This window comes from Dromiciops gliroides, chromosome 3 (genome assembly GCF_019393635.1).
Source record: "Dromiciops gliroides isolate mDroGli1 chromosome 3, mDroGli1.pri, whole genome shotgun sequence".
Lineage (NCBI taxonomy): Eukaryota > Metazoa > Chordata > Mammalia > Microbiotheria > Microbiotheriidae > Dromiciops > Dromiciops gliroides.
Genome location: NC_057863.1, coordinates 359481734 through 359625126, shown reverse-complemented (window position 1 = coordinate 359625126; position 143393 = coordinate 359481734). Strand labels below are relative to the sequence as shown.

The 143393-nt window shown below is 41.3% G+C and overlaps 1 protein-coding gene and 1 pseudogene across 1 annotated transcript; both read right to left on the bottom strand.

Annotated features, from left to right (window-relative positions):
• Positions 1 to 4271: 4271 nt before the first annotated feature.
• On the bottom strand, positions 4272 to 17260 carry LOC122747619 (annotated as a pseudogene).
• A 22568-nt stretch (positions 17261 to 39828) lies between these two features.
• Positions 39829 to 83715, bottom strand: FXYD6 (FXYD domain containing ion transport regulator 6). The gene is made up of 8 exons (XM_043997410.1): positions 83232 to 83715; positions 49354 to 49419; positions 48387 to 48425; positions 48148 to 48222; positions 45085 to 45121; positions 43126 to 43175; positions 42742 to 42794; positions 39829 to 41653 (listed from the first exon to the last, which is right to left on the bottom strand). The coding sequence occupies exons 2-7, from the start codon at positions 49409 to 49411 to the stop codon at positions 42766 to 42768; spliced, it is 288 nt and encodes a 95-aa protein (XP_043853345.1). The 5' UTR covers positions 49412 to 49419; positions 83232 to 83715; the 3' UTR covers positions 39829 to 41653; positions 42742 to 42765.
• Between the last annotated feature and the right edge of the window lie 59678 nt (positions 83716 to 143393).

The following is a 143393-nucleotide window of genomic DNA, read 5'->3' as shown; positions in this document are numbered from 1 at the left end:
GAGCTAGATACCTTTGTGCTGAAGAGCTTGACTATCTCACAGAGCAAAATGTTGTTAGCTTGTAGAGCCAGAGCCGTCCTCTTAAAACTATTTGCTTCTGAATTGCTCACATAGGTATTGTTGAGGAAGAATGAATTTTGTAAATGGTTCCAAAGAGCTCCATCCAGAGGAAGTTTGCATGATAGAATGGGACAGACAAGCAACTCTAAGTGCTCAGAAGGGTGTTTGTGTGGTGGGAATAAGAGAGTCCTCTCTTCTACATCTGGAAAGCTTGGATGACATCCTTTGAAAAATATTTTTTTATTCTGACACTTTACCTCGATCTCCAGACTGAAAAGTCCCAATCACTGACATCAAAAAGAAAAGGAAAAGGGGCAGCTAGGTGGTGCAGTGGATAGAGCACTGGCCCTGGAGTCAGGAGTACCTGAGTTCAAATCCGGCCTCAGACACTTAACACTTACTAGCTGTTTGACCCTGGGCAAGTCACTTAACCCCAATTGCCTCACTAAAAAAAAAAAAAAGAAAAGAAAAGAAAAGAAAAGAAAAGGAAAAGAGAAAAGAAAGAGAAGGGAAGGGAAGGGAAGGGAAGGGAAGGGAAGGGAAGGGAAGGGAAGGGAAGGGAAGGGAAGGGAAGGGAAGGGAAGGGAAGGGAAGGGAAGGGAAGGGAAGGGAAGGGAAGGGAAGGGAAGGGAAGGGAAGGGAAGGGAAGGGAAGGGAAGGGAAGGGAAGGGAAGGGAAGGGAAGGGAAGGGAAGGGAAGGGAAGGGAAGGGAAGGGAAGGGAAGGGAAGGGAAGGGAAGGGAAGGGAAGGGAAGGGAAGGGAAGGGAAGGGAAGGGAAGGGAAGGGAAGGGAAGGGAAGGGAAGGGAAGGGAAGGGAAGGGAAGGGAAGGGAAGGGAAGGGAAGGGAAGGGAAGGGAAGGGAAGGGAAGGGAAGGGAAGGGAAGGGAAGGGAAGGGAAGGGAAGGGAAGGGAAGGGAAGGGAAGGGAAGGGAAGGGAAGGGAAGGGAAGGGAAGGGAAGGGAAGGGAAGGGAAGGAAGGGAAGGGAAGGGAAGGGAAGGGAAGGGAAGGGAAGGGAAGGGAAGGGAAGGGAAGGGAAGAACCCAAATATTATAAGCCTGATTTTATCACCTCCATTAGCCAGGTCCTTCTATGGGGCTCTTCATTCCAAGGCAATTATGACAGAAAAACCCAGCAAGCAGACAAGGTTCATTTTTTTTTCTCAGTCGTCTACTTTACCACAAATCAAAAACAACAGTACCTTTTCATGTCTAAACCATCCTGCTCTGGTCCTTGTTCACTGTCTGTCTGTTTGTCTGTCTCTGCCTCTGTGTGGTGTGTGTGTGTGTGTGTGTGTGTGTGTGTGTGTGTGTGTGTGTGTTCCTCTCCAAGGGCATTTACAGCTTACAAAAATTTGGCAACATATTTATGACCCCTGGGTAATTCCACAATCAAGAAAACACATTTAAGCATAATGAAATGCCTTGCTCTGCAAAAGTATAACAAAATAAATGACTCTATTCACAAAGGAAAACGTTTCACTAATGTAGAATTTGCATGTCTCTGAAGGTAACAATTTACTTCAATTAGCAATAATAATAAACCTGAGGAAAAAACTGAATATTCATAAAGGCCTGTATTTCAGTAGAGAACAATTATTTACTCTAGTAGCCCCACAAAGAGGGAAAGCTGGCTGGCATCAGTACCAGAATGCCAACATCTCCCCAGACAGCACTCACAGTAATAATAATAATAGTAGTAGCTACCATTTGTATAGCACTTTAAGGTTTGCAAAGCATATTATATAAAGTATTTCATGTGATCCTTACCATAGAGATTATATATGCATATATATGTATATGTATATGTATATGTATATGTATATGTATATGTATATGTATATGTATATGTATATGTATATGTATATGTGGGGTACCTAGATGGCTCAGTGGATGGAGTGCTGGGCCTGGAGTCAGGCAGAACTGAGTTCAAATCCACCCTCATACACTTACTATCTGTGTGACCCTGGGCAAGTAATTTAACCTTTGTTTGCTTTAATCCATTGGAGAAGGAAATGGCAAACCATTCCAGTATCTTTGCCAAGAAAACCCTATATTAGGGGCAGCTGGGTGGCACAGTGGATAGAGCACCGGCCCTGGATTCAGTAGGACCTGAGTTCAAATCCAGCCTCAGACACTTGACACTTACTAGCTGTGTGACCCTGGGCAAGTCACTTAACCCCAATTGCCTCACCAAAAAAAAAAAAAAAGAAAACCCTATATGGGGTCATGATGAGTTGGACCAGATTGACTGACTGAATATGTACATATATGTTGTACATATGTATATGTGCATCTATATTTACATATATTAATATAATTGCAGGATATATTGTGCATATAATATATACATATGCACATACACATATATCTATACATACGTGTGAATATTTTACAGATACTGAGTCTGAGGATCAGATAAGTTAAGCAACTTAACCGTGGTCAATTACACAGATAATAAATGACAGAAGTGAGTTTCAAACTCGGGCTTGCCCTTAACTCTAAGTCTAATGCTAGTTCCACCACTCTTTATTGGTTCTAAAGTCATTTCATCCTATTCCCGATGTCCCTGAGACACTGGGGCTGCCTCATTGCCTCTGCCTGTTCCAAACCACAGTCATGAACTTATATTACAAAACCAGAAAAAAAAAAAAACGATCTAAGAGATCAGCATGGGTCAAAAGTAGGCTGTTGGCCTAAGTTGGCTTGATCAACTCCAAATAAGGTAGAATGTTACTACTGATATTGTTGGGCTGCTACGACTACTGCTACTACTATTACTACTAGATTACTACTGCTTTTACTATTGGTACTTTTCTAGTGCTCTAGTTTTGGGAAATGCTCTACAAATATTATCTAATTTTATTCTCTCAATTATCCTGGGAGGTAGGTGCTAATGAGAGGAAAGTGAGGCAAACAGGGTTAAGTGATTTGCCCAAGGTCACACAGCTAGTAAGTGTCTATGACTGAATTTGAACTCAGATTTTCCTAACAACAGACTCAGCACCATCTTCTGTGCAACGTGGCCGTAATTTTTTCATTGTCTTTTATTCATACAAAATGATGTATAGACTCTCAGAGCTGGAGGATCATGGAACCTTAGAGACAAAAAAGGACCTAGGAGTCGTCTAATCCAACTCCTTCATTTTAAAGATGAGGAAACTGAGGTCCCTGGTTTTAATAGCATAAGCAAAACTTAACCATAACTTCCAAACCACCATTTCCACTGAGATTCTATGATTCTGCCCCCCCAACTTTCCCTTCTCCCAATTTTCCTTTATCTGTAGATATCACACCATTCTCTTCTTCACTCAAGCTTGAAACCCTGGATTCACCTGTGACTTTGCTTCCTCTATCACATTTATTGCTCAGTCCTGTCCAGTCTACTTCTGCAATATCCCTAGCAAAGTGGCACAACAGATAGAGCACCAGGTTTGAAGTCAGGATGGCCCTAGGCAAGTCACTTAATCCTGTTTGCCTCAGTTTCCTCATCTGTAAAATGAGTTGGAAATGGCAACTACTCCAGTATTTTTGCCAAGAAAATCCTAAATGGATTCGTGAAGTCAGACACAACTGAAAAACTACTGAACAGGGAGCATATAGCCATCTTTTGCTGCCATCTACTGGGCCTGTGAGGAACTGCGGCAGCTGCTTGACTAAATGGTGTGCGTATCATTGTTTTTGTTCCTGGCATTATAGGTACTCTCTTTTTGAAAGTTCTTCCTCAAAATTGTACACAGTAACAGCAACATTTTGTTATGATCAACTATGATAGACTTAGCTCTATTCAGCAGTACAATGATCCAAGACAATCCCAAAGGACTCATGATAGAAAATGCTCTCCACATCCAGAAAAAAGAACTGTGGATTCTGAATGCAGATTGAACCATCGTATTTCTACTTTTGTTTTTTTTTTTATGTTTTTCTCTTTTGTTCTGATTTTTCTTTCACAACATGACTAATGCAGAAATATGTTTAATGTGATTGTACATATATAACCTATATCAGATTGTTTTCTGTCTTGGGGAGGGGGGAGGGAAGGGTGGGAGGGAGAAAAATTTGGAACTAAAAATCTTAAGAAAACAAATGTTGAAAACTACCCTTACAAGTAACTGGAAAATAATAAAATACTTTTATAATTTTTTTTAAAAAAGAAAGTTCTTCCTCAGTTTCCTTTGTTTCTAAGGAAAGTAATCAGCCCAGGCAGTGCTTGCTCAGGATCCTAGGACATAGTTAATCCTCACAATTGTTATTGATAGTAGTAGCATCTGACTCAGAGATGTTTGCAATCATGAGGGCTTGGAGAGGTGAGTTTAAACATTATATGACTTTCTTCAGCAAGATCACAGGTATACAGCAAGTCAGATTCAATTGAAAAGGGTTTCTGCTTACTCCACACCTTATTGCTGACCTTTCAGTTGGGGATGGTCTCTCTCTCCATCTTGTCTCCAGAGACATCCAACTGCAAATCAGTCATGAATGTGAGTCTGAATCATGCCGATTTTGAGAGATTTGTAATGGTACCCAGACAGCATATTTTGGTTTGTGGCTATGCTAGTGTGAGGATCCTTCTCTGTCATCCCTTCTCCCCCCAAATTGTTCTCTTGAACAAAGCCTAATTCCAAGGTACTTTTGCTCTCCAAAGAGCAGTTCTCAACCTCCTGGTATATTGAGTTCACTCTGCCCCTTCAGGTGACACTGAAGATCTGAGCCCTTCTAAGGGTCCTCTGATGATTTCAGTGCCTTCTGTAAGATATCTTTCCTGGTGATTTTTAGACTGTCCACTTGAACTAAGGAGAATCTGAGAGGAGAATTTGTTTGAAGAAAAAGGGACTACTTGACTATAAGACTAAAAGATGAATAATTAAATTCATGAATGGGCTCACTAGAATCCAGGGAAAGGAAGTCTGTTTCAACATTGATGCTGTCCTCAGCAATATGAAAGTGGTAAGCAGCAGAGTTGTCATTGGACTTGGGTTCCCATCTTTTGCTTACTGATGAAGACTATCAGGCATGTGCTATAGCCACAATTATTACTGGCAGCAGTCTGTCTTGACTAGTGTACAGTGGGAAGTAGACATCAATATTTGGGAGTCCAGTGGCCAAGTTGCTCTGCTAAGTGAGGAATGTTTATTTACTTGGTATATTTGTACACTTTGTCATTTTGAAGTCAACAGAGTCTTTGAGCTAAGTTTGAATGTCTTCCAATGCCAAAATCCAAACATGAAGTACTCTCAGTAGAGTGGACATTGACATAGACTTGAGTTTCTACACTGATCCCTGGCATGTCTAAGTCACTGTCTCCAGGCACCAAAGGTGGGTAAAACTTTTTCATAAGCACATCACATTGAATTAGGACCATGCCACATATCTCTGTCTCATCATGGATACCATAGTATGAACAGATATGTGCCAGGATGATAATTGGGTTGTCAAGGAGAGCCATTCCTAATGGAAGCTAATTTCATTAAAAGCCTATTTTCTCCTCTTCATAATAATTTATGGGATCACTGGAATCCTCGAGTTGGGGGATAGGGGTGTGAGGACGATCCCTATCCGAGTCAGGCTATCTTTTGCCCTTCGTCAGGCTTGCTCCCTGCCCTCTGTCAGGAGCAGGTCCCCCTTAGGTCCTACTGCCTGAGCCAGGGCTCAGTATTCAGGTGTGTACCACCTCTTCCTCATGTCATCCCAAATCCAACTCTAATCCACTCCAGCTGACTTCACTGTCTCTTTGGATTTATTTCTTATCACTTTGCTTCCTTCCTTTGTCCCCATATCATTTAATACTTTTTTTTAAGGAGAGGAGGGAATGTTACATACCCCTGTTATATTGTAAACATATTAAAGGCAGGAATTAATGGTATTATTTATCATCTCTGCATAACAGAGGCCATCCCACGGAGCATGCATACAGCTTCTCCGGCTGCTTCTGGCCAACCTCATGTACTGACTTGGTCCTAAAGTACTCAGGTACAAAGCAGCCTCCTCATTGGCTGCTGAGCAGGAAGGACAGATGAGTAAGGTCATTCAAGAGTTATCAGGAAGTTTATTTAGTCATAGTGTGGGAAGGATATTCAACAAGGGTATTCAGTGAGGAAATCATATTGATTCAGATGTGTACACCTTCTTGATTTGGATCATGTTGTTGTTCCATAGTATGATGCCTCAGAGAAGGAGGCAGAGTTCTTTGTGGCCCATTGTACTCAGGCAACCAGGAAACCACATCAACAGCCTGAGGCAACCTCCGGAGCCAATAAAGTCTCAAGATAGGTCTCAGTATCTCTTTTTTTTTTTTTTTGTGAGGCAATGGGGGTTAAGTGACTTGCCCAGGGTCACACAGCTAGTAAATGTCAAGTGTCTGAGGCTGGATTTGAACTCAGGTCCTCCTGAATCCAGGGCTTGCGCCACCTAGCTGCCCCTCAGTATCTCTTAAGGAAAAGAATTAGTCTGGCATGTGTAGAGTAGGGCCTCAGGGGACCTGGAAGATAGTGCTCCTATCACAGGTTGCTGAGTGGAAAGTGAGAGCACTCAGCACCACAGCACTTAGGTTCCAAGAACAAATGAATAATTGCTACATTTGTAATGAATCTTATTTCTTATTTCCTTCTTATATCTTATTGCTCCTGCTATGCAAGTTTAGCCTCTATATCCTGCCATGCCCTTTCATATCCACCCTTTGGAAGGAAGAAGAATTGAAGCAGTGCCCCCCATCTCAACATCTGACCCTCCCATCTCATGATGTGCTTGCCTATGGCCTCATCTCCAGCATCCATTGGGAAGAGCGGTGCCCTCCACTCAAGGATGAGCATTCTCATACCTGGTCATCCCATTCTCATACCCTAGACATCCCAGTGATTCTGAACCCCTGTAGATTATCTTCTAAACACCATTCCCCACCCCTATCATCTGATTCTTTATTCTCATCCCCCTCAACCCTCCCAACGACCAATAACCAAACACTATCCAGACTTTCCACTGTGCCCTCTCGAATGCCTATTCCATAAGCAGCAAAATTCTCTTCATTCTTAGTCTTTACCTTTCCCATTTCTTCCATCTTCTAGCTATTAGTGAAACCTGGTTCCTCAGAGGTGGCATAGCCTTCCTGACCACTCTTTGCCTTCCAGTACTAGCTGTACCTCCATTGATTCTCCCTGGCTCACTGGTCAAGGTGGGGGAGTTAGAATACTTCCTTATAGCCACTTCCAGGATCTCCCTCTACCTTCATCACTCAGTAACTTCTCTTACTTTGAGGTTCATTCTATACATAACCACTACCAAATCAAAATCCTAGTAGTTGTTATCTATGAACCTCCAAGTCATTCCCCTTCCCTCCTCAATGAGTTTAATACATAACTCACAATTTTGCTCTTCTCTACGTCTCTCTCTCTCTCTCTCTCTCTCTCTCTCTCTTATTGGGAGACTTCATTGACCTTTCCTCAAACTTCTGAACCATTTAGTTCTTCAACATACTCACTTTCCATGTACTATTCCTCTACCCTACTTCAGCTGCACACAAAAATGTTCATACTCTTTTTTTCCCTTTCAAAAAATGTTTTCTTTTTTCCAATTACATGTAAAAACAATTTTTAACATTTTAAAAAATTTGCCTTTTAAATTCTCTCCCCCCACCCTTGAGAAGGCCAGCAAGTTGATATAGGTTATACATGTGCAGTCAAGCAAAACATTTTTCCATATTAGCCATGTTGTGAAAGAAAACAAAGACTGAAAAAAAAACCACCAAGAAGAATAAAGCAAGCAAAAAAAAGGTATGCTTTGACCTGCATCCATTAGTTCTTTCTCTGGAGGTAGATAGCATTTTTCATCATAAGTCCTTTGGAATTTTCTTAGGTCACTGTATTGCTGAGAATAGCTAAGTCATTCACAGTTGATCAATCATTACAATATTGCCGTTACTGTGTACAATATTTTCTTGGTTCTGCTCACTTTGCACTTCATCAGTTCTTACAAGTCTTCCTGGGTTTTCTTTTCTTTTCTTTTTTTGCAGGGCAATGAGGGTTAAGTGACTTTCCCAGGGTCACACAGCTAGTAAGTGTCAAGTGTCTGAGGCCAGATTTGAACTCAGGTCCTCCTGAATCCAGGGCTGGTGCTCTACCCATTGCACCACCTAGTTGCCCTCTTCCTGGGTTTTCTTGAAACCATCTTGCTGATCATTTCTTATAGCACAATAAATAGTATTCTACATACCACAATTTGTTCAGTTATTGATGGACATCCCCCTCAATTTCTAATTATTTGCCACCACAAAAAGATATTTTTGTACATATGTAGGCCCTTTACCTTTTTCTTTGATTTCTTTGGCATACAGATGTTGCAATGGTATTGCCAGATCAGACAGTAAGCACAATTTTATAGCCCTTTGGGCAAAGTTCCAAATTGCTCTCCAAAATGGTTGTATCAGTTCACTCTACCAACAGTGCATTAGTATCTTAATTTTCCCATATCCCCCAAATTTGTTGGTGTGAGGAATTATCTCAGAATTATTTTAATTTGCAAAAAATGTCATACTCTTGATCTTGCTACCACCCACAAATGCACCACACCCACATTTGAGAATACTCAAATGCCCTTATCCAATCAAACCTATTGGCTTTTCACCTCTCCCTGTCTTCCCTTACAAAACTCCACTCTTCATTTGCACTGTGATCTCCAATCCCTTGGTTCCTCAGTTCTCTTCCAGGCCACCTCCCCTGCACTAGCCACTCTCTCTTCTCTTCCTCATCCTGACCCCTTTGTGAATGAATTCAACTCTATACTCTCCTCCTCTCTTGAATCCTTCACCCCCTTATATCACCATTTATTGCCTGCCAAACCTCAGCCTTGGATCACTCCCACCATTTGCTGTATGCACTCCTACATATGTGCTGCCAAACTTGGGTAGAATTATGTTACATGATCTCAGCTGCATGCTCACTGCTGCTGGGCAATCCACCTAGATCTCTCTTATTGACTAACTATCCTACTCTCCATAGAAGCTCATCTAAACCTTTCCATTTCTCCTCAAGCATCCCATGACTCCTCCTTCTCCCCATCATTTCAGCTGAGATCCATGCCTCATATTTTACACACAAAAATAAGGTCATTTGCCATGAGCTCTTTCTTCTCTTCTCATTCAGATATCTTCTGTCATTATCTTCTTTACCCTATGCCACATGATGAAGTAACCTAAAAAGACTAGCCCCTCTACTTGTTCAAGTGATCTCATTCCATCCCATCTCCAACAGATTAATCTCTTTGTCATCCTAACTCAATCACTTTTGGGGGCGTTGGGCAATGAGGGTTAAGTGACTTGCCCAAGGTCACACAACTAGTAAGTGTCAAGTTTCTGAGACTGGATTTGAACTCAGGTCCTCCTGCATCCAGGGCCAGTGTTTTATCTACTGTGCCACCTAGCTGCCCCTCTTATTTCTAATCTTTCCCTGTCTACTCATACATTCCCTATTGCCTACAAACATGCCCATGTCTCCCCATCCTGAAAAAAACTCTCATTTGATCCTCCTGTCCCCACTAAATATCATCTTGTATCTCTTCTGCCCTTTGTAGCTAAACTTGTAAATGTTTTCTACAATAAAGGTGACTCCACTTTCTCTCTTCTCACTCTCCTCTTTATCTCTTAAAGTCTGGTTTCTGACTTTATCATTCCACCAAAACTTCTTTCACCAAAGCTACGGATGATCCCTTAGTTGTCAAATCCAACGACCTTTTATCAATCCTCATTCTCCTTGACCTCTCTGCAGCTTTTGTTACTGTTGACAATTCTCTCCTCCTTAATACACTTTTCTCTCTAGATTTTGGGACACCACCTCTCTTGGTTCTCCTCCTATCTTTTAATTTTTTTTTAATGAGGCAATTGGGGTTAAGTGACTTGCCCAGGGTCACACAGCTAGTAAGTGTTAAGTGTCTGAGGCCAGATTTGAACTCAGGTGCTCCTGACTCCAGGGCCATTGCTCTATCCACTGTGCCACCTAGCTGCCCCTCCTCCTACCTATCCAACTGCTCCTAATCTGTCTTCTTTGCTGTATCTTCATCCAGGTCTCACCCTGTGTAAATGTCCTTCAGGTGTTTTTTCCCCTCCATCTTCTTTTCTCCCTCTATACCACTTCAGTTGATGATCTCATCAGCTCCCATGCATTTAATTGTCAGCTCTGATTCTCATGTTTACCTATCCTTTTCCAACTTCTCTGCGCACATCTCCAACTGCCTTTGAAACAACTCAAACTGGATGTCCAGGAGACATGTTAAACTCAGTGTTGTCCAACCATAACTGACCAGTGCCCACCCCAATTCCTATTACTGTAGAGGACAACACCATCCTCTAAGTCCCTCAGAGGGAATTTGTTTTGCTTGGCTATACATATTTCTTATAAGGGATTTGTTTTTCTCTTTTTTTCTCCCAAAGGATTACTGGGTAGGGGGAGTGAAAATGGACTTCTGTTAATTAAAAAAATAAAAAAAAGGGCCAGAGAAAGTAAATATATTTGAAATATTTACCAATAACACAAATACCAGGCAAATATTTTTAACCAATAATGGTCAGAGTTGAATTTTTTTAAAGTTATTTTCTCAGGGCAGCTAGGTGCCACAGTGGATAAAACACCATCCCTGGATTCAGAAGGACCTGAATTAAATCCAGCCTCAGACACTTGACACTTACTAGCTGTGTGACCTTGGGCAAGTCACTTAATCCTCATTGCCCCGCCTCCCCCAAAAAGTTATTTTCTCATCTTTGCCAACAAGAGGCAAAGAAGATGAATCTGAGTACCTTTCTCTGCTTTGGCCCCTGGCTAGTAAAAGTTCTTTTTTGTTTTTCTGTTTGTTTTGGCAGGGCAATGGGGGTTAAGTGACTTGCCCAGGGTCACACAGCTAGTAAATGTCAAGTGTCTGAGGCTGGATTTGAACTCAGGTCCTCCTGAATCCAGAGCCGGTGCTTTATCCACTGCACCACCTAGCTACCCCCAGGTAAAAGTTCTAAAAAAAAGTGATAGTGCTAGACTTGCAGTCATTTAGAGAATCTGGCTTCAAATCCTCTTTTGCTGGGACAAAATAGAGACTGCATCTCCTTACGTTGCCCAGGTTAGAAAGATAACAGGCCACTCATTGGCCTGACCCCTCTGGTGAACATCACAGAAGTTTTGATCTCCATCCTTGGCCAGTTCATCTCTCCCTAGGCTGCCTGGTAGACCCCTACTCTCAGGGCTTCATTATTTTTAAATTTAGTGAGGACATCTGACCTGCGTTAGCCCTGCTGCTCCTCAGAACTTCTGAGCTCAAGTAATCCACCCGCTTCAGCCTCCCCTGGTAGTAGAGACTACAGGTCTGTGCCCCCATGCCCCCATCAAATCCTCATTCTGCTACTTACTAGTTGTACAACCTTCACCAAGTCATTTAACCTCTATGGCTCTCCATTTACTCATCTGTAAAATGAGGAGATTGAACTCGAAGACCTTTAGGGTTTCATGTAGTTCTAAAGCTATGGTGATATGACTCAAAAACAGGAAGAGGAGCCCATACTAAACTGGATGATCCAATATAAAGAGGATAGTTAGCTTTAAAAAAAAAATAAGAGGGGCAGCTAGGTGGCGCAGTGGATAGAGCACCCGCCCTGGAGTCAGGAGGATCTGAGTTCAAATCCAACCTCAGACACTTAACACTTACTAGCTGTGTGACCCTGGGCAAGTCACTTAACCCCAATTGCCTCACTAAAACAAAACAAAACAAAACAAACAAAAAAAAAAAACCTTAAAAAAAATAAGTGAGAGCTATACCCTTTATCACTTAAAAAAACAACAGTACCATACAGCTGGGAGTACAACATGAGGGATCAGAAAAAGGGGGAGAGAGCATAATGAATTGGAAAGACTGATTGATTTGAAATCAGAGATCATGGATTTGACTTTCCAGCTTGCTACCTGTATGGTCTTGGACAAGCCTTTTAACTTCTTCAGGGTGGAGATTCCTCATCTGTAAAATGAAGCCATTGGACCAGATGACTTTTAAGATTCCTTCTAAATCTCAACCAATGAATCAATCAATAAACATTTATTAAGCACTTACTATGTGCCAAGCACTGTGCTAAGTGCTGGTTATATAATCTTATGATTTAAGCTGATGTTAATCATGCTGTCATGTTCAGTCATTTCAGTTGTGTCCATCTCTTTGTGACTCCATTTGGGGTTTTCTTAGCAAAGATACTGGGATGGTTTGCCATTTCCTTCTCCAGCTCATTTTACAATTGAGGAAACGGAGATGAACAGGGTCAAGTGACATGTCCAGGGTCACACAGCTAGTAAGTGTCTGAGGCTGGATTTGAATTCATGATCGTGAGTCAGCTGGATACCAAGCTCTATCTACTGTCACCTATCAGCTCCCCCTGATATTAAACTTTAGTGTGAAAAAATTTAGTAGTCTAGTCTTTTGTCCCAATGTATTTTTAGGCTAATTACAATGAGGCATAAAAACATTTTTTGCTTTAGCAACCTCAAGAGGACCATACCTATACCTTTCAGCTTCCTTATGTCTCCTTCATAATATGGGGTTGTGGTTTCTTCTAAATGGTTTTTCCAGCTTGTTATGTGACTGATCACATCCCAGGACAGCACTACAGAAAGGTATTTGGAATGTGTAGTTCTGAAACTATCCATAAAAAGTCAACATTATCCACATCATTAATTTATGCCATAAAGTATGATTAGCTTTCAAAATGTATAGGAAATGGATTTAGCTGAAATTACAAATTCTTATGATGTTTATGTTCTGCATGGCCTGAATCAACTTAAGTAACAGAAAAGAACCAGCCCATCTCACTAATAATCATCAAAGCTAAATATGTCTCTACATTATAATGGGTTGTAGATGTAGTCAGGCAATGGATTAATTCACATGGTAGGAATGACTGACCATTTCTACAGCACACTTTTCTGACAGGTGGGAGGGTGAGGTGGGGAAGAAAAAAGAAAGATGAGCTAATCTGTTAATAATATAACACTTCCTTAATGCTTAAAAAATAATATCAGTGATGAGGAACTTAATAGGAGTAAAAGATGGCATTGAGGTGATGGATGATCAAATAACACACATTTCAAACAACCTGCAATCAATCAACATTTATTAAGAATCTACTGTATGGGGCAGCTAGGTGGTGCAGTGGATAAACCACCGGCCCTGGATTCAGGAGGACCTGAGTTCAAATCCGACCTCAGACACTTGACACTTACTAGCTGTGTGACCCTGGGCAAGTTACTTAACCCTCATTTCCCTGCCCCCCCCAAAAAAATCTACTGTGTGCCAACACTGTGCTAAGCACTGGGGATGTAAAGATAAAAGGAAAACAGTCCCTCCCCTCACAGGGCTTGCATTCTGATGGAAATAAAATGTGTATGTATATAGGGAAAGGAAAGTGCATATGTTAATATTAAATGGGGTAGGGGCAGCTAGGTGGCACAGTGGATAGAGCACCAGCCCTGGATTCAGGAGGACCTGAGTTCAAATCTTGCCACAGACACTTGACACTTACTAGCTGTGTGATCCTGGGCAAGTCACTTAACCCTCATTGCCCTGCCAAAAAAAAAAAATTAAATGGGGTGGTCATATGGTATGGGTGAGGGATTGACAAGGGTGAAGCCAGAATGTTACACTGATACCCTCCAGATGTTAGGAGAAAGTGCAGAGTGTCTCCAGCAAGTTGATTGGACTGCCTGTGGCTTACTTACAGGAAAAAATGGACAAGAATTGCTCAGAATGCATAGACATGAATGGGGTTTGATCTTTGAATGGAATGTCCAGTCAATGGGAAAAGATTCATTTGAATACCTGAGTTATATCAGACAGTAAAGGATAGGTGTAGATATCTAGATTTTTTCCCCTTTTTTAGAGAGGGAATGCTGTTTTATGCAGTGATGAAAGCATCCCCTGAATGTTCTCCTCCTGAAGTATGGGTAGTGGTATGATCAGTCAGTCAATAAACATTTATTAAGCACCTACTAGGTGCTAGACACTGAGTTAAACGCTGGGGATACAAGGAACAGCAGAAAGATGTATGTATAGAATAAGTTTCCATATATATGCCTATTTATGTCTAATAGTAGCCATCTCTGGGGATGGAAAGGAGGGGAGAAAAAAAAGAAAGTTACATGATAATTTCATTGTTTATTTGAAGGTAATAGCAAGTTATACATGGCAGATTTGCAGTTTCATTTGCAATCATCTTTTTATTGAGCTGTGATATGGAAATACTTGTTTTGTTCCATGAATTGAAAATATATATATATATATTTTAAATAGTCCCTGCTCTCAGTGAATTTACAGTCTAATGGGGGTAACAACATGAAAAGAACTGCCTACAAATAAGATAAATTTCTGATTAATCTGGGAGTGGAGTAGTCTGAGAGAGAAGGCACTAAGGTTAAGGAAGTCTGGCAAAGTCCTCTTGCAGCAGGTAAATCATTATCTGAGACCTGAGGGAAGCCAGGAGAGTTAGAAGGTGAGATGAGGAGGGAAGAACATGGAGGAGAGCCAGTGCTGGAATCAGGAGATGGCGTGTCACAGGGAACAGCACTTATACCAGTATTACTGGATGGCAGAGTAGGAGGAGGGGAGTAAGGTATAAAAAGACTGGAAAGGAAGGAAGGGGTCAGGTTATGAAGAACAGGACTAGGGGCAGCTAGGTAGCACAATGTATAGAGCACCAGACCTGAGTTCAAATCCAGCCTCAGACACTTGACACTTACTAGCTGTGTGACCCTGGGCAAGTCACTTAACCCCAATTGCCTCACCAAAAAACAAAAATGCTATATCTATTTCTCTATCTATCTATATATACACAAACTATATATGTGTGTAGACACATATAAACATATACACATGTATATCTACTTGCCTCCCCAGTTATAATGTGAGTAGAGATGGTTTCATTTTTTGTACTTGTATCCTCAGTACCTAGCACAGGGTCTGGAATGTAACAAGTATTTGATCAATACTAGTTGATTGATTGATTGATTGGAAGTGAGCTTGTACTTCTACACCACCAAACTGATGTAAAACACTGGTAATACACAAGTTTTACTAATGCATAGAAATGAGCAGAAACCAGGTCTATTATTCAAACACTTTTCAGGGCTACAAATAACTCCTTTGGGCTATGTAGACAAAAGAGTCAAACAAATGATTTCAAGGTCCTGAGGCCAGTTATTGGCCTAGCATATTATTCAACAAATTATAAGCTAAAAGACCCATTTCTACATCTGTTCCCTTATTTGTGGGCATTCCTCAGTAATCCCAGTGCCCAATCCCTTATTCCTTTCTTTGTTCTTCTCTAGAACCAAGTTCACTGTGCCCCTTAAAGCATGGATGAAAGTAGTTGTAAAAATTCAATTCAACTTCCATTCACCAAAATGTAGCAACTCTCCCCATAAATGAGTTAAATTATGACACCACAGGAGTGAACACAATCTAGTCCAGAGTGTAGGTCAGCCCTAATGATAAATGTTAGATTATTTCCAATCCTTTCATATGATACTGGAGAATACTTGTTTTATGGTTATGGAAAGGACAAGAGCTAAGGGAACTGTAGCTTCATCATGAAGTAATTATGTGGGTAAATGGGACCTGTCAACTTTTAGCATGAAGCCCAGTTGGGCAGTTTCCAATCTTGGTGTGTGGTTGGTAGAAAATTGGCATCTTGGTGACTTTGATGTTTTTATGTTGGTGTATAATTAGCATGTTGTTGGAATGAAACTGGCATGTTGTTGAGTTTGACAGTTTGATATAGCATGGTGAAATTTGAAATTCAAATTTTAAAATACAAAAATTGAAATTCAAACTTTGAAAGTTCAAATGCAAAATCTAAAATACAAAACTGGTATTCAAAATTTAAAATACAAAAATTGAAATTCAAATTTTGAAATCATAAATTGTAAATTTGAAACTTAAAATTATTCATTCAAATTTTTGAAATTAAAAATTCTTAATTTTCAAATTTGAACTCTCAAATTTTGAAACTTGAAATTCTAATTTAAAATTTAAGAAATTTAGGGGGCAGCTAGGTGGTGCAGTGGATAGAGCACCGGCCCTGGAATCAGGAGTACCTGAGTTCAAATCCGACCTCAGACACTTAACACTTACTAGCTGTGTGACCATGAGCAAGTCACAACTCCAATTGCCTCACTTAAAAAAAAATTTTTTTAATTTAAAAACTAAATATATGGCATTGGCATGTAATTGGCATTGATTTGATGGTATGATGCTAGTGTGTAACTGGCATGTTGTTGACTTTGATGTTTGATGTTAGCATGTAATTATTGTGTTGTTGGAGTATGATTGGCATGTTTTTTTACTTCAGCAGTATGATTTTGGCATGTTATCAACCTGCTGTTGACTTTGATGTTTTGATGTTGGCAAGCAATTAGCATACTGTTGACTTTGAAGGCTTAATGTTAGTGTGTAATTTCTGTGCTGTTGACTTTTATAGTGTGATGCTGATATGTAATTAGTATGTCATTGGCCTGTTGAAATTTGAAATGTGAATGAGCACACGCATGCTCCCAAAGCAGACTTGAGAGCCACTCTTCATGGGAGAGGCTTTTTTTTTTTTACCACAGTATTCCCAGGGGATAAATACATTAGCTCAAGGAGCTAATGAATGAGTTGAAATTAATTTCTTGATATTTATTCACTCATTGAGTTTTTTTTAACCCAGTACCTTCTAATAATACACTTCTGTTTTGCCATTTAAATTGTCAGATTTACTCTGTCCATGTTGCATTGTGATATTTTCAGTTGGGTTACTGAATCCTGCCAATACAAGAAAGGGAGAATATAATTTAAAATCCTAGAATGTCATATAATCTGGAAATTGCAGAACACCACGCAATAAACCTTAAAGGTCTTTTGCTTCAAGCCCCACATTTCATAGTACTCTTTCATTCTGTAGATTTGCTTGGCAATCTCATTTTTCTTCTTTTTCTGATGAGATGTCAAGGTGTTTGTCAGTATTTCCCAACAACTGTCTCAAACCTGCCAAGTCAAGAAGGGTAGACTCTAATTAAGCCTAGAATATCAGTGATCAAGAACAACAGGTGGTCAGATTTGGAAAGGGTATTAGAATACACTTGCTCTAAGGCCTGCATTGAGCAGTCAACGTTTATTCTGTAAGATTGCTTATCAGACTCACATCCTCTTCATCCTCCATGTACTTGGTATTTGTGCCTTGAACACACAACAAGACAAATTGTAATAATCTGGAAACTGCAAAGTCAAGAAAGAGAGACAGTACTTAAAAGCCTGGGAAGTCAATCAATCAAATAATAAGCGTTAATGAAGGTCCTGCAATGGGTCAGTACTAAGAAGGGTGCTGGAGAAAGACTAAGAATCCTCGCTTGCAAGGAGTGGACGTTGCAAAACCTAGAATGTCAGAGCTGGGAGGGACCTCACACCACACTTATAATCTCCTATTGTCTTCTTCCTTCATCCAGTCAGGATTGTTACTGTCACAAAAGCAACAGGAGCCATTGAAATATCAAAAAGAAGGCAATTATGCCTAAAAGGGCTAAATAATATCATACTGTCTCAGAACAAGCCTGGCATGCCATACCATCCCAGAAGCCTAAAATGTTAGAAATGGCAAAGACCTGAGAAGTCATTTGCTCCAACTCCCACATTTGACATTACACTTGGGTTTTGTAGTTTTGGCTTATTAAGTCACTTGCTTAGTACAATTGTCACTCCTGAGCTCTTACCTTACAATCTGTCATTTCTGTGACATCAGGAAGAATGAAGAGAATTTTAATAGGGAGAAAGAAAGCTTTCTGTCCACTGCTTCTGGAAACAGGACTTTTTTGGATGCTTTGGGAGACAAAAACAAAAAACAAACAAACAAAAAATCCAAAAAACAGAAAGAAAATTTCTAGCTGCCTAAGAGCTACTTAATGTGGTGGTGTTTTTTTTCCACCTACAGAGAAAACTCTGACTCTATAAGTAACTTCATGAATAGTACCATGTCTGAATTTGTGCCTGGGTAGAAAGCAAGACAGAGTGAGTGGAACACTGCTTGTCCCCCAGGAATGGCCAGAAACTTAAAGCAGTCCTTTATCTTAAAATGTAGAAGATGAAGTCAGTTGTGGAATGTTTGTTCCAAAGTGTGGAGACTTTCTGCAAAATTAAAAACCATAGTGTCATTTTGTCCAGAAATCCTCAATGTGAGAATCAGTAGGATAAAGTAGAAGAACTGAAGTCATAAATGCATCACATTCATTTCCTCCAGAAGGCTTAATTTGCTTTGATGGGATCCACCCATGTTTTACACTACAATTTGGCACAATCCTTGTCCATGAAGGAAATGCCTGCACCCAGTGAGTTGTCTTTTGGAAGCAAACAATAGGTTCTCTTCCCAAGGGGAATTTGATGCCTCTCCAGAATGTTAAAAAAAAATTCTACATCATGAAACAATTTTCTGAAAATTAAGCTCTGTGGTTCAGAGCTGTCTTTCCATGACTAATAATTCAAAGCTTTGGTGTTGTTCCTCTTGATGGCTGACATTTTGAACAAATGTCTCTAATTTTCTATCCTGTTGTATCTTGAAACATCTCTAAAAAACCCTTATTTTTGGTGATTCAAAATCAGGATTTGGAAAACTATAGCCTGAAGGCCACATGAAACTATGAAGGGCCAGATTTGGCCCCTGGGCTATACTTTACAGATCCTTACTCTAAACACGTTACTATTCTAACTTCCAGGATAGACAAGATTGCAGTTTTTTATTGAAACAACATGGTAAGGTGGAAGAAAAAGCCCTGGCTTTAGATAGAAGACCTGGGTTCAAATCCCACCTCTGATGGTGATTTATTATAGTGCCTTTTGGCAAGTCCCTTAACCTCATTGTGCCTCAGTTTCCACTTTATATCTCAAAAATGAGGAAAACTCACTTGGACAAAATGACTGAGTTGGAGTCAGTTAGAATCTGCCCAGTTGAATTAGGTCGACCATAAAGTCCTTTTTTAGTCAGTATTAGATCTGTCTTCTTCTCATCACATCCATCCCCCATAGCATTCAATATTGATGCCATCTTGGCCCAATGGTTTTACAGCTTCACAATTTCCCTACATAACCTAGAAAAGGTATCATTTTAATGATTAAAGAATGACGATTAACACCCCACCTAGGGATGCTCTTGTAGAAAATGTGTATTTAAAACTCACTTGTAACAGCTTTACAAGAGTTTAGAAGTGCTTGGGTATCACGGATGGCTTATCTAAAACAGATTGGAACTCTGCATTTCTATAGTTTCTAAATGTCCCTTTTATCTTGGCCAAAGAAAACTGGCAAAAAGAAGTCATTATTCCTTATTCATAAGAAACTGAGTAAATCCATTCATCCTATGATTGTGATCAGTTTTCTATTCTGTCAGTTGGTTTCTTATTTCTATTCTATGTACTCTTCTCAGGTGATATTATCATAAAGATGGCCATTCACCATTCTTTTATATCTTAGATTTTAGATCCCTAAATTCTTGGTGTTTTATCTTTAGGGAAATACTTTCCCTTTTCATCATCTTCAATCCTCAAATATCCTGACTCCATGAACACAGAATAAATTCTTATTGACCTACATATTGGTTGGGTGATATATTTCAGTAGCTACTTGGGGAAGAAGGTAAAAGATGTATAACTTCTAGAGCGAGATTTCCTTTCTCTGTACATACCAAGCTTAGTGTAAGAAAAGGCCATTGCAAACCTGAAAGAGCTGTATAGATGATGTACATTCAAGATGCTGTCCTCTAAATGTTGCTGGAAAAGTATGAATATACTACTAGAACAGTGTTTTGATTCACTTTCTGTCCCAGGATTTCACATTTGGGGACCTATAAACTAGGTCCACTAGACTTATAAACATCCCTAGTTTCCTGACTAGAAGAGGTTTCCATAATGCTTCTTTCTTTTGTATTGAGGGTGTTACTGTCTACAATAAAAAAGAGATGATGAAGTCACAGAATCACTGTTCAGAGTTGGAAGGGATCTAACAGAATTTTTTGACCCATCTGTCTCCTCACCACCCCAGATGACAGAGGTGGCAGTTGAGGCAAATGTAGATGCAAATGATTTGGTCACTAGTAAGGGCCAAAAGCCATGTTCTACCCAAGACTCTGGTCTTTTCTCCATTCAGTTCAATCCAGAACCCTACAAATAAAGTTAGTTTGGGTATTTCCTAGGAAACATTAAAATGGGATAATATTTATATACTTCTAGGTCATAAGATCAGAAAAGATGGTATACTAGTCACTTTCTCTAAACCACTGCAGCTCTATAATGCTCAAAATGAATCCTGGGTTAGATGTGATGGGATTGTAACAATCCAGAAGAGAAAGAAAAAACCCACCTCCTTCACCATACATATGATTGAGGAAGCTAAAAAGGGTTACAGCCTAAGATCTGGCCTCTAACTAAGACCCTAGCTAATAGATAAACTATCAATTGTAGCTAAAAGGGATTAACAGATAACCCAAGATTTGATCAATAGTAGCTAAAAGGGTTAACAGAGAAACTAAGGTTTGTCTTCTTGTAGTTACCAAGAGGGTTTGTCCCTACCAACCCTCACCATCAACAGAGACGGTAACTAGGGACCATTATCCATTAATAGCCATTAATATTCCTAGATGACAGGACAACTAGAAACCAGATCTTAAGTAAAGAGATATCAAAAACACAGAGACCCTCTGGGTCTGACAAGTTTAAACATGTCTTTAGGAATATGCGCAGAAAGGACCAAATGTGTCCTTAGGTTCACCTTATGACATGTAATCCCCCAAAACACACCTCGAAGGAAAAAAGTACCTGCCTGGGGGGTTGTTTTAGGACCCCAGGAAGTCCAAATTCCCTATTCGAGACACTTATCTCCTTGGTGTCTCCCTGTGGCCTCACAGTAGTCTGATAAAACTTGGGAAACTGAGTCACTGAGTCTCATAATTCTTTTGAAAGGCCTCACGATCAATTTGATCAATTAAATCCATCCCTACAATGAAATACATTTCCACTACTACAACACATATAATGGAAGAAGGAAAAAAGAAAGAAGAAAGGGAGAAAAAATGACTAATAAACACTGTTTAAAAGCTTGCTATGTGTTAAGCACTGTGCTAAGTGCTTTACAAATATCATCTTTTTTGTGTGTGTGAGGCAATTGGGGTTAAGTGACTTGCCCAGGGTCACATAGCTAGTTAAGTGTCAAGTGTCTGAGGCTGGATTTGAACTCAGATACTCCTAACTCCAGAGCCAGTACTCTATCCACTGAGGCACCCAGCTGCCCCACAAATATGATCTTATTTGGAACCCTGAAAGGTAGTTGCAATTATTTTGTCCATTTTATAGTTGAGGATACTGAGACAGACAGAGGATAAATGATTCATCCGGGTCACACAGAGGCTAAGTCTGAAGGCACATTTTAATTCAGGTCTTTCTTCCTAGAGGCCTAAAACTCTATCTACTTTGATTCTCTCATCTATGGAAGTCCAGTGCTAGAGACAGTCTTCTCTAGGAATAACCCTTTTCCTATCCCTGCCCCAAAAGTGGCAGACACTGCTTCTTCCCTGCTACATGAAACTCAAGGGGAAGAAGAGCAGGCTAAATGAAGGTGTTCTTTTGGAACTGAGGTCCAGTTCTAGGTCAGGGACCCCTCTGCCCCAGCTTACAGAGACTTTACCCAGAAGGCAGCTGTTAGCCCTCACAATCACTAATGCACTTGATGGGAAAAAATTTTAAATGCATTTAGCAGATTAGAAAAAAGTGGTATACATGATAAAGAATCTCTCTAAAGAAGTGAGAGATGAACTGGTTTTGAGTAAAAATAGTGGAGGAAAATCTGTCAGAAGTAAAGCAAAATACAGCAATCTTAAAAGGAATGTGTGAACTCTATACGAATCAAAATAACTAAACTTGAAGACAAGAGGCACCAAGATATCTTTTTTTTTTTTTTTTGACACCAAGATATTTTAAGCAACATAGGTTTCCTAAAAGAACAGGAGAAATGAAAGAAAGAAAAAAGCAGAATATGGTAATATAGGAAATAACACAAGAAAAATTCCCTAAATTGATATAGACCACAAAGCCTCAACTGAGGAAATCTTCAGATCCTTAACAGAAAAACAAAACAAAACCAAAAACCAAAAACATGCCACTCACCTAATTCAAAGTCCAGTACCCTTCAAGGTTAAATCTGAAATTTTTCATTTCAAGCCAGAAAATAAATTAACAAATAGTCCATTGAGTTGAACGATCAGTGAAAGGCAATTTGAATAGAAGGAATATCCTTTTACTACAAGAAGTCCCTGAAGGGAAAGGAACAGCATATTCCTTAAAAAACAAACAAACAAAACAACAACAAAAAACAAACAAACAAAAAAACCAAACAAAACATCAATTCAAGTAACTAAACCACCCAGCCACGACAATCCCTGAGAACCTGAACGTAATCAACAAAACTAATTTTTTTAAAAAGCCAGTTCAACAAAGTCAGTTGAGGTGTGAAATTTCCAAAAGGCAGACACAAGGCAGTTTGGGCAATAAGAATCTAACCAGGGGCAGCTAGGTGGCGCAGTGGATAGAGCACTGGCCCTGGAGTCAGGAGTACCTGAGTTCAAATCCGGCCTCAGACACTTAACACTTAATAGCTGTGTGACCCTGGGCAAGTCACTTAACCCCAATTGCCTCACTTTAAAAAAAAAAAAAGAATCTAACCAAGAACCTCTATACTTTCATAGACTGAAGACTAGGAATCTAATGTCTTCTTGCCTAAAAGATACCTGCTTGCAATTCATTTTGGAAAGCATCCTGCATAGATTTTTTTTTTTTTTTTTGCTGGGCAATGAGGGTTAAATGACTTGCCCAGAGTCACACAGCTAGTAAGTGTCAAGTGTCTGAGGCCGCATTTGAACTCAGGTACTCCTGAATCCAGGGCCAGTGCTTTATCCATTGCACCATCTAGCTGACCCATTCTGCATAGATTTTAAATCACATTATTGGTACAAAATAAGATAAGGTTTCTATTTGAGTTGATGTTAGAGGCTCTTCTTTCCAGAAAGTTAATGATAAAACTCTCTTTAGCTTAGGAGGTGATAGGAACATGACACAGTATTATATAGACCTAAGGAGTTTAGGATGGAGGGCTTGGGTTTACTGCCTATAAAAATGTAAGAAGAAAAATAGAGAGAACGCCCAGCCCCATTAATATTCTGTGACAGGGAACCCTTTGTTATTTACTGATGTACATCTGCTAAAAAGATGAATGTTTCTGAGGCATTATCATTGCCAAAGTCAGAGAGGCAATACCTTTGTTCATTTTTGCCAGGGCCCCAAAGCCTCACTGCAAAGGAATAAATGCAGACCTGTTGGCCCACCTTTGCATCTTTTGGCCTTCAAAAGTGATCCTTGGGGGGAAGGGAGGGGACAACAGCTAGGTATTGTAGTGGATGAAGCACTGACCCTGGATTCAGGAGGACCTGAGTTCAAATCCAGACTCAGACTCTTGACACTTACTGGCTGTGTGACCCTGGGCAAGTCACTTAACCCCTCTTGCCCCACCAAAAAAAACAAAACAAAACAAAACAAAACAAAACAAAACAAAACAAAACAAAACAAAAAAACCCAAACACCTGAATGAAAAAAAGTCATCCTTTTTTTGGGTAGACCCCAGGTATGAGAACATATATTTGATATATATTTCTCAACAGAGATCTATGTTGTCTTCTCCAAGACAAGCCTGGAAACACTTCTATACATACACACACACAAACATGCACACGTGTGTGGGGGCTGCACAAAGAGAATCTGAAAATACTTGAAAGTTAGTGGCATTTCTCAGTATACTTTCAAAGTCTTCACTTCCTATTATTTCTTACAAAAACCTATTCTTTTCTGCCCCAGAGAATACTAACTTGTGACTCCGTGGAATAATCATGGAAGCATTTCAACATCCCTCATGGGTAAAGCAGGCAATGTTATGCCCTACTCTAGGGGCACTAAAATTCATCTAGGCTATTGACTGAATATAATGGTTTTCAAAAGACAGAGTCGAATCACTTAGCTGTTGCCTTAATCAAAAGAGTAAGAAAAGTTACACAATCCAAAAGCTGTCAAAGGTTTCTTATTTTTTCATCAAAAAAGGGTCCTAAGGATCTTTACTGGTCAGGGATTACAAGTTAAGTTTGGCCTGTCACAGGGGCAATGGTTGGGGTGGGGGTCCTTAGGAATTCCTCTTTAAAAAATTATACCCTCTCGGGGCAGCTAGATGGTGCAGTGGATAGAGAGCACTGGCCCTGGAGTCAGGAGTACCTGAGTTCAAATCCGGCCTCAGACACTTAACACCTACTAGCTGTGTGACCCTGGGCAAGTCACTTAACCCCAATTGCCTCACTAAAAAACAAAAACAAAAACAAAACAAAACAAAAAAATTATACCCTCTCACACAGAGATCCAATTACACTAAAATAGTATTTTATTTCAGTGCTCCTTGGACTTTTCTCATGGGGAGATGGCATGGCAGAGAGACATGGTTCTCTGAGATATCTATCTCCCTGAACAGGAGAAAGGCAAAAACTTTTATAGAGGACAGATGGTAGAGGGACCAATGGGGTGATCATCTGACTGTGGAAAGTTCCCTTATGGGGGGGTGATCACCCTAGGATGGAACGTCCCCCACTGGTGGTGGACTGGGAGAAGTTGGGCTAGAGGTGGCTCCAATCTCTCGAGCCATCTCTATCTCCCTGGCACCACTCAGGCAGCAGCCATGCCTAATAGGGTTATCTCACCAAGGGGTGAGGGAGACTAACTTCTTTAGGTATCTCTGTGTCTGTCCTTTGGTTTAGCTTCTCAAGGAGAAGATTCCCTGAGTTCCCCCAGAAAACTTCTGAGGTACCCCAAACCCATAATAGGCCAAATTGTTGTCTCACTAGTGTTCTCCTCTTCACTCTTTAAGTAATTGAATCATTTCACTGCTGTCTTGCACCCACTCATTCATAATTATGACACATAAGCCAACTGACCATATAAACTTGTGTGTTAGAAGGCAAGTTACAAATAGAATTAGCATATAGTGATTAGAATCGGAAAATAGACATACTTAAGTCTACATGACAAATTCACCAAGATAAAAATTTACCTTCCGTTTATTTTTTGTCCCTTTTGGTCCCTTGCTTAATTGAAATCCAAAGTGAAGAAAGAGGACCCATTTTAATAAACAGTTAAGGATGTATGTTAGAAATTTACTCAGATTACATTATATCATTGAACCAAATAACTTTACCTTCTGTAAATCCTCTAAGTCCTACAAAATAGGGAGGCCTGTACATTAAAAATGTGTTTGTGTGTACACACATGCTAGAGAATGATAAAGGAGTTTTTATTTTGGGGACATTAACACAAGACTTCCTTCACCCCTTCCCTTCTCAGTGAATTCTTGGAAATTGATCCCACTGTTGGATAGCACTTTGAAATGTCCCAATCAGTTTCTGATGATTCAATTCTGCACACAACCAAAGGAGTGTGTCTGCTTGCCCTTACTCTATGACTTGCCAAAAGATTGTAAGGTTTCAGATGTTGGGAATAATTCTAGTCCTATTTCCTGATATTTAAGGTGAGGAAATCAAGGCCAAGAGAGGATCAAAGTCTCCTTCCTGTGGCCAAAGAGGTAAAAGTGGAAGAGAAAGGATCTGAAGCCAGGTCCTCTGACTGACTGCATCCAGAACCCTTTCTACTACTCTGTGAATTGGGAGAACATGGAAATCTTTGGATAGGGATAAATGGGTTCTAAGAAAAAGAGAAAAGAAAACAAGATGGTGGCTAAACAGCTAAACAGGTCTTACTGTAAAAAAAAAAAAAAAAAGTGGTTCCAACCTATCTTAGAAGCTTCATCAGTAGTGATCCTTGAAAAGGTGTTATTGACGGCCGCTAGGTGGTGCAGTGGATAAAGCACTGGCCCTGGATTCAGGAGTACCTGAGTTCAAATTTGGCCTCAGACACTTGACACATACTAGTTGTGTGACCCTGGACAAGTCACTTAACCCTCATTGCCCTGAAAAAGAAGAGAAGAGAAGAGAAGAGAAGAGAAGAGAAGAGAAGAGAAGAGAAGAGAAGAGAAGAGAAGAGAAGAGAAGAGAAGAGAAGAGAAGAGAAGAGAAGAGAAGTGAAAAGAAAAAAGGAAAGGGTGTTACTGTCTCTCCTTCTTTAACTTGAAATAAGAGGAATTCAGTGAGTAAAACTGAAAATTACCCCATTTACTAGCAAAGGACAAGAGTGACCTGTACTTGACTCATGAACTTTATAAACACATTAGTAACATGTATGGTGTGGTATCAAGAACAGTGTATGAGGAGCCAGGAGCCCTGGAGTCTCCACTCCATGCCTAGCTAGATGTGTAATTAATCTTTTCATGCCTCATTCATTTCACTTACAAAATGTCGGCAGGTCAGAACAAGATGACATCCAAAGTTTCTTCTAGTACTAATTCTCTGTGATCTCTTTCAAGGAAATATTTGCTACCTCCTCTCCAAATATCAAAGGGTTTAAGAAAGCAACACGCTGATTAATCCATAAAAAGTAATTCAATCAGCCCAACTTAACAAGGTCCTTTTTGTAGTACTTTTCATAAGAAGCATCAAGAACAGCCAAACAAAAGGGGTAATTATTTATATTTAGATAATTCCTTATCCACATGCATGCTTTCTTCTAGGCTTACATTAATAAGTCTACATTAACTTGCAAAGTTCTAAGCTTCCTAATGCAAAGCAAAGGGTCCAAGTAAACAGTGTCACACTTCATTTTAGAATGAATCTTATGGGAAGATTATCTGTCAAATAGCTAGGAGAGGTATTCTACATAACTTTCTCCATTTGATATGCTAAAAGTTATGTATCTCAAATGAAGTTAGCTCAATACCATTCAAATTAAAAGTGTTCCTCTCTAGAGATATTCCTGGAAAGGTTGAGTCGTAAAATAGAACACATGTATTTTCAGAAGAGAGCTGCTAGGGCAGAAGCAAGATGGTGGCATAGCAGGAAGAAGGACAGAAGAGCTTCTAACGTAATTCCTTAACAAGCTGAAGAAAACGCCATAGACTTACTCTTGTTTATGAAATCCAACCCCAAGTTGGCATAGGGAGACAGAGATGCCTGTTGACAACAAGTATGGGATATGGCCAGGGGAACATGCTACATTGGGGTACATTCAAAAGAGCTAAAAAGTGAGTGAGCCTGTGAATCTGGGCAACAAAAGGGCTCAGATCCATACATGAATTGCCCTGCCCTTTTGTAGAATGTGGATACAGGTGCTATCTGGGAGCTCCCTCATGGACTCTTGAGTTCTAAGTCACAGATCCAAGGGTAACTGATATGGGGAACATGCATCTGCATGTGGCATTCCTAAGTGTTGTATGGCTGCAGACCCTTGGCTGCATACTGACTTAGCAGGAAGTTCAGAAGTAAATAGTAGATTTTGGGCTCTGACTCTAGGAACATGAAGGGGTGTTAGTTCCCACCTCCAATAACCAATGAAGCTGGAATAATGGAATAACCATACCAAAAGGGAGCCTATACAGAGTTTCCTAAGTGTCAAGTCCAGCAATAGTCCACTGGAATACTAAAGAAAGGCAAGCATGCAGGTGTGTTTCATATATCCAAAGTCAGGTCAGGAACTTGCAGCACTCAGACCAGAAGTTTGGTGGTCATACATTGCCCTGAATCAGAATACTTGGGAGCCCTGAAAGCCTACAGGTTTCCAGCCTGAGCTATTCCTGAGATCCTCAAATATCACAACACTCAATACCCCCAAGAAAGTAGGAAAAAGACTCAAGAGGCCAAACGTTTGGGCCAAACATTGCTCCCAAAGTGCCAACAGTATTGGCCCCAACATATCCTCTGAAATCAGTCTGGAAGGGTAAAAGTTTGGTAGACTGAATCAATAAAGAATGACACTCTAAGGGTCTACTTTAGTGACAGGAATGCTCAAGAAACAAACTAAAGTGGGGGGGAAGGATTCAAAAATATCTACAATGATTCAAAGAAAAATATGTCTTAGTTACCAGGTCAACTAGAATTTCTGGAATAAATGATACAAGCATGTTTTTTACTTTTTGAAGACCTAGAATTACTTTAAAAATCTAGTCAATTTGGGGCCAGCTAGGTGGCACAGTGGATAAAGCACCAGCCCTGGATTCAGGAGGACCTGAGTTCAAAATCAGCCTCAGACACCTAACACTTACTAGCTGTGTGACCCTGGGCAAGTCACTTAACCCCAATTGCCTCACCAAAAAAAAAAAGAAAGAAAGAAAGAAAGAAAGAAAGAAAGAAAGAAAGAAAGAAAGAAAGAAAGAAAGAAAGAAAGAAAAGAAATTATACAACTGCCTAGTTCTCTCAGAACCAGTGAGGAAAATGGAAATAGAAAGAATTCACTAATCAATACCTTGTTAATGGTCCTAAGAACATTTTAGCTGATGCCCAGAGCTTCTAAGTTAAAAAAAATAATAACAATCCCACATACATCCTCAAAGGAATAATTCAAGAAAATGCAATAGTCAGGCTTATATGTGATTTAGCAGCTCGCTTTATAAAAGAGTAAACTGATTATAATCCTCTAATATAGAAGGCAAAGTATTGGGTTTATAGTGAAGAATAACTTATCCAGCAAAACTAAGTCCCTAAAAGGGAAAACATGGATCTTTAATGAAACAGAGGACTTCCAAACATACCTGATGAAAAGACCAGAGGTACAAGAAATTTTGAAGTGCAAACTTAGGAGAGTCAAAAGATATATTAAAAAGTAAACATGAAAAATAACATTGCAAAATACTCTAAATCAATAATCAGAGAAAAGTAAATAAAAAACTCTTAAGTGCCCATGTCTAATCTATCAGACTGGCAAAGCTGACAAGAAAGAATCATTGTAAATACTGGAGGGCAGATGGAAAAACATGTACATTAAAGCACAGTTGTTGGAGCTTGAACTGGTATCCCCTTCTAAGAAGCAATCTGGAATGAAGGTGAAAAAATGTTGAAAGACTTAGCAACTTTGATCAACACAGTGATCAACCCTAATTCCAGAGGTCTCATGATGAAACATGCTCAGGATTAGAGTTGATTGATTCAGATTGAGACCTATTTAGATTGAATCATTTTCTTTGGTCACAGGGGGATGCAGGAATTGACAACACATGTTTGTAACAGGGATTTGGTTTTTCTTTGTGTATCAATGGAAGGGTGTGGTATTGATGCATTTCCAGTAAATAAATATACACATGTGTATGTTCACATGTATGTGTACACACATATACATATGTGTGTTTATATTTATTTAATGGGAAAATCCCATGGGTTCCTTTCTTTGAAATATGTATGGACACATATACATTTTATGAAGACTAGATCCTTTAGGAGTCCCACCTTAAGCTACTCCCCACCTGTCTTCTCAAAGAGCAGACTGGATATTCAAACAATTGATAAATGCCAATTTAAGAGGAAAGCATATTCTAAATTTGTTAGTTTTCTCCCAACCGATGAGGCTAAACTTATAGAACCAACAACAAAAAACACCTTGAAATAGGGGTAAAACAAAATATTAATTCTCCTAATGGTAAAATTGAAAGTATTCTGAGAGTTCTGTTACTGAACTTCTAGAAAATCATAGCATACCCCCTTACCATTGAAACTTACTACATTTAAGTTTCTTAGGTGCCTAACATTGTTCTATCCTGCAGAGACTGTTTTACTCTTTGGGGAAAAATCACATAGCAATTTACAAATAGAAGTTGGTAGTCTGGGAAAACTGAGGCAGTTTATGTTCCACTAGGCCAAAGTCAGAATGACCAGAACAGGTGCCTCATAAAACTATAGCACCATGCAAAAGAAAGAAGTGAGAGGCAATTTGTCTTTATAAGAAGAGCCTAGCACAATACCTGGCATATAGTAGGTATTTAATAGATGCCTATTGATCAACCATTATAGGATCAAATCTTCTGATAATACTCACTGGTCAGGGTCCTAGTGCTTTATAGTGCTGCTGGTCATAGGAAACCATGAAGTTTAGGCTAAATGAGATTCCACTAACATTCATTAAACACCTCCTACTGAAGAGGCATTGTGCTGGACATTGAGGGGCAAATAAAGATGCAATCCCTGCTCTCAAAGCTGGCAATCAAAAGGCAGTATACCACTAAGACAGTCCTCTATGATCCTTGCTCTAGGCAAGCTTGCTGTCTGGTAAGGAGCATGTGGCACCTTCCTAAGAAACTATAATTTAGAAAATAGATTATGTACAAACAGATGAATTAAGATGCACTGTGTGAGGTCTGATTCGGGAGGGAAGTGAAAGCAATGAGGAGGAGGTAACATTAGAGCTTGATATTAAAGGATGGAAATCAATCCTTTCCCCATTCTCTATCTCTTAAGTAAAATAGAAACCTCCAGAAAGTTTCCTGGCCGTCAGGGGTACGATCCCCAGTAAAGATGAAAAAATCTCTATTCTTGCAAAGAAAAGAAAAAAAATAGTGATTCCTGATGAGAATCTATCGGAGGCATCTCATTTCTCTAGAAAAGTCATATTATCTAGAAGTAGATCGAAGCATAAGACTTCCAAGAGGGACTCAATTCAATAATTATAAGGCACTCCATCTAGATCTACCTATATTCCCTTGGCTCAAAAAAGGGGCTTGGTGGCTAAAAAGAAGAGGAATGAGGGAGGGCACAAAACAGGGTGATATTCCACTTTACCACCCTGACTTCCCACATAACAAGGCTTCTGCTGAACAATCTATGGAGAGACCTGTATAGTTTTCTAAGTGTTGGAAGGCTAACAGTGTTCTGGGAACCCAAATGTTCTTTCTGTCTTATAGTGTAAAGTCCCTGGAGCATCCCAAGTCATTTTAGGGGAGGGTGTCCAACTTCCAGAAACTTCACCAAAATCCTTGGTATAGCCATAGAAAACAGCCATCCTCCAGTTTCTCTACCAACCATTAGAGGTCAGCATTGCTCCAGGAATTCCTGCAGAATAATGGTAGAAATTGCTATTTCAAGGGACCTGAGGTATTATGAAGTCTTGTTCCCCCATTCAGTTTAGCAAACACTTACTGAGCTGATATTGTGCCCAGCACTGCTCTGGGCATCATCAGATTTACCAAGAAGTGTGAGACATAGAACTTGCTATTTATGACCTCATGATCTAGCTGGGATACCATGATTATAATAAGACAGAATTAATCAAGTAATTATTAGTGTGGTATGGACTGTGAACGTCCACTCTTTCTCAGTTTCCTTTGCTAGATCCTCCTCCAGGCCATGGATGATATCCCATTGGGTTCTGTCCTGGTTCCTCTTCTCCCTCTATACTATTTCACTTGGTGATCTCACCAGCTACCACTGGTTTAATTACCATTTCTATGGTGATAGTTCTTAAATTTACTTTCCAGTTCTAATCTCCCATCTCTATCCCCATCTGCCTATTGGACATCTAGAACTGGATGTCTCATAGACATCTTAAACTCAACATGTCCAAAACAGAATTCATTATCTTCCCCTTTCCCTAACTCTCCCCACTTCCAAACTTTCCTATTACTCCCGAGGGCATGACCATCTTCTTAGTCCCTCAGTTTCTCTATCTAGGTGTCATCTTCAACTTCTCATTATCTCTCATCTCCCATACCCACTCTGTTGCCAAGACCTATATATTTCACCTTTTTAACGTCTCTCAAATACACCCTCTTCTCTCCTCTAAAACTAACACCATCTTAGTCCAGGACCTCATCTCCCTATGCCTGGACTCTTGTAATAAAGTGTTGATTGATCTGCCTGCACAAATCTCTCTCTATACTCCAATCTCTTTTCCACTCAGCTGCCAAAGTGATTTTACTAAAGCACAGGTGTGACTATGCCATCCTTCTACTCAATAAATTTCAATGGCTTCCTTTTTACTTCCAAGATCAAATATAAAATCCTCTAAAATCCCTAACCCTAAATTTTCCAGGGTCCTGCCTTACAGGGTACTCAAGTGACTTCCCACAATTAATAGTGATACTGTTCCAGACTATCAAATGTACTGTGGTGGCAATTCCCACTGAAGAATATCAGGCATAGACCCGCTGAATTGCTTTTCAGGATGATACATACACTGGCTGGCCACAATCCCCAACTAGTGCCCATCTCCTCCCACTTCCTATGGGGCTAAAAGCTACTTATGATCTCTCCTTTGTTGCTTTCTACCATGGTGGTCCAATGCAAGCAATATAAAATTCCAAGTGGGGAGAGACAAATCAGCACCCTAATACAGGAACAATTGAATGCTGGGATCAAATTCTGGTCTATTTCTTAGTTCAATAGCATGATATAACCAGTGGAGAACACCATAAGTACTTGATGACTAGTTACAGACTATTAGGAGCTAAATCAAGTTTTGGGCACATTTGACCTCTCTGTACCAGACATAGTGACTGTGACTTCCAAATTCTGACCTTCTGCATGAGAGGCATAGCAATAATCTAGTGGATACTCTAATATATCCAGCACCAGGTAACTCATTTCTTCAATAGCCATATACATGCCTTGGATGGGAGAGCTTTGATCAGGATGATGGGCACTGGGAAAGCTGAGTTCTGATGAGAGTAGTGTTGACCTGTGAGAAATGGTTTAACTGAGATGTCTCCTGTCTATCTTGTCAGTCTCATGCTGGAATGGTATTGTAAGGGCTAACTTTTCTACTTCCCTACAGCAGCATTCCTATTTCCCTGCTCTGTAATTCTCCCTCCTTATTAGGTAATTTAGAGAATAACTTCATTTTACTCATCCTATAGCTAACAAAGTAATATATCTTTGGTAACATACTGGCTCTTTGTCTTAAATGATATGCAGACAATTTTTACTTTATATGTTTATCAACTTTATGTAAAAAATTCTGAAAGGAAGGAATCCTCATTCCCCCCCCCCAAAAAAAACCTCACAAATATTAACTTTACAGTACTGTACTCTCTCTTTCTCTGCTCCTGCCCCTTGGCTCATTGCTCCCCCTAAACCCCCAATAAAAAACCAACCCTTCAAGTGAAAGCAGAAGAATGGAGGCTGGATCAGGGCTTGGTTGGAGACCTGAGGAGAGACCGGGTGCCCCATTTCACCCACCTTCCTGCGTGTCTGGCCAGAGTGTCTGTCTTTTCTCCATCCATGCTGGGGTACTGTGTGTCTGCTTCCCTAGTGTCACCTATCCTCTCTCGTCTGTCCATTTCCTATGTTCCCCCATGTTCTTCCTCTTGGTTCTGGCCAGGCCCCAATGTGGCTAGACCCTGCACCATGTTCTCACTTCTCTGTCCTTGGTCCCCATGTGTCCTTGAATCATGTACCAGCTTCCTCCCTCCACGGGGTGAGACCCATTCTTGCCTCCTTCCCTCCCTCCTTTCTACCCTCATTCAATTCTCCACCTCTGTGGAAATTTGAATTATGTAAAAATTTCTTTATGTAGAGGTTTGCAGGGTGGTCCGCTTTTTGTCTATATAAAGACAAGAACTGTCTGTAGAAAGTCAAGACCAGAGGTTCTCTGAGAATTTGACTAGAGGAGATACACCCGCTGTGTGCTGCACGCTGTGGCTATGGCTATGGAGACTGAACACTAAGACTATTCCTGCAAGTAGCTGTTTTCCTCCTTCCTTTGTGATCAGCAACAAAGTTTGTTAAAGCTGTTTCTGAGGGATGATACTTTTTATCTGGACACTGCTGTTGTAGAGAATGCTTTGCATCAGCCACTGACAAGACTATGCTTTCTAGAGGTGAGAAGGAAGGGCTCTCCTTTTTTGGAGAAGGCCCTATTTTTGGACTGGGAGAAACTTTCTTCCCTTCTGTGAAGTGGAGAGAATCATCTGGGTAAATCTGGAGCTTAAAGGATGCATCTGTCATACAGGAGCTCAGGGAACTCACTATGGTTTTCAGGTTTCTTTTGTGGGATGGGGATAATTCCCAGAAAAACACACACAGGCCTGCCAGTAAGAGTGCATGCACTACACACACACACACATCCACCTCCCGAGCTGAGCCTAACAGAGCAGCAGCCCCTGGGGCCTTCCCAGACTGGTGGCCCTGTCTTCAGGTACCAAACAAAGAGGCTTCTGTTCCCTCCTCACCCATCCCTAGCAGGGAACACAACATAGCTTCTGCTAGAGGATACAAAATACCTTTGTCTGCTTCTGCCTCCCAAGAAACTGAATCTTCTCCACACAAACAGAACTACCATTCACAGCACCACCCTGCCCCATTTTGTTTTACATTCCTTTCCTTAAGCTGGGGAGACACTGGGGCTGGTGGGTGGCAGGGTAGGCTGACAGGGCTGGGTGTGTTTCCTTTCAAAGTCGTGTGGGGCAGAGCAACTTGATAACCCAAGAAAACCCAAAGAAAAAAAAACCAAAAGATTCCAGAAGAGATGGGCCCCTTTTCTCCAAGATGCACAGCAGAGTCAAAGTACTTCCTATTGTCCCAAGAAGTTCTCTCTCCAGCTGCTCCCAACCCCTGAATCTCACAAACATGCCTGGGGCTTCTTTTCAAATGTGGCTCAGAGGGGAAAGCCTTTAGAGGCTGAAGGCTTGGCATCAAATGACTGTCCAGAAAGAGCAGTCTGTGAATGTTCCCCTCCTTTCTCAGTGAACGTTCCCTTCTCCATTGTAGAGGCACTACCTGAGTTTGAATCAATTCCAGCCCTGCCACCCCTGTGGATTTGGGCAAGTTACCACCTCTAGGGGAACTCAGTTTCCCCTTTATAGATCCCTACTAGATCTGAATCTATTGTTAGTAGAATGACCCTCAGAGGTCACTTTATTGTAAGAGACAATTTGTTGTCCTTCATTTTCTGTCTTTTTGGTTTTTTGTTTGTTTGTTTTGGGTGGTTTTTTTTTTTTGCAGGGTGTAATAGAATTTATTAATTTGATCATTGACAATGCTATGCTAAGGTTTAGTAAAAATCCAGCAATTCAAACAGTTAAAGAAGAGAATCCAGCTTTCCAGACCAGAGTCCAGAATCCAGTTTTCCAGACCAGAATCCAGCTTCCCCCTGATGACATCTTACCACTTCAAGAAGACAAGAGAACTCAGAGACTTTATATGAACAGTTTTGTTTTGTTAGTTTTTACTATCTCCTTTCTGTTATTATATACCATCTGTAACATGTACTCTCTGCAGAGGCCCTCCCTCTGTAAGACCAATGTCAAAGTGTTGCGTTCATGAGAGATTGCCCCTCTGGACAAAACTTTTCTCTCTCCTTTTCTATATTGATATTATCATATTATTAGATAGCATAGGATATTATTTTTGGCTGTTTCATTGAGCAAACTTATTTGTTTTTCAAATGAAAGCAAGGGAGGAATGTGGTAAAAATGAAAGTTTTTAATTAAAATTTAAGAGTTGAATGCATACTACTGAAACGGTTTTTGAAGGACCACCAGTTTTTGAAGGACTGCCCTTTCAGGAAGGAGATCGTGACAAACAGCCATGCGCCTGCTGCTGCCCAGGAGAGCATGGCCAAGGACACCACTTCCGGGGTGCCAGCTTAAAAATGAGGAGAGAATGGAAGTGCTCTCTCTCTCTCTCTCTCTCTCTCTCTCTCTCTCTCTCTCTCTCTCTCTCTCTCTCTCTCTCTTTCGGTTTGCATATGCTGGCTCAGGTTTGATGGCATGTTTGGGTGATCGGCTCTGGTCCTCGGTGGCAGCACGGGCTTGACTCTGGTTCTCAGCCTGAGAGGCAGTTTTGGGATTTATTGAGTTTTATAAAAGAATATAGAATAAGCTTAGATCTAAGATTATTCATTTGTATTTCTACTTTCCTATTTCCCTAATTAGTATCACCTGTTTGTTGGCTAATTAATTTCCAAACAATAAAAGCTAAGTAATCCCTCTCTAATTAAAGCTCAGAGGCTTCTTTCTCTTATTGGTCTGGGAGATATAAAGGTTAAAGGGGAGTTTAATGCTCTTATATCCAATTTTAAATCTCACAAGGGCAATGGGGGTTAAGTGACTTGCCCAGGGTCACACAGCTAGTAAGTGTTAAGTGTCTGAGGCTGGATTTGAACTCAGGTCCTCCTGAATCCAGGGCCAGTGCTCTATCCACTGTGCCTCCTGGCCGCCCCCTGTCCTTCATTTTCAAAGAGGATCAGTGTCATCATGGGGTGGTATCTTGACTTGTACATGAATTGGATTTAAGTGGGGCACAATTACACAAAGTCATCAGCCACAGTCTCTCTTCCAGAGTCATCAAAGTCCAGTGGCAAGACAAGAGTCGGGATAACCAGCTATAGCCTTGGATGCAATGGATGACTTTGGTGTCTTTGCTTTCTAATCAAACTCTAAGTGTTCCCCAGTGCCTGCTTCACCTACCTTGGTGACCATTGGAACAAACTGTTCTCACCAGCCCATTCCACTGGAGGAAGCCTTCATGTTTTGGTGGGTAGACAACTCCCCAGGTCCTCAATGGATTTGAAGCCTATCAGTTACCCTCCACCTGATTTAACCTAGCAGCTAAGACGGTTTGCTGAGGTGTGGCCGCTGTGAATGCTTGGAGTCACTGGGGATAGTTGGGTGAGAGGTGAACACCAAAAGTGGATGAGCAGCCCTGAAAAAGGCTCAGCAGCCCTTACACCAAAGATGTTGGTATTCCTGAACACTCACAATAACTTACGATCTAAATCTGACATCATCTGAACTCTTTGTTTTATAGAGTAAACTGAGGGAACTTGCTAAATGTCACACAGGTATTTAATACCAAAATTGGCACTAAAACCCAGGTCTTAACTCCTACCTTTCTGTAGACAAGAGCCATCTGTGTATTTTTTTAAAGTGGGGCAATGAGGGTTAAGTGACTTGCCCTGGGTCACACAGCTAGTAAGTGTCAAGTGTCTGAGGCTGGATTTGAACTCTGGTCTTCCTGAATCCAGGGCCAGTGCTTTATCCACTGCACTACCTAGCTGCCCTTCCATCTGTGTAATTTTTACCAAATCCCTGCAACCATCCTTCTGAACCTCAGTTTCTTCACTGAAAAATTGAGAGATTTCACTTGGGTGACTTCTAAGGTCATGCCCAGCTCTGACATTCTCTGTTGTGTGTTTAATGTGAATGCTGAGTGTTCATAATTGTTAATGTGTGACAGAAAGGCAAACAATAGGATATTAGGAGGGTGTGTGTGTGTGTGTGTGTGTGTGTGTGTGTGTGTGCGCGCGCGTGCGCGCATGTGTATAAAGAGGGGATTAGAAGTGGGGAAGAAGAAGGGGAAGGAAATCAAGGAGCAGAAATATGAAGGAAAGAAATGCCAGGATGAGCAAGAGAGGGAAAAAAGAATTCAAGCATTGATGTAAAGGTCAGAGTGCTTGGACAGAGTAATAAATTAAGACTTGGACTGGACACTTGCAAAAGAGTATGTGACCTATGACATCTCTCCTCCCTCAAATTCTAAGTAGTTCAGCAAGGCTTCTTATTAGCCATGAGGACCTTTTGTTGACTATTCCAATTTATCCTGCATCCAGATTGTTTGTAAATGGTGGTTTGCATTTTGTCTTCCCCCTTTAGACAGAGATCTCAAGAACAGGAACTGTCTTTTGCCTTTCTTTGTATCCCCATCAATTAGCACAGTGCCTGCCTGCTACATGGTAGGTAATTAATACATGTTTACTGACTCACTGAGGACCCTGAAGAAAGAAAAGCCAGCAAATAAAGGAAAAGTTAGGGAGCTGCCTTGAATTCATAGCCCTATTTAAATATGGGGATTAAGGCTGGCAAACCAAACAGAAGTAATGTTGTTTTCTCAGCAGTGTTTAGTCTACCTAGAACTGTAGAGGCAGTGTCATGTGGTAAGTAGACTTCAAAGCCAGGAAGACCTAGGTTCAAGTTCCAACTGTGACAGGTACTGGATGTGTGACCCGGAGCAAGTCCGTTAACTTCTCCACAGCTTTGCAGACATCTAAGTTGCAGAGAAGGTGGTGATCTGACCTGGTAGAGGGAATTAATTTCTGGGAATTCGCTGCGCTAATGAAATAACAAGTCCAGTTGGAAACAAAACAAAACAAAAAGAATCTTAGAACTTGAGAGCTGGAAAGGATTTAGCTATCATCCAGTTCAAACCTCTTCCTGTCCAGTGAGGGGATTCATGCCACGATATCCACGACAGAAGGTTAATCCAGTATTTATTTGAACAATGCAGTGAAGGGTGGGACTCACTATCACAACGCAGCCCATTTCATTGTTAATTGTTTCTCATTGTTTTTGCCTTAGTGTTGAGCTGAAATCATCCTCACTATACCTTCCATCTATTGGCTCTAGTTTGGACACAAAAACTTAGCTACTCCTGCTTCTAAATGATACTCATTTAAAAAAAAAAATTCAAAGATAGAATTCCAGACTTGTAGCACTGGAAGGAACCTCAGAAGCCAACTAGTCTAAAGCAGAGCCGTACAAGAATTCTTTCCACGGCAACCCCACAAAGTGATCATCTATCCTTGGCTTGAAAATGGAACCTTCTATGTCACAAGGCAGTCCACACTATTTTTGGATAGCTCTAATTGATGAATTCAGGCTTCCCACAGCCACTGGAACCAAAAGAGAGAGTGTAAAGTAGGCTCCCTTTAGTGGAAATATGCACAGTCTAATACAGAATATGTTTAATGTGATTGATTGTACATACATAACCTTTATCGGATTGCTTTCTGTCTTGGGGAGGGGGGAGGGAAGGGAGGAAGGAAGAAAAAATTGGAACTAAAAATCTTGTGAAAACAAATGTTGAAAACTATCTTTACATGTAACTGGAAAATAATAAAATATTTTTATGTTTAAAAATTTTTAAAAAGAAATATTCTCAGTCTGAGAGAACCTTTTATCTTTCATCTTTAGTTAGAACCATTGACATCTCAGTTTCAAAAGAAAAAGAAACATTATTCATTTTGTTACCTACAATATAATAGGTCCTACAAACTGCAATTTTAAAAAATTGAAATAACTCAGATAATTGCTTAAAATTTTGAAAATGAAATTTTCAACATCATTAATCTTTTTGAAAAATGAAATAATAGTCCTTTTGGTGGGCAAATATATAACTGATTTGAAGAAAAAAGGACCACTGGATAAGCTGAAACTAGACAATAGAGACCATTTAAATATCAAGGTAAAAATCCTAAATCCAAAAAATATGACACACTATATTTATCACTAGAACTCATGGAAATTGTTATTGATGAAGAAGAGGCTGACATCCCTCCTAATCCACCACAACACCCTGATTCATTGAGACCATTCAACTCTACTATTGTCTAGTTCATACTTTTTTTCTTGTCCAAAAGAATCCTGAGAGCCTTTATTAAATACCTTGATGAAACACAAATACACTATGGTTATGTCATTTTCCCTGGTATACCAGTTGAAAACCCTGTCTTTTAAAAAAAATGAGATTCTTCTAGCATAACCTCTCTTAAATGAATGTACACTAGCTTTTAGTGACCAATTCTCCTCCTCTTAAACATATATGCTAAAATTTTGTCAGGCATTGGAAGGCAAGTTCATCAGCTTAGAGACTGAATAATCTTCTTTTCCTTTTTGAAGCATTTGCCCAATTCCTGGTCCACACCACATCTTTTTCGATAGTAGCTCAGCAATTACATTTATTAAGTTCTCTCCTAGGCAAAGACCTATTGGTTCTTTAAGCAAAATATTTTCCTTTACATGACTACCTTATTCTACAAAAAAATAAAAACAAAAACAAAAACAAAAAGGTCTGAGATCCTCTAGGATAGAAACAATATTTTATTTTTTTTCTTCAGGAGAATCTAGATCACGATACAGAATAAGACAGTTTTTGATTACAGCAGTACAATTTGCTCAATTTCTACAAGAACACAAGGGTGGTGGGGAGGCAGATTGTGGCTTTTTTTCCATTCACATTACAACACTCAAGGTCTTACCATTTATGACACACATTTGGACAACAAGTACTAGATTTGGGGGAGGACAAAATAAACAGCCACCTCATGCAATCTCCACCTAAGCTACCATGACCACCACCATTCTGAGTATAGGAGACAGTGTGCACATCAAATACAGAAGGGCTGACACTGAGAAAAAGGCATAGGGAGATACCTTAATTAAAGTCAGGGTAATTGGTGGGATTGACTCTCTCCTCTCCTCTCCTCTCCTCTCCTCTCCTCTCCCTCCCTCCCTCTCTCCCTCACTACTGCCCTCGCTCTCTCTCCATCTTCCCTGACCCCCCCCCATGCATTCTCTTCCCCCAACTCTAGTGCTCCTCACTCACAATGGAGAAAATGACGAGAGGGACAGACAGCCTCTACAGGTTGAGACCAAATACCCCCATTAAACCACAATGATCAATTCCTGCCACAACCCTTGTTTCACACCAAACAAAGTAAAGAAGTTAGGAGTTCAGCTGACATCAGGAGAAGGAATTTGAGGTCTAAGACCAAGATTTGGATTTGGGAATAGTGTCAGGCTTCAGAGATGCCAGGGTTATTGCTGAGATACTGGAAATCAAGACAAGGGACTACCACTTTCTTTTTGGATTGGGGGGGGGGGGTAGAGAAGGAGGGGTCAGGGAGGAAAGACAGAGGCTTCGTCTAAATGTCGCCGTGACACCAGCTTTTCCCAGCCTTGGCCTTTACAAATTTAGGACCATGACAGGAGTTTCTAGCAAGCTTTAAGATGGCCAACTAACTTTGATAAGACCTACTATGGAATTGAGGCAAGCTGCTTTTAATTCAAAATATAAAGGAAAGCTTTCTAACAATTAAAGCAATCAAACGATGGCACAGCCTGCCTTGACCAGTTGGCAGCTTCCCATCGCTTGAGGTGCTCATGCAGGGGTTAGATAATAGACCATATGTCAGGACTGTTGTAGTGGGGATTACTGCACTAGCTGCGGGGTTGGCCATCTCAGTACCTATGATTCTGAGAAAGGGGAAAGTGGGACTCTTCTCCCCCAGAGACAAGAGTTGTAGCTTGGAGCTGCCTTGGGCATCTTCAGTACAGGCTGAAGGGCAGAATACTGAGCTGTTACAGGTGGGGAGGAAGCATGAGAGGTGAAAGGCCTTAGAATAAGAACACTGCATATATCACTACCCTGTCATCCTCTGGGAGACTTCAAATAGTCAGAAATGTATGCCCTGTCCTTCTTTATCCATGCCAATCAAGAGAAAGAACTATTTGTTCCCTTCTCAGAGTGGGAGGGGAGAAGTGCAGATAGGAAGAAGAGACCATGGTGATGGATGGATTGATGGATGACCCAGCTCCTGACCTTGGGGAAAGTTAATCCAAGTTTTACTAGGGACACAATATCACCCACAAACATCGAACCACAAAGACCATGTTGATCAACCACACACATACACATCACACAAGTCAGACAGTACAATAGGCTAAGAGGGGCACGAGCATTAGTTTGTCTGGCAAAGTCATGGACCAGTTTTGGAGGAATGGACAGGAATGGACACGTGACTTCTTGGCTTTTCCTGGGAAAGGTTTTGTTGCTGTGGTTTCCAGGCATTTCAAGCATCAATGTTGGCATCTAGGGGGTTGTGCAGTGGTCTTTAGGGATTGGTGGCTGTGGAAAGAGAGGAGAAAAACCCTTCTTTTGACCTTATAACAATAGTAGTTAGCACGTATATTAAAAGGAGCTAGGGGGCTCAGTGAATAGAGTGCCAGGAGAAATCAGGAAAACTGATTGTTGCTAGTTCAAATCTGGCCTCAGACATTTACAAGCTGTGTGACCCTGGGCAAGTCACATGCAGGTCTGTGTATTTTGGTACCTTGGGGCGAAACTATGACTTTTACCCTAGTTATGGATCTGCAATCACCCAACTTTCCTAGGCTTCAGTTTCTTCATCTATAAAATCACATTCACCAACCCTGTCGCCCTTATGGAATTGTGGAGAGAAAATGGATATTATTATTATTAAATGGTTGACTGTGGATAACTATATGGAATTTTAAGTTACAATAAAAGCTGGTTTACTTAACGTTCTAACAGCAGAAAGTCTCTGTAAGCAGCTCTGTACCATGTACAGCAAGGACAAATTGCTGTATGGGATATATGTTACTTATACTTTGCCTATAAAGAAGCTCAGGCCAGGAAAGCAAAAGAATTTGTCCGTGGTTCCATAGTTAGTGTTAGAGACAGGGTTCAAATCCAGACCTACTGTCCAGTGTTCTTCCAATCTACTACACTTAGCTTTGCGCTGACCCTGTGAACCCACCCAAAGTGCCTTCTGAATCCTCAAAGAAAAGTTAAATTGTCTTCAGTATAGTTTTAGTGTTAGGTGTTTTGTTGCATTCTAATTCTTCTAAAAAATGATAAGTACCCAGAGTCACTGCTAACTCCCCATTAAATAAAATATTGGATTATCTCGAACACCCTACTTCTATGGTGCTAGACAATTGACAGCATTTAAGTGTTTTAGCAATTCTCCGTATCTGCCACCACTTATCCTTTCCTCTCAGACTCAGAATTCTCTCAGGGCAGGACCGGCTCTAGTTCCATTCTCTGTACCCCTCCCCCTCCCCCAACTCTCCTAGATACTAGTCTAAGACTAGCTTTCCAGGGGTCTACTTTAACCTTCCCAGACTAGCTAATTAGTCCTGTTTCAGGGCCATCACAGGCCGGAATGGGAGGGAGAGAGGGAGGGGGCTCACCTTCTTGCCTGACTGCTGCACACCTCAATTCTCCACTTTCTGGGGTTCTGTAGCTGAAAAGAAAAACAGCATAAAGTATAACACAGAAAAGACTGACCGGCAGGGAGGCGCTGCTGGGCTATGCCCACATCTGACTATAGGAGACCTGGTTTTGCTTTCGGTGGTGGGGAGGGGGACAAGGGGCTGCTGAGGCATTGTGGAGATACAGCTAGACAGCAATGGGGAGGGCCTCCCTGTCCCACCACCACCCCTTCCACAGACACCTACCAGTGACTTGCCATACAAAACTCTTAAGGTTTGGGGGTGTTGTCTTTTACTGTGTTCTTCACCCTCTTTTCTACCCCCTCCCACCATCATTGTGACCAGATAGTTATGAAAAGTTACCATTGGAGGTGATCAGGTTCTCCACCTGAGCCTCTTCATCTCCAGGAGCTCTGAAAGAGAATATACAATATAGGTCCCTTGTCCCAAGAAAGGTTCTCAGAGCCTCCTCTCCTTAAACCAGAGATCCTCTGATAGAGGCCAAGACAACCCAGAGAGAAGTTTGGAGGCACCTAAGAGCAGAGCCCACTGATCATCTAAGGGCACTGAATAAGTCCCTCCCTGGAGTCCAAGGGAGAGGACAAGCTGATTGAGTCTGTTGGAATAGACTCAGACATTTTTCAAATACATAGCAAAGACCAAAGAACAGATCATGTCAAAACCTTTCAGTCAGTCAGTACGCATCGATTAATTACTTACAACATGTAGGGCATTTTGGGGTGCACAGGGGATGCAAAACAACAACAAACAGTCCTTATCCTTATAAGGCACTCTCGTTTTTGTTTTGTTGTTTTTGTGGGGCAATGAGGGTTAAATGACTTGCCCAGGGTCACATAGCTAGTAAGTGTCAAGTGTCTAAGGTCAGATTTGAACTCAGGTCCTCCTGAATCCAGGGCCAGTGCTTTTATCCACTGTGCCACTTAGCTGCCCCTAAGGCACTCTCTTTTATTACTACTTTCTGGGAAAAGATCAAAATTAATATTACCTCTAATTTCTTCTGTATTGATATTACAAGGTAACTGATTTTATGCTGGATTAATTTTATAATTGGGTCTTTATCCATCTGGCTTGAGTTGTGTTTAGGAAGGCAATTAAGTTATAGCTTAAAGTTTGTTTATATGTGTGTGTGTGTATAAAAGTTAGTTTAGAAGAAAGATTGTTCTCTCTCACGCTGGTATCTCCAGGATACTTCATGGATACCATTAATTTAGTCCCTCAAAATCATTATCCCCAAAGGATGAATCCCGCCTCTTTTCCTGTTTTTGTATAGTTAAGGGAGTTTTTAATCTCTTCCAACAAGACAGCAAGCCTGTTATGCTGCTACAGATGGGCTGCATAAAACAATTAACATTCCTCAGTTGTTAGAGATGGGAGTGATTAGCCTTACCTGAACACCAGCCCACCTTTCTCAGCAGAGTCAATGTAACAATGTTCCTGTCCCAACCCTACACCGCCTTTTCTCCACTCCTAACAAGACCCTTTCACTGTTGTGTGTTAATAAAGAAGGTCCCCTCCTTCTTTGGGGGTTGCTGTCTTTGCTGAAGTTACCAGAGTGACACATTTTGTTCACAATTATACCCGTCTCTGTTAATAAGCTGACTGAGCTCAGAGTCTGTGCCTCAGTCTCCCTTTACTACATGTACTCGCCACACTTCTGAGGGAATTTCTCAGCCTGTTCAACCTGGCTCTTCTAACTAGTCCTATCCTCTGTAGACACATCCATCTCCTCTCTGTACCCACTTATTTTTCCTAGCATAGGTGCCCGTCAATTGCCCTGCTGCTAGATACATAGGAGAGTATATTGCAGGTGCACCGAAACAGGATTTGACAGGCTCAGCCCTGCAGGCTGATCTGAAAACCTGGATTGTAAGGAAGGGCAGAGAGGAACACAGCTCTTTGAAAGGGTCTCCCACGCTCCTTACAACTCAAGAAGGCTAAGGGCCCTGAACTTTGGTGGTGTTCCTCTAAGAAAGGGCCCCAAGCCAAGGAGAAGGGAGATCGGCAATAGTGGAGGTAGAGACAATTTCAAAAACTTATTCCTCTCTCCTGGCTGTAAATTGTACTGCTCTGTATCCCCCGGCTTCAAGACCGCAGCAGACTTTATTACTTCCCATTGGCTGAATGAAGATGGAGTTCTTTCCTTTCCCTATCTTCACCACAAAGACTTCAGCCCACTCCCCTGCCCCTGCCCCTGCCTCTGACTTGGAGAGATAGAAGAACTTGACAGCTTTGGGATCAATTTGAATCCACCAAGCTTCTTCCCAATCATTTCAGGCTTCACCATCCCAGTGCATGCATTACCTGGGCTTCTGATTGAAGCTGCACTTGCATCTCCGACCTAAGAGGAAAACAACAAAAAAAATCCAGTTATCTGGGGCAGCTAGGTGACGCAGTGGATAGAGCACCAGCCCTGGAGTCAGGAGAACCTGAGTTCAAATTCGGCCTCAGACACTTAACACTTACTAGCTGTGTGACCCTGGGCAAGTCACTTAATCCCAATTGCCTCACTTAAAAAAACAAACAAACAAACAAATCCAGTTGTCCAAATCTCAGATATTGGTAGATGAGACCCTCAATGTACCCTGCCTCATGAGGACACAATTGTAGTATTGTGCTTGGTTGTGGGTATAACCTTTAGGAAAAGAAATTGTCTAGCTGTAGTATATCCACAGGATGGGTGACCAGGGTGGTGAGGGAACATACAGCCATATCATATGAGAATAAATAGAAGGAACTGGGATTTTTAGCTTTGAGAAGACTTAAGGGAGACATTGTAGCTCTGTCCAAGTATTTAAAGGATTGTCACATGCAAGAGAGATTAGACTTATTTCTTATGCTTGGCCCCGGGGGGGGGGGGGGGGGGGGGGGGGCCAGAACCTGAAGTAATGGATAGAAGTTAACAGATTCCAATTGTAACCTGTAACTTCATTAGTATAGGAAGTCCCAGATGAGGAAATGCTTTCTCTGCAATTTATAAGATTAGAATTGCTCAGTGTACTAAGAGGTTAATTGGCTTTGCCCAAGGTCACACAGCCAATAGATAGATAGATAGATAGATAGATAGATAGATAGATAGATAGATAGATAGATAGATAGATAGATAGATAGATAGATAGATAGATATGGAGAGAGAGAGAGAGAGAGAGAGAGAGAGAGGGAGAGGGAGAGGTGTCACTAAACCATATACAAGGATCCTTGCTGGCCACATAGTGACTTTAAAAAACACATATTAACATTATCTGTGTTCTACTCTAATTTTAGGTATTTTGTTAAACATTTCCCAATGATATGTCCATCCAGTTCAGGCCATGCTTTAGAGTGTTATAGGCCTGCTCTACAGGACTGGTTCTCAAGCTTTTTGGTTTCACAACTCCTTGATATTATTAAAAATTATTGAGGGCATCAAAGAGTTTGTATTTATTTGTATTATATCTACCCATATTTACAGTATTGGAAATTGAAACTGATACATTTTAAAATGCTTATTTATTTTTATAAAATGATAATAAATCCATTACATGTTAACATAAATGACGTACTTCATAAAAATAGCTATACTTATGTAACTACATGTAAAAATAACTATACTTTCCAAAACAAAAAATTCAAGTGGCATTGTTTTGCATATTTTTGCAAATCACTAATGTCTGCTTTGCTAGAATATAGCTGGATTCTCATATCTGTTCCTACAGTCAATCTGTTGCCATCTGTTATTTGGGTTGAGGTGTATGACAAAAATCTGGTCTCACACAGATATGTAGTTGGAAAAGGGAGGAGTATTTTGTTGTCATTCAGTCATTTCAATTGTGTCTGATTCTTTCTGACCCCTTTTGGCGTTTTCTTGGCAAAGATACTAGAGTGGTTTATCATTTCTTTCTCCAGCTCATTTTACAGATGAGGAAACTGAGGTAAAAGGGGTTAAATGACTTGCCCAGGATCACTCAACTAGTGTCTGAGGTCTGATTTGAATTCAGAAAAATGACTCTTCCTGACTCCAGGCCCAGTACTCTATCCCCTGTACCACCTAGCTACCCATATCATGCATACGGGTATACTATTTTTTTAAACATGTGTCTAGATGCTGTTGTGATTAATGCAATACAGATTCATTTTATAACTTACTGAACTCACAGCAACTTTTTGACATTTTGTATTTACCCAATTAACGGATGCTAATAAACTAATTGTTTTCAGGAGGAGCTACCTAACTTTTTAAATGTTCAGTAGACTTCCTCATACTCCAAGAGTTTGGGAATCACTGACCTTGACCTTTAAAACTAGAGGAGTTCAAAAGAAGGAGAAACGCCCGTGGGCTGGCATGATCAGAGAAGGCTTCACCTGAGTCATATCTGAGCTGGGCCTTGAGGGGTGAGTAGGATTTCAACAGACATAGAGAAGAATAGAAGACTATAGGAGAAGGTAGGTTTGAATGGTGGGGATAATAATAATGATTATTAATAATAATAACAATTAATAATAAATAACTGATAATTATTAATAACAACAATAACAAGGGGCAGCTAGGTGGCACAGTGGATAGAGCACTGACCCTGGAGTCAAAAGGACCTGAGTTCAAATCTGGCCTCAGACACTTAACACTTACTAGCTGTGTGACCCTCGGCAAGTCACTTAACCCCAATTGCCTCACCAAAAAAAAAATAATAATAATTTAAAAAATAATAATAATAACAATAACTTAAAAGGACAGCTAGGTGGTCCAGTGGACAGAAAACTGGACTTGGTATCAGAAAGGCCTGAGCTCAAACTCTGCTGCAGATATTTACTAGCTTCTCTGGGCAAGATACTTTGATTTTCTCAGCCTCAATTTCTTCAATTATGAAATGGTTATGAAAATAGCAGCACTTGCCTTATCGTGTTCTTGTGAGGATGACATGAGATAATATACATAAAGTGCTTTGCAAACCTTACAGAGGTATATAAATGCTAGTTATCGTAATAATAGCTGAAAATTGTATCACATTTTAAAGCCTGCAAAGTACTTTACAAACTTTATTTCACTGGATCCTATTAGCCCTGTAAAGTATGTCCTGCAAATATTACTATCCCTAATTTACAGATGAATATTGAGGCTCAGAGAGGTAAGTGATTTGTCTGTGGTAACAAAGCTAGTAAGTGTCATAGGAAGGAACCTCGGCCCTTCTTGAGCCGGAGTTGAACAGGTAGGTAGTCAGTTCTCTGAGAAGGGATCTCTGCCTTCGAATCATCTTTCTTACAGGACAACACCATTCCCTTAGATCAGGGCCCACTGACCCATCCCAATTAGGTAACAGAGTAGCCTTGAGTTCTAGAGGGCCCCCATCACAGGGGGGAGTCTTATTTTCTCTCTTTGCCTTCATCACTTACTCAGGATAAGGAGGATCCCAACTGAAAACAGGACCACAGCAAACACCAAGCCTCCAATCCTCAGACTCTGGTAATCTGCAGAGGGAGCAACCAGGTATGAATGGAAAGGGAGACACAGGTAGGCATTTCCTAGACTCCTTTCAGATACCTCACCCACCCACCCTCCCCCCAAAAGCCTTCCTCCGATTCCCCCCCCCCCTTATAGTCCCTTGCCACCCCAACGGGGCACCAGTGCTCACCATAATGAAAAGGATCTTGTTCTTTCTTCTGATCAGAAGCTGTAAACAACACAAACAAGGGCATGAGGAAGGGGAGAATAACAATTCATTTATACAGAAATTATGGTTACACAACATTTTCACAGGCATTATCTCATGTGACCCTCATGTCAAGCCTGTGCTGTAAACAGGAAGAAGTGTTTCTATTCTACAATCACAGAACATTAGGATTAGAAGAAATCTCAGGGTTATCTAGTCCAGGATTTCTTAACTTTTTTTCCTGTCACGGATCCTTTTCCTTCCTTCCTTCCCTGCATCCTTCCTTTACTCCTCTCCCTTCTTTTTCTTCTCTCCCTCCCTTCATCCTTCTCTCCCATTCCATTTCTTTTTCCCTTCCCTCTTTCCTCTGTTCTTGCCTTCTTCCATCCCTCCATTGTTCTCCTCCTCCTCCCTCCCTTCCTTTCTTTCTTCCCCTTCACAAAATAATAGTTTTAAAGAAACCAATGATAGTGCAATACAATTGCCCAAATATTTAAAAACCAAAAACCTAAGAACCCCTGATCTAGTACAACATCAGGCCAGGAATTCCCTTCACAACATCTGGGCCAAACTGGTACAGACTCTAGTCGACCTGCAGTAAAGGAGAACCTCCCACTATTCCCCCACCCAAGGTGGCTCATTACACTTTGGGGTCTCTCTGATTCTTACAAAAGTGTTTCCTTACATTAAATCTACCTCTTTTTAACTTGCATGTTGAATTATTACAAACAAAACCCAGGGCCAGAAATTCTACCCAGGGTCTGACCACTGAAATGGACCAGTAGTGATCTTCATGATAGAAGCAAAACCCTGTTCTCAGCCCCTGCACAGGGGGGTAGCCCCTGCACTACCTAGCTGTCCCAGCATCCAGCTTTGCAGGCAACTCTGGGGCACACAAGGACTGCAGATTCCTGCCTCTTCTACCCAGGTTCCAGGAGAGTCCACTTACCACTAGCTAGGACCAGAGGAACCAACAGGCTGCATAGAAAGGTCAGCACCATCTCCATGGTGGTATCTGGGGAAAGAGCAAAGAAAAGAAATTACTCCAGACTAAAGATTCCCCAGAAGATCATCAGCAGGGCTGGGAGAAAAATAAGGCATGGTCCTGCCTTCAAGGAGCTTATAGTCCAGTTGGAGAGATAAACATTCATGCATGAAAAGAGAACAGATTATACAAAGCAGCTGGGATGGGGCAGCAAGAGATCTGGGCCTAGTCATGGAATCTGGATTTTTGGGGGAGTGGGCAAGGCAATGGGGTTAAGTGACTTGCCCAGGGTCACATAGCTAGTAAGTGTCAAATGTCTGAGGCCAGATTTGAATTCAGGTCCTCCTGACTCCAGGGCCAGCGCTTTAACCACTTCATCACCTAGTTGCCTAAGGGCACTTGGATTTAAATGCAGGCTCTGACGGGTAACCACAGAGCAGTCACTTCACAGCTCTTTGGTCTTGGTTCACTAAAAATGCTGGAGCACATTTTGTAAATATATTACCACTGTACCACTCATCAAATGAAGTCATACAGACCATAAGTGCTAAGGAAGCTCAGGGGAGAGAAAGATCATAGGAGACTGGGGGATTCAGGGAAGACTTCATGGAGGAGGTGGGCTTTGAGATGAACAGGATCCAGATGGAAAGAGGTAAGGGAAAACAGGAGAGAGGTTCTGAGGAAGAGAGGAGGGTGTGAACAAAGACAGGTAGTCAGGAATAGTTGATCAATCGGCCTATAAGCAATATTAATTACTGTGTTTCATGCACTCTGCTAAGTACTGGGACACAAAAGACAGCTTCTTCCCTCAAGGTGCTCACAGTCTAATGGGTAAAGCTACATACAGGATAAGTAGGAAATAATCACCAGAGAGAAGATACTAGAATTAAGAGAGATTGGGGGGCAGCTAGGTGGCACAGTGGATAGAGCACTGGCCCTGGAGTCAGGAGTACCTGGGTTCAAATCCGGCCTCAGACACTTAACACATACTAGCTGTGTGACCCTAGGCAAGTCACTTAACTCCAACTGCCTCACTAAAAAAAAAAAAGAGAGAGAGAGAGATTGAGGAAGGCTTCCTGTAGAAGACGGGATTTTAGCTAGGATTAGAAGGAGGCCAAGGGGGCCAGAAGGCAGAGAAAAGGAAGGAGAACATTCCAGACGTGAGAGATAGTCAGTAAAAATGCCTGGAGTGGGGAGATCAAATATCTTGTCCTAAGACCATGAAGGAGGTCAGGGACCCAGAATTGCAAAACATACTGGGGGACGTGGGGCAGTTTGGCCTTGATCATAGGAGAGGATGAAAAGGGTCTTGATAGAGAAAGTAAAGGGGAGGCAAGGAAGAAGCCCCAAAGTGGGTCTTTTTTTTTTTTTTTAGTGAGGCAATTGGGGTTAAGTGACTTGCCCAGGGTCACACAGCTAGTAAGTGTTAAGTGTCTGAGGCTGGATTTGAACTCAGGTCCTCCTGACTCCAGGGCTGGTGCTCTATCCACTGCGCCACCTGGCTGCCCCCAAAGTAGGTCTTTGAAGAGAATTGCATAGTGTTCTAAGTGGTGGTAGACTGGCAGTCACCTGTGGACCTAGACGTTCTTCCTGTTTCAAGGTCTGAGGTCCCTGGAAAAGATTAAGCCTGCTTTGGGAAGGGTATCCAACTTCCAGAAACTTTTCTCAAGTCCTTGGTGAATCTAGAGAAAACAGCCATCTTCCAGTTCCTCTGAAAGCCACTGGGAGTCAGGATTGCTCCAGGGATGCCTTGGCCTTTGTAAGACTTGGAGAGAAATTTTGTCATGGCTTTTAGAAGACAGCTGAGGCATTGTCAAGGCCAGTTCTTTCATTCAATTTAACAAGTACTTACTGAACTGATATCATGTCCAGGACTGTACTGGCCACCATCAGAGATTAAAAGAAGTATGAGACACGGTACCATGGTCACAGACATTGTCACAGAACTCATGATCTAGCTGGAAGCCTTGATTGTAATAAGATGGAACTAATCACGGGTTTATTCATGTGGTATGGACTGTGAATGCCCAGAAGGAATTCATAGGAGAGGAAGATCACTGGGGGCTTCAGGGAGGAAGCAGACTTGGACTGGAAAAGACTGGAAAGACTGGAATGGACTGGAAAGAAACCTGACCTGGGAAATAATCTGATCACTGCAATCCAATAAGCATTATTAAGCACTTATCCTTGGACTAAGCATTGGTGATACAAAGACAAGAGGAAAAATACTAACTACCCTCAAAGAATTTACATTCTACTAAAATGCATCATGTAGTTAGAGATGTCTGTCTATCTACTGAAGGTAATTTGAGGAAGAAGAACAAACTAACAACTAGGGGACTCAAGAAAGGCTTCCTATAGGAGGAGACCAATGATCTGAGTCTTGAAAGAAGACAGGGATCCTATGAAGCTGATCCTAAGGGGGATTCCTAAGGGAACAGGACATTCCAGGCATGCAGAGTTAGTTGCTACTAGAGGTATGAGATAGAATGCAGAATTCAGGGATTAGTTTGTTTGGACCATAATATATGAAGAATAATCTGCAATAATCTTGGAAAGACCAGGAGGTAGAACAAAAATATCAGGGGCTTTAAATGTCAAGCTGGGGAATTTGTATTTTATCTTGGTGGCAATAAGTAGAGAGGCACTGAAGCTTACTAAGCAGAGAAGTCACATGGTCAGATTGCTTCAGGAATTTGACAACTGTGTGGAGGATAGATTGGAAACAGAGAGGGAAGCCAGGTTCTAGACTATCATTCTGGGTTCAAGAAATGCTACTAATACACTATTTGGCCTTGTTTCTAGACCCTTCACTATCCAAGGTGACCTCTAGACATATCTACTACTAAACCTTCACTCTTTTTTTTGGCCTGGGGAGGTCACTGCTCAATAGTCTCCCCAGATCCCATTCCCCACATCTGCCCAGTCTTTCATGCTCACCCCCTGACCTTTACTCTATTGCCTGGCCCAAGTTTCAGGGAGCAGAGACATGCCCATCACTATTCCATGGCTATATTTGTATAAAAATATTTATAGCAGCTCTTTTTGTGGTGGCTAAGAATTGGAAATCAAAGGATGGGGGCTAAATAAACTGCGGTATATGATGGTGATGGGATATTATTCTGCTATAAGAAATGACAAGCAGGATGACTTCAGAAAGGCCTGGAAAGACTTGTATGAACTGATGTATAGTAAAGTGAGCAGAACCATCAGAACATTGTGCACAGAGACAGCAATACTGTTTGATGAAGATCTGTGAATGACTTAGCAATACAATGATCCAAGACAATCCCAAAAGACTAATGATGAAGCCTACTATCCACCTCCAAAGAAAGAACTGATATTGTTTGAACACAAACTGAATTTTGACTCTGCCTTTTAGTCCTTATGACTTTGGGCAAGTCTGTCACCCTCTTTGGACCTCAGTGTCCTCATCTATCAAGTGAAAGAGTTGAGGGGGCAGCTAGGTGGTGCAGTGGATAAAGCACTGGCCCTGGATTCAGAAGGACCTGAGTTCAAATCCGGCCTCAGACACTTGACACTTACTAGCTGTGTGACCCTGGGCAAGTCACTTAACCCTCATTGCCTCGCAAAAAAAAAAACAAAAACAAAAAAATGAAAGAGTTGAATTAGCTGGTTTCTGAAATCCCATCCGGCTCTAGATCTAAGATTTTAAAATCTGGTGGGTGGCAGTGCTGCTATAAAGTTTAAATTTCAGCCTAGAAGAAAATGCATAACACAGCTGTGGAGAATGCTTTGCGCGGTGCCGCAAATGTCATAATTTTTTTCCTGACTCAGAGGTGAGTAGGAAGAGCTCCCCTCTAGGAAGGTACAGTAGGCAGAAAAGCAGACACTTCTGAAGGCTGGGAAAAACTTTCTGCCCAACACACACACACACACACACACACACACCTACCATCCCTACCATTCACAGCTCATCCCTCCCCCATTTTGTCCCACATTCCTTTCCTTAACTGAAGAAGCTAGGACTGGGGTGGGGGGCATGGAGTCTAGGGTGGCAGAAGAGGCTAGGAATGTCTCCTTTCCTTTTAAAACTATGCAGGGACGGGGCAGCTAGGTGGCGCAGTGGATAAAGCACTGGCCTTGGATTCAGGAGGACTTGAGTTCAAATCCAGCCTCAGACACTTGACACTTACTAGCTGTGTGACCCTGGGCAAGCCACTTAACCCCCACTGCCCTGCAAAACAAAACAAAACAAAACAAAAAAGCAAAACTATGCAGGGCAGGGGCAGCTAGGTGGTGCAGTGGATAAAGTGCCGGCCCTGTATTCAGGAGGACCTGAGTTCAAATCCGACCTCAGACACTTGATACTTACTAGCTGTGAGACCCTGGGCAAGTCACTTAACCCCAATTGCCTCACCAAAAAAAAAAAAAAAGAAAGAAAAGTAAAGAAAACTATGCAGGGCAAAGCCACTTAGGCATTAGGCGTGCCAGAAGAGACAGACCAAACACACTGCCCCTAGCCCCATCCTCTCTCCTGCCCAGGTCCATGTACTTCCATATCTTTTAAGGGCAGTGATTTACCCAGACTCCAACATCAAGACACCAAGAAAGGCTGGGGCTCAGTGCTATGAAGAGCAAGAGCGATCTGGGAGGGGATGAGGAAAGTGCCTGGTCCTCAGCAGGACACTGCTCCTCCATCTTCCTGGTAGCTTTCCCAAATCTTCTTTTTCAATAAGGAACTCAATCTGTGTATTACCCTGGGCAAGTCACTCACCCTTGCAAAAAGGGGGCACAGTTTAGTAGAAGGAAGGAATGACTACTGAATTTGGAGTCAGAGGATCAGGATTCATATCTCAGCTCTGCTCCTCAATACTCATGTGATCTTGGACCTCCCTTGGGCGGGGGGGGGGGGGGGTCTCAATTTCTTATCTATAAAATGAAGAAGTTGGACCAGATCTCTTAGGTCCTGTCTAACTCTGTAGTTCAGGGCTCTCTCTGAGGCATTTATTAACCTTCCTCCCAAGCTGTGGTGATACCCCTACCTACCTTACCCCCACACACACACCAATTACTTGGTTTGGGGGTGTGGGGGTTTGGGTACCAGACCCTTTGATTTCATTAGTATCAGGAATTCCCAATGAGGAAACTCCCTCTACCAATGTAGAATAACATATGCTCTATGTATAGTCTTACACAAGTCACCCAGGCCACTGAGAGGTTCAATGACTTGCCCAGGGTCACACAGCCAGCATTTGTCTTGAATCCAAGGCCAGTTCTCTATCCATGATGCCATGTTGCCTTTTTGTTCCTATTTTGCACATACTTATCTATGTACATGTTGATAGAGTGTAAGCCCCTCAAGGATAGGAACTGTTTTATTTTTGTCTCCATATCCCCAACATTTGGCAGCTAGGTAGCACAGTGGGTAGAGCGCCGACCCTGGAATCAGGAGGACCTGAGTTCAAATCTGACCTCAGATACTTACTAGCTCTGTCACCCTGGGCAAGTCACTCAACCCCATTTGCCTCAGTTTTCTCATCTGTAAAATGAACTGGAGAAGGAAATGGCAAACCACTCCAGCATCTTTGTCAAGAAAATCCCAAATGGGATCATGGAGAGTCAGACATGACTAATCGATCCAAAAAATATCTCTGACATTTACCACAGTGCCTGGCACATAGAAGAGGTTTAATGAATGCTTATTCACTGATGACTAAGATCCTGTGGCTTTGAGCGCTGGGCAGGTATTCTAAGGTAAGAGTCTTCTTACTCTTAACCATGATCTTAGAGGCATCCAATCCAATCTGCCACCTAATCATAGAATTCCCTCTGTGGCCCTTCATCACAGCCCATCAGCTGTTGTCTAAATACTTCAAGTGACAGGAAGCTCACTGTTCTTCCAAGAATGCTTGTAAGCGAGTGGCTCACTCTCACTGGTGGAAAGTTCTTGTTCTGAGCCTAAAGGTGAATGAAAGTCCTTTGACATGACTGCTGGTTAGTGATGTTTGACCTGCCTGAGAGTTCCTGATATTCCACATAGTAGGGAGAGTGTTAGAACAGACTACCCTGCAAGAAAGCTGAGAAAGCAGACTGGCTTTAGCGGGAATTCTGCAAAGCCCAAAGTAAATTAGAAGTAAAGAGGGAAAAGTGGAGATAAGCCAGAAAGAGCATCTTCTAAAAAAGAAAAGGCAAGGTAAAGGCAGGAGAACTTCCTCCAAAGATAAGCAGGTGATATGGATTTCCTAGACTGTAAGGGTACAGGGATAAGGAGCCACTGGACTCTCTGCCCAAGGGCCTGGAGTAATGATGATTATGGTGATGGTGGTGGTGGTGGTGGTGGGGTTGGTGACAATGATGATAACTACTGCTATTCATAAAGCACTTTAATGAATACAATTTAATTTGATCCTTACAACAACCCTGTGAGGTGGGTGCCATAATATTCCCCATTTCACAGATGAGGAAACTGAGGTGGAGAGAGGCTTAGTGATCAAATAAAGTCACATAGCTATTTAGTGACTGAGGCAGGATTTGAACTCAAGTCTGCCCGACTCCAAATTCAGCACTCCATCCTTGCTCACTGGATCATAGGGACAATCACTCCAGCCTGTTAACAGCAGTAATAATGCTAGGTTTAGAGTTGGGGAACTTGAATTCAGATCCCATCTCTGCTTCTTACTTATACCCCATGTGATGTGGATATGAAGAGGAAATTTGGCATAGTGGTTAGAGCACTAGACTGGGAGTCAGGAAGACCTGACAAATCTAACCTCAGTTATTTATTAACTGTGTGACCCTGGCCAAGTCACTTAACCCCATTTGCCTCATTTTATTCATCTATAAAATGAACTGGAGAAGGAAATGGCAAACCATCCCATTATCGTTGCCAAGAATACCCCAAATGGGATCACAAAGAGTTGGGCATGGCTGAAACGACTGAACAACCACAAAAATAGAAAGAAAAGCAACTAGTTGGTGAAATCTCAACCTGTCATATTTTTTATAACCCATACTAGTAAGGCATAATAGAAATCTCAGCTCTGCTGTGGAAATAATTTGACTGCAGCCTCCTCTTATAGTGTTTGGGTACCAGACTATGCTAAAACATTAACTTCCCTTCTTCCTCTTCTCCCCTCCCATTGCCTTTCTTTCCTATTGGCTTGGCTCTCATCTTTGCTCTCAGTCCATAACACTCAGGATGTCAACATGAGGATGGCACTCACAGAGTAACCGTAGATGCCACAGAAGACCCTACCTTTAAGACAGAAGATACCCCCTTGCACACATAGGAGAGTGTATGTCATAGAATCTATGTGGAACAGGGAATCCCCGGTCAGGTTCGGCTGGGCTAGGTGACCTCTCTCCCATTCTAAGGCTTTATCAATCTGTGATTCTGTCGGGGGACAAGAATAACACTCGACTGTTAGGTTCACTAGGCTTCTATTACATGCTGCTACTGGTTATCAAGGGATGCAATTTGGCTCAAGCTGTATCCTAGACTGTGTAATAATGTTGTAACATTATTCTATTCCAAAGGAGGAGGGAACAGGGGTGGGGAGGGAAAAGAAAGGAGGAGAAGAAGGGAAAAAGAGAAAGAAGGGAAAGGGGGAAAGAGATAAATAAGAGAGGTAGAAAGAGAGAAGCTGAAAAGAAAGGAAGAGAAGAATTTAGATTTTTATAGTATCTGGTAGAAGTCTAGACCTGTGATTTTGATACTGTAGGAAATTCCTTTCACCAACACAGATCAGCAAAGTAATTTACAGTTTTTGAGGGTTGACTGAGCCACTGTAAGAGACAAGATTTCAAGGAAGGTCTTCTTTTTCCTGGTATAGTGTTATTGTGACTTGTTTAATGCAAGATTCAGTCTGTTTGGGCTTAGAATTACAGAATGATTGAACTGAAGGGGAGTTTAGAGATCCCTCAGTCTAACCCCTTAATTTTAGAGATTGGGTAATTAAGTGTTTGGATTTAAAATTCTTCCATTTGGACTGTAAGAAGAACTAAACATAAGCAAGAAAATTAGCCTCAATGACTTACACTAAGAGCTACTTAGTGGATATGAAAGAGATAGGTCCAATTATAACAACCATAGCAATTATATTGAAACTCTATTATCAAAAATTTTAAAATATGTGTCTTATTTTCCCCAAAGTACGTTATAACAATTTCAACCTTTTTTAAAGTTTTGAGCTCCACATTCTATCCCTCCCCCTTCTCCTCCATCCCTGAGACAGTAAGCAATCAGCTATAGGTTATACATGTGCAATAATGTAAAACATTTCCATATTAGTCATTTTATCAAAAAAATCTATAAGTTCAAAGAACCTAAGTTAAGAACTCCTGATCTATGAGTAGTCATGGAAAACATTCCCACATTAGCTGGGTTGTGAAAGAAAATAGTCAAAAAACCCAAAACTTCAGATTAAGGAATTGTCAAAGAGGAAAAATAAAATAAAATAAATGTGTTTCCATCTGTTTTCAGATACTATCAGTTCTTTCTCTGTAGATGGGTTGCAATTTTCATAAGTCTGATCTAAAGGAATGTGGGGCAATAAATTAGCCTGGAGACAAGTGAAGTTATTCTAGAAAAACTACCTGGAGAAGGTGAATCCTAAGTAGAATCAAAAAGGAAGTGGACATTCTAGTTGAGAGAGAAAGCTAGGTTCAAAGTGGAGAGTGAGTAAGTTACATGGAAGCTATGAGCACAATGGGCTGAACAGAGCTAAGAGTATCCAGCCAGGGGTGGTAGGAGCCCAAGGGTGCACGAGGCAGGGTCAGCCAGTAGAGGAGCCTTGAAGCCCAAATTAGAAGTGGGAATCACTACAAGAGAGCACAGGAAATTGTAGGGAGTTTGCAAGCAAGGGAAAAAATGGTATGAAAAGTGTTTGAGGAAGACACTTCTTTTGGGGGGGGGCAGGGCGGTGAGGGTTAAGTGACTTTCCCAGGGTCACACAGCTAGTAAGTGTCAAGTGTCTGAGTCTGGATTTGAACTCAGGTCCTCCTGAATCCAGTGCCGGTGCTTTATCCATTGTGCCACCTAGCTGCCCTGAGGAAGACACTTCTTGATGCTCGATGTAGGCCTTATGAGTGCATGAAGGAAGTTCCCAGCCGGCTACCACTCCACTCCTCCATTTCAGAGGAAGGGATATAGTTCTTCCTCCCATACACATAGTCTGCACAGTGACAGAACAACAGCTGTGGGCACTGCTATAGGTCCGCCACCCTGTCTCAGATCTCCCTTCATTAGGCCTGAGTCTTATTAAGTTCCTGCTGCCTGTTTTAGCCAGCTTCCCCTCCTATACCACCAACCCCCTCCCCCACCATGAAGTTTTAATTAAGATGCCAAAATCATCCCATAGAAAAGAGAGTAAGACTTGGGGGAGGGGGGGGGGGTGGTAGTCCTCCTCGTTAAATATTTACCAAATGAGCTGAGCAACACCACTGTGCCTCATAAATATTCATATGGTGCCTGTCGGCCTGCCCTCCTGAGAGATGATTCATATTCCCTTGCTAGAGTCTGTAAAATGAAAGGGATGAGCAGATTATCTCCCTAGTAGGTCCATTCCGGATCTAACATTCTAACTTAAGTCTCAAGCACTTTCTGGAGAAGGCAACAGAGGGTTTCTTTACAGGGTAGATTTTAGCTCCTCGTAAGGAAAAAGCACTTACTGATGATAATCAGAGCTGTCCTAAAGTGGAATTTGTTGCCTTGGAAGAGGAAAGTAACAAATAAGAGAGTTCACATTAGTGTGGTACTTTGAGGTTTGCAAAGGGTTTTAAGTCATCCTGGAGGCCTAGATAATGAATGACTTACTGAGAATGCTATAGACTATACAGTTATTTCTTCCACATTGTGGTGGGGCTGGGGATATGGCACCCCTAGGATCTAGAAAATCTATGTAGAGTGTTTGGGCACTCCATTTGTACAAGAGAAGTCTGAATATTTTTCTTTTCCTTTTTTTTTTTTCCTTTTTTTTGGCGGGGCAATGAGGGTTAAGTGACTTGCCCAGGGTCACACAGCTAGTAAGTATCAAGTATCTGAAGTCAGATTTGAACTCAGGTCCTCCTGAATCCAGGGCCAGTGCTTTATCCACTTTTCCACCTCACTGCCTCCTTTTCTTTTTCTTTTATGGGGTGCTTACAGTACCTTATTGTAAAATTTCAGTTAAGTACTTGGTCATAGGCTATATCATATAATGCTTTACATATATTTTATGCATTTCTGAGTTTCTAAACTTTTTCTGTGTCATCTGTTGGCTTTTGCATGTTGTCTGCGGTTTCTGCAAAACTCCCCCCAAATTCCCATTCAATTTCTTATGCCGACCTGCCATATATAGAAACCACAACAGGGAAACTCACAGTGTGGATGAGATAACTGTACTCCTCTTCTGGTGCTGTTTAGACTAGAAGCCCTCAGTAGTCCCTCCCATTTTGTAATCCTACACCTCTCTGAAGGTTCTCTACAGCAATTATTCTTAACTTTGTGTCCCAGGTCCCTCTGTCAGTCTGATAAATTCTATGGATCCCCCCTTTTTAGATGTTTTTAATACATAAAATAGAATACACAAGATTACAAAGGAAGCTAATTATTTTGAAACACAGTTAAGATTTTTTAAAGTTCAAGATGCCGTATTCTAGAGGCAGGCTTGCTCATTCATTGCCTGTGGAGCTAAACCCAAGTTTGCAGGCAAGGGGAAGTCCAATCTTAGACATTCCCAGTATTCTAAAGACCCAATACCAAGAAGTTTTTCTTGGATCTAATTCAAATCTTCCCTACTGCCTGCAAGCCCATTTCTCACATGGTTTTACCCACTTACCATAGTAAGGACTATCTAAACTAGGTTCAAAGGGTATGCAGTGAACCTAAAATGGAAGGCTAAATTGTTAAATAAATAAAAAAAAAGAATACCTTTGCCCATCATTTAGAATCTGGGTGGAAGGTGGGGAAGGGATGAGGGAAGCTACATAATGCTAATTCCTAGAACTCCTACTCCAGCAGTTGTGGGGAAGTGTGCTTGGAGATCTTCACTGCAAGATTATATTCGAACCATAAGTGCCTTTAGGTCCTGACTGTCCCCTATTAGGTACTGCTTTATGCAATCCCCGTGAACAAAGGGCATGAAGGAGAGAACTACTTCACCACCAATCTAAGGGTAAAGTATCCCTGGATGACTCTAATCCACTGTTGGTGGAGTTGTGAACTGATTCAACCATTCTGGAGAGCAATTTGGAACTATGTCCTAAGGGCTATAGAATTGTGCATACCTTTTGATCCAGCAATACCACTGCTAGGTTTATATCCCCAAAAAGAGAAAAAGACCTATTTGTATAAAAATATTTATAGCAGCTTTTTGTGTTGGCTAAGAAATGGAAATCAAAGGAATGCCCATCAATTGAGGAATGGCTGAACAAGCTATGGTATATGATTGTAATGGAATATTATTGTGCTGTAAGAAATGGCAAGCAGGATGATTTCAGAAAGGCCTGGAAAGACTTATATGAACTTATGTATGGTGAAGTGAGCAGAACCAGGAGAACATTGCGCATGGTGACAGCCATATTGTTTGATGAAGAATTGTGAATGACTTAGCAGTACAATGATCCAAGACAATCCCGAAGGACTAATGATGAAGCAAGCATACTATCCATCTCTGAAGAAACAACTGATACTGATTGAACACAGACTGAAGCATACTATTTTTCACTTTCTTTCATTTTTGCTTTTATTTGAGCTTTCTTATACAAAATGACTAATATGGAAATGTTTTACATAATCGCATATGTATAACCTATATCTGATTGTTTATTGCCTCAGGGAGGGGACAGGAGAGGGAGGGAAGGAGGGATAGAATTTGAAACTCAAAACTTTAAATAAAAATGTTTACTATAAAAAAGAATAAAATATCCCTGGATTTAGAGGGAGTGAAGATGCCTTGAAGATATCCTCTAAAAAAGGTCTCATTTGTATTCAGGGTGGCAGAGCCACATTAAAGTGAGAAGAGAATTATTGTCTTGTGACTGATATACTTACTACAAGGACTTGGAAGAGCCAACAGGAAAGGGGCCCAGGCCCTGTGCAGTGCTTTGGCATCCTAGAATCTGTAATATTAGAGCTGTAATCCTTACCTTAATTTGGCCAAGCTTTAGAACTGACCTCACATTCCTTAGTCCAGTAAACATTTCACCTGCCTTACATCCTGCCCCTTATCCCAGGAAAGTAGTTCGTGGCAATTTATCTCATTCTGTGGGTCCCTGTTAAGCTTCCTTCTCCTGCCCCAATATACTGCCCCTTACTTCACTCTGCTCCATTTTCATTTTTTACCATCCCTTATAAGAGGAGAAAGGAGGAATCAGGGAGACCAAGGAAAGCAGGAGGGGACCAGGAAAGGGTGAGTGCTGCCATCTGTTTTCCTCCTCCCTAGCCAGCATTATACTTGACTCCTCTTCACACAGTGACTCCAGTGTTGAGGAGCAGAGAGGGGGTTAGCCTGAAGCTGACACAAGCAGAGCAGGACTTGGTGAAGAAGAAAAAATGACACTCTAAGCCAACATTTCTGCCTCTAGAGAAAACAACCTGAGTCATCTGAGGCTCTAGTTAATTTTATAACTTTGGAAGAATGTCTGACTGAAGAGCTGGACTGGAGGCAGATACTGGGGTGGGTGGGTGTGTGGGTGTGTGTGTGCATGAGTGTGACAGAGAGAGGGAGGAAAATGAGGGAAAGAGAAAGAGGAGAGAGGGGAAAAGAGAAAGGGGGAGAGAGGGGAGAGAGGGGAAAAGAGTACAGAGAAAGAGAGAGAGGAAAGAGAGAAAAGAGAAAGGAAGAGGGGAAGAGGGAGGAAGGGAAGGACAGAAAGGGAGGGAGGGAGGGAGGGGGAGAGAGAGAGAGAGAGATTTCCCTAACTGAATCTGAGGGAAGAGGGTTCCAAGAAAGAGAAAAGTAGGGAAGAATGAGACAAATGAAGAGAGAGATGGATGGAGACAGAATGAATGATTGAGAAAGCAAGAGCTCCACAAAAATCCAAAAACAGAGAGCATAAAAACATAGAAATAAAAAGAAGAGACAAAAAATAAGAGAGGACGGTAGAAATATAAGGCCAGTGAGAAAGCCTGAGTCGGAGAGAAAAATCAAAAGAGAGGATTGAAAGACCCTGAAATGGAGAAGTCAAAGTGGGCAGCAGGGAAAGGAGTAGAGAGTTGTTTTCATGGGAAAACCCAAGGTCTGTCAGTTCCCCCTCAGGACTGCTGACTCTGCCTGTCCCAGCGCCTTCTGTCTCCTTCCTGTTCCACTGTGCCCCTCGGTGACCTGACAATACTCTGAAGTTGAGAGGTATTGGAGGCCAGCAAAGGAAAATGCCATGGGGATATGTAGCTTGTGGAAAAGTCAAGGCAGCTGTTGTTACAGGGCAGAAAATCTCTCACGCCTCTCCCTGGCTGCCTGACAAATCTGCTTGGTGATGATGTCAAATCTCAGCTGCAAAGCCCATTCTGCTGTTCATGCAGTCACCCATTTGCCCCATCTACAGAAAGTCCACAGTGTCATCTTCCTCCTGTGGACCATGCACAGGAAGCCGTTCCCCCAAAATGAGGGGAAGAGAGGTGGCAAAATACAGCGGGATGTGTGCTTAAAGGTCTGTGGGGAACCCTTCATGTCGTGATCAATGGAATGTAATGGAGTGCATGAGATTCAGCCTAGTCCTGCCTGCTAGTAACCAGCTGTATAACCTTGGACAAGTCACCTAAACTCCCTGCTTTCCACTTTCCTTATTTTTAATGTGAGGAGTCTTGGGCTAGGTCTCCGAGGTGCCTTCTGGCACTAGTTCCCAAGGACAGAGAACTGTCCTTCAACTGTACGTTGAGACACCAAGCCTTTGAGGAGCCGAACACGGCTCTGAACTCCTACCCAAGGACAGGTTTCTCCACTGCGGCCTTTTCTTCCAGACATCTCCCCAAACTCTTATTTTGCTTTTTGTCTTTAATGAGGAAAACCTTCTCCAGGTGGATTACCTTCAATTTACCCGGATTATATCTAGTCTGTGCATTTCTTTGTATATCCCAGGCTTCTTGTTAAGCACTAGGGATATACAAAGAAATGCAAAAGATAGTCTTTGTTTTCAAGAAGCTCATTGTCCAACAGCTAGGCAACAGGCAAATGACTATGCACAGACTGCCATGTGTAAAAGATCTAGAAGTTTTGATGAATTGTAAACTCTTTGTGAGTCAATACTGTTGTATTTAACCAAACAAACATTTATTAAGCACCTTCTAGGAGTAAAGGGGTTGTACTAGCTAGTGGCCATACAAAGAGAAAAAAAAGTAAAGAACTGCCTGCTCTCTACCAAAGGTGCTCAGTAAATGTGTATTGACTAACCAACTTTCCCAAACCCCCTTAATACTAGCGCCCTCCCACTGTTGATTTATCCTGCCTTGTACGTTTATCTTGTTTCTACCTAAACGTTTGCATGTTGTCTCCCCATTGGACTGTGAGTTCCTCGAGAGCAAGGGCTGGATAAATGCTTTTTAGCTTCTCTAAGGAGAATGTTCTTTGGACAGGGAAAGACAGAACAGTGCATCTCAAAACTGGAAGGTACCTTAGAGTTCATGTAATCAATGCAACTTACTCCTGAAGTGGGATGGGATGGAATACCATAGCATTCGAGTCAAGATCCTTATATAGCATGAGATGCAGGGCTGCCCTTCTCTGGACCTGAGCCAGCTTAGCAACATCCTTTCTAGAATGTGGAGACCCACCTGAGTTCAAATCTGGCCTCAGACACTTAACACTTACTAGCTGTGTGACCCTGGGCAAGTCACTTAACCCTAATTTCCTCACCAAAATAAATAAATAAAAATAAAAATAAAAAAAGGGGGCAGCTAGGTGGCACAGTGTAAAGAGCACCGTCCCTGGAGTCAGGAGGACCTGAGTTCAAATCTGGCCTCAGACACTTAACACTTACTAGCTGTGTGACCCTGGGCAAGTCATTTAACCCCAATTGCCTCACAAAAATAAATAGATAAATAAAATAAAAATTTAGAATGTGGAGACCCAAACTGAGCTCAGTACTCTCACAGCAGGGGATATTTGGTTCACTTTGTATTTACTTACATTGTGTCCCCCTGTAACAATGTAAGTTGGTAGAGAGCAGGCAGTTCTTTACTTTTTTTTCTCTTTGTATGGCCACTAGCTAGTACAACCCCTTTACTCCTAGAAGGTGCTTAATAAATGTTTGTTTGGTTAAATACAACAGTATTGACTCACAAAGAGTTTACAATTCATCAAAACTTCTAGATCTTTTACACATGAACTGCTGCCTCCACTCTCTCAGACTTAATGATATTCATTTTTTTAACCCAAGTTTGGGGATTTATATTTATTTTTATTAACTTTTGTTAGATTTGGCCCATCCTTCCATCCTTTTGAGATTTGGGGGGTGGGGTGGGGTAGTATTCTAATCCTGTCATCTGAAAAGATGATAAACAGGAGTTTGGAACCTCAAATCAATAGAGAGAGGGTAAGAAAGTACCTAGCTCCTCTTCCTGAGGATGTCATGAGCAGACAGATTGCACCCCAAATGACTGAATCAATCCGCAGATGTATTTGCTGAGTTGCTGTCTGTGATCCTTGAAACATGGGAGAGAGGCCACAGGATGGAAGGCTGCCAAATGTTCTTCCAAAAAGACTACACAGAGGCTTCAGATGAGCCAGTGAACTTGATGAGTGCTGCCAACACTCTAGAATTGAAAGGATGGTTTGGGAACATTTGGAAAGGGAAGAAGCAGTGAGCACTAAAAACCAGCCTGAATTTGAGTCATACCAGCTACATTCATTTCTTTTTCTTTTTCTTTTTTTCTTTTTGGCCTGGTTTACTGGACTGGTAATTCAGAGGAATCCCTTAGACATAATGTGCACGGGTTTCAGCAAAGAATTTAACAATCAATCAACAAGCATTTATTAAGCGCCTACTATATGCCAAGTACTATGCTAGACACTGGGACCAAAAGACACAAATGAAACAATCTCTTGCCTAAAGGTCACAAATGATATCCTTAGGTTTAAGATAGAAATACATGGCCTAGATAATGGTTCCATTAGGCAGTCAGGACTGTGGTCTCGAAGAATAACTAGAGGTGGTCACTTGGAAGGAAGGCTTTAGTGTCATGTCCCAGGGATCCATTTTTGGATCTGTTTTATACAACATTTTTCTCAATGAAAAGAGGCAGCATGCAATAGTTGAGTGAGTACTGAATAGGATATTGGTTTAAATCTTGGCTAAGCGGCTTTTTAGCTACATAACATTGGGCAATCACTTTTCTTCTCTGGTTTCCAGTTTCCTCATCTGTAAACTGGGTTGACTGGATTAGGTTATTTTTAATAGTATTTTTTTTTCACATTATATGTAAAGACAATTTTGAGCATTTATTTTTACAAGATTTTGAGTTCTAAACTTTTTCTCCCTCCCACAGTTCCCCACTTCCTAAAATGGTAAGCAATTTGATATAGGTTACATATGTGCAATCATGTAAAGCATACTTCCATACTGGATTAGATTATTTCTAAGATCCCTTAATAAAGAACTCCAAACCCTATTACCTATGGCCCATAACTTTGATGAAGACAGAGATAACTTACCCACAAAATCTGCAAATGACAAGAAACCAAGGAGGATCTGCTAATGTATTAAATGACAAAATTGGCATCAACAAAGATCAACAGGATAGAGTGAAGGGTTATAGCTACTAAGATCAAATTTAATAGGCGTAAACTTAAACGTTTTACAGTGCTTCAAAAATCAAATTCACAGATATAATATGAGGGAAGCATAGCTAAAAATAATGATTCATGTGTAATAAGATCTAATCCTTATTGGGCTTCACTGTTAATGAGAGTCAACAATAGAATGTACAGACTACATTCATAAGAAACACCACCATTTATTAAGTGCCTATTGCGTGACAAATGTTGTCCTGAACATAGTGAAGTTCTGCGAGGGAGATGAAATTCAGCTAAGCCAAGGTCTCTCTGTCTTCACAGATCTTATAACCTAGCAGGGGATAAGAGATCAACAAAGACTTATGCAATATTACATAATAATTCCATCAAAATTAAAAATAAAAATGGGGCAGCTAGGTGGCGCAGTGGATAGAGCACCGGCCCTGGAGTCAGGAGTACCTGAGTTCAAATTCGGCCTCAGACACTTAACACTTACTAGCTGTGTGACCCTGGGCAAGTCACTTAACCCCAATTGCCTCACTAAAAAAAAATAAAATAAAATAAAAATGCCAAACATAATCTGAGAGAGAAGTCATTACTACTGATCCAAAGGTATCACCCAGTGAATAACATATAGTAACTAGAATGAGGCAGGGTCCTCTTTACCCTGGTGGGACCAGATCTGTTTGGCTGTGGGCACCACAACTTACGAAGGACACTGAAAAACTGGAACATGTCCAGAGGAGGTCAATAAAGATAGCAAGAAGACTGGTTGATAGATTTGGGGCCATTTAACCAGGAGAAGTAAATTGATAATATTTGAAAGGCTGTTACATGGAAGAAAGATTAGACTTGTCCTCCTTGTCTCTGATGTGCAGAACTCAGAACAGGGAGGCAGATATTTGTTCAATAAAAAGAGAATTATCTGAGGAACTAAAGCAAAAGAGAGTTCTCCATCACTAGAGGCCTTCAAGAAGATGATGGATGAGCAGTTGTTAAGAAAATCATAGAAGGGATAATAGTTCATGTATGAATGAGACTAGATGTCCTCTGAATTCCCTTTTAATCCTGAAATTTTGTGATTCTCTAATGTTCTTGAATGTTAATTATTTCTGTTTTTCTATGGTATTTTCATTCCTAATCAAGCTCTGCTTAGGGTAATTAAAATAGGAAATGATCTCATGTGATGATCTCGTAAACTCCTCACAACCCCGAGAGAGGTAGGGAAGGAGTTAGCATCATTTTAGCAACTTTCCCAAGGTCACATATCAAATGACTACCAAAGGTGGACCCAGGTCTTTTGATTCTATGTCCAGTATTTGACTATTTCTAGTACTTCATACAGCTTCTTTTCCATATAAGAAGCCACTAGGTTTCCACTGTCCTCTTTTTTTTTCTTCCTACTAGTTCTGCCTAGGAAGTCCAACCCAAACCAACAAACAGTTACCAAAAGCCTACTGTGTACAAGGGACTGTTGTGCTGCAGATGAAGACAAAAGAAAGAGTAACTCAGCTCAAGGATCTCACTTTTTTTTTTTAAGTGAGGCAACTGGGGTTAAGTGACTTGCCCAGGGTCACACAGCTAGTAAGTATTAAGTATCTGAGGCCGGATTTGAACTCAGGTACTCCTGACTTCAGGGCCAGTGCTCTATCCACTGCACCACCTAGCTGCCCCTCACCTCAAGGATCTCAACCTTCTATTGCATGATATGACATGTGTCCAGAGAAGTATGTACATGCTAACTTGATGAAGAATGAGATAGTGCTAACAACTAAGGAAATCTTGAAAGATTTCCCATTAGGCAAGCTGCATAACTGAGATTTGAAGGAAATTAGAGATTCTAAGAGGCAGAAGTAAGGATATTATGCATTGCAGACATGGGGGATAGTCTATGCAAAGGCATGAAGGCAAGAAAGAGAATTCCAAGAATTCCAAGTTCAAGAAACAGCAAACAGGCTAGTTTGACCAAACTACAGGGTATAGCAAGGTGCCTGGCAATAGTAGGTACTTCATAAATGTTTAATGATTGATTGATGTGAAGGAGAATAATATGCAATAAACCTGGAAAAACAGGCTGGCGACAGAATGTTATGGGCTTTAAATGCCAAGCTGAGGACTTGATACTTTATCCTAGAGACAATAGGGAGCCACTAAAGTTCTTGAGCAAGGAAAGAAGAAAAGGAATAAGCATTTATATAGCACCTACTATCTGCCAGGCATTGTACTAAGCAATTTATTATTTTTTATTTTATTTTAGCAGGGCAATGGGGGTTAAGTGACTTGCCCAGGGTCACACAGCTAGTAAATGTCAAGTGTCTGAGGCTGGATTTGAACTCAGGTACTCCTGAATCCAGGGCCGGTGCTTTATCCACTGCGCCACCTAGCTGCCCCCAGCATTTTATTTTTAAAACAAATATAATCTCATTTGATTATCCTCACAACAGCCCTAAAAGGTATACACTTAGGTTTCTAGAAGATTATGGTGAATGATAGATTAGAAAGGGGAAAGACTGGAAACCAAAAGTCTAATTAGGAGGATGGTGCAATAGTCCATGCTAGAGGTGATGCCCAACTAGTGTGGTTACTATATTAGTAGAATGAAGGGAACATCTGCAAGAGATGTCATGGAGATGCAATAAACAAGATGTATCAATTGATCAGATATATGAATGAGGACAAGTGAAGATCTGAGATGATGGGAAGTTTGGTGGTGGCCTCAACAGAAAAAAAGGGACTGTAGAATAAAGATGGGTAGATTTGGCCAGGGGAAGGAAGATAATAAATCCTGTCTTAGATATGTTGAATTCAAGGTTCCTATGAGATGGCCAATAGGTAGCTGGTGACATAGAACAGGGACTCAAGAGAAAGACTAGTGCTAGCTATATAGAACTAAGAGTTGTCTGTAGAAAGGTAATAATTGAACCCATGATAGCAGATGAAATTATGGAGAGTCAGTACAGAGAAAAAAATAATTGATCCCAAGACAAAACCTTAGGGGGCACCCAAGGTTAGGGGACAGGTTATAGAAAATGATTCAGCAAAGGAGTCCAAGATAGACTGGGCAGGTAAATAAGAAGGGGATCAGGAGAGAGTAGCGTCATGAAAGAAGGTTCAGGAGAAAGGTGTGGTTATCAGTGGCAAATGCTGCAGAGAAATCAAGGAGGATAAGGATTGAGAAGAGACTAGCAGATTTGGTGATTAAGAATTCGTTGGTTATTCTGGAGAAAGCAGTTTCAACAGAGTGGTGAGATTGGAAGGCAGATTACAAAGGGGTGAAAAGTAAGTGGGAGGAGAGGAAATACCAGTGGAAATACAGAATACCAGGAAATACCAGTGGAAATACCAGAGGGAATACAGAATACAAGGGAAGCATTTTAATATAAAAACCAAATGCGTATATGACATTTTCTCTAAGAGTTTGGCTATGAAAAGAAGCAGGCATATAGGGCAATAGCTTGAGGATAGAACAGGATAAAATAAATATTTTTTTAAATGGGGGAGCCTCACTTGCCTCATTTGTAAAATTATGGAAAATAATACCTGCGGTAACAACTTCTCAGGGTCATGTGACCCAGATGATATACTGTATATAAAACATTTTTGACCCTCAAAACACTATATAAATGACAATTACTAGAACTATTACTCAAATTTCCCTGAATATAGTTTATTACTTTTTTAGCTCTGTACTTTTGCTCATATCTGAAATGCTCTCCTCATCATTTTCATCTGTCAAAATCCAACATTCACCCTGCACAAATGCTACTTTCTTCTGAAAAAGCCTCCTCCAATTCCCTAGGACAGATTTCATTTGTGTACTATGGTAGAGGAAAGATGACACCTGGGTATGGATCCTAGCTCTGTCATTTGCTAGCTGTGGACATTAAGCAAGTCAAAGAACCTCTCTGAGCCTCAGGATCCTCAAAGAAAAATGGGAATAATATTTACAACAATGCTGTGAGGCAAATAGTAAAAATAATAATAATAATTAAAATACTGCTTGTGAAAGCTCCCTGTCCAATACAAAATGCTCTGTAAACGAAATATGATTTTTCACAATTTTGCCAAGGGCTGTGGCAGTGAACCCCTCTGACTACTGAAAAATATCTTCCTTGCTGCTCTATGGATTAAACTGCCAATGCCTCTCCCAGCCCCTCAGAAAACACATTTATGATGACTCTCATGAGCTCATTGCAGGATCAGCTACTGCCCAGGATCTCTGCTACTCAAGAAGAACAGGAGAAAGGCCAGAATCAAGAAAGAGGAAGGTTGATGCTCTGTTTACACTTAGGAGTCAGTGAGTGATAGATAACTTGTTAGCATGCATCCCATCAGTCATTTCAGAAGGCTGATGGGAAGATTCATAATTGGAGATACTTTAATTTTTTTTTAATTTTCATTCAGAGCAAAAGTAACAATTACATCAAATGAGGGTTCCCCTCCTATCCACTCAACCACTTCCCTTGTTCATCTCTTGCTTAAACGACTGTAATATAGAGGTAAGAGGAACCTTGAAGACCATTTAATCGAAATTATTCATTATATATATATATATATATATATGTATATGTATGTATATATGTGTGTGTGTGTGTGTGTGTGTGTATGCAGAGACAGACCCACGAAGATTAAATCATTTAACCAAAGATCACACAAGCAGGATGTGTCAGAGGCAGAATTTTAACTCGGGTCCTCTGACTCCAGGGGTCTTTTCCCTGTTCCCTGGTCACCTCAGAAAAAATACAACCAATCTTACCATTTCTATTTTAATGGCCTCAACACACCACTAACTACTGATTTGCCAGTTTTGTTGGTTTAACTGAGACTTCAAATTCTGGTGATGCTCTTATAAATACAGGAAAATTGATGGGGACTAAGCCATAGAAACACAAGATTGTAGAGTAGGAAGGAACATCAGAGACATCTAGTCCAACCCCTTCATTTTACATATGGTAAAAATGGAGGCATGGGGACTTCCCCAAGGTAGCACAGGTACTAAATGGAAGAGGAAGGATTTGCACCCAGGTCATCTGACTTCTGAGCTAGTGTTCTCTCTGTAAGTTGGTTCAGAGAGAGAACAAGGCTTGGGGACCAGAAAGAAATAAGAACTGCCTAAAAGGGTTATAATGCTAATCTGGAACAGATTCAATTTCAAATAAAGAAAATGTACTTTTTAAAAGTTGGGTTTTTTTTTTTTTGAGAGTCAGTGAGCCCTGAGTTTAGAATCCAAGGGTTCAAATCCCAGGATTGACCTTAGGCAAGTTACTTTATTTCTATTTATTAGGCATATTACTTTATTTAAGTCTCAGGTTCCTTTTTTTTTTTTAAGTGAGGCAATTGGGGTTAAGTGACTTGCCCAGGGTCACACAACTAGTAAGTGTGAAGTGTCTGAGGCTGGATTTGAACTCAGGTACTCCTGACTCCAGGGCCCGTGCTCTATCCACTGCGCCATCTAGCTGCCCCTCAGGTTCCTTTTTTACATGATGTGGGGTCAGATTCTATAACTGCCAAAGTCCCCTCCTCCTTTAAGGACAGTGTCTAGGAGACCTGATTTTTAGTTCCCCAAAATGTGGTAACCATCAGTCTGTGAGACAGTCTGCATGCAGTGTCTGTATGCCTACAGAGTCTAAAGAAGCCCTTCTTGTTGAGTCATGTCCGACTCTTTGTGCCCCTATTTGGGGTTTTCTTGGCAGAGGTACTGGAGTGGTTTGCCATTGCCTTCTCCAGCCCATTTTACAGATGAAAAAACTGAGGCAAACAGGCAGCTGATAAGTGTCTGAGGTAGGATTTGAACTCATAAAGATGAGTCTTCTTGACTCTGGGCCTGCCAGTCTATCCACTAGGCCACCTCACTGCCTATTAATGAGCCCTTACTGACTCCCATTTCACTGTCCCACTGACCAACCCTATAAGTGAGACAGAAGCCCAATTTTTTTCCTGTGACTTCCCAGTCCTGACTCTACCACTGGATCTCTCCCAGTCTGGAAGGGACTATTAGGTAGAGCTAAAGATGAGATTGTTTTCCTTTCTCCTTGAGCTCCAAGGAATGTGTGAGACTGAAATGGGGCATGGAGCAGAGAGATGCTTCACTCCCACATTCTCCCTGGGCACCACAGCTCAGCTCTTGAGAAGCCTTGCTATCTTGGAGCTGGCAGCTGAGTCAGTCAACAAATCCCACATTTTTCTGTGCTACCATCAGTAGCCCAGGGACCAGCCAATGGGTAGATGATTCTGTATGGCATAAAAACTGTGATTCTGAGAGAATTCCAGATGAGTTCAAGGTGCTCCCTGAAACCAAGGTGCATCACAAAAAAGAAACAGCTGTAGGCAAAAGCATCCTCTCCCCCACCCTCTTTAGAGGAGGAGAGATGGTCATCCTGATATGTGGTTATTTCTACATAAAGGAGCATAGACAATTAGAACAGTACCTACTATGGGGGAGAAAGTGGCAATGAGGAAAGGAAGCCCTGGCTTGCAATACAGGATTTGCCAACAGATATCTGGTTTTGTGATCTAGCAGCTCATTGGAATCACAGATCTTGTTGTTGTTGGAACAGTAAGGTGGAGTAGTGGTTAGATCACTGGCCCTGGAATAAAGAGGACCTGAGTTCAAATCTCACTTCAGACACTGTTCGACCCTGGGCAAAATCACTTAACCCCAATTGTCTTAAACATCCGGAACCATCTCTAGTCATCCTGATCTACATCTTGCCACAGGACCCAGATGGCTCTGGAGGAGAGAGGTTGGTGACTTTATACAGACCTGTCTCACTTAAATCCAATTCAGTGTAAGTCATGACATCACCCCCATGTTACAGTCCTCTTTGAGAACAAAGTAACAATAACAAGGAATCACAGATCTAAAGATGTAAGTTACCTTCAGAACCATGGAATCCAATCCCCTCATTTTGGCAAAGGAGGAAACTGGGGTCTAAAGAGGTCAAAGGCTCATAATTCTAGAGTGGAAAGAGACCCGAAAGTGATCTAATCCCCCCTCCCATTTTACACATGAGGAAATTCACCTCACATGGAAAGAGATGAAGCTACTTGCCCAAGGTCTCATAAATGAAACCAGGATTCAAATCTAGCTTGTTGGACTCTAAGTCCAGTGTTCTTTGAGGCAGCTACATGCCTCACTGGACCTGGGAAAAGGAAATCCAAGTTCAAATGAATTTTGAACCTCAGACCTTTACTACATTTGTGACCACAGGCAAGTCATTTGACCTGTTTCAGTTTCCTCAACTGTAAAAAGGGGATAATTATAGCACCTACCTCCCAGGCTTCCTATGAGGATCAAATAAAAGATGATATTTGTAAAGTGCTTAGCACAGGATCCAGCACCTAGTATGTGTTTAATAAATGCTTGTCCCCTTTCTTTCCCCTCTTTCTATAGTTAAATGTCCCTTTAATGTGCCCCAACACTAGAATCAATCTCTCAATCCCATATTTCATATTTGTCAACTGTTCTTCAAAACACTTTCACATCCTTTATTTCACCTGACCCTTAAAACATCAAGTACAGTGTGCAGAAGAATAGGTGCCCTTTTGGTTTTTTTTTGGTTTTTGGTGAGGCAACTGGGGTTAAGTGACTTGCCCAAGGTCACACAGCTAGTGTCAAGTGTCTGAGGCTGGATTTGAACTCAGGTTCTCCTGACTCCAGGGCTGGTGCTCTATTCACTATACCACCTAGCTGCCCTGAATAGGTGCCCTTTTAATAAAGAAACTGAGGCATAGCAAGTGAAATGAGTCATCTAAAGGCACAGTGGATTAGTAACAAGAGTTGGGACTAGAATCTCAGCTTCATTTACTCATTCAATAAACATTGATTAAGCACCAACTACTGCACTCTAGGGAAGCCAAATAAGCAAGGAGAGGACCCTGCCCTCCAGGGGCCTATCGAGGCAAAAAGGTCACAGATTAGGCTCCAGCTCCTAATACTTGGAACTTTCCATCACAGCCTCCCACAGAAAGACAAAGATCTCCACCACAGCAAAAATTTCATTTGTGGTTCCTGGGAGTCTGGACAGCCACTTTCAGCCCAATACTTAAGCCTGAGAAGTCACAGATCCAAGAAGAGATGGATGGGCATCAAGAGTCAGGCCAGCGGCTGAATTTCTGCCTCCTCCCACTTCTTCCCAACAAAGAACCATTCAGGCTCACCCAGAGGGTAGAAATAGCAGTCCTCTCTCATAGGTCATGCTTGCCCACACCCAGGACAGGCTGCAGAGCAAGCTTCCTTCATTTGTCTGCCTGCCTGTCTCCACGCCTGTCTCACAGCTGACCCACGCCACCTCCTTACCCCTTCCCTTATGGTTTTAAGACTGGCTAGTCAATTAAGATGATGGTAAACAGGTCAGGCTTGTACCACCCTTCCTGAGAATACTGGGGACACGTACCCAGGAAGAAGAGAGAGGAAGCAACAGTGGTAAGGGTAGAAGAGGGGAAAACCTGTCAAGTTTGCATTTTCTAAGTAGGAGGGGGAGAAAACAAGGACCGGAGACCAAACCTGAGCCAACAGCAAGGCTAGTAACCTAGAGCGTGGCCTACTCTACCTCCTCTCCCAAGGTTGCTTTTGTCTGTTTCTATGGATCAGTCTACCCTTTAATGGTCTCTAAGGTTCCTGGCACCCTGCTTTCTATCACGGCCTACCCGAAATCCATTGGTAATTCTAGCTGATTGTTCATTTGGTCTAAATTAATGAGTTCATCCACATTAGCTGCAAATGCAGCTCAGCACCTTCCTGGGGATCCTTGAACAGCTGAGAAGGAATTGCAGACTTCTCTCCCCTCCCTTGTTCCATCTTCTCTTCTCTCTTTCCCACCTCTTCTTGCTTCTGATCTGTCAGCCTCAGTCAACTCCCAGTCATCAAAACCCTTCCTTTGTCTCCAGCCCTTCTGGCATCTCCCTAATGTCAGCTCACTCAGGATTTAACTTCTTCAAACTAAGCCCCTGGGGCTTTGATGGTAGAGTTCAGAGGAGGGAGCAGGGAAAGGAGTGAAAGTAAAAGGTATGTGTGTGTGTGTGTGTATATATATATATATATATATATATATATATATATATATATATATATATATATATATATATATATATATATATAAGCAAGGGTGTGTAGGTTTGAGAACAAGTGCACTTAGACATTCATGTCAATTATATGTTTTCAGAGTAGAGAGGCTATGTGGCTATGAGGGAGGAATAATAATAACTCACATTTATATTGATTTTAAGATTTACCAAGCACTTTCCTTACAATAATCTTCTGGGGGAGGTAATAACACAAGAAGAATTATCCCAATTTTACAGATGAGAAAACTGAGGCCTGGAGAAATTGTAAATGGTCTAAGATCACATAGCCTGTGTGTATTCATATGTTGTCAGAGTGTGTGTGTGTGTGTGTGTTGAAAATCCATATCCAAGAGTACATGTGAGATTATAGGTATAACACTGAAGATGTGCTATATTTGAATCAGTCTGGGTGTGTATGGACACTTACACTCTCGCCCTCCTCTCTCTCCTTTCAGTTCTGTTGTGTTGGTTCTGTTACTTTCCCTGGTCAAAAGAGAAATCCCCTTTAGATCATCCCCTCAGGCTCCCCAGTCCTAGTCCTGAGGCAAAAGAAGGTAGAAAAGCAAATGCCAAATAAAGAGCAGTTGATCTTTATTCTTTATCTTATTATTTAAAGCTGATGACAGCTTTTCTGAATTCAAGAGAAGTCACCAAGAGCAGCTCTTGGATCAGGAGGAAGAATGAAGTCGCATTGCATGTCTCTGCCGATATTCAGACCTTTGTGAAGCGTCAATGCTCCCAGTTCTTATGGGGCAATAGACCCAAGACCTCCGTTACTGGTCTCTAGCTATTCCTTCTCCTAAGTGGAAGCAGAGCCAATGGCTGTGCCCCTACTTCTCTTCAGGGACACCCCTACTACCCAATTAAACAACCAACACCTTAGGGGCAATCACAATCACAACCATGGGTGCACACAGGTACAAGCAGAATATTCCCATGATAATTATTATTTTTTTGCTGGTGCATGAGGGTTCAATGACTTGCCCAGGGTCACACAGCTAGTGTCTGAGGTCAAATTTGAACTCAGGTACTCCTGAATCTAGAGCCGGTGCTTTATCCACTGCACCACCTAGCTGCCCCTTCATAATTAAAAAAAAATCTATTTACTGTAGGCCTTCCAGTGTATAAGAATGTGTGTATGTGGAAGTATGTGTACTTGGGGGTACATTTGTGAAGGTATGTGTGAGACTGAAGAGGTCCATCCTTTATTACTAGTGGAGATGACTTGTTTTTGTAACTATGTGTTCATATTTGTGTGGTCCAATAAACTGTAAAAGAGCTGTGGATTAGGTCATTCTTGAGGATAAATGATCAACATTTTAAGAACATGGGTTAGAGAATGAGTGCTAACTAACAATGTCTGCATCTGGGGGAAATTCATGGAAGGGGGAGGGGGGAAGGAAGATTCACCTAGGGCTGTTTCTGAATAGGGACAAAATGCCTCCAGGTGAGGCCACAGCCTCATCAGCTGCTGTCACATGGGCTGAGATGGGTAGGAGAGGAAGTGCTCCCAGAACTGTGGGAGTCCTCAAAACCCCCACACTGGGGCAAAGCTCCATGCCCCACTCTTGCACACATTAAATTCTCTATGTGAAATGCTAATTGAACCCAGAAAGTGTCTGATATTGGAGGCATGCTCCTGAATTCACCCTCAGGCTTTAAAATGGAAACTGGTAAAACAAAATTTCCAAGCTGAAAGAGTTAGTTGGAAGTATTATTGGTCGAGGTCAGGCATTTGTTAAAGCTCAGCCAGCCCCAGAAGACAGTTAGATCAAGGGACTCACTTAAAGTTAATGGCAGCCAGAACAGCAAGCTATTAAGCACAGGAGAGGCTTGATGTGGAAACTCCCCTTTATAACCTGCCTGGGCCTCTTTGACCAGCATTAAGAAACCTTAAGATAAAATGCTCATGTTCTGAAACTCATAAGATCTGTATTGTATGTCTTGTTTTATTTTAGGTTTCTCCTTTGCTGCTAAAATTCCTTTCTGGAAAACTCCAGTCTTTGTCTTAAGCAAAATTAGGGGGACAAAGAGTTTTGTGGCCAAGCTAGGAAAGCAAAGGGAATCCAGGCACCCCCCCACCCCCACCCCCGACAGAGGCTAGGATAGTGCTGGTGGCAGAAGTACTGAGAAGAGCCCTGTCCTTGCAGACCCATTAAAATTAGATTAGGATTAGATTAGGATTTGAAGAGACTGAAGGAAATCTCCCAGACGATGGGGATCTGGGGTTCAGTTGTCCACGGTCCCCTTTCCTGACCTTATACCTCCAGGCCAGACTCTGATTTTCCCATCCTAGTCAGGGGATGCTGCCCAGGTATGTCTTGACAGGAGACACCTTGCCCTTGATAGTGACACTGACACCAGGAGGACTCCTGACTCCTCTCTCCTGAGCAGTAACCTGACGTCACAGTCATCTTTGGCCTGGCCCAGCCCTTCTCTCAAAGATTCCCAAAGGCAGGCTTTTGAAGGATCTGAAAAGTAACCTCATCCAGTTTCTTCTCCTTGACAGTTCTTAGCAGAACCATGCCAGTCCTGTGTGGGTAAGCAAGCAAGGAACTAAGCACTTCGAATCCAACCAAAGAAGTTTTTGAGTGCCTACTGTGTGTCAGGGATGTGCTAGGTGTTAGGGATACAAGAGAAAAGATAGAACATTCTCTGACTTCAAAGAGCTTGGGGCCAGTGAATGGATACAACATACACATGGAGTGACAGTATTGTGGAAGGACTATCATGTCGGGAGCCCAAAGTCCCTGGCTTCTAGTCCTGACTCTGCCACTTACTACCTGTGTGATTTTGGGTAAGTAATCTCTCTGGGTTTCAGTTTCCTCATCTATAATATTAAGAAGTAAATGATATCTAACCAAGCAACCAATGATTCGGTAAGCATTTATTAAACACTTACTATATGCCAAGCACTAATGTTACAAAGACACAGAGAAATAGTCCCTATCCTCATGGAACTTACATTCTATTAAGGAATCAATATATATACATACACATATATGTGTAGATAGAGATATGTATATGTATATATGTATGCATATATATATTTATATATACATATACACTTATACCCACAATAAATATATAAAGAATGAATAAAAAACAAACACAACTTAGTTCATAGAAGTTAGTCAGAGAGGAAGGGGTCTGGCCCTTGGAAGGGATCCAGAAAGACTGTACAATGTTGATGATTGAATCTGGAAGGAAGCAAGCATTCTGTGAGGCAGAGGTGAGGAGAGAATGCATTCCAGAGCTGGGGGACAACAAAAGCAAAGGTGTGGAGATGGGAAATAGAGTACTATGTGGAAGGAACTAAAAGTACAGAAAGGGAAGGAATACATAACAAGGCCAGAAAGACAGGCTGGGGAAAATACTATGTAATATCTAAGCTAAGCTCCTCAGAAATACCCCCTTTTACTCCACTCCCTGCAAAACAAAATTATATATATATGTGTGTGTGTGTGTGTGTGTGTGTGTGTGTGTGTGTGTGTGATATCTCATGATAGGCATGTTGGTTGAGGAGGATTTGGAGAAGGAGTTTCTTGCCTGATACCTGGGAATCTTTAAAATTAAGGCTCTCAGGCAGCTAGGTAGCACAGTGGATAAAGCACCGGCCCTGGATTCAGGAGGACCTGAGTTCAAATCCGACCTCAGATATTTAACACTTACTAGCTGTGTGACCCTGGGCAAGTCACTTAACCCTCATTGCCCTGCAAAAAAACAAAAACAACAAAACAACAAAACAAAACAAAAAAGTAAAGTTAAAATTAAGGCTCTCTTTTCTGTACTGACTCTGGTGTCAGAAGATCTGGATCTAAATTCCACCTCTGACAAGTCCTGGCTGTGTCACTTAGAACATTTTGCATCATCTTTCTGGACCTTGATTTTCACACTTGTGAAATGGGAAGGCTGAGTTGGACTAGGTGGCTTCTGGGATCCCTTTCAGCCTTAAATTCATGATCTATTATGATGTGAAAAAGCATGAGCAGGTTACTGCTTGGCAGCATACAAACCACCTGTGATAATAGTTTATCAGCACAGGGATCTCAAATGTCATCTAATCCAGACCCTCATTTTTCAGATGAGGCAACTGAGTCCCAAAGAGTTTGAGTAAGTGGCCTCAGGTCACACAGCTCACAGATGGCAGAAGAGGGGCGAGGACCCAAGGTCTCTTGATTCTTTCCATTAGACAGACTGTGCCAGCTTTTCTGAGCCACATTTCTGCTGCCTGGGCACCATATTCAGTGATCTGGCCAGTGTCCACGAGGGAGTTGTGGCAGCCTCATAGACGATTTGTTACACAGAAGGTTTTCGAGGGGTACCCGGCACAGATGCTTCACCAGCTGGTGCCTGTGAGGCCTCACCCTCTTGACCTAGACCAGCCCTCATCACCAGAGACTTCAATGGGCTTCTGATTTGGGGATAAGAACAGGGGTGGGGCAGCCTCCCCTAACCTGAAAAGGCCACATTCTCATGGTCCTGGATGGCCAGAAAAATTGATGAGGACTCAGGAGCAATCTGTGCCTTCCTTGCAGATAAATACGGATTGTTAAGGTTATTAAGTCTTCATTTTACCCATGAGGAAACAGAAAGCCAGAGAAATGAGGCGAGTTGTCCAGGGTTGCATAGCTACAGGGAGCAAGGTTTGAACCCAGGTCTTCCTTACTACAAGCCTGGCATTCGATTCATTATACCATGCTGAAGTTTAGAAAATAAGGTTCCCCCACAGGTCCCTGGAGAAAATACCATCTGTTTTTTGGAGAAGCCATGACTAGGACAAAATAGCCTATTCTCCAATGTTAGAAGAAAGGTAGGCAGCAGAACCTTTTCACCATCCACAGATGAAATAATAATAATAATAATAATAATAATAATAATAATAATAATAATTTTTCCTATAGCTATTTCCCCAATCCCATGAAAAGAATCCCACCAAAGCAACTCAACTATAAGTCATAATCTACAGTGAGAAAAAGGCAATCATTCCTCAGGATAAAACTCAGAAGTCATTTATCCCACCCCCTCATTTTACAAATGAGGAAACTGAGACCCAGAGAGGTGAAGTGACTTTCCCAAGGTCATAGAGGTAATAAATGACAGAGATGGGACTTGAACCCATATCCCCTGATCCTAGAGTTAATGCTTTCCACATTGCACCACAGAAGCCTCCTTCCTTGGGTTGGATTAGGCTCCATTATGGGGACTTTGAGGTTCTAAGCAAGCTATAAAAGAGGGGATAGAGGGGAGGGGAGGAGGGGAGAGGGAAGAGAAAGAGGTGAGGAGAGACAAAGAGAAGAAGAGAGAGAGGAGAGGAGGGAGAGAGAAAACCCTTCTCTGCCCAAGAAGCTGGGGAAAAGCTATTTCCTTCCTTTCCCATTTCGCTTCCCTTGGCAGAAACCAGCTCTCTCACTGTTGTCAAGGAAGCAGGGGCTCATCTCTAGGGTCTTTTTCCTTCCCTCTTTACTGAGAGTCAAGGGGAGCAAAGATTGTAGAAGAGGGGAATAACATTGAGCACATGACTTTCCCTAAGGCTGAGAAAGAGGAAGATAGCAGAAAATGGAAACAATGTAAACTTCAACCAAATTTCTGTCCAAGCCCTAACTTCTCTTTCCTCTCCCTCAACCCCAAACACTTCTTGTCTCATGTCTAAATTTTTAGCTCACGCATAATCCACTGCCTCCAGAAACTCTTTGCTGTATCACCCCAAGGAAGTGTCTTCCTTCTTTATACAATGATGATGGCTAAAATATATATATATTTGTTTGTTGTTTAGTTGTTTTTCAGTAATCTCTGACTCTTCATGACCCCTTTTGGGTCATTCCCGGCAAAGGTACAAAGGCTTCTCTAGCTCATTTTACAGATGAAGAAACTGAGGCAAAAAGGGGTAAGTGACTTATCTAGGGTCGTACAGCTAGTGTCAGAGGCCACATCTGAACTCAGGAAGATGAGTCTTTCTGACTCTGGGCCCTCCGTTCTAGCCATTGCACTACCTAGCACCTCATCTACATGATCTCATTTGAGTTTAAGATACCCTTTTGAGATAAATAACTTGGTATTATGATCCTCATTTTACGGGGGAGGAAACAGTTTCAGAGGCTAAATGGTTTTCCTGAGGTCACCCATACATCTAATAATCCTGATGAAGGCAGGATTTGAATACAATCTTCTTGATTCCAAACCCAGCATTCTATATCCAATGCCATACTTGCCCAAAGACACAAAATTGCAAATCCTGACACAAGTGGGATTTGAATCCAGGTCTTCCTGACCCGAGGTCCATTATTCTATCCTCTATAACATACTACCTCCTTGTGTAGCTCCCCCTCCAGGTCCCCATGGACCCCACACCTGTGTAGGCCATCACCTCATCTTCACGAATCATACTCTTTAGACCTGGAAACTAACTTGGAGATCCCCCAATACAACCATATTAGCCCTCTTGCCTCAAGGTCGGCCTCAGCTCTGCCATTCTCCCTAATCCCCAAAGCCTGGACAACCATCAATTCCCCCCGGCCTTGGTGGCTTTTCTCTCAGTTTTTCAAGAGACTGGATAATCCCCTTCTGATTTCCAGCTGAATACAGATTCAAGGGCTGTGGTTACCAGGTTTACTAGTTTTATTAAGGGAGAGGGAGGAAATGTGTGAGGACTGGCAGAAGCAGTGATGAGGTCAGAAAGGGGGAGAGCCTCAGCCCAGATAGAATTGGGTCTATGCTGGGGAGGGGGTGGGTGGGAGCTTGGGGACATCAAATTGGAGAGGGGGTTGGGCATCCAGAATACAGTCTCCAGAAAAGCCAGGGATAACCAGTATCTAGGCAACCATGTATAGAGGAGGGGGCAGGAGGCAGGGGTGGAATAGAGGTGGGGAGTGGGCAGGAGAAGAGAAGCTGAGAACTGGAGAGGAGTTTCCATGGCAACTGCCAGGCAGGTCACGTGATAAAGAGCTAAGTTGCAGAAACACATACACAATCTGAGGGAGGCGAGGCTAGGGCCAGCCAGGGTGGGGTCCATTCAGGAAAGGAACAGCCTAGACACGAGATCCATCCCAGACCAGCTCTGCCACCCCAGGGACACAAAGAAGGGGAAAACGGGGTGGCAACTCCAGACAGATGACTACACAGTAGTCATTACCCTATACCTGAGTGCTGGCAAGGGTGTATTGGCAGGGGAGTGGGAATGTTTTGAAACATACCCATTCCCCAGGTGTGTCTACCCCCCACCAGATGGCTCAAGTCAGTGTCTAAACTCTGCCCCCCCCCACCTTGTACAGGTCCCTATTTGCTCCTCCAGTTGTTCATATGGGGAGAGGGAAAAGAGGTGCTCACAAGAATTGTAGTGGCCAATCCCCCCAGCTCTGCCTGCTACAACTGTATTGGAGAAAGGAAATGGGAGGGGGGGGGGAGGCATTTAATCCTGGGAAGGAGAAAAGGGAAGGAAATGAGGGTCCAAATGGATTAAAGAGAAGAGAAGCTTCCTGTCCCCACAAACTAGACCCCCAATGTTCTCTTCAATCTGGCTCTACTCATCATACAACCATCTACACCCATGTCTTTATTACTTAGACACCCAAGTGTACACACACCTCTGAGGGCGCATTCCCAAATTCACACAAGCTAGACTCAGACATACTCTTACCCTTCACTGACACAGCCCTCAAGTAACAAAGGAAAAAATTCCCTCTGAAAGAAAAAAAAGAGTGAGGGGGAAGCAGAACAAATCTCACTCCCCCCCCCAAATCCTCATGCCAAGTTCAAGACGACCACAGAAACCTTTTCCAGTCTTAAACTCTACTGTCCCTAGCCCATTGTACCTCCAACAATCTGTCTCCCCTATAAGCCCTTTTCTTCCAATTTCCACTTAAGCCCACCCCCCAAAAAACACCCTGGTTTCTATCTCCTAAGGTCATTTCCCAAACTGAAACCATACACTAGCCTTCTCTGAGAGAATCTCACCTAACTATACAAATTATGCAATCAGCAAGTCAATCGATTTCCAAACCATGCCTGGGATCCAGGGGTCTTCCATCCAAGCCACTTTCCCCTCCCCCCAACAAGTATCAAACTTTCTCTGTCTTCCCCCTTCCCATCCCTACTCCTGCTTACCTTTATAGAACCCCAGTCTCCAAGAAAATCCAAGGAGGCCCAAGAAGTCTCTCAGGTTACTAGGAATGATGGGGGTGGGGTAAAATGGGGGGTTGCAAATAAGCGGTTTGCTTTTTTTCCCGAGCCTCTCTTCTGTGTGGGAGTCCAGGCAGGCAGGAATAAAGTGTTCTCTGTGTGATGTGTGTGTGTATGTGTTTGTGTGCGTGGCAGGGCTGGGCTGCTCTTGTTAAGTCTGGGGACCCAGATGCATCCGTCTCAGCTGTCTAATGGCTTCTGGGTAGCTTCAGACACAGATGCCCCCTCCCCTTCCTCTCCCCTCCCCCCCATGGTCCTGTGTACAGTCCTCTCCTCTCTGACTGGTGGAGGGGGAAAGATAAAAAGGCCAGTCAAGCATGGAGCAAGCAACAGGAGCCCTGCCTTAGAGTGGGTGCGGAGGTGGAAGAAAGAATTTGCAATCAGCTGTTGCTTTTTGGTTTTTCTGTGGTAGGAGTGGATGAGAGAGAGGTAGGCACACACAATGAAAGAACTAGTGTTTCCCCCCTCCTACTCTGTCTCTCAGAAATAGTAAACGAAGGGGAAGGGAAGGGTGAAAACATTTAAAAGCCCAGTACCAGACTCACACAGCCCACGTTAATTAGGAGCCTCAGTAATTAAAGAAAAAAATGAACTAAAATTATGAATGGCTGCACTGTAGTTTCAGGAAGCCCAGTCTTTGTTTGGTAGAAATCTTATTTTCAGCTCTAACTGACCAAGGGTGATGGTGGTCCTTGCCAGGATGGCCTGATCTTTCCTGAGGTTTGCTGTTCAGCTCACCTCTGCAGTCTCAGACTCACCCCTCACCCCAAGAGGTCAAAGATTCAAGGCACTCCGCTGTCTCAAGTGATATAGCCCCAGCATTGCTAAAAGCAGCAACAAAACAATAGCAGCCTGAGTGGAAAACAACAAGGTGGGGACCTCTCTACTGGAAACCATAAAGTACTTTCTAAATAGGAGTTGTTAGTATTACTGCTACCACCACATTCCCAGGGTTCTTGGGCCCATTTTTAGTGAGGAGTAAAGAAAACCTCTCAGAGGAATGGGTTTGGGACTGAGCTGAAAGGACAGGCCTTTCCCTACCTGTACTCCTTTACCAGGAGCCAGCCAGGTGAGCCATGATTTGGAGAGAGCGCATTTGATCCTTAAGGGAGGAACTGGTGACTTGGGGTGACTTGGGGGAGGGATAAGGGGGAGGTGTTCTGGGAAGAGGCATCATGACAATAGCCTGAGTCTCCTGTGGGAACTCATTGCCCAATCATACTCACACTGCTTTACGGAAAGGCAAAGCCTGAGAGGAGATGTGATTGAACTCCATAAAATCCCAGACAATGAAATCCCAAATGCAATTTGTGCCAAGAGGGAACAAGGCTTTGTTCACCAAATCCCAGAAGGTTTATCCTTTGAAACATCAGTGATTTAATCTTAGGGCATAGATAAGGAAGCTACCCTTCCCCATGGCAGGTAATAACACACTTAGGGATCTCACTAACCCCAGGAGGTACTGATATCTACAGACAGAAAAAGGATTGAAAATGGATTTGGATCAATTAGTGACTTAATAGGTCATACTGGATTCCCAAGACACTGTAGAACTCTGCCTAATCTTTAAGGTGACTTGAGGGAAAACAATCCTGTACTTTTGTCCACAGGCAAGAAAAGAACTGTTTCATTTCTGTCCTTGGATTGCCCACTAGAACATAAACTCCTTGAGTGCAGGAATTGTTTCATTTTGTGTTTGTATCCCTAGCTCTTAGCAGTGTCCTGTACAGGGTACATACTTAAATACTCAGTTGAATTCCCAGCACCTGTTTTGGTACTTCTGTTGGCAACAGCACATGGAGTTCTCTGCATCCATGGTCTGAGCCAGTGTAGAGATTCCTATGTTCTTAGGGAAATAATTAGAGTCTTGGCAAAGAGCCAACCAAGGTCCAAAACCTGAACATCACCTATACCATGTTTTATGACTTTGAACAGATTGTTTAATTCTTCTGTGCCAAATTCTTTCCACCTATACATTCTGGGATATTATCTTTCTCTTAATTTTCTATTCTGGGCACATTCCAAATCCTATATTCTGGGCACCTGCTAGTACCATTTTCCAGAATACCTTCTGTCAAGGAAGGATTCATCAAATCTGGGCTATACAAGTAACCTGAGTATGAGAGCATTTGCCAGTGGATCAGAAGTTAGAAGTGGTACCACCTGTTGGTCCTAACCCCCCCTATCATGATGAGAATTCCAAAGTCCTTTGCCAAATCAGTTCTCAGGGTCACTTTGACCAACACTGCAGGATCCACCCAGGTTTGATAGAATACAACAGCTGCACTAAGAAATGCCTTCTGTCTCCCCTACAAAAACTTGTGAGAGGGGGCAGCTAGGTGGTACAGTGGATAAAGGACAGGCCCTAGATTCAGGAGGACCTGAGTTCAAATCTGTCTTCAGACACTTGACACTAGCTGTGTGACCTTGGGCAAGTCACTTAACCCTTATTGCCCCACTCCCCCAAAAAGTCACTAAACAAAAAGTTGTGAGAACAGATGATAGATAGAGCTAAAATGGGCCTGAGATTTGTAAGGACCTAAGAGATTATCTAAGTTCCTAAATTGTTCCCCACCCAGTTCCTACACAGAGTGCTTTAGGAGAACTTTAGGGTGAAGTTGGTGATTAGAATTTCAGCGCAGTGATCACATGGTAAAGATTGAATTGGATCCTCTAAACTGAATCAAAATATACCTTGATTTTAGTGATTTCAATTTGAAAATATATATAGGAGAAGATATTGAAAGCTGTGTTGGAAAATATGATTAAAGAAACAAAAAGGAACCAACTCACAAGCCTCAAGCCTGTGTATCACCAAAGCTTACCTCCTTTAAGAAGGGAATAGGAAGGTGCTGGACCCTACAGACTTCCTACAAATGTGAAGAAGGCCAGGAATTGCAAGAGTTCTCCTTGGGTGGCTCAAAGAGAGGTAGAACAGAGATCTCCAGACTTTTCTCCCCCTGCCCTTCTCCAAGGGAAATATCTATTCCTGCCAGGAGTGGAAGTTAGAAGTTGGAGCAGAGGGCAGCTAGGTGGCGCAGTGGATAGAGCACCAGCCCTGGAGACAGGAGTACCTGAGTTCAGATATGGCCTCAGACACTTAATACTTACTAGCTGTGTGACCCTGGGCAAGTCACTTAACCCCAATTGCCTCACTTAAAAAAAAAGAAAAAGAAAAAGAAGTTGGGGCAGGAAGTCACTCTGCTCTCTTCAGAAAGAGGGGCTACCAGGCTAGAATTATATCCATAAATGCTCCCTTGAATGTGGTTAGGCTGGGAAATAAGACCAAGTTCAATATAACTTCCAATTGCTGTCATTATTAGGGGAAGGAGGACCCCAAGTTCTATATCTAAGGCTTGACTTCCTTCCTACCAATACAAGGTCTGCAATGAACACACATAGTGAATAACAAAGAAACCCATTTATCCAAATCACAGCAAAACAGAAACCAGAGAAGGTACACATAGGACGATATAATAGGAATGAGCTAACTCAGCCCAACCAAGAGAGAGAGAGCCCTTCAGCAGAGGGGAAGTTCTGCAAAGTCTCTACTGTAGCGAGATGGGGGTAGGGACAAAATGGACACTGCCAGTTCCTCCTCTATCTTCCTGAAGTCTTTTCCTTCAGCACCCTGAAGGAGTTGGCCTCTTCCATCTTCCTTCTATAAGGGGCTAAAATTATAGCTAAACTATCTAAAATCTAGTAAGTGGTTGCCAATAAATTATAAGCTTTAGCAAGAGTATTTAAATGTTTAAGTATTGGGGACGGCTAGATGGCACAGTGGATAAAGCACCGGCCCTGGATTCAGGAGTACCTGAGTTCAAATCTGGCCTCAGACACTTGACACTTACTAGCTGTGTCACTGGGCAAGTCACTTAACCCCTATTGCCCTGCAAAAAAAAAAAAAAAGTTAAATGTTTAAGTATTTATTAAAGAGCATTAGGATCAGAGAGAAAAGTAAAAATCTAACTATTTCTAAGAGCCCCTATCATCCGACCCACTATGGCAAGGTCAGGAACCAAAAAGAGACAGCACCCCTTCACCTGCCTCTGCTTCCTACTTCATGTCCTCCTCCCAGAAATGTGAGGCTCCTCAAGTTGATTGGCTGGTAGCCTTGATGAGCAAACGTTGCTTCCTGACGCTAAGGACCTTGACCACATGGCTTGCCCTCAAAGACCTTCTCCTCATGGCAGAGCTTTGCTACAGTAAGTCTCCAGCAGGTGGCATCATTCCAATCGTTACACTTCTAAAAACTGGAAGCCAAAAGTACCTGAAGCAACTCAAAGCTTGAAGAAAACTGAAAACAAACACAAAACCAAAACCAAATAAACCCAAGTGGGATAAGAACTCTAGCTCTCTTGCTCTCATTATCTCCACCCTGCCCCATATACAGGAAAGGACCGTACCAATGGACTTTGGGATCGGGGTTACACACAAAAAATGAGATATCTCAAGACAGCAGCTTCATTACAGATAAGAAAGTGATTACAGGCACGGCTGCCATTGGAGAATCAGCTGTCTGTGTGCAGTCATATCACAGAAGGTCAAAGTCAATACCAAATTAGAAGAGAGGATAAAAATGAGTGTGACTACAGGAGCTCATGGCCAGTGTATGGATAGATCCCCTCAGAAAGATTTCTGAAAAGACATGGATACAGATCTCCAAGGAGAAGAAGGCTTAGAAGAGCTGTGTTCTGTCTCAGAATAGGGCTTCCCTATCCCAGGAAAATCACAGATTAGTTGTATCAAAGTATCCAGTGATGATACTTTACCAGAGCCTGTGAGGAGAACACCTCCGACCAGGCCAAGGCCAAGGTGGTTTCCCAAATGGACTGAGGTTGTGCGGCTCCTTCCCAATGAGGTCAAATTTTGTCCGGTACAGGGGATGGAAAATTTGACAGAAGCAATGGGGGTGAGAGGTGGGAGATTTGGGGTGGGGAAGAGGAAGGCCTCCCAGCTACGATTGAACCTATCAGGAATATTACAGAAAAGAGGAATATCCATTCTGTTGGGAAGTTAGTAGCACAGAAGTTTTAGGTGGTGGCTTTGCCTGCCCAAGATAAAGCTATAATTGGGGATAAATCAGCTGAGCCCCAGGTGGGTATCAGAGAGAATCTACAGCACACATCAAATAAAATCGAAGCTTCTTGAGGGAGGGACTATTTTGTCATTGTTTCTTGTATTTCCAGGGCCTAGCCCCCTACACCTCACCCATCACATAGAAGAAATTTAATAAATACTTGTTAACATTGTGCATAATAGAACATCACTTAGTGGGTTATCTTAGGCTGTTCTGTCTTTTAAAGATGGCAGAATGGTCTGATGAGAATAATTTGTTCCAATGGCAAAGGAGGCAGCTGAAGCATTTAGGGAGTACTTAGAGAGCATGGTCAGACATCAAAGATGCCAAGGTCCTCCCCTGCATCCCAGGCCATCACCAGTTGTCCTGACTTTTGTCCTGCCACTGGACTTCGATGACCCTGGAAGAGAGATCAAGGCTGAGTGAGGACTTTGTGCAACTCTGTCTCACTTAAATGCAATCCTGCACAGGTCAAGACACCACCCCATGATGCCATTGGCCCTCTTAAAAAATGAAGGACAAACAGTAACAGCTTTTCTCTAACACTGGAAGGCTCTCCCTCCATCTCTGTTGAATTTGTTCCCATTCTTTAAAGTCCAACTCAAGTACTTCTTCCTCCAGGAAGCCTTCCCTGATCACACTAAGGTTCTTTGTACCCTTTGTATTATTTCTAAATTAACTTACACAACTCACGTGGACTTTAGAGTATGTAATTATAGGGTAGGGAAGAGGGATAGATAGTGGAGTTGGATCATAACAGAAACTATGGGCTTCTCCCCAATCCCACCCTGCCCTTCCCATCTCCAATCAATATCCTCTATTCTACTGTCTCCATTTTCCTCTCTGGCTGGGTTTCCACAGGTGTGTTCACACCACAGCCTCCAACCTCAAGACAACAGAAACAGGACGGAGAATAAGAGAGATGAGAGAGAGAGAGAGAGAGAGAGAGAGAGAGAGAGAGAGAGAGAGAGAGAGAGAGAGAGAGAGAAAGATAGCCAGACCTTTCCAAACAAAAGCAGGGTAATCCTGACCCCAGTGGTGCCTGACAATGTTTTAAAAGTTCCACTCGTTCAGTTCCCACTGCTAGCTCCCAATTTAATTCCTGCCCTGCAGTTGCTAGAAATCTTAGGAATTGCAAGGAGGAGAAAATGTGAAATGTTTGCAGACAGAAGTCTCCTACAGGCCTAAATGGTTTGGTCTCTGTCCCCCATTTTGATGTCTCCTCCTTACATAAAGGAGAGCTTAGTTCTCAAAGGGTAGGCCATCAGAGCACATCCACAAATGCAAGCCCTACCAAGCTGGAAAATTTTATAATCTAGGCTCCATGATACACTGTGTGCTTTTTGATCAAGGCTGACTAGGCTAGGTGTGCAGAGATTGGGTTGGCATCTGGGCTAGCCACTGAGTCATGATTTTTATTTGTTTTTTGGTCACAGAAACCTGTGAAGACAGTCTATAGTTATAAAAAGGATGTGATGTGTGACCAGGGAGAGAAGACTATGAAACTACAGATCTTTTGATGTGCTGTTTCTCTGGCAGACATGAGCTCAGTGCCAAGCACATGGGCCGATGAGACTGGGGCAGAGTTGTAAACGCCTGCAGGAACGGTACCCCAAAATGCACTAGATTTAGAATCAAAGGACCTAGGATGAAATTCAGGCAGCTAGATGGCACAGTGGCTAGAGCACTGGACCTGGAATCGAGTTCAAATCCAGTCTCAAAAACTTACTCTGGGTGAGTCACATTCCCCTGTTTGCTTCAATTTTCTCAGCTATAGAAGGAAATGGAAAACCACTCCCACAGCCCCAGGATAGAGGTCTATGCACAGCAGTCATTAACTCTCTCACTACCTCATTGACTAGACCTAGATAACCCCAGCTAGATTTTCCTTTTCTCTGGAGAATCTTCATATAAGGATTTCTGGGTGTCTCCTAGTTATAATCTCAGAGGACCTTTCCAAGACTAAGATTTTATGCCTCAGGGAATTTAACACAGTGGCTGGCACATAGTAGGCGCTTAATAAATGTTTATTGATTGATTGAGGGAAACAGGGAGGTAAAATGTCATTATGGAAAGAACGCTAGACTTGCAACCCTGGACAAGTCTCTGAATCTTTCTAAGACTCAGTTTCCTCATTTGTAATAGGGGAACAATTATACTTTTACCCCCTAATTTACCCTATTGTTGTGAGAAAAAGTGCTATGTTAAACAGAATGTTACAAAAATCACAGAACTTCAGATCTGTAAGGAACCACAGAGTTCAACAAGCTCTGCAGAAACCAAAGCCTCCTCTCCAATATATTTAACAGACTGTCCTCCATCCCTTAAAATCCTAATGGGGGGGGGGGCAGCTAGGTGGCACAGTGGATAAAGCACTGGCCCTGGATTCAGAAGGACCTGAGTTCAAATCCGGCCTCAGACACTTGACACTAGCTGTGTGACCCTGGGCAAGTCACTTAACCCTCATTGACCCAGCCAAAAATAATTTTTTAAAAAATCCTCATAAGGAAGAATAGGTTGCCACCTAAGATGGTCTGTTTCACTTGTTAGGAAGCCTTTCCTTACAGTAAACCTAAATTTGTGTGATTGTCCAAATTTTCTCTCTACTTTTGAGAGCCTGATGTCTTTTGCAGCAGGCTGACTCTCTTTCTACCCTTTGCTGGGAATTTCTATGCTGGAATCTTCCTTGTACCCAAATTCACCCCCCCCACACACCAACATACACTTGGTACACAAGGAAACTTCCCCTGGATGATCCCTGCACCCTCCTTCTTGTGATACTAAGGATAGGTAACCAAGCTGAAGCACTGAACAGAAACCCCTGCTCCTTCCCTATAAAATCCACAGCCCTTAACTGTCATTGGGCATCCTCCTGCTGGGCCACATCCTTTCCTTGGCTCTGATATAGGAGTGTGACCTGCCCTAATGTTTGGACTTGTTAGCTGCTGCCCTGGTTGTAACTTTCAACCTTTCCTCTGTGCCTCTTCATCCTCCTTTAAGCCTTCCTTTACATTACTGAAAAAACATGGTGATCAAATTTACTGTTTTTTTTTTTTATCCTATCTGATTCGTTTATGAAACCTCCTATAAGTCCCCAAATGGCCACAATAAATGTGGACAGTCTACTTCTTTGTAACTTCTGTTTATCTTCAGAGGCCAAACCAAAAAAAAAAGTTAACTCTCTTCCACTGGTAAAGATCATCTCCTTTCCACCCCCAACTCTCAGTCTTCTGTTCTCCAGAGTAAACATCTGTCTTTCCTTCAAGTGGTCCTCATACTTCATCTGCCTAGTTGCCATCCTCTACACACTTTCTAGTTTATCAGTATTGTTGTTGTTGAGTCATTTCAGTCCTGTCCAACTCTTTGTGACCCCATTTGGAGTTTTCTTTGCAAAGATACTGGAGTGGTTTGCCATTTCCCTCTCCAGCTCATTTTACAGATGAAGAAACTGAGGCAAACAGGGTCAGGTGACTTTTCCAGGGTCACACAACTAATAAGTGTCTGAGGCTGGATTTGAACTCACGAATCTTCCTGAGCCCAGGTCACTCTACCCACTTTGCCACACCAGCTCCCAAGTTTATCAATGCCCTTCCTAAAATTCAGCAACCAGAACTAAATATGCTTCTCTATGTGTGGTCTGACAGGAATGGAGTATAGCAGGACTTTCACCTCTTAGTCCTGGACATAATGCCTCTATTAATGGAGCCTGAGATTGCATTAGCCTTTTTGGTTGCCATATTAAGCCAGTGATTCACATGGAGCTCATGATTTGCTAGAGTCATCATATCCTTCTCAGATAAATAACTGTTTAGCCACATCTTCCCAAAATTGTCATTTGAAAATTTGATTATTTTTTGGATCCAGGTGTAAGACTTTACATTTAACCCTATTAAATGTCAACATATCAGATTCAGACCAATGTTCTCATCTATCCAAGTCTTTTAAAATTCTAATTCCATTATCCAATGTGTTAATTATTCCATGTCAGCTTTTGTGACATTTGCAGATTTGATGAGCTTGCCATCTATTAATTTTTAGTTACTGATACAAATGTTAACAGGGCAGAGCTAAACCCATATTCCTGGGACACTCCACTAGACACCTTCCTTCCATGTTAACTTTGAACCATTAATGACTTCTCTTTTGTCCAGTCTTTCAACCAGATCCAAAGGCACCTAACTGTTTTCTTGTGTAGGCCATGCTTCTGGTTCACAAGGATAGCACAGAAGCCTGTGTCAAATGCATTGCTAAAATCTTGTTTAAACTCTATCTGTAGCATTCCCCTAATCTACCAGTCTTTGTTGTTCTTGTTCTTGTTTAATTGTTTCAGTCATATGACAGCATTTGAGGTTTTCTCGGCAAAGATACTAGGGTGATTTCCCATTTCCTTCTCCAGCTCATTTTACAGGTGAGGAAACTGAGGTGAACAAGTCTTGTCTAGGGTCACAAACCTAATGAGTGTCTGGTGAGATTTAAACTCAGGAAGATGAGTCTTCCTGACTTCAGGCCTTGGCTCTCCATCTAATATGCCACCTTTGTTATTGCTTCTTTTTCCAGAAGGTTTTGCTAACCATCTCTTTATAAATATGTTCTGGAATTTTGCCAAAAATAAAAGTTAAGCTCATTGTCTTAGAATTTGTAGATTTAGTTTTTCCCTTATTGGAATATTGGGATAAGCTTTGCCTTTCTGCAGCCCTGCTGAACCTCTCCAGATTTCTACAATCCCTGACAATGGCTCAGTAGTCACAGTAACTATTTTTTAAGTATCATGGGATATAGTTATTTTGGGATGGTTACTTAAATTCATCAAAGAGAGCTAGGCATTCTCTATCTCCTTCCTTATCCTGGTTATCAGTTCAATAAGAGGCCCCTGCTGTCTTTTTGTGTGTGTGCTGACCAGTCCAAAACCCATCCTTTTTAGAAGAAAAAGAAATAAGCAAGATTCCAGTAGTTCTATCTTCTTTCTGTCATCCACTGTCTTTACTTCATCCACTCTAGACAGTGGTCCTCTTTTATGCAATATAGGTAAAGAAAAAAACAAACACTTTTTTAGTTATCTTTTGCTTTTCCTACTAGGCAAATTATTCTGAGCTTTAGCGCTCCCCATACTTCTTCACTTTTTATTTTATTGATGTGTTTTAATATAAATTTTACTTCTTATTACATGCCTCTCTCCCCGACCCCACTTTAGCTAGTGAAACATCCCTTGAAAGAAAGAAGAAAATATAAAGGTGAAAAAAGCACACCTGAATTTGACCAGGTCTGTAATGCTTCAAATACAGCATCCCACTCCTGTGAAGAAGGGAGGAAGATGTATTTTCTCTTCCCTTTAGGAGGGCGGAAAATTTGTCTATTATAATTACGTAGCATTTGTCTTGGGGGTTATTATCATTGTTGCTATTACTACTATTGTACCATTTACATTGTTTTAGTCATTGTGAAACAGCTAGTTGTTGCAGTGTATGTAAAGCTCTCAACCTAAGGTTGGGAAGGACCTGAATTCAGATCCAGCTTGAGACTGTTACTAATTATGTGACTCTGAGAAAGTAATTTAACCTCTGTCTGCCTCAATTTCTCCATCTGCAAAACAGTGATAATAATAGCGCCTATATCCAGGCTTGTTGTGAGATTGAATGAGAACATTTGGAAAGTATTTTGCAAACCTTCTAGCACTATGTAAATGCTAGCTATTTATATTATTATTGTTGTTTTTTTCTTGGGTTTGCTTATTTTACCCTGCATCAGTTCACATAAGTATTCCCCAAATCCTCCAAATTCTTCATATTACTCATTTCTTACAGCATATTATTATTCCATTACATGAATACACTACAATTTGTTCAACCATTCCCTAATTAATGAGCATCTCTGGTGTTTCTAGCTCTGTTCTACCAAAAAAAGTGCTGCTACAGATATTTTGGTCTATGATAGCTTTCCTTCTGGCCTAAAACTGTCCTTACAAAACAGTGTGAAACTTTTATATCTATCTATTCTATATACGTATGTGTGTATGTGTATATCCTGTTACTTGCTCTTTTTTCTATCTTTTGTACATTTTGTTCAAATCTCTAAGTGGGCCGATGAGTTCCTTGTGAATCTGCCTAGGTTTTTTCAGATAATTCCTCTTAATAATATAAGTTTTCATTTACTTCTCTCCTGGGCTGTTTTCCTCTGTAGAATTTTAGCCCATAGATCTTACTTATCTTTTTTCTGAACCTTTTCATCTTTGTCAAAACCTGGGGTGCATAACAGACTGTTCATCTCTCCTCTCCTCTATTACAAATTCTGAGGTTGAGCAGTCTCCTTAAGGTTCTTACCACTTCTATATAAAATCAGACCTAGAATAGCAGTTCCCAGCATTAGTTCATCTACCTTTCAAGGAATGGAGTTATGATTAAAGGCAAGTCAAGAAAATATTAGTGAACTTGCTTTTGACTGAGAGGGAGTACCAACAGACACCCATCTGGACAATTCAAGTCTCCATCACTACTTATCATACTTCCATGCCAAGCTTGGCTTATGAGCAGTTTCTAAAATCCTCAACTGTTTCCTCTTTCTGTCCAGGTTTATAATAGAACCTAATATCAATATCATTGGAAGAAACTAGATGGTTCAGTGGATAGAGAGCACTGGGCTTGGAGTCAGGAAGACCTGAGTTCAAATTTAATCTCAGACATTTAACTAGCTATGTGATCCCGGGCAAGTCACTTATACTTTGTTTGCCTTATCCACTGGAGAAGGAAATGTCAAACCACTCCCATATCTTTGCCATGGGACAGAACTGAACAACATCAGTATCAATATCAAAACATTTCTGTTGCTGCCACCATTGATGCTTTCCAAATGCTTTCCTCATCTAGTTCCTGGATTTCCTCATATATGTAAATTCCGTTTGATTGTTGTATTGATCTGATCCCCTTTTGTTTATCCCAGTTCTTCCAGAACTATAATTCATGTGAGATCTTATCCCACTAAGTTTCAGTGCCAAATTTGCCTCTTGCATGAGTATCTCTAGTTGACTGTTCTTGTTCTACATCCTTGGTACATTTTTGTATGATTATCTGTGGCCTGGGTTTTCATGCTGGCTCCTCTCTTGAATTTTATCTCTTATGACCTTCTGGGCATCTCTATTCTTCTTCATCTTCCTACATTATAGCTTCAGTCCTCTACTTGCCATCCAGATATACGCATGTGCATACATACATGCACACATGCACTCAAATATAATTCATAAACTTTCATGTTCATATCAACACAAATAGATAGTCAAATACCCTATACATGTCTTGTGGTTAGCATTGAGCCCTCTCATTCTTTAATCTCTCCCTCAAAGGTTTCTTGATAGGAAGGACAAGGCACATTCTGACTAAACGTTCTCTTGGCCTCAGTTTCCCCATATGTAAAATAAGAGGATTGGCCAAGATAGTCTCTAAGATCCCTTCCAGTCCTAGATTCTATGATGCTATGAAGGCAGAAGTTAAATTGAACCCCTAACTCTCCTTCCCACACCCCCCAAAATGGTCATTTAAATGAATATCATTATTTAATGGTTACCTACACAAATATGAGTGAGATTAATTCCTAACTAGAAATTTTGTTTCCGGGGTTCCCATTGTCCCCTACCTCCTGCCCCCACACCAGTCCCTTTGTTAGAAGAGGCAATAGTTGTCTTCTTAGGCTAAATTTGTCTTGTGACAGTGTGAAATAATCATCTCCTGGGGCTTTTCCTTAATTACCAGCATGCATCTCTCAGGGCAGTCCCTTAGCCCTATTAAAACACTTGCTTATCAATTCTCTACTCCGCCCCATGTCCCCCAGCCCAGGGTTCACATGGACACATTTTGGAGGAACATATGGCACAATGAGCACAAATTGGAGGAATAAGGAGCCACACCAGTCTTTGGAGACAATGACTTTGGAAACTGGAGACATCATGGGTTCCCAGATAAGGCCAGAATAGCTCTCCGTTTCTGCTTTTCTCATGTATGAGGAAGATGACAGCCTGTTAACATAAGCAGGCACTTGACCTGCGTACTCGCTTTGAGGAGCACCAGGGGCCTGGCTTTCAAGGAGAAACACGAGGGCTAGTCATCTCGTACTTTCAATTCAATTCAATAAGCGTTTATAAAATGCCTGCCACAGGCCAGGGAGCAAGCTGAGCACTCAGGAGGCAAAGATGGAATACAAAATAAAAAAAACCCCAACAACCTATTCTCTCTCCTCCAAGGTGCCTACAATGTAATGGGGAGGTGGGAGCTATGCAAATAAGGTTGAATCGAGGTACTTTATGATGATGGTGACAGAGGGTACAAAGAGCTACAAAACCCATGAGGTTTCTCTGGGGGAGAAAAGCAGGAAACCAAAGGAAGCATCATACAGGAGGTGGTACCTTATTTAAACCTTGAAGGGAAATTTCTTATTTTATTTGTTTTTTTTTTTCCAGAAGAAGATCTCAACAGGTGGAGATGTGGTAGAAGTGCTGAAGCTCAGAATCAGGACCATAGTCACGTTTCTGAGTTGAGAAGAATAAACAGGAGACCCCACAAGGCAAGTTACTATTTGAGACTAATTTGATTCCATTTTCTCTCTTTGTATCCCACCCTTTGGCTCTCTGGGATGGGGGTGGGCAAGCTGGCAAAGATAGTTATGGGCTAGTAAATAGTTGCCACCTATCTGTAAGGCTACTCTAGCTTTGCAGTACATTGGAAAACTTCCAGACAAACCACATTGAAGGGGGGAGGTAGGATGGCATTCCTCCGGAGCATAATAAAGTACCTGTGCATAGTGGTCTATGCACATTTTGGGGGGCTTTTCTCTTGGCTGGTGGAAAGCAGAGGAGAGATGGGGTAGGAACAGCAGTGGCCAGAACAGTGACAACTTTGGCTGGAGGCCCAGTCCCCTGGGTCTGTGGTCAGCCTGCTCTTGGAAGGGTGCCCTGCCTTGATAGCAACAAGTGGTCGAGTGCCCTTGCCCTTATGGTTTTGATCCTTTGTCTGGTAGATTAAAGTTGGAAGACTCCTCTATCCTGCCCTGCCCTTAACTGATACAATTATCTCCATGATGGTGTGCTAAAGTCACTGTCTCTCAGTCTGAGGGTCATGGTTAATGACAAACATTCTGTTATTGATTTTTCATTTACCGGGGTCTAAGGGTTTGATGGAAACCATTCATTGCCATAGTCATGCGCTACATCAGCAGATATCTACATAGCCCTTGCCATAAATATCCTTCTCCGTGGATTTTTAAAGAATAGCCATTTGCCAGAGTTGAGTTTGGTACATTCTGTATTAGAGGATGGACTAAAAGATTTGACTCCAGAAGCTGTCATATAATTGACTTGGGCATCAGGAATGATGGGAAGCAGATCAAAATTCTTACCTTATGTGATAAAAAAGGGAAGTGAGAAAACAGCGATAATAAATTCAATTCCCTTCAGTTAAATAAATATTTACTAAGCATCTCATCTAAGTAAGGCACCAAGAATACAAAGATGGAAACAGGATACTTACCTAGCAGGGGAGACACCACAATAGGGAAAGTGGTTCTCCCAGTATGAGACACTGGAGGAGAGAGAATAGGTTGTTGTTGTTGTTGCTGTCGTTGTAGTTTCTATCTTTGCCTCCTGAATGCTCGGCTCACTGCCTGGCCCATGGCAGGCATTTTATAAATTCCAACTGAGAGGAATATGACATATGAACAGATAAGTAAATGCAAAGTACATGGGACACATGGCCTAAGCTGTCCCCACACCAAGGGAATTCGGAGATCATAGAGACCCAGTTCTGATCCTGGGGTCCTGATTCCCAAAGGGCCAGTTAATGTTTCTTTGGCCCATTTCCCCCCCCCAAAGCTCTAGGAAAATCTGAATAAAGATTAGGATTGTGGATTTATATATACATAGATTCTCCAGATATGGGCATTAGGGATCCCACTCTCCCAAAGGTTCTGATAAGGGTACACAGTATGGGACAGCCTTTATTTTACCCACCACAGAAAAGTCATGAGATACAAAGGATTCACGGGAGCTCACAAACAAATATAATATAGAAACACACATCACTCTTCCCATTAGACTTCTGGAAGGTAAAGACACCCCCATTCCCCTCAGTCCTGCTTCATTTGAGGAACTCACAGCAATAACAGAGTAGATAATATTCCTGGGCAATATGGGGCAAGGAAATGTGCTATTGCAGATACCTTCTCCATCTAGGAAGCCAGGGCCTATCTCTCAATTCAAGAATTCTCAATTCCTCCAACACTTTTGAATTTATTGGAAAGACTTTTCTCAGAAATTGTAGTCTCTGACCTGGAACAGAAAAGCAGAGAAAGATGAGATCCAAGAACTCCCTTTCCTCCTTTCCCTCCCTTCCTCTACCTGAATCTTGATCTGGAAGCCCAAGGAAAAGAAAGTTTTGGGGGAAAAAAATTAGAGATAATAAACCACATCGCCGCTCATTCCTATAGGCTAAGGGAAAAGGGCAGCTTCCCTCACCAGGTTGTCCCCACCGACTTTGAGTCACCAATTTTCTCAAAAGATGCCTCAGTCACTGGGAACCAATCAAAAGTATTCCGAGTACTCTCAACATGTCTTTCTCCATAGGAGGTGTCCCTTCCATCAAAGGTAATATCAATTTGATTAGGGGAGGGAGGATTCATCCAATTGTTTTGAAGCAGGCTCATCACTCTCTTACACATACAAAGTTAAATAAAGTACTTTCAAGATGTGGAAAGTCTTAATAAGTAGGCAGACCACTAGTAAGAGGTGGCTCCTGGTTTGCGTTTTCAAGGAAACTAGGGACTTTAAGAGGTAAAAGTAGGAAGGAAGAGAATTCTCATGTCCCTGTGCTAGGGGACCACTTGTGCAAAGGGCACTTTTATCAGGAATAATTAGCAGGCCAGTTTGCCTGGAGCAGGAAGTAATTGAAAGGGAATAAGAAGACATAAAACAGGAAAAGGTAGACAGGAGACAGACTTTAAATGGCTTTAAAGGCCACATTATAGAGTTTGTTTCTATTTTAACTAGAAGCAATGATGGGGCCACTTCACATTTTTGAGTAGGATAGTGACATGGTCAGATCTGTATTTTCAGAATATCTATTTAACTGCTCTCTAAAGGATGAAGACAATGGAAACAGAGAGACCAACTCATAAACTCTTCAAATAGTCCAATCAGGAGGCAGCTAGATGATCCAGGATATAGGGCACTGGACCTGTGATCAGGAAGACCTGAGTTCAAATCCAGCATCAGATTCTTATTAGCAATGTGACCCTGGGCAAGTCTCTTAACCTCTATCTGCCTCAGCTTCTTCATATGTAAAATGGGGATGATAATAATAACACCTACCTACTCCAGCTGTTGAGAAGATAAAATGAGATAACATATGTAAAGGCTTCATAAACCTTAAAGTGCTACATACATGCTCACTATTATTATCATCAATCAACAAGTATTTATTAATATATACTGGCATTATGCTATGTGTTGGAAATGCAAAAATTTAAAACGAAGCAGTCCTTGCCTTTAAGTAGTTAACATCCTATGAGGGGAAACAACATGTACTCATATAAGTCTAAACAAAAGTAAATACAGATTGTTCTCTCTTTAGGTCAATTCTCATTGCATAAATTTGTCTTTATGTAAAGAATTCTGAAAGAAGTCATCATTCCAAAAGACTCACCTATGTTAACTTGGCCATACAGTATGTTCCCCTACCCCTCAGTTTGGTGCTCCGTGGCCTCCCATCCCCCCCAAAACAAACCCTCCAAGTGAAAGCAAAAGGGCCATGTGGAGAGACATTTGCTCCCCCACACCTCCCCTTTCCCCCCTTCACTCCTGAGTCTGACCCTGCATATCTGCCTTCCATCCTTCTGTGTTAATCCTCTCCTTTCTCTCTCCATGTCTCATGTATCTGTCTCATCCCACCATGTTCTTCCTCTTGGTTAGATCAGACCCCTACATGTTGCTCCTCCTGCTCTCACGTTTGTGCCCCTGGTCCCCACCAGTTTTGTTTGTTTTAGTGAGGCAATTGGGGTTAAGTGACTTGCCCAGGGTCACACAGCTAGTAATTATCAAGTGTCTGAGGCCGGATTTGAACTCAGGTCCTCCTGACTCCAGGGTCGGTGCTTTATCCACTGTGCCACCTAGCTGCCCCTTCCACCTGTTTTTGAACCATGTGCAAGTCCCCTTCCTCCCTTCCTCCGTTCTTCTCTCCCTTCTTCCCTTCCTCCCTTCCAAACATGGTGGGTGGGGATGGAAAGTCACATTATGTAAAAATTGCTTTACACAGAGGTCTGGGTCCACTGACAGAAAGCAAGAACCAGCTGTCTATGGTCATTTCAGTGTGGGTCAGCTCAAGCCATTGGGAGATTGGCTGTATGTAGGAGTTGGTGCTTGAACTGAGCTTTGAAAGAAGCTGAGGCTTCTAAGAGGGAGGAGTAAGGAGGGGGTGCATTCCAGGCATGGCAGCCAGCCTGTGCAAAGGAACAGAGACAAAAGACAGAATGTAGCATATGAAGAACAGCAAGAAAACTAGTTTGCCTGCCATTTGATCTTGGGTCTCTTGGCCTTTTCACAGGCTGACCCCCATGCCTTGGATGCACTCTAGAGTGCATGAAGGGGAGTGATATCTAATAAGACTAGAGAGGTAGGTGGAAACCAGGTTATAAAGGATTTTAAATGCCAGACAGAAGAGTTTATATTTGATCCTTGAGGTAGCAGGAAGAGGAGTGACATGGTCAGGCCTCTGCTTTAGGGATATCACTTTGATGGCTAAGTGTGGATAGATTGGAGAGGCGAGAAACTGGGAGATCAGTTAGAAGGCTATTTCAATTAACCAGATGAGAAGTAAGGAAGGTTGGTGGTGGCTATATGAGTGGAGAGAAGGTGATAGATACTAGAGGGCTGCTCTGGGAAATGTTTAACGACAGGCTCTCCCCTAAAAAGTAAGCACTATGTACTCTTTTTTTTATATATATAATTTTTTTTTTTGCAGGCAATTGGGGTTAAGTGACTTGCCCAGGGCCACACAACTAGTAAGTGTCAAGTGTCTGAGGCCGGATTTGAACTCAGGTACTCCTGAATCCAGGGCCGGTGCTTAACCACTGCACCATCTAGCTGCCCCCAGCACTATGTACTCTTAAATTTAATGTACATCATTAATCTTTTCTCCATTGCTTTCTTGTCTAGACAACTAACAAAACAATGCATTGAACTCTGATTTGTAGCATTTGCTTTTTCTCAGGTGTAAATGCACACACTGAAAATTTAATAATCAGCTTTCCAGAGCACACACCTGCTCCTGCCTAATCTTTCTGGGGCATGGTTTTCATTTCCTTTAGGAGACAGAAAATTTTCCATCTGGTTTCTGTTTTTCTTATCTGCTTCTCCTAATCAGTCAAAGGAACACTGACTAGTGTCTGAGCCAAATTTGGCAGGAGGGTACCACTGACTTCTGAGATGGCACTGATCTGATAATTCTGATAACTGTTGAGGGTCTCTGCAAGATAATGACAGGAGAATTAGGAGTGGGGGGTGTCAGTCACTAAAGCCTAGGGGACCTGCAGCTAAAGCATTTTCTCTTTTGCCTTGGTTCTTTTTCTCTCTCTCCAGAGGCCGAGTGTCCCTTAATATTAGGATTCAAAGGAGGTCTTAGAGGCTTCATTCAAACTGGGTTTATTTTTAGTCCCCTCCCCATCTTTTTTTCCCTAAGACTGCTTGGCAAGCTGTTTAAATATTCCCAGCTGTTATCCGCCAAACACAGGCTAAACAAGAGGGAAAGGGCTTCCATTGCGGCAGGAGGGGTGGGGGTCAGAGGGACACATTTTTCCCTTCAGTTCGAGTTGACATTATGAAGTAGGAAAGCCTGCCTTCTCAGAAGATGAAGACTTTGCTCCTGAGTCCCAGTTCCAGGGACTCCAGGGAACATCAGTTCAAACAGCTCAGTTTCCCTCTCTTCCAAGGCTTCTGAGGATAATTCTGGGAACCAAGGAGCACCGACTATTACAATAAGAAGAATCATACAAACCACTGTATTGGTCAAGATGGGCTGCACTTTCCCCCACATTTGCAACCTCTAATCATGCAACAACAAAAATGAAGACTAGAACAGTAAATTTTTTGAACATTTTTATTTCATTTTTAATATAATAAAAATTTTTTTTATAGTTTTGGATTCCATTTTTTATTCCTCATTCTCTCCCTTCCCTCTCCCTTCCCTCTCTCCTTCTTGAGATGGCAAACAATGAGATATGTTTTATACATCATACTATCCACCTCCAAAGAAAGAACTGATATTGATGGAACATACTGAAGCATGCTGTTCTTCACTTTCTTTCAATTTTTTTCCCTTTTAATCAAGTTTTCTTGTACAAAATGGCAAATATAGTAATGTTTTTAAAGCATATTTACTTTTAAAAGTGCAAATTTCCACAGTGTCATTTTTATTAAGTAGTAATTTTGTGGAAGAGGGGCAATGTGGTATAGTGGATAGAATATTGAACCTGGAGTCACAAAATTTGTGTTCAAATCCAGACTCCTACAGTTACTAGCTGCGTGACTATGGGCATATCATTTAATTTATCTGAGCTTTGGGCAGTTTTCTAAGAGTCACCTGCTATTATAAATAGAGTGTGATTTGCATACGCGGGAGAGGCAGCATGGTGGACAGGAGGGAGTAGGCTTTGGAGTCAGAAAAATCTGGGTACAAGTCCTATATTTGACCCATGATGTTGATGTAACAAAGTCATCGGACCCATCAGTTTTCTAAAAAACTCTAATTCTGTAAATTATAGGTAAGTTAAAAATCACAGCAGGTATATTTAGGCAGGCAACAAGCATTTCTAAAGCCCTGATTATGTGTGGGAGGTACCGTACTAAGCTGGGAATACAAAGAAGAGCGAAATAAGAAAGCTGGCCACTGCTCTTAAGGATTTGCTATTCTAATGGGGAAAGACAACACATATAAAAGCAAACTGAAAAGCTGGGGGAAGGGTTGGAACCTAACCATGTGGCCATAATTTAAAAGTCTGGAGTGTAGATTGGTGTAGATGTATATAAAAATAAAATGCAATGTAAACTTGGAGATGAAGGCAGTCCATGACTGGGGAAACCAGGACAGGCCTCTTGCAGAAGATGATCCTTGAGTAATTTCCTCCTCCTCCTCCTCCTCCTCCTCTCCCTCCTCCTCCTTCTTCTCCTCCTCCTCCTTCTTTTGTAACTATGGAAAGATATTTGGAGTCAACTATCACACTTTCTGGTTACTCCTCAGATTGCTCTTGACTCATTGCCACATTTATTCTCATCATCCTGAGTTCCAGGGTAATGCAGATGTATATTTGGATATTTTCTCATTAATTAAAAAAATTGCAATCCATTTCTCATTAATTAAGCACTAAGCTTGGAGTCTTCTCACCTCATTTATTAAATGCATGGGATACCAACCTTTCCTTAGGGCCATGAAGACAGAAAGAATCTGGGAAGAATAAGAGGAAGTGGCTGTCTCTATCATGTCGCCTCCTTAGGTGAGATCGATATCTCTCTCTCTCTCTCTCTCTCTCTCTCTCTCTCTCTCTCTCTCTCTCTCTCTCTCTCTCTCTCTTCATTGAGCCGTCACCTCAACCCCACAAGGAGAGTCCTTTCACTCTGTATTGTCTGGCATATATCCTCACATGCATACTTTTTCTTATTTCTGTTTTGCTATTGATTTGGACAAATAGGTTTCTTTGCTTTTTGCTATGTGTGCTTTCATTGTGGAATTAGCATTTGGTGGGAAGGAAGTCAAGAATTATGTATAAAGCTTGGGGTCCTCTTTCCCTATTAAGAAATATTGGCCAGGAATTTAGCTTGAACCTAAAAATTATATCTCCTAGACTAATAATTGCATGACAGTACCTTTTCTTTCTGAGGAGAGCAAAGGGACCAGCTCCTGGCCTCCAACATCTTGCTGCTCTTCCCAATAGAAACTAAAGTCTCTCCATGAGAAGGGTAAGGAGGAGAAGACACTACAAAATGCCTATTTTGCTTCTCTGTGAGCCATATAACACCACTTACTACATATGCAAGGTCTCTTCTCATGAATTTTCTTCATTTTCTTCAAAGGACAAAGATTGGAATAAGCCTGTCAAGAAATAAGGCCTCGGGGCAGCTAGATGGTGCAGTGGATAAAGCACAGGCCCTGGATTCAGGAGGACCTGAGTTCAAATCTGGCCTCAGACACTTGACACTTACTAGCTGTATGACCCTGGGCAAGTCACTTAACCCTCATTGCCCCACAAAAAAAAAAAAAGAAAAGAAATAAGGCCTCTATCTTCTTTCCAGCATGAGAAGAAAGCAGTCTCTTTAGCTTCTCTCAAACAATTATACTAACTAGGAAAATTAACAACTAAAACTATTTCTAAAACATTCCATTTGACTCTTAAAGATATAGTGGGAGTAATAAAGTCTCCCTAGGAGAGAGGCTTTAAAAGCAAGTGTCACAAAAAAAAGCAAGTGTCACATTTAATTTTCTTTTTTATTATGACCTAAATAAATATCAACAAAAGTTCACAAAATATACAAAGAAGGACAAAAAGGGGATTGTATATCTAACCTACTATTGTTATGTAGAGTTTGTTTTTTCCCCCCACTCTGTACATTTTTTTTTTAATAATTCAAATTTAATGTGGTAATTAAAACATTGCCCTCTGGGGCACTAGGAAGTTAAGGAAAGGCTTCCTGTAGAAAGTGGGATTTTAGCTGGGATTTGAAGAAAGCCAGGGAAGTTCAAAGGAAAAGATGAAAAAGAAGATGATTCCAAGCATGGGAGACAGCCAGCGAAAATGCCCAAAATCAGAAAATGAGTGTCTTATTCAAGGAATTGCAAGGAAGCCAGTATTATTGGATTGTAGAGTATATGAGAGGAAGAGGGAGTGAGGTATAATAGAGTTTAAAAGTATTTGTTTGGTAAGGGGGAAATCTGTTATCTGGCTTTGAATGCCAGACAGAGGAGTTTACATTTGATCCTGGAGGTGATAGAGACCTACTGGAGTTTATTGAGTGGAAGATCACTTTGACAGCATAGTAGAGGATGGACTAGAATGGGGAGAGACTTGGTGTCAGGGAGACCAGACAACAATGTATTACAATAGTCTGGGTATGAGGTGATGAGGGTCTACACCTGAGTAGTGGCATTGTTGAAGGCGATAAGAGGTATGTACAAGAAATATTTAGGATAGACAATAACAGACTGAATATGAAGATGAGAGAGACTGATGAGTTGAGGATGACACATAGGTTAAAAGTCTAGGAAAGGAGAAGGATGATGGTACCTTTGAGAATAATAAGGAAGTTAGAAAGAGGGAAAGTTTTTAAGGAAAAGATAATGAGGTCAGTTTGGGATATGTCGAATTTACAATGTCTATGGGACATTCAGTTCATGATGTCTGATAGGCAATTAGAGAGGAGAAACTGGAGGTCAGAGGAGAGGATAGAATTGGATAAGTAGATGTAAAAATCATTTACGGAGAGATGATAATTGAATCCTTGGGATCCAATGAGATCACCAATTAAAATAGTATAGTGGAAGAAGAAAGGCATGCCCAAGACAGAGCCTTAGGGGACAACCATCCAAGAATGACCCATCCAGCAAAGTAGATTGAGAAGGAGTAGTCAGGTAGGTAAGAGAAGAATCAGGAGACTGTAGTGCCATGAAAATCTGGCATAAAGAGGATATCAAGGGGGCAGTTAGATGGCGCAGTGGATAAAGCACTGGCCCTGGATTCAGGAGGACCTCAGTTCAAATCCAGCCTCAGACACTTGATACTTACTAGCTGTGTGACCCTGGGTAAGTCACTTAACCCTCATTGCCCCACCAAAAAAAACCAAAAAAAGACTTCTATGTCGACAGGGTTTTTGCCGTTCAGTTGTGTCCAACTCTCTCTGACCCTATTTGGGGTTTTCTTGGCAGAGATACTGGAGTGGTTTGCTATTTTTTTCTCTAGCTCATTTCTCACATGAGGAAGCGAGGCAAACAGGGTTAAGTGACTTCCCCAGGATCACACAGCTAGGACAGATTTGAACTCAGGAAGCTGAGTGTGTTCCTGATTCCAAGCCCAGTGTTCTATGCACCAGGACACCATGGAGCTGCACCCCAAACAGGGCAGAACAGAGCTATTATTCTTTGGTCAGGGATGATGTTGGAGTGATGTAGGCACCCCATCTCTCCACATAAGACCCCTCTCTGTGAGGCTCATCTCACGTGCTATGAGCATATGACCAAGGGCAGGTGTGCCGACCAAGGATGCCCCAAATGGTGGCCACATTGCTGGAGAGTCCAGCAGGGCAGGCTCCAGACTGGGAATAGAAGCAGTGGCCTCATCTGGAGGGAGCCGAGTGTTTTACTTGGCTAGTAAGTGTCAAGTGTCTGACATCAAACTTGAACTCGGGTCCTCCTGAATGAATCCAGGGCTGGTGCTTTATCCACTGTGCCACCCAGCTGACCCATCTCCTAGACATCTTAAACTCAACATGTCCAAAACTGAATTCATTATCCCCACCACACCCTTCAAAAATTTGTCTCTCTTTTCAAAATTTCCTGTTACTGTGATGAGCACTACCATCCTCCAGGTCACACAGGTTTGCAACCTATCCTCGGCTCCTCAATCTTTCCCACTCCAATCTGTTACCAGATTGTTGATTGTGCCTTCATAAACTCTCTTGCATACTCCTTTCTATCCTTTCACATTGCCACCACCATGGTGCAGGCATTCATCACTTCATTGCAATAGCCTTCTCGTTGCTTTCTCTACCTTAGTCATCTCCTCATTCCAGTCCATTTTCCACTCAATTGTCAGTGTTCTTCCTAAATCATGTCTAACCATGTCACCTCCCCTCGAATCCCCATTTACTAAACTCCAGTAGTCCTCTATTACCTCCAGGGTCAAATGTAAAATCCCATGTTTGGTGTCTAGAGCCCTTCATAACCTGGCTCCTTCCTCTCTCTTCAGTCTTCTATTACCTAACACCCCACCACTACCATTATGTCATTGGATTCTTTGATATTCCTCAAAGAAGACACTTTATCTCCAGATTCTGTTCAGGTTTTGTTTTTTTTTTTTGGTGGGGGGGGGGGGCGGTGGGGAAGGCAATGAGAGTTAAGAGACTTGCCCAGTGTCACACAGCTAGTGTCAGGTGTCTTAGGCTGGAATTGCACTCAGGTCCTCCTGAATACAGGACTGATGCTTCATCCACTGCACCACCTAGCTGCCCCCAGATTCTGTGCATTTTCATTGGCTGTCACCCAAGCCTGGAATTCTCTTCCTCCTCATCTCTGCCTTTTAACTTCCCTAGATTTCCTCATCTTAGCTAAAATATTTTCTACAAAAACACTATCCTGGTTTCCCTTACTTCTAGTGCCTTCCTTCTCTTCATTATTTCCCTTTTATCCTACATATATTTGTTTGTAAGTAGTTGATTGCATGTTATCTCCTCTATTAGACTGTGAGTTCCAGAGAAGAAACTATCTTTTAATATTTTTTTGTATATGCAGTGCTTAGCATAGTGTCTAACACATAGTAGGTACTTAATAAATGCTTTTAAGCGGACTTGAGAAACGATAATCTGCTCAGCCATTCCCCAATTGATGACCATTTACTTTATTTAATGTAAATATTTTATACATGCTTTTCCATTTTCTTGGATCTCATTGGAGTCAAAAGCCTTGTAGTGGCTGTGCTGGCTCAAAATATATGCATATTTTTGTGACTTTGAAGGTACTGTTGCAAACTGCTTTCTACAGTGCCTAGACTACTTCACAGCTTCAATAAGAGTAGATTAATGTACGTTTCCTTCAACACCCTACCCAACAATTGCCATTTTCTTTTTCTGTTATCTTTTGTCAGGATCCCCAGGCCAAAACCACCCTTCTCTTTTTACTATTAAGAGATACCCTGTTTTTCATCTCTAAGGCCCAGCAAGCAAGCTGTGCCCTGAGCTAGGCATAACAACAATCCTTTGTGCTCACCCTGTGGATGAACTTTGCTGCAGCTAAATCACAGAACTGTTTCACACCAACCCCAGGTGGTCCCTGCACTTAGACCTGCAGGAACCACAGTCTAGTCATGAAGCCCTCCTATGAATAGACTTTTTTATATTTTATTTTATTTTATTAGTAATAAACATTTTTGTTTATAGTTTTGGGTTCCAATTTTTATCCCTCTTTCCCTCCCTCCCCTTCCCTCTCCCTGAGGTGACAATCAGATATGGGTTATTCATGTATGATTATGTAAAACATTACCATATTTGTCGTTTTGTACGAGAAAACTTGATTAAAAGAAAAAAATGAAAGAAAATGAAAAATAGCATGTTTGTTCCATTAATATCAGTTCTTTCTTTGGAGATGGATAGTCTGTTTCATGAATAGTACTTTGGGGATTGTCTTAGATCATTGTATTGTTGAGAACAGTCAAGTCATTCACAGTTCTTCATCAAACAATATTGCTGTCTCTGTGCACAATGTTTTCTTGGTTCTGTTCACTTCACTATACATCAGTTCATATATGTCTTTCCAGGCCTTTCTGAAGTCATCCTGCTTGTCACTTCTTATAGCACAATAATATTCCATCACCATCATATACCACAGCTTGTTTAGCCATTCCCCAACTGATAGGCTTTCCTTTGATTTCCATTTCTTAGCCACCACAAAAAGAGCTGCTAGAAATACTTTTGTTTTGTTTTGCTTTGTTTGTTTTTTGCAGGGCAAAGAGGGTTAAATGACTTGCCCAGGGTCACACAGCTAGTAAGTGTCAAGTGTCTGAGGCTGGATTTGAACTCAGATCTTCCTGAATTCAGGGCCAGTGCTTTATCCACTGCACCACCTAGCTGCCCCCAAGAAATATTTTTGTACAAATAGGTCTTTTTCTCTTTTGGGGGATATCTTTGGGATATAAACCTAGCAGTGGTATTGCCCTTTGGGCATAGTTCCAAATTGCTCTCCAGAATGGTTGGATCTTTTCACAACTCCACCAACAGAGGATTAGCATCCCAGCTTTCCCACATCCCCTCCAACATCTAATATTTTCCATTTTTGTTATATTTGCCACTCTTGATAGGTGTGAGGTGATACCTGAGAGTTGTTTTAATTTGCATTTTTTCACTAAGCAAATTTGCCTCATCATTTCTGTTACTCCTCACTGTGTGGCTCTTTGTCTAGCCAGATCTATATATATCAAGGCTTACCCTTGCTGCCCAACATGTATGTCAAGTTTCTCACCTCCAAAAAAATAAAGAAGGCCTTTTGCCTATAACCTCTGTGAGCTCTTTGGTCTTATTTTATTTTGTTTTATTTTTCAGAGTTTAACAGTTGGCATACAACCTCTGTGACTCTGGTTATTTTGTTTGTCAGAGTTAACAGTTGTCACATTTTGGTCATTTATTTTCAGAGTATGACACTTTGAAAATCTGTTTTTACCACTGTCTTTCACGAAGAAGTGATCCTTCTCCTTGCCAAGACAAACACTCACAAGAATCCTATTCTACACAGTCTTCTACACCAGATTGCTCCATCATCCCCATTCTCTCACCTACCTTTGATCTTTCTCTGACTACTGGTTACTTCCCTGATGCCTACAAACATGCCCTTCTCTCCATCATTCTCAAAAACCTCTTACCTCATACTTCCACCTCTGCTAGTTATCTTCCCATATCCTCCTTCCATTTAGTGACTCAATTCCTTGAGAAATCCCATCTATAATAGATGCCTCCCCTTCCTTTTCTTTCACTCTCTTCTTAAGTCACTACAGGTCCGCTTCTGACCACATCATTTAATGGCTTTTCCCATAATTGCCACATTGAATGGCCTTTTCTCAATTCTCATTCTGCTTGAACTTTCTCCAGAGCATTTGACCTTCTTGACCTCTCTACAGCCTATCTTTCATTGACTCTCTTCTCCTTGATATTCTTTTGAGTCTATTCCCATGGTACTTCTGTCTCCTGCTTCTCCTTCTACCTGCCTTGCCACTGCTCTTCAGTCTTTAATAGATCTTTATCCAGGTCACACCTGCTAAGGACAAATGTCCTCCGAGGCTCTGTCCTAGTCCCTATATATTTTTTGTTTCATGATTTCAGCAGGTCACAGGAATTCAATTATTGCCCATGCTGTTGAATCTCCTATCTTTCCAACCCTAACCTCTCTCCTGACTTCCAGTTTTACATCTCCAACTGCCTATTCAACATCTTGAAATGCATATGTCATTTTAAACTCAATGTGTCCAAAATTGAACTCATCTTACAACAGCGCCTGTCACATATCAGATGCTTTAATAAATATCCTTATCATCTCACACCTGGACTACTGGAATGGCCTAATAGACCATGTCTTAGGGGAATTAAGGAAAGGTTTGAAACAGCCTTTGTAAGGAGTCTGCTAGAGTCTACTATGAAAAAAATAAAAGGATTGTTTTTCAGGAGTAAGGTCCCAGTTAAATTTAGATATCATCAGTTTTTCCTGGGCCCTATAGGTATTATATGGTTTTGAGGTATCTGGTGTCTGGATAGAGAGTACGGACTTGAAATTAGGAAGACCTGGGTTTGAATGCCTCATATGCCCTCAAGAAAGACATTCAACCTTGTGATGTTTAAAATCTAAATTGTGGTCACCTTAAATCAGAAGCTTCAGCTCCAGTCTAGCCTAGAGTTCCAGCCTGGTTGGGTTCTTCCTGAAGTCCTCCTCCACGAGCCTGCTTTAATCAGGAACAGCTGTTTGTGGAAGCTTTTTTATACATCTGGAACAGAGGCGGTCCTTACACCCTGCTTCAAGGTGATTGGTTGGCGTCATCCAAATCCATTGTCTTTGAAGGTGTTCTCAAGTTGAGTTCACAGTCTAGTTTCTGAGAACAATACCTTCTTAAGGGATAGCCAGGTGTGATTACAATCCAGTTAACTTGAAGTAGGCTTAATCAGCAGTCAATCACTCTCACTTGATTCAATCAGTATAGATTAATCTACAGGTGGGTCTTTGAGTATCTGCTAAAATCCCATTATTTCATCACAACCTCTCTATCTCACTTTCCTCTTCTGTTAAATCAAAGCTTCTTAAACTATAGGCCAGGACCCCATACATAACTGAATGTGGGGGTAGCAAAAAACGGCAACAATAAAAGATTATGTATACCTATTATATATATCTATGTACTCAGGTTCACACATAAATTTCTTGGGAGAAAAGGGATCACGAGTGGAAAAAGTTTGAGAAGCCCTATGTTAAATAAGGGGGTAGGATTTGATGACCTTTTCAATGCTAAATCTGACCCTTTGATCTGTGGATCCCAAGGTTGTGTGACTTTTTCCAGTAGTTTCAAAAGAACTCAAGTAGGAGAAGAAAAGTGCTCTTAAAGCAATATAAAAATGTTAGTTTTTTATTATCATCCCCCCAGGGTTAGGTTTTGGTAAGGTGTGCCTGGAAATGAGACAAAGAAGCAAGAGCAAAGATTGAACTGTTCAACTATAGGGTCCATATGGTGATGGGAGGAAAGTGAGGTCAGCTTTGCAGTAATGGCCTGGGAGAACAAAGAGGAATGGAAAGACTAGAGGTCAGGGTGAGGATGAAGAAACAATTCCAGAGAAACAATGATGATATATTCTATCCACCTTATGTCAGAAATATGTTGAATACCTGGTGTAGAATAAGACATATTTTTAGCACAGCCAAGGAGGGTATTTGTTCTGCTTGACCATGCATACTTTTTAAAAATTTATTTTTCCAATGGGGTAAAGATAGGAAGAAAGCAAAGTAGATTTTTAAAAATAAAAAAATAAATAAAATTTAATTTTTAAAAGAATAGATCTAGAAGGAGTGAGACAGAGAAAGAGAATGAAAGTGAGGCAGTTATGATCAGAGAGGAGGATTTCAGGAGGTAGCATAGTAATGGGTGGTGTCAGGATCTCAGCTAGAACCATCACTGTGCATGGCTGAGGTAGGGCAAAGATGTAGGTCGTGGAAATTGATGAGGCTGATAAACTGGGAGGCCAGGGGTACTTGATGTATAAATACTTAAAGCATAAATGCCTGCATGGCATTCCCCTAGTATAAAAGGCAAGGGTTGGGGTATGGAGGAAGATGTGTATCCAGCTACTGAACCTATTCAGATAGAAGAGAAAGTGACCTGGAGTCCAAGAGATGACCTTGTGAGAATCAGGGCTCTGCCCTGAGAAGAAAACATGAGACTTAGCATCTGGAAGCTGCTGGGCGCCTGGAAATTACATCTATAGAACCGCCTGTAGTCATGTCAATCAGTGCTACCAGCCAATTAGCTTGGAGCTGTGCATGTAGACGGTCCTGCTTCCCGTTTCACAGAGGGCTTCTGGGAGAAGCCGCTGAGAATTGGCCTCTTTTCATTCAGGACATCAGCTTGGCATCAGAACCTCGTATGGACTGCTAGGAAAAGCGAGGGTTTCTCTCTGGCTATACCGAATAGATCTAAGCTAGGGTTTTCCAGGCTATAAGGGATCTGTTCTCAACCTCTCTCTCTTCACTAACTTCTAATACACTTTAATAAATACTTAAAAGGCTAAACTCTTGCTGAATTTATAAGTAAATCTTAGCTAGTTTCCCCCCAAAACTGGGGAGGGGGGCAGGTTAGGATCCACATTATATTTTAAACATCACAACCTCATCAAGAATCTATACAGAAGGATAGGTTCCTAAGTTGTGATGGAAGAGTGAAGAACTGGGAACAGCAGTGAAGAAGTGATCAGGTCTCCTCCCAGACCAGACTCGGTCCTTCACTTATGGTTAGGAGCTCACACTCTTGCTTGAGATGGATTTTGTTGTATTCCATCTGGTAGTGAACTGTGCATAGCAAAGCAAGGTTCCATTGTGTCATAGAATCTCAGCAATCACAAGAACTTGGAGCTAAAAGGGATTTTACTCATCTCTCAATGGATCCAACCCCTTGGTCACTGTAAGATTAAAGGGAGGACATAAAGTAGAAGTACTGGGTAGCCAGTGATGTAATGCCTTCCAAAGAGATCCAGGGTTTCATGAATGCAAGAAGCTAGAAACATCACAAGAGGAAGAAGTCTAAGATAAAGGAAAGTTTACTCCTTTTATCTGACCTGGGAATGCTGAAGAGCACACCAGAAGTTGAGGCAGGAGGATGGGGATTGAAGAGGAGGCAAGACTGATGAAAATGGACAAGGCAATAAGGATGGATTAAAGAAGAAAAAGAGTTCCACCTCAGCAGATAGTGTCTCTGAATCACAGGGATATAGGTGCTTAATAGCAATAGATAAATGGTCCATCTGCAAAACCACTCAGTGTTGACTCTTGTTAAGGGCTGTAAACGGGGCCCCTAAACTTGTCTTTTCGAGTTGCCATATTTTCCAGAAATGCCAGGCTCAGAGCCTACAAGAGGCCCTGAATGTGTCAAGGGCAACCCCACCCCACCCCAAGCTGACATAATTTGTTGTTGAACCCCAAGCTGGACTCCCTGCTCTGTGACAGGCTGGAATAATGCTTGTGCAGCTGGGATCCTTTGCCGATAACTCCTATCTTCATAGACTAGAATTCTCAAGGGGAAAGAATGAGGCTTTTGTCATCACCCTGATCCTCCCCATGGAGAGTGGTCTTGTCCTTTTCCCTACCTTTGCTACACTGTTTCCCCTCCCATTTCACATCTCTTCCTGGTATGCCCTCCTCCCTTTGTCCTGCTACTAAAATAATGTAAACTTCTGTAAAAACCAGGAACCCCTTTGGATTCCATTTGTATGTTCAATTCTCTTGTAATAAACCTAGTTTATTACATGATGCTGCGATTGCCTATTGGCATTTGGTGGCAGTGGTGGGCTATGATGATAAAAGTGACTCACACTGTCCAGAACATTCATATGCAGGGCTCGGTACCAGCATGGGTTGGGTTTTTTTCCTACCTGTATCAGATCTCTGGTTGGGGGAGTTTCACTTCTCCACTTGTATCTCATTCTCCCCTCTTTTGGGGATGAGTTTCTCATTACAAGAGAAAGCAGGTTGTCCACATTAAAGGGGACAAAGGTAAGGCCTTGTTTGGTTAATGGTCTCCCAGCTGATAGAGATTTGGGAATCCAATTTGAGTAGGTGGACTGGATGTTTGGAGAAAGGTTATTGCAGGTGGGACAGGATTGGGTTTAGTTGTCCCTAGTTAAAAGGCTCAGCCAAAGAGACTTTGGGAAGGAGTCCTGTTATAGGTGATCAAGCCTTTGGAGTGGTTGAAGAGGGCTGGGGCTTTGGCCCCATTTCCAGGTTGCTAGCCAAGGTGATGCAGTAGAAGAGAGGGCAAATCAAAAGTAAGTGCCCTAGTTCTCCGGGGTGACCAACTGCCTGGCATAAATAAAGAAGATAAGATATATAAGCATATGTGTATGAATTGGAAATACAAGTTTAGGGTTATTTTTCTTGTTGTTGTTTTCATTTCTGTGTGTGTGTATGTGTGTCCAAAGACGGCTTTGTTCCCTTAAGAGGACTGCCATAGGCCAAATTTTATAGCTATATGGCCCAGAAACTTTCAGGTATTTTGTGATTGGTGAAGATGTGCATGCTAACTTGATTTGTACATCTAAAGCCTAGGCCAGTAAGGAATTCTCAGTGCTGCTAAGTTGTTGGTCTGTTTGTGTTTCTTGTATTTGTGTTTATGTGCCTCGCTATGTCTCGTTAGCTAATTTACATTCTTAGAAAGATTTTGTTCTCTTCATTAGCATTTCTGAACCGTGGTCAAGTTCTTTCCATCTCCACCCCCCGGCCCCCTCCCCCCCCTAGAATGACTGGTTTATTGTTTTACAGCTAGAGAAGAAGGTCATTACACTGATTGTGGAGAGACAGGTCTGAGGGCTGTGTCAGTGAAAGTTTCAAGGCCTGCACTTCAAAATCGGACTGGCACTTAACCCTTTCTTGGCTCTTGAAAAAGGAGAAAGTCTTTTGTGAACCAAGACATAACCAAAAGGCAATTGAGTTTGATTGGAATATCTAGTTTTTTATTTGGGGATCATACAAGTTAAAATTAAGCACTTATCAATGTAAATGTAACTTGTTGAATTGGTCTGTGTACTGTGAAAATGGAAATCTTGCTATAAATTATATGAGACTCCTATTCATTTTATGATATTTCATTTCTCTTGTAATAAACCTGGTTGGGGGGGGGTTGTTTTGTTTTGTTTCAGGGCAATGAGGATTAAGTGACTTGACTGGAGTCACATAGCTAGTAAGTATCAAGTGTCTGAGGCTGGATTTGAACTCAGGTCTTCATGAATCCAGGACTGGTGCTTTATCCACTGGTAAACCTGGTTTCCATATGTCTTGTGATGTCATGATTGTCTTTTGACACTCTGCCTAGGAATATTTCCTAGGTCTCTCAGAATCAATTTTATAAGCCCCTCATATGATCCCTCTCCCACTCCAAGTCCAAAGCAGATCAGCAGAGACGCACTGGGGCACTGTGGGCATGCTCCATCTGGAGATGTCCAGGCCCCCAGGGAAATCTCTTCTCCCCACTCCACCCCACATTTGTATGTGCCCCATAACCATTTCTAAAACCCGGTAGTACAAAATTGCTGCCGGGGCCTGGATACATAGCTCCTGTCTGCAGGCATGGTCCTCACTTCCCTCCTAACAGCAGTTAGAAGCCATTAGCTGGAGTTGGGCAGGAAATTGCTTTCTTTGTCTCTGAAATCTGGGCGGGGAGGGGGGGGGAGGAGGTGTTTTTCCACTCTGAATAGGCTATTTCTTGCTCTCCTAGAGCAGGCCTACTGTTTTCTGCATAGTTGAGATTAGATTTCTGTCTTTGATAACAAGAAGGAGCCTTGAAACAATGGTCTCAAAGAGGAACAAGAGTCAGAATGATCCAGTTAGGGGGCAGGGAGTAGCCACAACTGGGGGAACATCTGGACACCATCATAACCATCATCAAAAGCTTCATCAGGGGGGCAGCTAGGTAGTACAGTGGATTGAGCACCGGCCCTGGACTCAGGAGGACCTGAGTTCAAATCCGACCTCAGACACTTGACACTTACTAGCTGTGTGACCCTGGGCAAGTCACTTAACCCCAATTGCCTCACTAAAAAAACAAAAACAAAAAACGAACAAAAAAAAACCCAAAAGCTTCATCAACAGTTACTCTTTGGCAAGTGCCCACAAGCTACCCAGCTCAGACTCTATGTTGTACCAGCAGAGTAGAGCTGTGGCATTTAGGCATCATGGAGGATGGAGCAACGGACTTGGATTCAGGAGTCCTGGGTTCCCATCAGGGTTCTGATGCTTAAACATGACCTGAACAAGTCACTTCATTTCCCTGGGCCTCAGTTTTCTCCTCGGTACAAGGTGGGTAATGGATGCTTTTGTTACTGACCTCATGGGATGGTTAGAAGGAAAGTCCAGCACTGTGATTTCATCAGTGGGGAGAATGTTGAGGAAACACCCTCTACCACTACAGATTAGCCACTGTTCTGCAACTCAGCGTCTTAAAGAGCTGCCTGGGAGACCGTAAGCATTGCCCAGGGTCACTCTACTAGTATGTGTGAGAGAAAGAACTTGAACCTGGGTCCAACTCTATGAACTAAACCAGTGAAGTAAAACTCGAATAGAAATGGGGGCCAGTGATACCGACATATTGACTTCATTTTAAAATGTGATAGTATCTATATTTTACTGTATTTATATGTTTTATTTTGTTAAATATTTTCCATTGATATTGATAGTTTAGGGACCTGGGGGAGGTCCATAGCAGTGCTGACATTGTTTAGGAAAGCACTTTGTAAGCCTAAAAGTGCCAACTAAATGTGAATCATCAATGGAGGGCAGTGGATGAGACAAGCTCATAGGACAGGTCTTTAGGCTCTTGGATTTGATGGGCTAAAAATTTGAGTCTTTAGGCCAGATTATATGTCATCTAAACAGCCTAGATGCACACATACACAGAGAGACTCTACTGAAATATTTCCATGGCATATAAGTGTTCACTTAATGTTAGACTACATAGAAGTCTTTATAGTATTTGCTCCTCTCTTTGGTTCTCCTTTCTTTTGGGTCCCTTAACCCCTCCATTCTTTCTTCCCTCATTTCCCACATATCTCCATATTGTCTATATTCTAACCATCATCCTCATCCCCCTCCCACTGGAAACTTGGACCCTCCCTCTGGGGCTCCAACTCGGATAAGTGAGCTTTTCACCTTGTTCTCTCTGAAACTAAGACTCCCCAGCACTTCTCAATCTCTTCTATACCATACTGCTACAGGAAGCTTCACTCCCATTTATATTATTTTTCTCCATTAGGAAGGATGGGATCATTTTGCTTATTTGTAATTTTTTCTCTCATGTTTAGCACAGTTCCTGGAACATAATAAATGCTCCATAACAATAAATGTTCAATAATAAATAAAATTTAATAAATGCTCCACCTATTGATCTGTCTATATCTCTGTCCATCCATCCATCATCTGTCTGTCTGTCTATCCATCTATCTCCAGGGACTGCCCCTCACCCCTAACTTCTCTATCCTTTCCCTCCAATAGAGGTCCACAGCCCCCGAATTCTTCCACTCAGACCTCTCCAGTCTCCTGTTTGGGAAGCACCTGAACTATTTTCCATAGGTCTGATCCAACCTGGGAAAACTGTTGATTGGATTTTGCCTAGCTATACTCAGTATCCACTATAGCTTTTTCTAACTTCTCAGGAGCTCCCTGGTACTGCCTTGTTTCATCTTACTGCAATATAACTGTTTTCCTCTTCAGGACCTGAGTTCAAATCATTGATTTTTAAAACTTTGTGTTGCAAATTCTCTTCCTTTCTCCCTCCCCACCACCCCTTAAGAACTCCAGCAATTCAATCTAAATTATACATGTACAGTCATGCAAAACATTTCCACATTAGTCAGGTTGTAAAAGAAAAGACATAAAAAAACTTTAGAAAGAGGAACTAACAAAAATTATACTGTATTCAGATACCATCAGTTCTTTCTCTGTAGATGGATTGCATTTTTCATAAGTCTGGAAAGACATCTAGGACATGTATTCAAATCATTATCAGAAAGTCCAATAAAGCATTCTGGGGACAGAACTATGCCTAGGTGTAGGCAAAGTAGGCAGCTGCTTGGGGCATAACTCACAGGTGGGAATACACTGATAACCTGTTCTTTGTACCACTTTTCATATGTAGCAATGACAAGGAAAGCCAAGAGAATGCCCATGATTGATTTGGGCTGTAAAGGGAAGGATGGGAGATATGGGGCCTGTAAAGAAGGGGCCAATCATCCAGGTTGCTATTCAGAGGCACTTACTATGTTTCAGAAACTGTTCCAAACCCTGGGAATACAAATACAAGCAAAAGGAACGTTCCTGCTCTCAGAGAGCTTACATTTTAATGGTCAAAGATAACACATCAAAGAAAGCTGAAAAATAAGGAGCAGGGTAAAAAAAGTCCCAACTACATCTTGGTGAGAAATGAGACGTGGCTGGCCTGGGCATCCTCGAGTAGATGTCCTAGGAAGAGCCATAGAATGAGAGACAGGCTCCCAAGGTATAAATTTCCAGGCTGGAGTAAGGCTTCAGGATTGAAGAGATTTCTGGGACATAGCAGAGAAGTCAGGAGTGCAGCCTGGTGGGCTAATTTAGGGTACACACACACACACACACACACACACACACACACACACACACACACACCCCACCACCACCACCACCACACAAACACCCTGAACCATATGTCCAACACACTTGAGGCCAACTAGTCAAACCTGTCCTTGAATAAGAATTTCCTCTAAACCAGGATTTCTTAACCTTTATTGTGTCATGGATCTCTTTGACAGTTGGGTAAAGCCAATCTTCACCCCTTCTTAGAATAATATTCTAAAATGCATAAAAGAGAACATGTGAGATTTATAGCCTATCTATTTCTTATTGAAATGAAAATGTGGTGGGGGTTTTCCCATCAGAGTTCAAAAACACCTCTGAAGTCTATTAATGGATCACAGGTTAAAGGCCCTTGATATTCAATGTGTGGTGGATAGAGTGCAGGGCCAGGGGTCAGGAAGAACTCAATTCAAATGTCATCTGAGACATTTACTAGCTGAGTGACCCTGGGCAAGCCATTTAACTTCTGTCTGCTTTCATTTCCTCATCTGTAAAATGGGGTAAATAATAGTACTTGCCTCTCCTAGTTGTGAGGATCAAATGAGATAATAATTGTAAAGTGCCTAACACACAGTAGGTGCTATATAAATGTTAGTTATAATAATTGTTGTTAGGTGCCCAGTAAGTGTGAGTGGCTTAATGCTTCTTTCAAAGGTTATGCCAGCCTTTATTGATGGAACAGATGGAAGTGGGCTGTTTTTCACATTCTTTTGTTAAGTGACAATATGAAGATGTTTTCCATGATCATATATGTATGACCCATATTGGATTATTTACCACCTCGGGGAGGGGGAAAGGGAGGGATAGAGATTGAAATAGAAAAATATAAATAAAAATGTTTAATATGGAAAGTGGGGGAGGGGTGTGCTGGGAAGGGTACAGGAGGTATATATTTATATATACACACACACATATATGTTGTACATTTATGAGTTATTTAGGCATTATATATAGTAATTATATTTAAATAAATTTGTCTTACAAATCACTTATATAAATTGATATGTATTTGTTATTTATAAAACCGTAATTTAAGGAATTAAAATACTAAGCTCTATGTATTAGACTATATCTAGGTATATCTAAATGTAATAATGTAGAAAATTTACATTATATATGTCATACATGTGTCATTGTGTATATTATATCTATGTTTGACATATATATATAAAATATAGTTATATATCACAAATAAAGCAAAGAAATTTTAAAAATAAGAACCTAAGTTCCTTGAAGGACAGGAAGATTTTCCTTTTGGCTTTGTAGCCCCAGCACCCAGTGGGGCATCTTGTGCATGGTACATGCTTTTTTTTTTGTTTGTTTGTTTTTTGTTTTTTTTTTAAGTGAGGCAATTGGGGTTAAGTGATTTGCCCAGGGTCACACAGCTAGTAAGTGTTAAGTGTCTGAGGCCGGATTTGAACTCAGGTACTCCTGAATCCAGGGTCGGTGCTTTATCCACTGCGCCACCTAGCCGCCCCAGCATGGTACATACTTAAGGCTTCTTGGCTTTCTTGATTTTCCTGAAAAATAAAAGTAGGATTTTTTTGGGGAAAAAATAATACCCTTGAGGGGTGTGATGGGTAAAATCTGAAACAACTGAGGTTTAAGTTTCTGGGCATATTGATTTATTAAGCAATGTATGCCAATTGCATAACAAATGGGGACCAGACCTCCTCAACTTGTCACTGGACCTGATTTCTTATGCAACTGGCACGCATTGCTTAATAAACCTACCACCACCTCCCCAGCCCATTCCACTCTTATCTAAGCCTGATTCTTAAGAAATTTCTTCTTATACCCAAACTAAAAAGGCCTCTTTGTAGCCCACAGAATCACAAAACTATAGAAATGTAGAGTTGGAAGGGACCCCAGTGGCTACCTAGTCCCTCTGGGACTGAGCAGAATAAATCACATAATAGCCTTTCAAATGCTTGACTATGTGTATGCTAAACTCCTCCCTCCCTACTCAAATCTCTTTAAACCAAATAGCCACAGATCCTTCCAACTATCCACATATGGCATGATATCAAGATCCTTTATCATCATGTTTGCCCTCCTCCAGCTTGTCAATGGCCTTCCTAAATTGTGACACCCCAAACAGAGCATCATACTTCTGATGTATTCTGGCCAGAGCTGAGAATACCATGAGTCTCCTCCTTGGTCTTGAATACCATAACACTCCCAATGCAGCATAAACTCAAATCAGCTGTCTCCTCACCTGGCACCAGGCTCCTTCTGGTTTGACTGATCTTCCCCCAACTCAATAAAAAGTTTAAATGCATATCTAGTAAGAGTAGCATTGGACATAAATAGCATCTTGTTTGGGAGAGCTTGGCTTTACAGATTATGGAAACTGTGTTTCACAACTCACAAGTAATATTTGCAATTGATGGGAAATGATATAGGGAAATCTCCCTTCTACTGAAGAGTTCTGCTATGTAACAGGTAGGGAAAGGATTGGTGGGCTTACTTAAAGGGATTCTATTACATTTCAAACCACAGTATGTTCATCTAACATCTGTATGATCAAGTTAGGCTATACCTTATGTTGAGCTGATATCACTGCTGCATGGAATCAAGTTGATCTATAGTGTTAAGTTTGTTATTGTTGCTGTCAGGAAGCTAGGTGGCAAAGTAAATAGAGCATTTTGGCCTGGATTCAGGAACACCTAAGTTCAAATCCAACCTCAGACACTTAGTATCTGTGTGACCCTGAACAAATCACTTAACCTCAATTTGTCTCAGTTTCCTCAACTTTAAAATGGGGGTGATAAGAGTACCTATCCTCCAAGGTTGTTGTGATGATAAGAGGAAATAATATTTATGAAACACTTTGTAAATTTTTTAGAAATATACTGGCATATAAGTGCTAGTCATCATTATATGCAACACTGGCTGTTATCATTGTTTCTTTGGCCCTGATCTATAAACTCATTTACATAGGGCACTCCTGGTGTATACACTCTCTGTATAACAAATAGAGAACTCAGTAATAGTCTCCTAGAGAGTTGCCCATGGTCATATAGCTAAGAAGTGTCAAAAGTGGGAATTGAACCAAGGTCTTTCCTACTCTAAGGCTGGTTACCCATTCATTATTCTATATTTCATTTAATCGAGAAAAATTATGGAAATTATTTTAGATTAGTGATCTTTATCTGTTTCTGTGGAAAGTATTGAGAATAGGAGAGAAAGGACCTCAATAAAATTGTGGAATCACGTTCAAGGGTCTCAGGAACTTATACAATATACATTTATTTCAGCCATCTTTCAGGCAACACACCCCTGAAAAAAATTACAGAGCAGTCTACTTATGGAGGAAAAGAGACACAAATTACTGGGTGTAATGGGCACACCTGTATTGCTTTCTACTGGGAAGGCTGATCGGGGCTGGTGGATTTCTTGAGCTTAGGAGTTATGAGCTTCAGTGGGATAAGTCAGGTAAGGGGCTGCACTGTCTGGCATCACTATGGTGAGGCTTGGGAATTAGGGGACCACTAGGTTACCTACAGAAAGCCAAATAGTCCCACCTTGGAAACAGAGTTGGTCAAAGATCTCATGATAGTTACTAGTACCATTGGGTCCATGAGTAGCCCCTGAATTGGGAAGATATGGAGGCCTAGTCTTTATAAAAAAGACAAGGTGAAACAAACATTTAAAGCAACAATCATATACTGATGGTTCTGAGGAGGTAGGAAGAGAGTTTGGAAGTGAGGATTGGGAAGCACAGATTTGGGAGAAGAGTAGAGGGAATTGTGAAAGCTCTTCCCAAACTTCTGGTCAGGGAAGTAGGTCACAAAGTGTGGATGCATTCTGCTTCCCTTGGCTTTGCTGAGCTGATGTGGACAATGAGTATTCTGGAGATGCACAGCTAAAAGTCTCGGTCTCCATGTTACCCTGTACCTCTAGCCCTATCTATAGGAGACAAAAGGGGAACACTAAGACTAGAAAACTAGACTGAGGACTAGCATTCTAAAATGCACATTAGCTTGTGCTTGGCCTTCCTTTTTAATTGATCCCAGTTGCTCTAAGATGGTTTCTTCACTACCTCCCAATGTTCCCATCCTTTCCCATTAGTAGCTAGGTAGTAAAATGGATAGACCTGAGTTCAAATCTGGCTTCAGACATTTACTCTGTATGGCCTTGGACAAATCATTTAGCTTTTGTCTAACTCAATTTCCTCAATTATAAAATAGGGACTTTTGGGGCCATCAATATTCCTCAGTTGTAAAGATTCAATGAGAAACTTTGTAAAGCCCTCATCACCTAGTCTGGCACCTAGTAGTCCCTTCCTACATACTTTTTTCCTTCTTTCCTTCCTTTCTTCTTTCCTTCTTCCTTGCCAACCAGTTCTTTCTCACTGGCCAGAATCAGGCCCAAAATATCATGTCCCCTCATCAATTTCTTGGCCTCCTAAGAGCTAAAATTATCAGCAAAGCAGATCATAAATTTATCAATTGTTCAGCTTTTAGAAAAGACTTTCTGAAGTTATCTAGATATTAAAGGATCTCCACCATAACTATATTTCCTACTCATTCCAATATCATGCCTGTTATTTCTGTATCTTCCTCCAGATAAATCGTAGTGCCATAAGATAATTGTGACTCAAGTGGATAATAGTCTCCCTGACATAGATAAATGGAGGGCATCAGTTGTAATACAAAACCCAGTTTGCAGGAAAGAGACTAGTGATCATATACTGGGATGAATTCATGGGAGTGATGAAGCCTGGGGGGGGGGGGTATGGCAAAAGTTAGAATTAAAGCATCGGTCCTGGATTCAGGAGGACCTGAGTTCAAATTTGGCCTTAGACATTTGATACGTACTAGCTGTATGACCCTGGGCAAGTCACTTAACCCTCATTGTCCTGCAAAAAAAAAAAAAGTTAGAATTAAGCTGAAAGACAGTCACAGAGTCATAAGACTATGAGAACTGAGAGTGACCTTAGAGATCATCCATGGTTATCTGGGCCAATCTCATTCTGTTATAGATAAGGAATTTGAGAAACAGATTCATTGACTTACCCAAAATTGAACAGTTCTTTAATGGCATAGCCACTTCTCCTGTCTGATACCATCTTGGACCATCACCAGTTGTCTTGATTTTTGTCTTACCACTGGACTTTGATGACTTTGGAGGAGAGAGTGAGGCTGATGACTTTGCATAGTCCTGCCTCACTTAAGTTCAGTTCACATACAAGTCAAGACATCATCCCCCTGATGTCATTGGTCCTCTTTGAGAATGAAGGATGAGCAACAACAACAATTCCCAAGAATCAACATGAAGTGGGAAGTTGTCCTTGCCCCTTAGGTATTCTGGAGAGAGAGAGAGAGAGAGAGAGAGAGAGAGAGAGAGAGAGAGAGAGAGAGAGAGAGAGAGAGAGAGAGACTAAGATTAGAACTTTAAGAAAGCAAGGTCATTGGGGCAGCTAGATGGCGCAGTGGTAAAGCACCGGCCCTGGATTCAGGAGTACCTGAGTTCAAATCTGACCTCAGACACTTGACACTTACTAGCTGTGTGACCCTGGGCAAGTCACTTAACCCTCATTGCCCTGCAAAAAACCAAAAAACAAAAAGAAAGCAAGGTCACATGGTAGGAAGACAGCAATATTGACATAAGAATAAGTTTCAGCTAACTGGAAGGATGGTTCACATATTCTCCTTGGAGAAATAAGAAGCTGAGAGAGTTTGTTTTACCATGTAGCCTAGGACAACGAGAAACATCCTTTCATAAGACATATTTGATCATCTTGCCCTGTGATCTCATAATAAGCATAAAAGACCACCGTGAAGAAAATTGTAGTTTACCGATCAACATCCATTGCAGTCAGTCAGTCAATAAGCATTTATTAAGTGCCTACTATGTACCAGGCACCGTGCTAAGCATTCAAGATACAAAAAGGTAAAACAGTCCCTGCTTTTAAGTATCTCACAGTCTCATAGTGGAGACAACATGTAAATAACTGGGTACACATAAACTATGCTCAGGGTAAACAAATAATCAGCAGAGGGAAAGCACTAGAATTAAGAGGGATTATGAAAAGCTTCCTGTAGAAGGTGAGATTTTTTCTGGAACTTTAAAGAAGCCAGTATAACTGGGTGGCAGAGATAAGGCAGAAGAGAATTCCAGACAGGAGAGACAATCAGTGAAAATGCCCAGAGCTGAGAGATGGAGTGTCTTGTTCAGGGAATAGCTAGGATGCCAGTGTCACAGAATCAAAGAGGATATGCTAGAGAGGGAAGTGTAAGAGGATTGGGAAAATAAGGTAGAGGTTCTAGGCTATGAAGGGCTTTGGTTTTGTTTTGGTTTGGTTTGGTTTGGTTTTTTGGTGAGGCAATTGGGGTTAAGTGACTTGCCCAAGGTCACACAGCTAGTACGTGTCAAGTGTCTGAGGCCGGATTTGAACTCAGGTCCTCCTGACTCCAGGGCCAGTGCTCTATCCACTGCACCACCTAGCTGCCCCTATGAAGAGCTTTGAATGCCAAACAGGATTCTGTATTTGATCTTAGAAGTGATAGGGAGCCACTGGAGTTTATTGAGGTGGGTTGGGGGGCAGGGAACACTGGAACCAGTGCTTTAGGAAAATTTCTTTAGTGGCAGAATGGAGGATAGACTAGAATGAGAAGAGACCCGTGGCAGGGAGACCAACCAGGAGGTTATTACAATAGTCCAGGTATGAGGTAATAAGAACCCGAGCCAGGGTGGTGGGAGTATCAGAGTAGAGAGGGAGATTGAAGAGATACTACAAAGATAAAATCAACTGGTCTTGGCAACAGACTGGATATGAGTATGGGGCATAGTGAGGAGCTGAAGATGAAACCTAGGTTGTGATCTTGGAGGACTAGGAAGAGGGTGACAGGGATGTTTGGAAGGGAAGAGGGTTTACAAGAAAAGATAATGAGTTCAGTTTGGAGCATATGGAGTTTAAGATGTCTATGGAACATCCAGTTTGAGATGTCTGAAAGGCAGTAGGAGATACAAGACTAGAAATCAGCAGAAAGGTTAGGGTTGGATAAGTAGATTTAAGAATCATCATTCTAAAGTTAATAATTGAACTATGGGAGCTAATGAGATCACCAAGTGAAGTAGTATAAAGGGAAAGGGGAAGAGGACTCAGGAAAGAGCTGTATGGGATGCCCATGATTGTTATCAGGCTTGATCCGGATGAAGATTCAGCAAAAGAGACTGAGAAGGAACAGTCAGAGGCAAGAAAAAGAGTCAAGAGAGAGTAGTGTCCCAAAGATCTAGAGAGAAAGGAGTATCAAGTAAAGGAAGGTGATCAACCATGTTGAAGGCTGAAGAGAGGTCAAGAAGGATGAACTCTGAGAAAAATCAATTGGATTTGACAATGAAGAGAGCACTGGTAACTTTGAAGAGAGTAGTATCAGTTGAATGGTGAGGTCGTAAACCAGATTATAAAGTCTTAAGAAGAGAGTGGGAGAAGAGGAAGTGGAGGCACCTATGACCTTCTTAAACTTCTTAAAAAGTTTAGAAAATATGAATACTTCAAGAAAATAATTGGAAGACCCTGGACATGGTGATCACCAAAAGATTAAATTGACCATATCTTGCCAAAAACAAATCATTATTGATGTAGGAATCATCTCCAAATCAGCTGTTTGAGTATAGTCACCCCATGGACTAGTTAGAGCAAAGACCAAGATCAAAACCAGATTAGAGGGGCAGCTAGATGGTGCAGTGGATAGAGCACTGGCCCTGGATTCAGGAGTACCTGAGTTCAAATACGGCCTCAGACATTTAATACTTACTAGCTGTGTGACCCTGGACAAGTCGCTTAACCCCAATTGCCTTACTAAAAATAAAATTAAAAAAAAAAACAGATTAGAAGAAAGGCTACAGATGAGGAAAAGGTACTGTATACAGTTACAATAGCTCCAGCCCAACCTGTTAACTCCTAGCATTTAGTAATACCTAGCATTTATATAGCACTTTGAGGTTTTGCAAAGCACTTTACAAATATCTCATTTTATCCCAGTAAGTATCGGAATCAAGATTTAAATTCAAGTTTTCCTGACTCCAGGTCAAGTGCCCTATCTATTGCACCACCTAGCTGTCTCAAATGGAGCTATTGACTCAGAAAAAAATGGAATAGGGATAAAAATGAAAAGACATTGACTGATCATCATCACTTCTTAGAGGAGTTTAACTGATATGAAGCAGCTGCAACATACAACAAGGAGGCTAATCATACTTTAAGGCCACTCCAGCCGGTAAATGCTTAATCTTCTTGTCAAGCAGAGAGACATGGTAGCCAAGAGTGTTACCCATTTAGGGAACAAGCTCATTTGTGAAACATCACAGAAAATGATGACAGAAAGCCACAAAATAGCATCTAGCGAAAAGCAGTGGAAAGGAAAATTAGTCTCAGAAGACTTGACATGAGATGCGACTCCCAAGAGTATCTCTAAATGAAACTGGAAGGATAACAAATAGCCATGCCCTCACAAATGGAAGAGTTCTGCCAATATTTCTATAGTCATGTAGTTCATCACTTCTGACAGTGGAACCACAACACTCAGATTCTAACACCTCAGTTCCCAAATGTAAAATGAGGAAGTCAAAATGGCAGTAAAGAATATGAAATCAGAAAGAATGATACAACTTGACTAAAGGCACATACTAGAGGTGACAATTTTACAGGCTTGCAGGGGCTGATTATTAAGTTATTTTTTAAAAAGAGGGACACACACACACACACACACACACACACACACACACACCAAAACCAAACAGAAAATACAACAGATGGTGGTGTTACTTTTTTTAAAAAGTGCCCCCCAAAGCATCAGCAACTATAAACCATGTGCATACTTTCTCATCTCTCTAAATCATCTTGTACTGTTACCTAATAAGAACCTGACCTACAATGTTCTGACTTCTCTGTTGGTTCCTTCTTCCTCCTATTTTAGTGATAAGACGAGACAACTTGACCTATTGTTGCAAATCATGGAACACTATGGTCTCTGAAGAAATGAAATTGAGGCTTACTTAAAGGATGATGGAGAAAGTCATAGTGGGTATGAGTAGTCTTGCAACACATGACAGATGTAACCTATAGTCCAAGGTCCCCCAAAGGCTCCTTGATCACAAACCATGGCATTTACACAAAGAAGTGATTAGAGAAGAGAAGTAGTATGAAGGATGTCATCAAATAATTATATACATAATAAATAAGATGAACTGATCATCACTGGTGAGAGTGAAGGATAACTGTTGGAAAGCCCAAGCACTCTACTGGTATTTTCGCAATGTTAATTAAAAGACAGAAACACTCTCAGGATGTTGGGTAGACCTCTCTGTAACAAATTGATAGGAGGCTTATGTAGAATGAGAATGTATTGGCAGGTTTAACCTGTATCATTAGATAACAGATTTTGAATGTTTGAGAATAAAGAAAGTTTGTCTATCATGATTAGTGCAATCGAAAATGAATGTGGTTCTTTGAGAGGTGATGGATTTCCTCTCATTGGAGACCTTCAAGCAAAAGTTAGATGACCACCTATCCAGTATTTATAGAGGAATTCTTTTCAGTTATATATTAAACTAGATGGCCACAGAGGTCCCTTTCAACTCTGAAATGTTGTCATTCTGTGATTTTGTGATCATTTCATGGGACACTTAATTATCTAGTATTGCAGTGCTCATAATAAAGCTTTTTACAAAAAGATTACCATGAAGAAAGAGGCCAATATCTATTGCAGAGGGTGAGATTGAAAGAATTTGATACACTTTAATATTTGTTGCTTTCAATTCAAGGAGGAGGATGAGAAAAAAATTTGGAAAGTATGAATTAAGCATCAAAAGCCATAGGCTTGTAGACTATGCAGATACTTCACACCTCTAAATAATCAATATATTCTTCAAGAATAACATTGGGAGGCATTGGACATGTTGAGAACCCAAATAATATCACAAAAAATGAAATTGATTATGTTCTAACAGAAAGGGAATGACTGATTTTAGATATGGGAGTCATTTACAGATCAGCTGCATATATACAAGAAGATCATTGACTTATTAGGGCAAAGATCAAAATCAATAAGGAATAATCATGAGAAGAAAAACAGAAGAGTAATTGAGTCAATTCCATATTTAAGCAAATTGTTTATGTAGAAAAATTGGAAATGGATAAAAGAACAGATATTATTACATACTATCACCATTTCCTAAGGAAGTTCAACACTTATAGGCTAATGAGAAGACCAAAAAAGCCTTGGAATCAATTGTCGCAGTCAGCAAGCATTTGATCTCTTTGCTAAGTAAAGAGATGGGGAAGTCAAGGGTAACACCACTTTAGAAATATAAACTCATTCATAAAATCTTAGAGAGGAGAATGGTGGGAGATTATGTGTCACATCATCTCATAAAACAGGAAGAAGTAATGGAATGGAAAACAGACTTATTCATTCGACAAACATTTTTCATGCATCTACTGTGTATTAGGCATTGTGCTAGGTGATGAGAACACAGGCACAAAAATGCTCCTGCCTTGCAGGAGCTTACATTCTAGGGAGTGGGGGGTGAGGGAGAGATAACACATAGATAAATAATTTAAAATATATAAAGGTAATTACAAAACAATTTCAGCAGGGAGGTGACTGGCAACTGGGGGAAGAGGGGACAAGGAGGTCAGGATTAGCCTCACATAGTAATTTTAGAACTCACTTAAGGTAAGCTTCAAAGGAAGCCAGAGATTCAAGATGCAAAGGTGAGAAGGGAATGAATTCTAGGAATGGGAGACAGTGGAAGCATCACATTAGGACTCATCATCAGAATCCCTGACCTGCTGCTTGAGGAAGTAGAAATGGCATTAAAGAAGGCATAGCCTTAGTAGTTGTGTGACCCTGGGCAAGTCACTTAACCCCAATTGCCTATCCAGAAGAAGGAGGAGGAGGAGGAGGAGGAAGAGGAAGAAGAAGAAGAAGAAAAAGAAGAAGGAGAAGGAGAAGGAGAAGGAGGAGAAGAAGGAGAAGAAGGAGAAGGCGGCATAGCTAGGCTCTCTCTATTTGATTCTTAGGGAGACCAGAATAGATACAGTTCTAGTATCTCTTCTCCAACCCCCTTATCCAAGGGAAGCTTTGATTCCTACTAGGAAGATAAACTAGAGGTTGGGGCTGAAGCTTCTCTGCTCTCCTCAGAGAGAAGAGGTACTGGGTTAGAATTCCATCTCTCTGCTAGGGACTAGTTTTCAGGTTCAAGCCAAACTCCTTTTAGCTATTCATGAATGGGAAAAGGAGGATTCCAAGCTCTGTATCCAACACTTGACTTCTGTCCCACCAATTACCAGTTCTACAATGAGCACACATAGCAAATAGCAGAGAAACCCATTTATCTGAATCAATAGCATAACAGAAGTCAGATAAAGGAAACATATCAGAACATGTACCAGACAATAGTGAAGGAAGTCTCTCTTTGGGAGTGAAATTAGGAGCTCAACCAAAAGAGAGAGTTCCAGATTTCATCCAAGGGGAACATTCCTTGAAGTCTCAGTGTAGTAAGCTAAGGAGAGGACCGTGATGGAGACTGCCAGCTCTTTTCATGATGGCTTCTTTCCAGAGTCTTTCTCTTTTCATAGTCCTGAAAAGAGATGGAATTCCTATGCATCTTCTATCTCAATTCTGGAGACCAGAAACCTCTGAAGAGACTGAAGAACATGAAGTGACCTCTCCTCTTTCCTTCCAATTCTGACCTGCCTTTCATGTAGTCCTGAGATACTGATCTTCTCCAGTGAGGAGAAAGTCCCATATCAATGGACTTTGGGTGTAGGTTGCAAATATAAAATGAGCAATCAGACCCTATATGCATAAAAGAAGTTCATGCTGGAGGAGACACCATTTTGATGATGCCTTTTAAAGATCTTAGGCACATTTTAACAAAAGAATATATTTTTTGAAAGACCTAAATGGTTGCTCTGTAGGTATCTAGTTTACCTAGGGCAGCCCTATCTAAAGAGAGTGAGAGGGAACAAATGACCTTTTCAAAAACCCTGATCTATTACAGGGTCTTTTTCTGAGGAAGGTAGAGATCATGGCTCTGAAGGAGTCAGACTGGGGACTTTGCACAGCCCTGCCTCACTTAAATCCAATTCACTTGCAAGTCAAGACATCACCTTCCTGATGTCATTGGTCCTCTTCAAGAATGAAGGACAAATAACAACAATAATAATCCAAGACAATTCCAAAGGACCTGGGGTTTTTAAAATGCTTTCTACATCCAGAGAAAGAACTGATGGAATCTGAATGCAGACTGAAGCATATTTTTATATTTTGTTATTCTTGGGGTTTTTTGGTCTGTGTGTTTTTTTGTATCATGGCCAATACAGAAATGTGTTTGCATGACTACACATGTATAATCTATATAAAATTGTTTGCCTTCTTAAGTGGGGGGAGGGAGGAAGGGAAAAAATATGGAACTTTTTTTGGGGGGGCAATGGGGGTTAAGTGACTTGCCCAGGGTCACACAGCTAGTAAGTGTCAAGTGACTGAGGCCATACTTGAACTCAGGTCCTCCTGACTCCAGGGCCAGTGCTTTATCCACTGCACCACCTAGCTGCCCCCAGAACTCTATTTTTCAAAAGAAATGAATGTTTAAAATGTTTGTTTATAAGTAATTGAGAAAAAATAAAATGAAAATGAAATGAAATAAAAGCCCAGCCCATTACTTAATATTGACTGACAATTTGATCAGAGAGATCAAAGAAAGATGTCAAACTCATCTTCCTGAGGGCACACATTTCATGCCCAATTCCCTTCCTCTGCTACATCACTATCTACCATACTGGTGTGTGTGTCGGGGGGGGGGGGGCGGATTCTAGTCGTTATTTCTCTTGTTAGGATGAATTTTCCAGCAGAATTGTATAATATTATAATTGCAAAGCAAGTGATGACCTATACCGTTAGAGGGAATTTCCTCACCAGAACATTGCTAAGCCAAAAAAATCATAGTACTACTTCCCAGCACATCTCTCGCTGCCTATATGACTTTGTCACTTTTCTTCTTGAGTCCTCAGTCTCCTCATCTGTGAAATGGATGGATTGGATTAGATAACTTCTCAAATTCCACCCAGGTCTAAATCTATGATCCTATCATCCCTAACCGTGGTGCTGGCTTTGAAGACAATGATATCAGTCTGTGAATGAAGAACTTGTCTCCCAAAAAGGGGGCAACAGGCTGCCCCAGACATAAGCCACTCCCTCTGATAATACTCAGGAAGTGAGGTATAAGGGACCAATCCCAAATCCCCACCCCTCTCCTTCCTTGAAGGAAGCTGAAGGCAAGAGTTCTGAATTGGATGGCCCAATCCTTCACTTCAGAGAAAACTTGGTTACAGATTTTGTTTCTCTATTGTTGAAGAGACTGTGGGAAAACAAGTACACACTAGCACCCTGTCGGTAGAGTTGTGAAATTGGTCCAGCCATTCTGGAGAGTGGTTTGGAATCATGTCCAGAAATTTCATTATCCAACTGTGCATACCCTTTGACCTGACTATAGCACTACTAGACTGATATTGCTAAAGAAACCAAAGAAAGAAGAAAAGGACTTCTATGTACAAAAATATTTATAGCATCTCTTTTCATGGTAGTAAAAAATGGGAAACTAAGGAGCTGTCCTGTGGGGAAAATGACTAAACAAATTGTGGTATATGAATATAATGCAAAATATCATGACATAAGAAATAATGAACTATACAATTTCAAATGAAATTGGGGGGGGGGGGCTGCTAGGTAGCGCAATGGATAAAGCACCGGCCCTGGATTCAGGAGGACCTGAGTTCAAAATCAGCCTCAGACACCTAACACTTACTAGCTGTGTGACCCTGGGCAAGTCACTTAACCCCAATTGCCCCACTAAAACAAACAAACAAAAACAAATCAAATGAAATTGGGAAGACCTTTATGAACTGATATAAAGTGAAGTAAGCAGAACTAGGAAAACAATTTATACAATGATAACAGCATTATGAAGAAAAATAACTTAGAAAGACTTTAGAACACCAATGAATGAAATAATAAACCATGAATCTAAATGAATAAAGATGAAATCTATTCTTCACTGCCTGGCAAGGGAGATGAAATTAAAATGCAGAAAGAGATATCCATTTTAGGATATGACTAATGTGGGAATTTTTCTTGCCAGACTATGTGGATTTATATTGAGAGATTTGTTTTTCTTTTTCTTTTTAATTAGCTCAATGGTGGTGGGGTAGAAGGGGTGGAGAATGAAAGAAGCAGATTAATAAAAAAAATTCTTGTTCTTAAACAAATAAATAAACAAGCATATTTTGTCCTCTCTTCTCCTTCCAGAACAATTTTGGGACCCACTTAGAACAGGTTCAGTGAGCTCAGTTTTTATTCGTAACTGGCACGTCAGAGATGAAAGGCCTGGGCTATGATGTAGGGGAGAGATGAGAGAGTAGGAGGTATCTTCCTCTTCCAGCCATATGCCCATGTCAAGTGGAGCTTGGGCTGGTGACTTCAAAATGACAGTCTTAAGAAGCATGAGAGGCCTCCTGGGAATACTTCTGCCATGGGAGTAGGAGGATTCTGCATCTGAGGGCAGCCAGGCATCTAACATACAGCCTGCAGGGAACCTTCCATTCTGCATTTTCTTTCTTTCTTTCTTTCTTTCTTTCTTTCTTTCTTTCTTTCTTTTTTTCTTTCTTTTTTTCTTTCTTTCTTTCTTTTTTTCTTTCTTTCTTTCTTTCTTTCTTTCTTTCTTTCTTTCTTTCTTTCTTTCTTTCTTTCTTTCTTTCTTTCTTTCTTTCTTTCTTTCTTTCTTTCTTTCTTCCTTTCTTCCTTTCTTTCCTTTCTTTCCTTTCTTTCCTTTCTTTCCTTTCTTTCCTTTCTTTCCTTTCTTTCCTTTCTTTCTTTCTTTCTTTCTTTTTTTTGCAGGGTAATGAGGGTCAAGTGACTTGCCCAGGGTCACACAGCTAGTAAGTGTCAAGTGTCTGAGATCACATTTGAACTCAGGTCCTCCTGAATCCAGGGCCAGTGCTTTATCCACTGTGCCACCTAGCTGCTCCCCTCTTTGCATTTTTCTAAAAGCCCCTGGTCCCCAACTCATCATCTGGCATCAGGGAGATTGACTCACTTAGCTTTTGGGAGCTTGCCTATTCACAGTACTTAATCAGGTCCTGTATATCAGTAGTATATTATGTAGAAAAAAAGTGGAAAGACTTGACATGAGGGTTGGGACTATTAAAGTTTAAACTGGCCAGCTACCTATCAGGATGGACACACCTAAGAAGAAGGGGGAGATTAAATGCTATAGCTGGAAATTCAGGGGTGTCTACTACCTGAGTTAGGAGACAGATAACTCCAGAGGTCAGGACTATCATTCCAAAATAAAATTCTCCCTGATTCTCAGGAATCTTTCCCCCACCCCACCCCCAGAGGGAACTTTCCATAGTCAAGTGGTCACCCCATCCATCCCCCCATCATCCATCCTCTAAAGGCTTTGGCCTCCCTCCAGGTCAAGGAAAAAGGTGACTCAGAGAATCATGTCTCTAAGCCACTTCCTCTCCCCTAGAGGCAAAGTCTTTGACATCTCTCTGTTACTTTCTCTAGGGCTCAAATAAAAGACAATTTTATTCTAATTGAATTGTGTGTGAGAGGGTGTAATTCTTTAAAGAGGAATACCTAAGGACCCCAACCACCTTGTTCCCCCTTGACATTTTTGTTATTGATGTGGTCCATTATGTTGTTTTCTATTATTGAACAAGCCCTGCATTTCTGGTGTAAAACCCACCTGGTCACAGTGTATTATCCTGGTAATAAATTGATGTAATCTTTCTGCTAATATTTTATTTAGAATTTTTGCATCAATATTCATTAGGGAAATTGTTCTATAATTTTCTTTCTCTGTTTTGGCTCTTCTTGGTTTAGGTATCAGCACCATATTTGTTGCCTGAAAGGAATTGGTAGGACTCCTTCTTCACCTGTTTTCCCAAATAGTTTATATATTATTGGAATTAATTGTTCTTTAAATGTTTGGTAGAATTTACTTGTAAATCCATCTGGCCCTGGAGATTTTTTCTTAAGGAGTTCATTGAGGGCTTGTTCAATTTCTTTTTCTAAAAGGGGTTCATTTGAAGATTTTATTTCTCTTCTGTTAATCTGGGCATTTAATATTTTTATAAATATTCATCCATTTCATTTAGATTATCAAAGTCAATGGCATATAGCTGAGCAAAATTCTTCATATTTAGCTTTAATTCCCTTTTCATTGGTGGTGAATTCACCCTTTTCATTTTTGATACCGGTAATTTGATTTTCTTCTTTTTTAAAATAAAATCAACAAAAGGTTTATCTATTTTAATTGTTGTTTTTTCATTAAATCAGCTCCTAGTTGTATTTATTCTATAGTTTTCTTACTTTCAATTTTACTGATCTCTCCTTTGATTTTCAGAATTTCTAATTTGGTATTTAATGAAGCACCAAAATATCTTACAAAATATAAACAATCAAAAATTATATTCCTATGGACAAAGTACCTACATGTAAGACTATGGAGCTCCAAGTCGAGAGAGGGACCACATGTGGTGAAGGAAGAAGCAGGAAGAAAAAGGAGGAGGAGGAGGAGAAAGAGAAGGGGAAGGAGAAGGAGAAGAAAGGGAAGGAGAAACAGCAGCATTCCTCAACTTCTGTTTGAATTGGCAGGTTGGGTCCCCAGAAGGCAGCTTCTACTGCTCTTGGGTTTCTAGGGATGTCTTAGAGACTGTGCTTCTCCTACTGTAGGTTTAGTTTAGGGAGGCGGGGTGTCTATAAGTTCCCTAGGGTCTTAGTGTCCTATTATTTTGTTTTATGACTAATTCTGTAACTGTCTCAATAAAAATAAACCTAAACTTTGATATTCACTTTCTTTTCCTTTTGAAGGATAAGTCTGTGTCAAGTCATGTGTGACTGAGTTTTGGTTCCTGAAACTAAAACTCCATCCCTTTATCCAAAAGTGGGGAAAGTAAGAGCATGGCTCTTAGTTCTGGTTTCATTCTCCACCTTAATCCCAGATCCTTGCTATAAACAATTGACTATCCAGCATCTATAAATCCTTATTATGTCAAGCACTGTGTTAGCGACATCTAGTGGTTTTACCTAATGTACCCAGCTTCTTCTACAAGATGACCTGGGAGGTTCTGAGCTCTTGGGCACTAGGTCCCATGATTTGGTTTTTCCTCTGCCTCCTGTCTGTCCTGAGGAAGAGAATCAGACCCTGATACTTGACGAAGATGTCCCACGTCCTATCCCATACCCTCCCTCCCCACACACATCTCCCTGGGGTGTTGGAAATGACAGAAGGAATCTTAGAGTTCATCTACTTTCAACTACTTAAATTTTCAAATAAGGAACCTGAGGCCCAGAGATATTGTTACTTAACCAAAATCACATGGGTAATAAGTGGTAGAGCCAGGATTCAAAGCCAGGTCCTCCAACTCTGAATCTAGTTCTGTTCCTAAGAAAAATTATTTTTTCCATGACATTAACAGGCTAAAGTGACCAGACTTCAGATATACCAATACTAGGACATATGGAAGCAAACTTGGGGAATCTTACAAATATAAGGACACTGTGTTTCTGATTCCATCACTAATTTGAGAGGGATAGGATGGAAGGGTTCAGTTTAAAATAACTAAAGGGAACAAGAATAAAATTAGAAAAGATAAGAGGGAAGGCAAATTGGGACAATGAAGAGAGCATCAAATTAGTAATCACAACCATAGAATAACCCAATGTCAGGGTTAGAATAGACCTTAGAGGTCATCCAGGCTAATATGCACCTGGATAAGAATCCCCAATGTTATTCTTTTTTTTTTTTCTGGTCAGGCAATGGGGGTTAAGTGACTTGCCCAGGGTCACACAGCTAGTAAGTGTCAAGTGTCTGAGGCCATATTTGAACTCAGGTCCTCCTGAATCCAGGGCCGGTGCTTTATCCACTGCGCCACCTAGCAGCCCCTCAATGTTATTCTTAACAAAAAGTTATCCACACTTCCTGAAGATCTTTGGTGAAAGTGAACCTACTATCTAAAGAGATGGCCCATTCATTCCACTGTTGGATAGTTCTAATTGATATGTATTTTTTCTCCACACTGAACTAATATTTTCCATTCTGTAACTACCATGCCAAATTAATAGTTCTGCCACTGGAGCCAAGCAAGAAAGTTTATCTCTCTTCCAAATGAAAGCCCTTGAAGTGCTTGAGTACAGTTGTTATGTGCTCTTCAGTCTTCTCTTGACGAAAGATGTCAATTCCTTCAACCAACACTCATATGACATGATATTGATACTAATAATTTGGCTTTCTTCTTTCTCTTTTTAAAATCAGATTAAGCAATGGTTTATTTTTTTATTGGTGGGTTGGTTTTTTTTTTAATAAAACCAGTTCCTAGTTTTATTTATTTGTTCAATGTTGAGGTTTTTTAACTTTCAATTTTATTAATATCTTCTTTGATTTTCAGGATTTCCATTTTGGTGTTTAACTGGACATTTTTACTTTGTTCTTTTACTAGGTTTGGGTTTTTTTTTTGTTTTTTTAGTTTCATACCCAATTCACTGATGCACTCTTTCTCTCTTTTATCGATGTACATGTTTAGAGATATAAATTTTCCCCTAAATACTGCTTTGGCTGTATCCCACAAATTTGGTATGTTGTCTCAATGTTGTTATTATCTTTAATTGTTATTGTTATTTCTATGATTTGTTCTTTGGCCCACTCATCCTTTAGGGTTAGATCATTTAGTTTCCAATTCATTTTTTTTTTTTTTGGTGAGGCAGTTGGGGTTAAGTAACATGCCTAGGGTCACACAGCTAGTAAGTGTTAAGTGTCTGAGGCCAGATTTGAATTCAGGTCCTCCTGAATCCAGGGCTGGTGCTCTATCCACTGCACCACCTAGCTGCACCAAGCTGCCCCCTCCAATTCATTTTTTTTTTTGCAGGGCCATGGGGTTAAGTGACTTGCCCAGGGTCACACAGCTAGTAAGTGTCAAGTGTCTGAGGTCAGATTTGAACTCAGGTACTCCTGAATCTAGGACTGGTGCTTTATCCACTGTGCCACCTAGCTGCCCCCAAATTCATTTTTAATATATGCTTCTGACTACAATTTTTATTGAATCATGGTCTGAAAAGGATTCATTTAATATTTCTTATATTCTGAATGTTTTTGTAAGACTTTTATGCCTTAATACATTGTCAATTTTTGTGAAGGTGACATGTATAGCTAAAAAAAGGCATACTCTTTTCTATTCCCACTCAATTTTTCTTCAGTGATTTATCATATCTAACTTTCCTAGAATTCAATGCATCTCTTTAACTTCTTCCTTATTTATTTTATGGTTAGATTTATCTAGCTCTGAAAGGGGTGTGTTGAGATCTCCCACTTGTACAGTTTTACTATTTCCTCCTGTAACTCATTTAACTTTTCCTTTAAGAATCTGGATGCTTTGTCATTTGGTGCATTGTTAATACTGATATTACTTCATTGTCTTTGGTACCTTTTAGTAATATATAGTTTCAGTTATTATTTCTTTTAATTAAGTCTATTTTTGCTTTTACTTTGTCTAAGATTATGATTGCTACCCCTGCCTTTTTTACTTCAATTAAAGCATAATAGATTCTCTTCCAACCCTTTATTTCAACTCTGTATGTGTTTCTCCATTTTAAGTGTGTCTCTCATATACAACACATTGTTGGATTCCAGTTTCTAATCTATTCTGCTGTTTCTATTTTATGGGTGATTTCATCTCATTCACATTCACAGTTATGATGACTAACTGCAATTCCTTTCATCCTGTTTCTGTTTATCCTTCTCTCTCTCTCTCTCTCTCTCTCTCTCTCTCTCTCTCTCTCTCTCTCTCTCTCTCTCTCTCTCTCCTCTCTTTTTATCTTCTCCCTCCACAAAAGTCTGTTTTTCTTCTGACCACTGCTTCCCTTAATCTGTATTCTCTGTAATCATCCCTCCCATTCTCTTATCCCTTTTCCCTGCTAATTTCCTATTAGGAAAGTTAGCTTTCAATGCCTGAGAGGGCATATATTTTCTTCCTTCTTTGAACCAATTCAGATGAGAATGAGGTTCAATTCTTACCTGCCCCCTACTTTCTCTTCCACTGTAGAAGCTCTTCCTTACAAACTTTTTATGTGAGATAGTTTTCCTCATTCTTCTTCTTCCTTCCCCCTTCTCCCAGTGCATCCCTCTTTCTCACTTGTCCATTTAGTTTTTAAGTCATCCCAATATAATCAACTCATTCTGTTGCCCTCTATGTAGAGTCCTTCTAACTGCCCAAATAATGATAAACTACTTAGGTGTCATATTTTCATCTTCCCATATAGGAATATAAATAATTTAATCTTATTTTGTTTTTTATTACTTTACTTTCATGTTTAATTTTTTACGCCTTTTTTGATTCTTGCATTTGAAAATCAAATTTTCTATTCATCAAAAAATCTTGAAAGTTCTCTATTTCATTAAATGTCAATTTCCACCCTGCAGAATTGTACTCAGATTTGCTGGGTAGGCTATTATTGATTGTAATCTTAGATCCATTGCCAGGAATATCATCTTCTAAGTCTTCTGCTGTGTAAAATGCTAAATCTTGTGTGATCCTGACTGTGGCTCTGCAGTATTTAAATGGTTTCTTTCTGTTTGCTTGAAGCATTTTCTCTGACCTAGAAGCTGTGGAATTTGGCTATAAGATTCCTGGGAATTTTCATTTGGAGATATCTTTTAGGAAGTGATTGCTGTTTTCCTTATATTTCTATTTTACCATCTAGTTCTAGGATATTAGGGCAGTTTTCCTTGAAGACCTCCCAAGATGCTGTCATTATTGACTACTCCTTGAGTCTGGACACAACTTCAAATATGCCTAACTTTGTTTTTTTGTCCAGCCTACATTTCCCCATCTTGTCCACAAAAATACCATAAGAAATTCTATATTATTCTTGTGGTCAAGATGGAGAGATGAGGTTAGGAGATAGTAAAATCAGCTGCAATTGGAACTGGTTGTGAAATTTAGGGAAACTAAATTACTATGCTAAGCTAAACAGATTGCTAAAATGTAGGTAAACTTTATAGCACTCTCCTGATTTACCAGTTTTGTAAGCCGGCCAAAAGTTAAGTAAGATTAATCTGATATGACCTGTTTCTGATGAAACCATCCTGGTTTTTTGTGATTTCTACTTCCTTTTCTAGATTTTACTAACTATCCCTTTCATAATATATTCTTGAATGTTTTTTTTACAGGAATTAAAGTAAAACCAGGAATGTTCAATTTTTATTCTCTTTTCTTTTTCTAAAATAAAAAAAAATAATTGAGATGTTACCATACAGTCCCATGGTATCTCTCCTACTCTCCACAAACTTTCAGCAGTTATATCCACTGGTTCTTTCAATACCTAGGATGTAGTCTGGCTAGGCTCGGTGACTTGAATTTATTAGGGGCAGGGAAGTTTTCTCTTTACTAACTGCTACATTTGAAGTTACAACTTTGCACAAAGCAGACACTTAATAAATGTTTTCTTTCCCTGTCTTTTCTAGCCTAAAAATAAGCTGGGGGCAGGGGGGGAGGGCAGCTAAATGGCATGGTAGAAAAAGCACCAGCCCTGGATTCAGGAGTACCTGAGTTCAAATCTGGCCTCAGACACTTGACACTTATTAGCTGTGTGACCCTGGGCAAGTCACTTAACCCTCATTGCCCCACCCCCACCCCAAAAAAGAAAACTATTTGGAAAACATAGTCACAATAAGAGTTGATAGAATATGTCTGCCTTCTCTCCATTATAAGTTTTCATTTTCCAATCCACCCTAAGCTCACTTCTTAAATCTTCTTCTTTTCCCCATCATGTTTAAGTTTTTTTTTCTTAATTTTACCCTTAGCTTTTTATGAGGTTCTCAACTTGAGCCACTCAATCCCACATCATTCTTATAGTAATTGGCTGTCCTTTTGTCTCTTTTTTCCCACTTACAATTCTCATGTCCATATTTTATACATATCTTTTTTTTTTTTTTTTGCTGGGCAATTGGGGTTAAGTAACTTGCCCAGGGTCACACAGCTAGTAAGTGTTAAGTGTCTGAGTCCGGATTTGAACTCAGGTCCTCCTGAATCCAGGGCCGGTGCTCTATCCACTGCGCCACCTAGCTGCCCCTATACATATCTTTTTAAAATCTTAGGTTGGCAGCTTAGTTCATTACACATCTACATTAGTCTATTGAGTCAACTCCCCCCTTTTCCTCCTCAAAAGAATTATTTTTCTTTCTGTCTTCAGAATTTTGTTCTTGAGAGCTCCCCAATTTTAGGTCATGAAATTGGATGTATCCTTTTTCTGAACCCTCTGATCTCTGCCCTCCCCAAATTCAGGGTGCATGTCAGACTATGCCCAGATTTCCCTTCCTTCTCTATCACAGATTCTAAGATAGACTGGTCACTTCCTGCTAAGTCTCACCATTTCTTATCCAGCAGCCCATTTCTAACTCTTATTGGAGAGGACCTGGTTCATGCTAGCTCTTCCCCTTGCTGGTTGTTTCCTCCATCTTTTGAATGATTAAATTATGATACAGACCAGCCAAAAATATAATAACATCTCTGCCTTTGGCAGAGAGAGAGCGCTCCCACAGATGGCCAGATAATTGAAGTCCCCCATCAGTACTATCTAAGGCCTTAATTCCAGGCTTTCAATCTATTTTCCAAATGTTTCATGTAGTCAGTCATCCTGTCCAGGTGGTCTACAGCACATGGGTCTAACATAGGCTGTAGGCCTTGATGCTTACAACACTCCTCAGTGGGCTCAAATCAGATTAAAATGTAATTGGGAAGTATTTAACAAAATAAATAAAAATATAAGAGAACATATACCATGTTAATATGTGACTTTCTAAGTCAGTATGAGGCCAACAGCTCCATTTCTATACACCACTGGTCTATAGAATTCTTAAGATCAGTTCTGCTGATTACTTGGTGTGAATCCTGGCCTCTCCAAACCTCAGTTTTCTCCTCTATACAATGGACTACATGAATAAAAATGTAGTCCATGATTTGTAAGGTCCCTCACAGCTTCCAGGCCCAAAGATCCATGAATTTCCCTATAAAATGGAAATAACAGAGATGTGAGGGGCCATAGGGTTAGCTTTTGAAAGAGGGAGAGAGAGAGAGGAGGAATAAGGAAAAAAGAAGCTGGACTGGTTTAGGAACAAAATGAGGGCTATTTGGGGGCTCATTTTGTCCATTCAATTCAGGAAACATTTATTAACCACCTACTTTGTACTTGGCACTTTGCTAGGAACTCAAGATACAAAGACAAAATAAAACAATCCCTGCCCTCAAAGAGCTTACATTCTAATTGGAACATGGGGTGAAGGAGTGAGGGAGGCAACAAGTACACCAGTAAGTAAATAAAAATATATATACAAAATAAATATAAAGTCATTTCAAGAGGACACTAACACTGGAAAAATCAGGGAAGGCCTATTATAGAAGGCAACATGGGAGCAGAGCCTTATGGGGAGCTACAGCTTCCAAGATGTGGGTGAGGAGAAAAAGCATTCCCGGTGCAAAGCAGGGGCATGAAATGCTGAGCGTGTAAAGGGGAATGATGTGAAATCAGTCTGGAAAGATAGATTGGAGCAGGCCGTGAAGGGCATAAAATGCCAAAGAGAGTTATAGTTTAACTCTCAGGCAAGGTAATATGGAGCCGGTGAAAGGTTTCTTGAGCAGGAGGAGTTCTGTGGGGTCAGAGCTACGCTCTGGGAACCTCAGTTTGGCAGCTTCTCAGAAGCTCTGTCAGAGAGGAGCGAGACCAGTGGCATAGAGGCAGTAGTTAATGAGAAGCAGGGTAATTGTGGTGTGAATGGAAAAAGGGGGATCAATGACTCTGAAGTTCTCTGGAAGGACGCTGGTCCTTTGGGCAGAAATTGGGAAATTCGAAGGGATGAATTGAAGAGGACAAGAAGTCAGAATCTGGGACTGTCCTGCTAAGTCCTTGTGTCACGTTGCAGCAATGAGGCTGGGCAGCCTCATGTCTAGGAAAGGAGGTTATAGTAAAGCTGCCGCAGGCTAAGAAGGAGGTCTACTCTTGGGCTCAGCGACTCTTGATGACTCCTTGAGGTTGGACAAACTTTATTGTTGAAGCAGGTACTATCGTCCCCTACAGAGAAGTTAGTTAACACAACTCTGCTTTGGCAAAGAAGTGCCAGCACTCACACGGGACTTGGTTTTCCTGCTCTAATTCTTCTCTTGGCTAAGAGATGACCTCAGCTTAAGCAAGAAGGGCCCTGCTCCTCAGACGCAGATCATGCTTCTGCTCTGCACATGCCACCCCCATCTTTTAGCCTCAGAGGCGAGTTTGGGAGCAAGAGGTAGCACCTGGGAGAATGAGAAATATG

Bases quoted from the DNA above. Each gene is read 5' to 3' on its own strand.
- FXYD6 (XM_043997410.1), bottom strand. From the start codon at position 49,411: ATGGAGATGGTGCTGACCTTTCTATGCAGCCTGTTGGTTCCTCTGGTC. The intron at 48,223-48,386 runs GTGAGCACTGGT...CTCCCTCTGCAG, and splicing joins ACAAGATCCTTTTCATTATG to ATTACCAGAGTCTGAGGATT. The intron at 43,176-45,084 runs GTAATGCATGCA...ATTCTCTTTCAG, and splicing joins AGCTTCAATCAGAAGCCCAG to AGCTCCTGGAGATGAAGAGG.